This window comes from Passer domesticus, chromosome Z (assembly GCF_036417665.1).
Source record: "Passer domesticus isolate bPasDom1 chromosome Z, bPasDom1.hap1, whole genome shotgun sequence".
Lineage (NCBI taxonomy): Eukaryota > Metazoa > Chordata > Aves > Passeriformes > Passeridae > Passer > Passer domesticus.
In genome coordinates, this window is record NC_087512.1 from 71135385 (window position 1) to 71272505 (window position 137121).

The 137121-nt window shown below is 39.6% G+C and overlaps 1 protein-coding gene and 2 long non-coding RNA genes across 31 annotated transcripts; 2 read left to right on the forward strand and 1 right to left on the reverse strand.

The window, feature by feature from the left end:
- Nucleotides 1-26789: 26789 nt before the first annotated feature.
- ELAVL2 (ELAV like RNA binding protein 2) lies at nt 26790-115384 on the reverse strand. Of its 29 annotated transcripts, none has more exons than XM_064402649.1 (8): nt 115276-115325; nt 74184-74274; nt 70289-70529; nt 49681-49784; nt 38203-38356; nt 35497-35722; nt 30003-30041; nt 26790-29522 (listed from the first exon to the last, which is right to left on the reverse strand). In XM_064402649.1, exons 2-8 carry the CDS (start codon nt 74253-74255, stop codon nt 29192-29194), a joined length of 1167 nt encoding a protein of 388 aa, XP_064258719.1. In that variant the 5' UTR covers nt 74256-74274; nt 115276-115325; the 3' UTR covers nt 26790-29191. The 29 variants fall into 29 exon arrangements, with proteins under 29 accessions (XP_064258719.1, XP_064258725.1, XP_064258723.1 ...); XM_064402655.1 differs by having other exon boundaries at nt 70289-70526; nt 115276-115320; XM_064402653.1 differs by lacking the exon at nt 115276-115325 and adding an exon at nt 114524-115251 and having other exon boundaries at nt 70289-70526.
- Nucleotides 55539-60754, forward strand: LOC135289219 (uncharacterized). Its single transcript, XR_010351993.1, has 3 exons — nt 55539-55844; nt 56969-57126; nt 59683-60754. It is a non-coding gene; the product is annotated as an uncharacterized LOC135289219 (long non-coding RNA).
- Nucleotides 90475-97400, forward strand: LOC135289218 (uncharacterized). Its single transcript, XR_010351992.1, has 4 exons — nt 90475-90711; nt 90801-90955; nt 93031-93186; nt 96213-97400. It is a non-coding gene; the product is annotated as an uncharacterized LOC135289218 (long non-coding RNA).
- Nucleotides 115385-137121: the final 21737 nt, after the last annotated feature.

The window sequence follows — 137121 nt, forward strand, 5'->3', positions numbered from 1 at the left end:
ATAAAGAATAATTGTATCTTATGTGAGAAGACTGTCTTCAACATCTAGTTATCCTTCCCAAGCTTCCAGTTATCCCAAAGATAATGTCAAATAATTTTAAGGAATTAAACAGACTAGAATGTTTTTTCCTTATTCTGGAAAGTGCATCCACATGCATCCTCTTTTAAGGTGATTATTTTTTATTTATCTCCTAGATACAGAAAAGGAGAATGAAATATCTTGATGTAGAAATGGTTATAGTTATGGCTAACAATAGAACTGCCTCTGCTATTACAAAGCATAGTAATGGAACCTGTTGTCTTCATGATTTATGACTAAAAACCACTAAGCATTTCAAATGCATTTGGAAACAGAACAGGAATGGAGCTTTCAGACTCTTTGCATCTAATCCTTTTCATTGTTAATGAAAAGCATTACTCACTTCCTGGTCTGTATTTCCTGTATAGCTTCTAATCAGTCTGTGAATACACAAATAAACTTGTCCATCATCTGTATGGAAATGTTTTCTGCAACAGCATCTTTATAAAAAAACCCCAAATCAACAGCCAACCAACCAACCATACATATTTAAAGCAGCAGCTGAAACTTCATAAGCATTTAAGAAAAGAAATTGCAGAAAAAGCTCAAACATTACCACTTTTCTGGAGATTAAAAACAAAAATACCATGTACTATTAGTTTGTCAGTTTACCTCATATACTTATGGGGAACATTTAGAGATTATGTTGTAAGGATCAACAATCTTTAACCAACATAGTAATTGAAATTCCTCTGTCAAGAAATTTTCATCTACAAACTTTTTCCTAATTTACAGTCTTGCAGCAGAGAAATCATGAATTGGTCTGTAAAACAGAGCAACAGAAGATGGAAATGGTTTTAAATTGCCACATTTAGTGTCTCTTCTTGCAGGGTGCTCAAGCCCTTCCAATGACTAAAGTACTGGAAGAAGAAATTTACACATTTTATTCCCCCACATCACCTTAAACAATTGTTTTTACATCAGCATGAAATCGGCAAAAAGTGATCATATATGTTGTTTTGATATTGTATTTAGGTTGATCAGATACTTTTTATCCCTAAATATCCTTAAGGGTCCAAACATTGTTTAAATTTCTTTTTATGTATATACCACATATATATAATTTTGTGAATTTTTATATAAATTTTAGTTTAAAGGGTTTTAAATTCTATAAACAATTTTACCTTATCTTTAATTACTTTCTACTAATATATAAAGGGACAAGAAATTTCTAACACTATAGTTTGCATATATATTCTTTAAGGAACCTCTCAACTTTCCTTCATACACTTAGTCTCTGTGGACAACAGGAAAGTAACTCACAATAACTATGATAATATCTCTGTTTAATTTAGTGAAAGGCCTGCATGCTTGCAACACAGGAGGACACATGCAAAAAATCAGTGAGTTCCATTTCAGAGAAAAATAATGCCTTTCTGTACTTCTGTGTCCTAAATTCTACTTTAACAAAATGTGATCCAGAGGACCAAAAGTAATTTCACGAGTTGATACTATCTCCTGTTTTCTTCCCTTTTCCTATCTAAACATAGATATAATTTATCTCTGGTGTCATGCATCCTTGTTGCTATACACAGGAAATTTACCTCCCTTGGAATTCATATTTGAGAGTTAGCAGAAACCCAAAAATTCAGACACATCAGTAGATTACATCTTGAACCATAGCGAGACTGACATGGGATGTAGAAAGACAAAATGGATCAAATTTTTTTGTTAAGTTGCAAAGTACTTATAACATTTCAAAAGGCATATTTTGCTAATGTGTGAAATAAGTTACAGTAATAATTTAATTTAGAAAAGTCAGCAAGTGTTTCTGACCAAAAGCACTTTCCCTCTTTTTCTCATCTGTGAGAATATTTTGGTGACTAAACTAAACACTAAGAACAGTGTCTGAAGCCCCTGAATTGCCAGCAGCTCTCCACGGATGGAAGTGGTCCCCACAGAGCCCTCATGGTCCTAACCCACTCATCTTATCCCCTCAAGAAATGTCTTCAGATACCAGTTATGGTACTCAATGATTTCTTTTTTTTTCCCTAACTGACAACTGAGAAAAACACTGCACTGGTAATACTGACATGTTTTCTTGGTTCCTATAAAACCTGTACAGGGAAGGAGCAGAAAACATGCTACCTCACCATTTCTGAAGCAGAGTAATTCCTGAAAGAGAACCCAACTATCCATATCTTAGTTTTACAAGTTTTATTTGCAAAGGACCACCAGAGAAGCAGCAGAAAGCCACAGCATATATTTAAAATCCACAGACCATAAGCAGAGTTACAAGCTTCTAAATGGGTCATAGATTGTGCCTCAGGGATTCCAGCAGTTAAGGTAGAAAATGCAATACCTAAACCAGTCAGACTCAGGGGTTTTAGGTGTCATTTTAATTTTCTCTCATTATCTGTTAAAGTCACTGTTTTTCAGAGATATTCCTACGTTATCACAAACTTTCAGCAGAAAATGGCAATAAGAGTACAATTTGGGCTAAGACATTTTCTTCCCTTTGCCATTCATTTTCTGTAAGTGAGCCTTTTAAAAAAGCCAGAAAAATTTATTGTTTGGCTGCACAAGGGAACACAAAGCCCCTGGCAACAGAACTGGAAACACTTTAAATGCTCTGGTAAGAAAACTGGAACACAATAGATATCTCACAACTTTATAAGAGCCTTGTATCTGGAGGGCACTGATCTTCAAAACATAGTTCATTTAAATGGATTCATGTATTTCCTACATAAAAACCTTAATATATATTCAATTTCAAACCACTTAATGGCTGAAACAAACCACAACTTCAAAAAAGATAGCAGTATGGTATTCACCTGCAATGTTTCTGGCTGAGCTGGAGTTCATTTCCCCCACAGCAGCCCTCACCTTGGTGCATTTTGCACTGATAATTGGAAAGGTGCTGATAACACACCGGTGTTCTGGCTGTTGCTGAGCAGCACTGGCACAGCACCAGCACTGGCTCCAAAATTCCTCTCCCAGCTGCAGGATGAGGTGGGCAAAACCTTTGGAAGGTAAATAATCAGGACAGCTGACCCAAACTGAACAAATGGATATTCCATGTCATATGACATCAACTCAGATGTAGAGGCTGAGGATATGGAAGGCATTTGCTGTTTACAAGGCACGTCTTCCAGAGTAACCACTACTCATGCTGAAGCTTTGTTTCCAAAGGGAAAGTGCCAAGTGGAAGTGGCCAGATGTCGCTTGCTGATGGTAAGTAGGGAATAAAATATTTGGGAGTTTTGTTGTTTTGTTTTTTTTTTTTTTCTTTTCTTTTGCTTGCATGCAAGCAACTGTCCCCATTGTTTCAATAAATTGCCTTTATCTTCACCCACAAGGGTCTCATGCCTTATTTTGTCACCCTGTTTCCTGCTGAGGAGGGCAGTGATAGAGAGGCTTTTGTAGCAGCTGGTGTCCAACCAAGGTCAAGCCACGACAGTTCCTTTGGCTTCTCAACTTTGGGAATGAGGAACCTGAGATAATGATAATACCAGGGATGTGTAACTGGCAAAACAAGAACTGAAAAATGTTAGAGAGTGGTATGATTGTGGGGAATTGCTGTTGGTTTAAGAGGTGTGAAGGAATACGGGTTGTGTTGATATATGTTGATTTTGATGCGGGGAATTTTTTTGTTGATGGGAGCGAAGATTGTGCAACAAATGTAAATTTTTAATGATGATATTTAAATATGTTATTCACAGAGGCAAGGGATTGAATATATTTGGTTTGTGTGGCAAGGTTTTGGTCAAAAGAAGTGGATTCTATGAGAAGCTGCCACTGACCGAGTCTGAACCTATCAGTGATGATGCTGGCATAATTAAGATGAAAACAGGTTATTGAATAGAAACAGTTGCAGGTGGAGAACTGAGGTATGAGGATATGTGAGAGCAGCAACTCTGCAGACACCAAGGCCAGTGAAAATGGAGAAGACGCTCCTGGTGCTGGAACAGAGATTTCACGCCAGGGCCTGGTGCAGACTGTGGTGAGGCAGCTCTGCCTCTGCAGCCCATGGAGGTCCGTGGTGGAGGAGAAATCCCTCTGCAGCCTGTGGAGGATCACTGGAGCAGGTGGAAGCCCAAAGGAGTCTGTGGCTCTGTGAAATGCCTTCTCTAGCCCAGGCTCCTGGCAGGACCTGTGGCCCCATGGAGACAGGAGCCCACACTGGAGCAGGTCTGCTGGCAGGACTTCCGAGACCTTGGGGGTCATGTGCAGGAGCAGTACATTCCTTAAACGCTGCACCCTGTAACAGGGACTTCCCCTGGAACAGTTCATGAAGAACTACAGCCCTTGGGAAGGATTCACAACCTTCTGCAGTTGTAGAGTTCTGTCTCCTGTGGCACTCCACAATGGAGCAGGGAAAGAACACTCCTCCTCTTGTGAAGGAAGGAACAGCAGAGAAAACGTGTGATGAACTGATTGCAGTCCCCATTCCCCATCCTCCTGTGCTGTTGGGGGCAGAATGTAAAGAGTAGGGAATAAAGTTAAGCCCAGAAAGAAAGAAGGAAGGGGTGGGGACAAGGTGTTTTTAAGATTTATTTGTCATTATCTCAATCTGAGTGACTGTAATAAATTAATTTCCCCAAGCTGAGTCTGTTTTTCTTTAAACAGTAAGTGAAAAACTGATTTGCTTCTGGACAAATGTTGTATTTTTAAGCTGAATTTCTTTAAATTTATCTAAATTGTTCTGTTACGGAATAATTATTTAAGACAAAGGTGCAAGAGCTACTGTTTTTCTAAAATGCCTAAAGCAATTCTTTAAATGAAAATAAGCTTTTGCTTCTGCATTATTTTAAGTATTTGTGCTTCAAATATTAAAATAAAGCAATGTTTAAAGTTTGAAAACATATTTCAGTAAATCTGAAGTTTTGGATACTTGCCTAGATAATCTAATGTGCATAGAGAACAATTCAAGAAGTTCATACATATATTCCAAGTTATTCCTATAGATAGTAATAAAAATATTTGGAGAATCTGTAACAGAATACATAGGTGCATAGGATCCCCTTCAGCCTCATTTTCATATGGAAAAACCTCTTAGTGAATTTATGGACTTCATGGACTTCAGTAAATATTTCTTTTCTCAGTTCTCTACCCTCAGTCATAAGGTTAATTAATTATGTAAAGAGTACATGGTCTGAATAAAAGTACCTTCTTAGACATCAAAATGTAAAGGAAGTACTACCATTTCAAGACAGCAGAAGAAAGCTATATCAGCAGACAATATCCTATTCCTGCATTGCAGTGATCAGGTATGATCCCATAGCAAGAACATTTCTCACTATTTACTGCTAAAGTTTGGCACAATAAATTATTCAGCTCTTTGAAATTGTCAAGAAAATCCTTTGGTGTTACAGACTTAAAGATGTATTCAGTATAATTACAAAAATTATCTTCAAATTACCATGCAAAGATGAACTTTCACAGGATTCACCAACAGCCTAGACACATTAAAAGAGAAGAGATACAGTTTTCCCTTAAGAGTGGTCTGAGAAGTGCAAGAGCTGCTCCAAATTTTCAGGTATCAGTTGGTTAGTTATCTTTAATACAGCAAGGCCCAAATATTCCATGGCATTAAATTTCACACGTGCAGACACCAGCAAAAATATTTTGGTTGGCATAGTTTCTCCAACAGCACATGCGTGACATACTGGCTGTATTACGAAACAGGCTTTTTTACTCCCTGCTCTAGGAGTGAGTCTGAATAATTTACACACTTTGCACAGCTGGACAAGTGTGTGGAAAACAGTACTGTGTACAGCTTAAATGCATGCCAGTAAGCCCACAGGCTGCTAGAGAAGTAAGTAGCTACAGCCTCTAGGGTACTTGTAAACAGAGATCATTACTTTATCAGATTATGCCCTTCCATCAGGACTTCTTCCACTCTACAGTACCAGCTGGAAAAATTGTATCAATTTTTACAGGAGTAACTCTGAATTATGTAAAAGATTGGAGATTCCTTTTAAGAAACAAACCAGAAATCTCCTTCCTCAAACTAAGCCACTGATGAAGTGGGGCTGGTCCAACTCACAGCCTGGCCAGCGACATCCATATGGGTGATGTCATATGGGAGCTTCTTCCTCCCAGCTTCCCTGCCCAATCAATCACCTGTGTGGCAGCCATAAAAAACAGAGGAATTACCCCAGTTTATGTCCAGCTGGCAAGTCTGTGACAATATCCATACAGGCATGGATTTTTAAGTGCCTAAGTGCCAAAATACTCGTGTTGTTAGGTATCCTAACAACACCTCTCACTAAAGGCTGCCCTCAATGGCCCTCTCCGCATCTGCTTCATCATAGCCAAATAAAGCAAACCCAGGCCTCAGATCTGTTCTTCAACATGGCCACAACTTGTTTTCCTTGTTCACATTGTCATTGCCTTCATGAAAGTAAAAGTTGTGGTGATGAATAATGCTGCTCTTGCCTAAATCTCTCTATTAAACATAGGGCCTCATAGAGGCACAGGATTTAATGTCAGTATAACAAAGGCTGACTTATGTATAAATGAGAGAGACTTAATAGCAAAATTAGATCTGCTGTTCAGCAAGGGTTGGTGGTGCCATTTGTATTAGACATGCACTGTTTGGCAACAAGGATGTCTGGCAGAAAACTGTCAAAGTTAAACGTAACCCTTTCGTCTACAACACAGCAGTTCTGATTAAAAAGCTCTACAAGAAATGAAACAACTCATCCTCTGGCTGACAATCAGCAAATATTTTCAGCTGGTTGTGGGCCCCCTGCAACGCGTGTGTTTAAGAAGAAAGCTTTATGCATGAATGACAGACTCTGTGTCTGACTCACAGTGACAATGCTACATCTGTTAACAGTGCATTTGGCTGGTATCCTCTTGTCACTTTTCTAAAACACCCATAAAGAAAATACAGCTTTGGGTGAATGAACTAGAGGTGCAAATTGCATCACACCTTTCTGTCTTGCTGCAATATTGCCTCTTTTCTCCAAAACCAACACAGATTCACTTGCCCAATCATGGCAGGTAGTCACAGTTCACACTTGAATAGAGATTAGCCACAACACATGAAGTGACAGGCTTCTATATAGCAGAAAACTATTAAGGACTTCAACTTTCTTATGGGCCTGAATAGGTGCAATTCTTTTGAAAATGTTCCCTACCCTCACCTCAGGGCCAGGGTGTGAGTAGTGAGAAGAGACTGCAATACCACATATGGTGGTTGAGCATCTTGACATCTGTTTGTAGGTTTTACTATAATCCAAGGACAAAGATTACATGAGATGTAAGTTCTGATAAATTGACCCTCCCAAGAGGAGAAAATTTTTAAAAATCACAGAAAACCCCAAGCACTCAGACATAAGTTATTAAGTCAAGGTGACTTTTAATTACTCATTGAAGTGTTCACAAAGCACCCACAATCCCCCTCTATACAGCATTTTCCTTGAGCAAAATAAGGGAACAGGCATTCTAGAAGTCCAGAGATAGTTCCCAGAACACCCTAATGGAATATGAAATCAACACCTTTAAGTGATAGCTCACTTGCCAGCAGAAAAATTACTACAAAACCAAATCTTTAGTTCAGACCAGTGTCTTGCCCAAGTATGTTCATTGAATAAAAAGATTTAAAAAAACTATTGGATTTTGGTGCTCAAAAGTAGATTTTTCTGCAATGTTAAAAAAGTCAGTTGTTAACCTGCTAGTTACTAGTGACTTACTGCAGTTACCTGCTAGTAACTGGGCATGAAATAGGAAATGGAAGCCATACCCATGACTTGTCACTAAACAATTTTTGGGCATTTAGTTTCCTATGCTCACTAATTCCTACACACATTTTGGTTAAGTGATTTGGAATGTAAACTGCTGTGAGCAGAAGAAGAATACAAGCTCTAGAACCAGGATCCTTTTCAGTATTACTGATCATCAGTTTGTAGGATCAATACGTATCTGGAAGAAAAAAGCAGAAAAAATTGAAATGCAATTAATTTTGAAGTACTTAGCTGTAGTACCTTTTTCTTGTACATTGTGAAATATTTGTATAGACTTCAAACAAGTGACAATGCTTTCCTCATCTTGGTGAGAAAAAGTGACTCCTTCCAAAAAATGGAACCTATATAAATGCTCTATTTTACAGCACAATAAAATTTGCTTTGTGTTTTACAGATAACACAATGTACTCACAAACTGTAATACACAAATTGTAAAGTTTCAAGGATAATCCATACTTTCATTTATATCATACTCTCTGTAGATGGCTTTGTTATGTATGGCAAGCAGATACACATAAGCAATTATAGACTGAGTGAGCAGATAGCTTCTGCTTTTATGCATCATATTCCAAATGTTTCTTTAATGAAGACAAATAACTTCTTGTTGAGTCTACAGCCCTTTTTAAAGTACAAATAAATATTTTCAGAGCTTATTAAAACTACACCTTCTAAATTTTTAAACATTTAGCCATTACAACGGTCACAATTTCAAGGCAAAAAGGAGGGATGCATTAAAATGCATTACTGTGTGTGTAGCGACTGAGAAAAGACATGATTTTGTAAGCAAGACAGCTTTAAAAAGCCAAAAGAAAATCACACACTAACCTCCTATTTTCACATAAATTATTATAAATTTGAATCTAGGCTATCAGAAATTATTAATTTTGTGAACTCCTCTGTATTTTTCTGTTTCAAAAAAAGAGATATTTTCTATAGGATTATTCCACATACATTGTCCGCCTTTTATTTTGAAATAATTTTTAAGTATTATGTCAATGGAAATGCAAAAGGAGAACTTAATTGGGAAAAAACATGTCTTATAATATTTAAAATATTATGCTTTAAGGAACTTACATACTGAGAATATTTAACACAAATTCTCCATCAAGACAAGTATTTTAGAATTTCAAGCACTTTGACCAGATTTCAGGATAGCATTATGTCACAGTATTTATAGAAGAAAAAACCTGCAACACAGAGATCAGTGTCTGCCCGTCCACTTCCTCTCACAAGGAAACTGTAGACTGCAATGAGGTCTCCTCTCAGTCTCCCCTTCTCCAGGCTGAACAGACCAAGTGGCCTCAGCCATTCCCCATATGGCTTCACCTCCAGAATCTTCACCGTCTTTGGTGCCTCCCTTCAGATGCTCTTTAACAGCTCTTTCTTATTTTACAGCACCCAAAGTGCCCCCAGCACTCGAGGTGAGGCTGCCCCAGTGCAGAGCAGAGCAGGACAATCCCCTCCCTTGCCCGGCTGTGATGCTGTGCCTGATGCTCCCAGGGCACGGGGCCCTCCTGGCTGCCAGGGCACTGCTGGCTCCTGTTCACCTTGTCACTGATGAGGACTCCCAGGAACACTGCTCTCCAGCCTCTTGTTCCCTGCCCTGTCTGTACATCCAGGGATGCCCCATCACAGCATCTGACACTTACCCTTTTTTAAACTTCATAGGCTTCAGAGCCTCCCTGTCTTCAAGGGAGTTGACAGCTCCTCCCAATTTAATGTAAGTGGTAGATCTACTTAGTATCCCTTCAGGTCCTGTGTTCAAGATATTTATGAAGAAGTTGAAGAGAACTGGGCTTAAAACAGACCTCTGCAGAGCCCCATTAAAGCCAGTGTGAAGGCCTGAGATTCCTTTCCCAGACAGGCATAAAAACAATAGTAATAAAACAATCACAGATGCAGTGCCACCAGTTCTTTTCAAATACTTGAATAGCATTAAGATTTACTGACTTTGGTGTTCTATCACTTTTGAAAGAAGCTGTAGCTAAACTAAAACAGAATAGATAAAAAGTCACCATAGATGACCACATATGATATTTCCTCAGAGATAACTCATTATGAAGCAAGCTATTGAACTTCAAGCTAGAACTTTTGTGTCTTTTAAATGAATAACCTGCAAGGGAAACTCAGTTTCCTACATGGCATCTTGTTGCAGTTAGCTGCTGCAAAGCATAGTTCCATGAACAGTAACAAAGTTAGGCTGTTTTCTGAGTACAGACTGAAACATGAGATGAGTACACTAGAACTCAGCTATGCCTTTCTTTTAGCTCTCTTTTTTAACTCTGCAGACAGGGAAAAACTACTAATTGATGTTTATGTTTGTCTTATTTCAGGTGAGAAATAAGCAACATCTGTCACTCCAGAAAACAGTTTCATACACAAATACCTTTCTGTGCACAAAAGGGGAAAAAGAAGATGTGAAAAAGCTGTTCACCTGGCAGGGTGCAGGGTGGGCATTTAGTTGTTTTTTGTTTTGGTTTGGGGTTTTTTTGGTTTGGTGATTTGTTTTGGTTTTTGGTTTTTTTTTGCTTGTTTGTTTGGGTTTTGGTTTTTGTTTGTTTGTTTGGGTTTTTTTGTTGGGTTTTGGTTTTTTTTGTTTTTTTGTTTGTTTGTTTGGTTGGTTGGTTTTTTGTGGCATTTTTGGTGGGTTTTTTGGGTTTCTTTTTGTTTGGTTTTGGTTTTCTGGGGGTTTTTTTTTGTTTGTTTTTTTTTTTAACTATGCATTCTCCAAATGTTCACATGATAAAACCTAGGAAATTCATAAAGGTCAATCTGGGGGTTTTTTTCACACACACAAATTGGATTGCACAGTAAGACCTCATCTGCTCAACTAAAAATTAAAAGCATAAGTTTGTCTAATTTCTTTTAGTAGAACCACCAATTGCCAAAAGTACTCTCTGAAGTAACTACTCTGGAGACACAGTGGTTTCCAAACTGAACCTTAATGCACAAAAAACCTTGATGATCTCTCCTGGAACTCAGTGTGCCAAACAACTGCAAGTGACTGTGCTCTAACCAATTACAATCACCAAAAAAAAAAAAAAAAAAGATAAACAATCACTACAGGAAGAAGGCTCTCTGCCAGAGAAATATTAACACATTTTTAGGCAGCAGGTCTATGCTCTGAATCTTGGTTCAAGTTCTCTCAAAGATAAAATTTCTCCTCTAAGTTGTTGATCCTGTTTTTACGTATCAGTAAAATGGGTAGCATGGTCTAGAAATTATTTCAGAAAAGATCTTCTGCACTTGCTTTTTCAGTCAAAGTTCATTATAGAGAAGATCTTTATATTTTTTCTGTTTCAGAGACTTTGGCTTATCTAAGAGTATATACTCTTGTATACTCTTCATGGAAATATTTTATGGCATACCATAAGTATGGTTAAAGTTTATATTAACTTGCTCCCTACTGAAGTGTGATCACAAATATAACTTCTCAGGAATGGCTATTCAGTGTGCTTTTGAGCATGTTCTATAACATCATGGTGTGCCTTATCCCAGATAAATGGAGCTGCTTTAGCGACTCTTCAGCACTCATCTGCTCTTTAGCAGTCATTGATCAGGCATTTCAAATCAGCGGCACCTCACAGGGCACAAACTGATACAGCAATCTGAAGGAACTATCAAAGATGCTCCCTGTTTCAGCAGCACAAGCCATGAAGAATAGCAATTATCGATAATTTTGATATGCATCAGAACTCTGAGACATTGACAACTATTCTTGGGATGCAACACCCTGCTACTTTCTTATCCATCCAGCAGCCCACTCATCAAATCTATCTCTCTCTAGTTTAGAGGGAAGGCTGTTGTGCATTTACTAGAATACTGTTTGAGCTAAGATTGAACAAAATATTCACCGCTTAATCATACAATCATTGAATGGTTTGGGTTGGAAGATCATCCAGTTCCAGCTCTCCTGCCATGGGCAGGGAGCCATCCACTAGACCAAGTTACTTAGAACCTCTGGCCTGGCCTTGAACACCTCCAGTGATGGGAGCACACAGCCTCTCTGGGCAACCTGTTCCAGTGCCTCACAGCAGTGCTTTGAGATGAATCAATGATAACGTGATACACCCAGTCTCTGTCATGGTATGGGAAGCATACTACAAAGAATGGTTATAATAATATCCTCACATAATTAATACACATGAAGAACCAGGGAAATCAGCTCTTCTGCTGGAGAGGAGTGTTTACAAGTATCAGCATCTCAGGAGCTCATTCCTGTTCTGCACTTCTATGAGGGCCTCATGAACTGGAGCCTTTGTTTGTTTTTGTAACACATCCACGGGATGCCACTGGCTTCAGTGATGTGGCATTAACTGACCTATCTTGACTGATAAGTGCCACATACTGAAGCCAAGAGGTCTCCTTGGTCTTTATCAGGAAAAGGAGACACATGGCTTTCTGAGAACAGAGTCCCCAAAAAATTCATTTTCATGAATCACTTCTAGCAACATGTAGGCCTCCAGCTGCTTTTAAGAATTTGCCTGTTTTGCACAATACGCCCATTTTTTAGTGGATCTTGAACAAATCTTTTTAGAATTACACATATCAGGATAAATATTTAATTTTCTTAATACTTTTGTCTCTTTTCTTCTCCTTCCTGTTGGTTGTATGCAGAATATTTTCTTCAGTATTCCAAGACTACAGAATTAAGCATCAAACTCTTAACTAATTGTGTCAGGTAATTACCCAGCTCATCATATAACACACGTTGGTATGCAGAAAAATACTGTTTCCACATCATAGAAGAGGTAGACTCATTTTGCCTGTGGTCTTGTAATTCCAACAAAATTGCACACAGATTCACCTTATAATGCTACAGTGTAAAGCAGTGTGAAGTCTGGTTTTCATCTCCACAACGACAACATGTAATAAGGAAATTATTAGTAGTGGAATTTACATAACAGAGATCAAAAAAAAAAAAAAGTGCTTTGTTTTTGAATAGTCTATTTTCCTGAAGTAGACAGGGTAAAAATATTTATTCCTTTAACTATGACAGGAAATAGGAAATATTCTTACCACTATCAAACAGAACAATTGATAACCATTCCTACTGAAGGGAAATGAATTATTAGTATTACCAAATACCTAATGCTAAACTAATGCATCTCTCCTTGATTCAGAGTCTTGAGGGAGAAAGCATTTTCATAGATCCAGGCCTTGAAATATTAGTTCAACCTTAATGATCTTTCTATACACTTTTTTTTTTCCCCCCACAAAAATCAGCTTCTTGGTTTCACAGTGTTGTCTGTGTTTCATTAAGCTTTGAGAAGAATGTTAAACATGAAGAGACGAGGTAACCACAGAGGTTAGTATCTTCATTAATCATAAATTTAACCTTAACATTTCAGATGCAATTTCTAACACTTTTTAAATGTTCAAGTGTCCTACTTTCAGGAAAAATAATAACCCAGCAACTTTCAAAAATTTCAATATTTACAAATTGAGGAGTGGAGAATATATAAATAGTTACAGAAAGAAAGGTTAAGAAACAGTAAAAAATTACCATTATTAGAATATTTTCCAGTTCCATAAAAACAATGCAATTCTACCTCAGTGGCATTTTTCTCTTTTGTCATCAACAATATCACACAATTTTCTATTTTTTACAGTGAATTTCTGAAATTTTACAAAGCAAAGCCTCCTAAAAGCCAAACAAACAAAAAAGAGTATCCCAGTAAGTCATATTAACATTTACCACCCTATTTAAACATCAGTTTCCCAAAAAACCTTTAATAAATTGCTGAAAGAGTAGTTGTCCCTAAACGTTTAAGGCTAGGCCTGTCTTATTGCCAAGTCCTGCCCCAGACAGTGAGCTATCACAGCAGACCTGTGGCTAGAGAGAAGCTATACCACAGCCTCCAATATCCTCCAGCAGCAGTTTGGAGTACTCTGGACTTGCATTTTGTCTTGCCTTCACTTTGTCTTCAACGAAAAGTGGGGACAAGGGGTGAATTGTTCCTTTTCAGTCCAGCACAAATCCTAACTCTCACCTGCAAAGACCAACAGCCCTGTTTCACCTTTCCCATGTAGCTACTCCTGTATCTTTGGCACTATCCAACAGTTTATGATTTCCTCTTTGTGCACTTTTATGGATCTGCTACAGCTGTGAAGAATTTGAAAGTTTGGAACTTATTCCTGTTTTAAAAAATCACTCTTTTATTCAGAAGAGCACTCATGTCAGAAATACACTATGGGTGAAGAGTGGCACGAAAAACACCACGCTTACATGTCATAAGCTCTGTTCACACATAACATGGTGGCTTTTCCTACCTCATAAGGGATCTCTGCCTCTGTAAGACTTAACAGGCTGAAGTATCAATATCAGAGATTAAAGGAAGTGGAGAGGCTGAGGACTATCAGGGATTGTGTGAAATAGACTGATGGGGTCACACCCTTTAATCCCTGAGGGAAATGCAGCAGAATGGAAACTAGGCAAGAGTCAAAGCAGCCCCAGCCCTCTTGCCATCAGTCAGAAGGAGGGGACCTTAAAGATGGGGGAAATTGAACCAGATCCTTACTTGGGATGGCAGAAGAATCCCCTCTCTGCCTCCCTAGCCTTCCGAGGTGCCCTTATAGAATAGGTATGAGGCTCTGCAACTCTAGGGTCAGGCAAACGATAGGGGAGATGAAGGTCTGTCTGGGAGTTGCCCAGAGCAAGTGTCACTGGGCACATCCCCACTACAGGTGTTAAGAACGAAAGTGCAATTTTTGCAGGTGCCTCCCTTCAAAAGGGAACTGAGGGTACAGCATGCTGGCTGGACCAGCCAGCCTCACCCAGGGGAGGCTGCTGCTTTCCCAGGGCCTGGGTAAGAGATATTATGAAAAGAAGGGGTGGTGGGGTGACTCTGAAACCCTCCCTCATTAGGGGGGGTTTTGACTGTACAGAGCAGTGATGATGAGGCTGGGTGCCTGTGGTAGTGATCAGGGGAAAAAACAACAAAGGAGACATCCCAGGGCGAGGTATGTTACAGACCACCCAGAAGGGTGCAGACGAAGTATGCTATAAAAAAGGTGGCTGGTGTTTAATGATCACCAGCCCTTGCTCTTGTGGGAGACTTTAACTTGTGGGATGTCTGCTGGAAACTCAACACAGTGGAGAGGAGGCAGTCTAGAAGATTCCTGTGTGTGGAGCACAACTTCTTGACACAGCTGGAGGTGAGCTTACAAGGGACAGTGACCCACCAGACCTGCTGTTTACAAACAGAGAAGGGCTGGTGGGAGATGTGGAAGTTGGGGGATGTCTTGGGCACACTGACACAATGATACAGCTTTCTTAGTGAAGTAAGGAAGGGGGCATAAACAAAACCTCAGCCTCGGACTTCCAGAGGTGGACTTTAACCTGTTTGGGACGCTGGTTCAGACAGTTCCTTGGGAACTTAAAAAACCAAAGTTCTTAAAAACAAAGGGGCACAGGAAGGATGGACATACTTTAAGGAGAATATTTTGAAGGTTCCAGATGTGGGTCATCTGTATGTGCCAAAAGAAAAGCCAGAGTTGAACAAGAACAGTCTGGCTGAGCAAGGAGCCTTCACTGGAATTTCAAGGGAAAAAGAGAGTTTATGGACTTGGAAGAAGGACAGGCAGCTCAGGAAGAGTACAAAGAAATTATTAGGTCATGTAGAGAGAAAATTAGAAAGGCGAAAGCTCAGCTAGAACTCAATCTAGCCACTGCTGTGAAAGATAATAAAATGTGTTTTTATAAATACATTAACAACTAAAGAAGGACCAAAAATCTCCATTCTTTTTTGAACACATGGTAGAATATGGTTGTCAAAGATGAGGATAATGAGGTATTTAATGCCTTCGTTGTCTTTAACACTACAAACACTCATCCTCAGGGAAACCAGACCCAGAGTTAGCAGACAGGGATGGGCAGCAGAGTAGATCCCCTGAATCCAGAAGGAAGTAGTTAGTGACCTGACTTAGACACATAAGTCTGTGGGACTGGATGGCATTTACCTGAGGATACTGAGGGAGTTGGTGAGAGCTCCCAGTTGGAGGAGGTTCCAACTCCCAGTTGGAAGAGCTCCCAAAGCCACTCCCTTTCATTTATCCTCAGTTTTGGCTAACTGTTATCAGGACTGGAGGTTGACCAGTGCAATGCTCATCCACAAGAAGGGCTGAAAGGTGGATACAGGTCTTTCAGCCTAAAGGTCTTTCAGCTTAACCTCTGTGAAAGGAAAGATTGTAGAAAAAATTGTCTTGAGAGTCATCATTTGTCACATGCAGAAGAACCAAGGGAGCAGGCCCAGACAGCATGGATTCAGGAAAGGCAGATCCAGCTTGACCAAGCTGACCTTCTGGAGTGAGGTCACGTGACTTGCTTGGTGGATAAGGGAAAGGCTGTGCATGGTGTCCACCTGGATTTCAGTAAAACCTTTGATACAGATTCTCCATGGCTTGGACAGGAGCACTGTTCATGGGGTGAAGAGTGCCATTTAAGAACTGGCTGGATGGTGGGCCCAGAGAGAGGTGGTGAATGGTGCTGCATTCAGGAGGTGGCCAGTCACTAGAGATGCTCTCCATGAATCAGTGCTGGGGGCCAGTCCTGTTTAATATTTTTTTAAATGATCTGGACATAGGAATTGAGTGTATCTGCAATCAGTTTGAAGTAACTTGGGCAGGAATTTTGATCTGCTGGATGGCACTGCAGAGAGCTCTGGGCCAACAATAACAGCCAAGAGTTTGAGGTTCAATAAGGTGAAGTGTCAGGTCCTGCACTTCATCCACAGACACCCTATGCCATGCTACAAGCTGGGGCAGAGTGGCTGGAAAGCTTCCCAGCAGAAAAGGACCTGGATATGCTGCTCAACAGTGGCTGAACATGAGGCATCTGTGTGCTCAGGTGGCCAAGAAGGCCAACAGTATTCTGGCCTGTGTCAGCAACAATGTGGCCAGCAGGAAGCAGGGCAGTGACTGTCCCCCTGTACTGGGCACTGGTGAGGCCACAGGTTAAGTGCCACATCCACTTCTGGACCCCTCACTCAGAGAAGGACATTGGAGCATGTCCAGAGCAGGCCAAAGGAGCTGGGGAAGAGTCTGGAGCACAAGTTTTACGTGAAGTGGCTGAAGGAACTATATTTTTTTTACCTGGAGAAAAGGAGGCTCAGGGGTTGTATCCGGATGGGGGTTGGTCCCTTCTCCCAGGAAGTTGTGACAGGGGATGGAGAAACAGCCTCAAGAAGCATCAGGCAAGATTCAGGTTGGATATTAGCAAGAACTTCCACACTGAATGGGTTGTCAAGTGCTGAAATGGTATGCCCAGTGAGGTGGTGGAGTCACCATCTCTGGGCTTGTTCCAGAAACAGCTGGACATGGCACTCAGTGCTACAGTCTAGTTTAACAGGGTATTTGGTCAAAGCTTAGACTTGATTATCTTGGAGGTTTTATCCAGTCTTAATGATCCTATTACTTTATGTTTTGTATTTTTAACCACTTGTGTTTTTGGTGCTACATTCCTTCCAAATCCTCCTTTTAAGTCTCTGTCTTAGGTTGCAAAAGCAAGATGTGGCTGGGGGTGTGTATTCTATTGCTATCTGCCAGAGGTGGGGCAGTTATCTTTTGGTAATTGGTCCACCTGTTAAAACCAGGTGGAGCAGCTTCTTTATCTCTTCCACAACCAATCCTCCCTCTGGGGAGGTATCTTCTGTTCATGGGCCATTGAATCTCACTGCACAACTGATAAAATGACATCATCCCACTGGGAGATGTTCTGCCCAGGGGGAGGAGCCAAGCATTCCTACCTGGATATAATCTAAGATTTGGAACACCAAGGCAGAGAGGCAAAAGCCAGTCTTTCCCCACTGGATTCCCAGAGGAAGATCAGGCCAATCTACACCACTGCTGGATCATCAGAGGAAAACTTCAGCCTTCTACAGGATCTCTGCTTCAACAAAACCACACCTGTCACTGCAGGAGGACTGCAGCCACCCCCTAAGCAGACCAACACCCTGACCAACAGGGTGTCAGATCATATTCTGACTCTCCCAGTGTTGTTTTGTATTACTGCATTTTCTTTTTTTTTTTTTCCTAATAAAGAACTGTTATTCCTACTCCCATATCTTTGCCTCAGAGCCCTTTAATTTTAAATTTATAATAATTCAGAAGGAGAAGGTTTACATTTTCCATTTCAAGAGGACCTCCTGCCTTCCTTAGCAGACAAGACCACTTCCTTAGTCTTGAAAAGACACCTGTCTTTTCAAATCAAGACACTCTGCAGTAATGAAAAGATTGTGCTTAAATGCACAGAATGACAGAGATTACACTGAAGTTGTGAACAGTGCAATCTCTTAAGAGTAAAGGCCCTCTGGCAGGGAATCCAGATGAGCTTTCAATTGTTTAAGAGTCTTTCCACCCTCCTCAGTCAATGAGGTGGTTGGATTATCTTTGGTTCTTGTCCCTACCAGCACCTTGAACAGATGCATATCGTCAACTACATCCACACATCTTGCAGCAATAGCAAAAGCATGTGCAGTATAAATTAAAGTGAAAAAAACCCCAGTATTTCCTCATCAAGGTAAATCTCATTCCAGCCTAAATCTTACCCCCATTAATTTTTCCCTATTGTTTGGGAAATTCTGTTTTTATTCTGCTTATCTACAGAAGCCGCAGTAATACCAGAGCACATGATTTCTATTATAACTAGAATTTATGGTTTTCCGATTGCATCAGTAATAGATGCAAGAGGGCACTACTGTAATTTCAGGCAGAAAGAAATTAACACAGACATGTTTGAGCTGAATGCTGCATTTCAAGCCACACAGTGAAAAAGAGCACAGTCTGGGAAAACACGCTTAGTTTGCAAGTTCATGCGAATAGCCAAAAGGAGAGAGAAATATACCAGTGAAATGTGAAATGACACTCTCATATCTTTCTGCTCCCCTCTTCTTCAGAGCCTAAAAGCACTACACTAGCTAAATTGATATACAAATATTAATATACTTCAACATGAGGCATGCTCTTTTAATAAAGCATTATGCACAAAATATCAGGCCAGAGCTGAAAATGACAATAGATAGGAAGCTGAGAGATGAAACAAAAAAATCTTCCCCCAAATCCACTTGTCTTGATTTCCTAGGAAACACTGATTGTTAAGAGGACTCATAGAGCCCTCAGCCCAGCTAGTAATCAGCTGTCTAGATTTACAAAGAACAGTTCAGAATCTGTAAGGTTTGAGAATATCCAATGACCAGTACCACCATGAATAAAAATGTAGCTATGTTCCCGAAGCTCTGGTGTGCAAGTAGGTCCATTTAGTCCAAGAAGAGCATATCAACATATCTGATGGAAGATTCACATTAAATATCTCCAACAGTCTCTATCTCCCCTCCTCCACAACCAGCCTGAACTGTTTAGGAAGCTGAAGTGCATCTCTTCTGGTTAAATAGGTTCCCATATTCAAGTACACAGCTGCTCATTTAATCCCATTTTTTACTGTCACTTTGTTGACTTCCACTGCATTGCGTAGGAATTCTTGGAGAAACACTAGAGAAGTTCAAAGCCATTTTCTGAGCCCAAAGTATCAGCTCTTTCTCATGTGTCTTAGTGACCAAGTGAAGCCAGAAAAGGTTAGGAATATGTCCCTCACAGAGCCTAACACTTCTTTCTCCCAGTGTGTTAATACTTGGAGAAGACTGCTTTGCCCAAATCCACACAAATAAGCTTCCAATCCAAAAACCTGCTGGTACTTGTTACTGTGACTACTTCTCTGACAAATAACTTTGATTTTTCAAGTTTACCCTTTAACTCTTCAAAGTTCCTTCTGCTGAAGGAATACTTAACAGAGGGTAGGCTCATCAGATTAGAGGGTTGTTTTCTAAACAGGGCATTTGAAAAAAAGCTAAAAATCAAAATTTGAGAAGGAATATTTGTGACATCTGTCACAATGCTGCCATATTACTGAAAGAACTTTCATGTTTAGGAACCGTCTACAGAGAAAATGAAGTAACAGCAAATATGGTCTCATAATGCCTTGGCAAGACTCCCTGAAATCATACACCACATATGCCCTGAGTTAGACATTGTGAGGCTTTTTTATAGTTCAAAGTTTTTAAAAGCAAAAGATCAAAAATGAGACCATACTATAAGACGATCGCAGCTTTAGCATGCTGACGTTAAAGCACAAACATTCCAGCTGGCATATTTAATGAAATTGATCTCTATCAATGGCACAAAGTATCTGCTTGCTAGTTTTGAGAGAAGAGGTGAAAGACTTTGTGGCAGCATCTTCAGGAATTTTCAGGGTTTTTTTTCACTTTCCATAAAAAGAGAGTTTCCCTTTGAAAGCCTGGCAGGGACAACTTCCTTCACGATACTATAGAAGTCCTCATCTAGAGCCACTGCTAAGGCAAAATATCTGCGTGGAACTGAGTACTAAGTAAGGTATTTTGCTACATTTAATCATTCATGAGGGAAGACATTTGATCATTAATTTCTCGTAAGTTTTCATTTCCTTTTCCAGATGATAGCTCCAGAATTTTATTTTGAATAGAAGTTTAGAGCAGAGGCTTTGAAAGTATTCTCAAAAATTTACAAAGAAGTTCTCAAAAATTTACAAACTTCACTGTATTCACTGTGGCAATTCAGCCAATCAGACTTCACTTTTAATTTACCTAATTAAAATTTTATTTGAAGTTCTAATTTCCTACCTTTTTTTTTTCTTTCCATGTTTTGCAAGTTTCAAAGAAGCACATTATCAGCTAACAAATCTGTTGAAATGTGGTATCACAATTTGAAAGATCTTTCTCAGGCTTCTGTTGCCTTTGTTTATAGTGGTTTCATATATTTTTAGCTTTGTTTCTGCTTTTCTGGATATCTTGGCAGCAGGAAATTAAACACCTGTTTTCCTTGAGTAAGTCATAACAAGCCTAAGGACCAAAGGAGGTAGTCTTCGAAACGAGAAGTCTTCATAAACTTCAGACAAAACCTGAATTTTCACCAACTTTGACAGCTCCTTTGGTCCAGACTTGACACTTTTAGGATTTCCTCTTCTCTTTGTCCTGGTTGGTCTGAGGGATGGCCACATAAGGTCCTAAGGTATCAACTTCATGTTTATGGCAAGTCTTATTAGGCTACTTTGAATGTCGAAAAATGTTTTCAATATGGAACGCAAGCAGTGTGATTCTGGAATGAGCACACTTGAAAGTAAGTTGCTAATCAGCTGCGGATCAGTTTTGTTACCTTACTGGTCTCCCCTGAAGCCTGTAAACCACAGAGATCTCTATGTTGCATGCACAAATCTATTTTCACAGCTTTGATGTGTGACGCACTAGGGTTGGTTAATAACAGACCAGAGCAGTGGGACAGGGGACACTCAATTGTGACTGTGGAGTGTAAGCACAATAAACAGGAATCTGAGGAACCCTAAATTCCTATTAAAAAAAAGCAAACAAAGAAACAAAAACCCCACACCTATCATCAACAGTCATCATTTACTGCAAGCATTGCACTTACATTCAAAATTCAGATTTATAATGTACCTGAGTTAGTGTTAATACAACTGGATAATGTATCTATGCACAATGAATATGCAACACAACACTTCAAGAAAAGAGTAATTCAACCAGAATGTCTCTGGAGTCTTAACTCCTCAGAAAAAACAAACTGTTGAACAGGGAAGGCAAACAGCTGCTTGCAGCGAAGGTTACAAATGAACCATTTTGGACCATCAGATATAGTGCCAATACTGATGAAGGAGAGAAAAAATAAATTTGCCACTCTTTTGCTTGTATTTTGAATGATGGCACAAAGCATTGACCAGTAGGAAAGAAGTGTTTCACTTTGACCTATCTTCACCTTCCTCTTGATATTACAGGTTGTTACACAGTACCTTGTATTTCTAAAAGCTAATACCAAACTTTTGAGACAGGCAGATATCAAGAAGTGGTGGATCATCTTTCAGGGATATTTAATTTTTATTAGAGAATATTGTCTTTCATAAGTTCTAGAAAATAGCACTCTTTCATCAGGGCTTTTAATAGAAGAAGTTCTTACCAGCTGTAGAAGCTGTTAACATTCAAGTAAACACTTGAAACTAAGAACATCCTTGCACTCAAAGCAACAGAAATAGCAGTGCTGTACTAATGATGTGCCCTACTGCACACAACAGAATAATTCAGTAAGAATTGCTTCAAAAGAAAGTTCAGCTCTTAAGTTTTTTAAAGTATGCAGTGTTTATAATCAATAATCTTCCAGTGCTTGTAATGACTTCACTTACATTATTACAAGGTCACTAAAAATGTCATGTTGATCTAAACTATCTTATGTACAGGAATCACGTGATACAATACATAAAATAAGAAATCAAGTTTTAGTAACTCTGTTTGGTTTTTCAAGTGACCTTATAAATATTACAAAGGATATTGTTTTCCTTGTTCCCAATTATGTCTGACAGAAAGTTGGTTGAAAAAAGAAAGTAATTACAAGATGAGACAAGTAATCCATCTAACTTCATTACATGAAGTTAGAAAACCTCTTAATTCACTGAAGTTGCCCATATTGTTTTGAAAATACCTGAAAAGTTGCATTGCTTCCCTAATTTTTGCCATAGTTCTTGAAACCATGGGAATTTTTCCAATTCCAATTTTCAAATTAGAATTTCTCTTCACCCCAACACCAGCCTTTCCAAGACCATGACAATGTGCTACGTCATTCCACCAAAAGATCCAATCTCTCCCCCAGCTTTTAAGCTGTTTGGCACAGATGATCACTGATGTGCTAGCACATCTGCTGGCCCAAAACACCAGCCATCACAGCAGTAGTTTAGCAGAAGGTGCCTCTACAGTGAAGTTTAATTAGGAAAGTGTCAGTGTGAAAGAAGCTGCACTTCATTATTAAATGTACACACTGAAATGCTGAGCCCAAATGCCACAACTGGGCAAACAAAGACCAACATCAAAACACGTGTGCAAGCACAGCTGGATCAACAGTGTTGATGTGATTGAAATCATGCAGTCCCAGGCTATTATTTTATCCAAGATGAAGCATCTCTCAAATTGTATTGATTTCTCAAACTCTTATAGATAAAAAACCAGCAATACTGTCTCTAGTCATAGAACACATCTATAATTCTTTTGATAGTAAGCCTTAATTACCTGCTGCTTTTTAATGCTTAACTAAGTCATCACTTCTGTACATTTAGTCACCTTCATGTAGTAACAATCCAAAGGGTTTTTAACATGACTCAGACCTTCTCAGCAGTACTGGTAAGAGTCCCCCAGACTTCCTAGCAATTGATGACCTCTGGGTGTTGGAGAAACAAAGAATGCACACTATGTACAACCCCAGTGGACAGACAGCCACTTTAAAAATGTGTATTTTTCTTTCATGATGGAAAAACACTCTCTGGCCAAAGGAAGGCTTTCCTAGATGTAGGTGGGAAGGTCACCAGTCACAACTGATCTTGTTGCATGTATCTTTTGCAGAAGAGGCCAGACACACACTGAGCATGATTTGCAGTAACAAAGCCCTTCCACAAGTGCCCCAGCTAACAGTCCAGTTCTCTCACAGGTATTTACAGATGTTCCTGGAACTCTTACTATTTACATACAAAAGGAACTAGTCCATCACAAATGGCATGAGGCAGCTTCATGATTTTTCCTTTAGCTTTATAAAACTTTACTGTAGTAAGAAAAGTACTACCTATGTACAAGATGTCCAGCTACATATAATCAAATTTGTATTTTTCAGCACTGATAGTTCCTCTGTGCAACTGTACTTATAACTGCAAATTTTTAGCATTGCTTCTTGACTGTTCTCTTCCCTGCAGCTAAAGAAGTTTTGATTTTAAACTGAAGACATTTACATAAACATATTTTGTCCTAATTTTCATACAGCAAAATACTTCAACTATGGTTAGTTACACAGTGCTCAAAGTCCTCTAAGTTGAGAACTAAAAGCTATCCTTCTGTGGAAGCTGAACATACATATGTCCCTGTTGGAGTACAAACTCCATGTATAGCTCCTCATTTGCTGCCAAGTAGTCTTGCATCCTCTCATTACTCCAGCCATCCAAGAACATAACTATATAAAAAGCTACCAGCACCCAACTATTTCCCCAATTAGTCAGTTTATCAACTATGACTGACATCTTGAGGTACTATGATCTATGTGTGTTCTTCACAGACCCTACTACCCATTAATCTCAATTCCACAACACTGTACTGTGATGCTCAACAACACATGCGACACAGTTTTATATCAAAAATCTCACAGTAGAGATGAAAAAGGTAAAAGAAAACACTTAGAAGTTATACTGCACAAGCCACTTTTGGAATTGTGCTCTCACTGATGGCAATTCACTCTTGTTCAACTGAGCGACGCAAATTAGTTAAGATGTACCTCAAAAGGGCAGAAGAAAGTTGAGTTGACTAGCTTTTAAAGATTTACTTGAAGCACTGGGAAGAGAAAGACAACCCCAGCAAACTACATCCACTTAACGGAACCTAGAAATTAATGCAGGAATTAAACAACAAATGGACATAATGATAAGGAGTAAATCCTCCTCTCTTCCTGTCCTTTGTAAAATCATAGAAAGACCAGGGTTGGAACATGAGGATGGTGAACTGCCACTTGCCAGGATAAACAGCCCTAGTGCAGAGACATCCTGAGGCGGAGCAGGGTATCAAGGTGAGCAAGATCAATTCCTAGAACTGAGGAAACTGCGTTTGGCTGAGCCAACAGACATGAACAGCAGTAGCAACTGATTTAAACACAACTCTCTATTCCTCCCAGGCTACCTTTCCTTGCTTTCACCCTTTGTAAGCTGTGTTTTAAGTTTGTCCAGGAGCACCTTGTTCATACATGCATGCCACATGCATCCTTGTCTGATTTCCCTTGCAAGGAGACCAGCCTTGAATATCATCCAGCTCTCTTGGGGCCCCCTTTCCCTCCAGGGCTCTATCCCCTTGTACTCTATCCCCCAGCTTTAAAGCTGTTTGGCCCAGATGACTACTGATGTGCTAGCACATCTGCTGGCCCAAATCACCAGCCATCACAGCAGTAGTTTAGCAGAAGATGCCTCTACAGGTAAGTTTAATTAGGAAAGTGTCAGTGTGAAAGAAGCTGCACGAAGAGGCTGAAGTCTGCTCTCCTTAACTCCACGGTAGTGAGCTTGCTGTGCAACCTCCTTGCTGCCCTAAGCATATCAAACTCCACCATTTCAGAGACACTCTGGCCCAGAATGTCCCTGAGCTTCACATTCCCCACCAGCCCCTCCTTGTCAGAGTAACATCCACCATAACACCTCTCCTCCTTGGCACACCTATTCAATCTAGAGGAAGTTATCACCATAGAATCCAGGAAGATCCTAACACAAGAGGTTTATGCCTCTCTGCATTGTCCTTTCAACAGACACTTGTGTGTTTAAAGTCCCCTATGAGAATCAGGGTTTGTGAAGGCAAGGCCATTCCTGTCTTTATAGTCTATAAAGGGCCTCAGCTGCTTAGTCTTCCTGGTCAGAAAATCTGTAGCAGACTCTCACTATGAAGACATCTGTCCCTTTTGTGCCTTTAATCCTGACCCATTCACTCTCAGTCAGCTCCTCACCCAACCCCAAGTGAGGTTCCATGATGTCCAGCTGGTCATTGATAAGGGGGCAACACCACCTCCTCATCTCCCCTGCCTGAGGAGCCCAAACTTTTCCATTTGAGTCACAGGAGTCAACATACATTTCCATGATGCCAATGACTGTAGTCCTGCAGGCCTGCACATATCTCTAATTCCTCCTCTTTATTTCCCTGGCTGTGTACACGTTAGCATAGAGGCATTTAGCTGGGCCCCTATGAAGCTTTCTGGCTGGAGTATATGGAATTCCTTGATGTTGTAATTCAAGTGCTCTCCTGCTGACCTGCTTACCTTCTCCAGGCTCTAGGTACCTCTTGCTCACTGGGAGAGCGCATCACCCCACACCTTCTCACCATTAATCTGATTATATCCCCTTCCCCCAAGGCGATATCAAGTTTAATGCCCTATCAATAAGCTCCATGAGCCCTTTGCAAAGGCCCTCCTTCCCCATTTAGAAAGGTGAATCTCATCTGAATTCATCATGTCCAGGACCATGGAGGACAACCCATATTACACAAAAGAAACCAAAATTGTGGCAGTGTGCCGCCAGCCCCAGAAGCAGGTATTAAGACTGGGTCCATCTGTTTTTTTCAATGTCACTACCTGCACTAACAAAAGTAGAGGAAAAAATAACCTGAGCCCCTGATTACCTCTCCAACCACCTCAGGACCTTGAAGTCTCTTTTGACAGCCTCTGGACTATGCATTGTGGCTCTGTCACCATGCACGTGGAGGACCAGCAAGTAGTATGAGTCCGATGGCTGAACCAGGCTAGGAAGTTTCCTGGTGATATCCATAACTCATATCTCAGGGAGGCAGACTTTTCTGTTGGAGAAGTACCTTTGTCCTAATCATCCACTGATTTTCCTACCACATCCAGAGCCTCACACCTACTGCACAGAGGCAGCTAGCAGGGTGAGGTGGACAAGAAGGGCTTTTGTCTGTTGTGCAAAGAAAGGACTTGCCTCCTTTCACTCCTTCCTTGTTATCTACTGCCTTCAGCCTGGCAGGGGGAGGTTACACAATGCTCTTGATATGGATTTCCTTCTGGTCTCTGCTCCTGTCTCAGGAAGGCTAGAGCACAGTTCAACTGGTGCATCTCCATCTTGGAGTCCCCGATGCTTCTTAATCTTTCCATCTCATCCCTTGGAAAACACACTAGGGGCATTCACTTAGTTACACTGCATAGCAGCAAGTTAATTTTTACTGATGCATTTAATGACATTCATTTATTATTTCAGCCTAAGTACTGAGTGTTTAATGAAAAACTAAAGTGAAAATATTCTACACTTAATTCTAAGGTAACAGAACTTGTACACAGCTCTGCTGTCTTACCTCCTTGTCAGTAACTAGGATCCTAACCTAAATTACAAGTAGCTCATAAACCTTACACTGAAATTGCTTACTCATTAAAACAGAGGTAAATATGGTAAAAGACCAGCTTATGAGACTGTTTTCCCTTCAACTTTGTTTATTGATGTACTGAACATGAAAAAGTACAAAGAATCCAAACACAAAAGAAAACATGTACAACCTCTTAAATACCCAACAGAATATATTCTCAATTCCAACAAATGTGAATTAAGTCATACTATACAACTTCAAATAAATACCAGCCTTATATTTTACTAAGTGCTCTGATAAACACTGTAAAGTGAAGCCCAATTTACATGCCTTCTCATCAATGCCATTAGTTGCTACAGTAGTATAGGAAAGAAGCATGTAGCTACTATTTCTCCCACATCAGAAAGTTTGTGATTTCTATACTATATACAACTTTCAATGCAGAGGATTAGCTTTAACAACCTAAATGCATCTAAGAATGAAGAAGTACTCAGGAAGCCAATTGATTTTTGAATAGCATTGAGTGGGTCAGCATGAAAACTTGCTTATTCACTTTAGCACGCGCTTCACAGTATATGTACTGTACTATACTGAAAATTTTATAACTACAATTTAAAAGAATAAGAACCCAAAACAACTGCAAAGATAGTGTACAACTATGTTATGCATAGAACATTGCTTTTTCTAAGGGGAAGCATATGAGCATCTCAGTTTATACAAAAAGCAGGACGTAACTACATAGTTGTCAGTGCATCCTGGTGAAGGCATCAAACCCTCAGCTTTTTTTTAAAAATTTAATTATAAGCTAGATGCTAATCAGAAAATATTCTGTATTTGTTTTCCTTAAATTTCTTCAATACATGGTAAAGACTTTTTCTATTTCCCCAAATAGTGATTTAAGCATCATACAAAGTTAAACTTCAATAGCATACAGGTATTTATGGTTTTCATATGAAAAATGTAAGGAAATTTGCTCAAAACATATGTTTATACTTGTTTCTTTTTACCACAAACATATTTATAAACAAAAATGTTGCATCACCATAAACAGCTGAAGCTAGACTATCTACAGACAAAAATAGCAACAAATCTGATGCACTGTAAATTCAAGTCCTCAGGACAAAAAAAAAAAATAAAGAAAAGAAGAAGCAGACCTCAAGTAACAATGTTAATGCCATTTACAAAGAAAGAACTTATACAAAAACATTCAAAATTGAACATCACTTGGCATGTAACTTTTAAAAAAACTATAATCAAAATTAGCTGAAAGGTTCATAACTTAAGTTCTTATTTACATTACACAAAGCTCAGGTGTTAGCCTTGAACATAACTTTCAAAATACTTCCTAATGTATCCAACTCAGGCCACTTCTGCTGATTTGCTACTGCACAAATCATGCTTGATGTCTTTTCTTAAGACAAAACAATTCTTCAAACAATAGCAAGTACATCACTAAACACCATGAGCTGTATCTGAAGGGAATTCTTTAGGAAGAACAGATTTTTTTTTTCCCCCATATCTCAGTGTTTTAAGTTTTCTGCTTGCTCTTATATTCTTTTTTAAAATTTTCATTTGCTTCAAGATCAAATTAAAGTGAGCTACCTATCACTTAATAACCAGGATGATCAATGACTCCACTGATGATTACAAAAAATGAAACCAACAGTGCATCCCATTGACTTTACTTCTTAATACAAAGGTCTCAAAAGTACTACATCATAAATCTTTCTAAATTTTTTCCCAACAATTGCAAATTTCCTGGTAAGTTTTAAAAGCTCACTAGGTGTCATACGAAGAGATTTCTCAAAGTATTCAAGTCAAAATATTTGTTCCAGGACCAGTAAAAAGTTTCTCCAAATTTTTTATTTTTTTTATAAAAATAGATGCTTTTTTAAACCCACATCAAAGAGGCTCTTATCTCTTTGGCAAGGTACTGCTTTACGAAAAGTTCTCCAGTATTCTTACAATAAGCTTTTATAATGTGTTCCCACTCCCCAACCCAAATGAAGATGATGAAATAAATACTGCTTATAACTTTATAAATAAAATGTAAACTTCAGATACTTTTCTTGAACAACAAAACAATAATGCATTACAATGTAAATTAAACACAAAGCAAATCAAGAAATTACAAAAAAAATTATAGTATTACACAAAGCCTTGATATTTACTCACAGATTTAAAGGCAGTCATGTATAAAGAAAAAAAACTTCTTCTCTTAGCTGAAACATTTTAAAAGGTCCACCTTCTTCAAAGAAGGCAATAGAATATGCATTGTGACAGGTAAAAACCCTGTACCTCTTGTCAATACTCAAACACAAAAGATAGTTAAGAAGTTCTAATTCAAATATTAGCAATAAAAAAATCTCACATATTCTTAGGATGCTAAGTAGTCATTTTATCCCCATTTCCACACTGGCATACAACAAAGGCATTTACTAATGCATAAAGCTTCTTGTAAATTGCCTTTGTTGTATAGTTTTCATGTATTAATGCACTGAGAATAACTTGTTAGGCTTTGTGCGTTTTGTTTGTTTTGAAGGAGACCTGCAACACTCTGTCACCAAGGCGGTATCCGTTCAGGCTGGCTATTGCCATAGCTGCCTCATCGTAGTTTGTCATAGTCACAAATCCAAAACCTTTGCACTTGTTGGTGTTAAAGTCACGGATGACCTTCACATTGGTCACTGCTCCGAAGGGTCCAAACATTTGCCACAGGATACTCTCATCAGCATCAGGGGCCAAGTTGTACACAAAAATGCACCACCCAGTTCCTGCATGTCCAGGGATATTAATTCCGGCCAAACTGGTCATTCCATCAATGGTCATTGGAGGGAACCTACTAAAGAATGAGGGAAAGCAAAACAGAATCATCATACAGCTGCTCATGCATAACCCCAGCAAAGAAATGTCAAAATAAAGGAAGAGAATGATACAGAGCTTTTCATAGAATGAACATGTTGCTCAGACTAGAAAGGTAAGATAAAAAATATTTTTTGCTCCCTAACTGCGCAAATACTAAGTAAAAAAAAATTATACACAAGTAGGGAGAACAGTGCTAGGTATGTCTGAAATGATGTAACAGAAAATCAAAAGGAAAGCATGCTATAAAACCAGTGAGGATTAGCAAGTCATTTTAAACAGGAATTCCATGGAACTGCTACAAAAGGCTTGTCTATTTCATGCAAAATGCATCAAAATGAACAATCTCAGCTGAAGTCTCAACATGCAAAAATCCAACACAAGTCTTACTGAAAAGTAAGAGTTTGCAAAATACTTAAAAAATAATTTGGTTGTTATGAACCAACTAATCCTTTATTACCTCTTTACTCCATAAGCTATGTTGAGCAGATTGTCCAACCTGCAAAATATTTAGCAACATGTTCAGTCTTCAGACTTTTCCACCATTTAAGATTAAGGAAACGTAGCATATTACTGTCACATCCATTACACTGTACAGAACCTCATACAATGTTAAAGTGTCACCACTGAAAGAGCCATGGCACCTTATTACACAAGCGAGTGAAGACAAAACAGATATTCCTTGTGGAGATGCTTATCGGGAAATAGGTAGCAGCATCACCATCTAAACCCCATGCTGCTACAATTCTCGTGTAGTAACCACAATCACAAGAAGTTCATTTTATGAAGTGCACCATGGCCACAAATTTAGCCTAAATCACATACTTTTACCACAAAGTTACAGTCAGTGACCATATCAGTCAAGTTTTCCACACTACCAAACTGGTTGAGAAGATGACTTTTATTAAGGCTTCTGACATGTTTGCTACCATGACTATCAAGACAAATGCAGTATTTTGGATCACTAGCCACTATTGTAACATTAACTGCAAAATAACATTTTTCATGTTCCCGCTCCTTCTGGTAATTCCAGAATGCTGGGAGACAGAAAGCTGGTTTGGCTGAGCAGGGCTAAGGCAAAAAAAGTAAGTGTAAAGACAGTGGAGGTAAAGTAGTGTGAATATGGAAAGAATATAGAGATATTGCTTGCGACTGGAGAGAGAAAATTTGTATGGCCAAAGCTCAACAGGAGTTGAAGCTTGCCAATGATGTGGGGGACAACAAGTTTTAAAATATGTCAATCTCAAAGAGCAGTCCAAAAGTAACACTAGCCTGTCACAGAATGAAAATGGTTATCACTCCAAAACAGGGACACCAACAAGGCAGAGAAGTTTAATTCTTTCTCTGCCTTTATCTTTAATGTTGGATGGGCTAAGACGGTCCCAGTGTCCTGGGCTGTGAGAACAGTGAACAACCCTGAATTCGGGTTCTCCTGCTCCAACTGAGTCCCTAAAAATTTATGGGACTGGATGGGATTCATCCAAGAACACTCAAAGAACTGGCCGATGTCTTTGTGAGGTTTCTTTCAATGATTTTTTTTCATGATCTTGGGAATATGGCGTTGACTGGAAGCTGGCTAACACCACCTCAATTTTCAGAAGGGCAAGAAGGATGACCCTGGAAACTTACAGGCTTGTCAGTCTCACTTCAGTGCCTGGTAAAATTATGGAGATTATTCTGGGAAGTATTGAAAAGCACAATCACAGCCAGCATGGCTTCATGAAGGCAAAGTCCTGCTTGTCAAACTTACATTTCCTTTTATGACAGTATAACCCACCCAGCTGACCAAGGGAAGTCAGATGATGCAATCTTTTTGGATTTCAGTAAAGCCTTTGATACCGCCTCTCCCAGGATCCTTCTGGACAAAACGTGCAGCACACAGCTGGACAAATGTATAATGGGATACGTGAGCAACTAGCTCAGGGCTAAGGCACAAAGGGTTACAGTGAATGGGGTCACACCAGACTGGTAAATGGTCACTACTGGATTCCTCAAGGCTCCATTTTAGTCTTGGTGCTCTTTAGCACTTTCATAAATGACGTGGATGCAGGACTTAAGGAACATATACTAAGTAAGTCTGCCAATGACACTAAATTAGGAGGACCTGCTGACTCCCCTTAAGGCAGAAGGCTCTGCAGAGAGACCTTGACAAGTTCAAGGGTTGGGAAATCACCAATGACATGACATTTAAAAAGTACAAGGGTCAGGTTCTGCACCCGAGATTGGGCAAACCAGGATGTACAGAGAAAACTGGGGGGTGAGACACTGAAAAGCATGGCAAAGGACCTGGGTGTCTTGGTCAACAGCAAGCTGAATGTGAGCCAGCAGTGCCCTGGCAACCAGGACAACCCTCAGCATCACCAGCCAGGCAAGGGAGGGGATTGTCCTGCTCTGCTCTGCACTGGGGCAGCCTCACCTCGAGTGCTCGGGGCAGCTTTAGGTGCCACAACGTAAGAAAGATATACAGTCACAGAATCACAAGGTTGGAAGAGATCTTCAAGATCATCAAGTCCAACCCATTCCCTAATACCTCAACTAAACCACAGCACCAAGTGCCACATCCAGAGATGGTGACTCCACCTCCCCGGGCAGGCCATTCCAATACTTTACCACTCTTTCCGTAAAGAACCTTATATCCAGCCTATATTTCCCTTGATGCAGTTTGAGACTGTGACCTCTCGTTCTGTCAGTTGCTGCCTGGACAAAGAGACCAAGCCCCACCTGACCCCAACCTTTTTTCAGAAGTTGTAGGGAGTGGTAAGGTCACCTCTAAGTCTCCTTTTCTCCAAGCTAAACAATCCCAGCTCCCTCAGTTGTTCCTCACAGAGTTTGTGTTCCAAGCCCCTCACCAGCCTTGCTGCTTTCCTCTGGATGCCCTCAAGTGTCTCAAGGTCCTTCCCAAACTGAGGGGCCCAGATCTGGTGCAGCCTCACCAGTGCTGAGTACAGGGGAAGGATGACCTCACTGCTCCTGCTGGCCACACTATTCCTGATCCAGGCCAGGATGCCCTTGGCCTTCTTGGCCCCCTGGGCACACTGCTGGCTCATGTTCAGCCAGCCGTCAACCAGTACCCGCAGGTCCTTTTCCACCTGGGCACTGTCCAGCCACACTGTCCCCAGTCTGTAACCTGCAGGGGGTTGTTGTGGCCAAAATGCAGGACTCGGCACTTGGACTTACTAAACACCACCTTATTGGACTCTGCCCATCCATCCAACCATTCCAGATCTCTCTGCAGAGCCTTCCTACCTTCCAACAGATTGACACACACTCCCAGCTTAGTGTTGTCTGTAAATGTACTAATGAAAAACTCAATCCCGTCATCCATGTCACCAATAAAAATATTGAACAGAACTGGCCCCAGCACAGACCCAAGGGACACCTCTGGGCCTGGCTATCCAGCCAGTTCCTAACCCAGCAAAGAGTGCTCCTGTCCAATAAACCCATTAGAGTGTTCAAAGGAAGGCCAAGAAAATGGTGAAGGGTTTGAAGGGGAAACTGTACAAGGAGCAGCTGAGATCACCTGGCTTGTTCAGCATGGAGAGCCTGAGAGGTGGCCGGCCTTGTCACATTCTACACTTCCCTGTGAGGGGAAGAGGACGGGCAGGCACTGATCTCTTCTCTCTGGTGACCAGTGACAGGACCTGAGGGAATGCTCTGAAGTTGTGTCAGGGGAAGTTTAGGTTGCCTATTATGAACAGGTTCTTCACAAAGAGAGTGGCTGCACACTGGAATAGGATTCCTAGGAAAGTGGTCATGTCACCAAGCCTGCCAGGGTTCAGGAATTGTTTGGACAGTGCCCTCAGGCAATGGTGTGACTCTTGGCCTTGTTCAGGGCCAGGAGCTGGACTTGATGATCCTTGTGGGTGCCTTTCAACCCAGGATATCCTATGATGCTATAATTTTCCAGGGTGAAGTGTTTCATAATATACACACACATACACACATTTTCAAGATTTCTCCACATGGTTCTTGCCTCACCTTCCCCCCCCCCCACCTTAGTTGTAGAACTCTAACCACACCACAACTCTAAACCCCTTGAAATATTCTAGCCAATATCTCAAATATGCAGTGCATACTACTCCTATTGCTCTTATTCCTGGAGTCCCTTAAACTGCTTCTTTCAAAAAATGCTCACCCTGAAGAAGCTCTTGTGTCTTTCTGACAAATCCCAGACACATGAAGATCAAGACTCAATAAAATATGAGCTTAGGTAAAAAATATACACTTGATTTAGTTTTCCAGAGAGCACTGATTTTGCAGTGAACTGGGTTTGCAGAATACACTGATAAGAAACTACTGAACCCCTAAAAGAGCAGGAAAAGTAAATTAAAAAATACTTGACTACTATCAGTAGACAGTGTGGATGACTGAGGTCTATTGTCATTGACATGGACGGTGGACAGCAAGGTGAAGAAATCTAGAAACACCACCACTTATAGGTTATTGTTACAAGGGCTGTCAGATACTTAATACAGTAATGGTATCACTTGTATGATTTTTCAGCAATTACCTTGAAGACTTGAAAATACTCTGGAAATATTCTCAGGGACTTTTACTGGAAAATTTTTAAAGATGCTTTAAGTTATACATCTTATAGAAACTGAGGAACAATTATATATAATGGCTTTTGAAAGTCCAGCCCAAGTTTTCACTTAAGAAAAAAAAGGAAGCATTGTATTGATCCTGTTGCTTTCATTATTAAAGTTTAAGCTGTTTTCAGGCCTCTGTCAGCTATTAACAGAGATGGGGTAACTGCATCAGAGTATATTGAATAAGCTTGTGACACAAACCCCATGATCTTATTTCATACAACGCACTTGAGTCCATCCTGCAATTTCTGCCCCCAGACTCTGTCTATAGAATAATGGCAAGTTTACTTTTATGCAATATTCAGAACACTGTTGTAAGGTAGCCCTTTTATTACCTAGGAAATAGTAATAAGAGCCACAAAAAAGTAAATAAAACTTGTTATCCCCTCTCCTACAACAGAACACCTACTTCTCACACCTGTGAGATGCAGCAGATAATGCCAAAAAGCTGAATGAAAGAAAAAATTTAAAAATTCTGACAGAAGTGCAGGCCATGAATTCTTGAATATTTGGTGTAAGCAAGCCTAGGCAATGCAGAGCATTTGAAATTTGGTATATTCTCTTTGAAGAAAGCTGCCAACTGGTTTTGTTTCTTAAAAAACAAAATATATACTCTTTGAGTGTATTACTATTTAACACAACCCAGTCACACCGTTCAGGGGCAGAGGGAGAGAAGAAATAATCAAGATCACTGAAAAAAATCCAAGGTACTCAAGGATGTAGATAGTACAGTGTTTGTTTCACTTTGTTCTCACCATCTGTTCTTGTCAATACACTAAATAGTACAGGGAACTATACAGCAATACTTTCAACATGATGGGAACGTAAGTCCCGAAAAAGCACATGCAAAAAATATGTCGGCAATTTTTATTATGAAAAGTTGTAACAAGAGAAGACAAAGTGGAGAACATAGACAACTAAGCAGGAAAAAAACCTGAAAGCCAGAATGTGGAAGGAAAATGCAGGGGTAGGTAAACATGAAGCTGGCTGTGGCACACCACATGGCTAAAAGAAGAAAAAAACACTATCTCCTAGGTCAATATTAACTGAATCAACTTGCACATTCACCAAGAATAACCTAGGAAATGAAAAGTAACCTTTAAAAAAAAATTTAAGTGACTGAGTACAAGAGAGATGCCACCTGGGTTTAACTAAGCATGCTTATTAGACATTGAAATGCTATCAGTAGAATGGCATGCATTTTGGTTTTAGCTGTACTGTGGTAGCATAGCTGAAGTTCAACATTCATGTGTTTCCTTCCCACACAGAAGTCAGACAAGCAGGAATGCACAAGAGTGGAGGCTATCAATCAGGCCTGTGGGAACATGCAAGTTTCAGCACACTCGTGCATATTATTTGACTTACCTAAAACGCTGAGCCTGCTGAGCTAGAGGGGCAGGATACCTTCTGTTTGGAGAATGGTACAGCTGGGAAAGAATGGCCTGATTGGTTTTTTGGCTTGGGTTGTTAGCAAACTTTACAGTGATGGGCTCTGTGGCACCTGGAGGTTTCTGGCCATTCAAGCCCTTGATAGCTTCTTCTGCTTCAATTCGCTTGTCAAACCGGATAAACCCCACGCCCCGTGACACCCCTGCACAAGGTGAAAAAAGCATACAGTAATGAATTCACAGACTCCAGAATATTAGATGTTAACTGTTATTTGTGTGGCCAATTGCTATGTTGATGGTTGAATGCTGTGAACACATGATAATTTTGAGCTTAACAGAACTGATCTCTTGCATAAAGTAAGAATTTTCTACTGTAATTTTCACTTTAATTTTTAATTTAACTGATATAAGACATTTGTGTAAAGAGCTTGTGAGTTTGAGGGAAAACAGTGTAAACAAATGCAGTGAGCCAAAGCGGAATTTAGAAACAAAGCAATTTTGTTGGATGGAGATGAACCCAAACCAGCTGTACTGTTACCTCTGGTCAGCTCATGCTACTCTGCAGTACCTGAAGTGACAAAAATTCTGTATATAACTTAGTTCTCTGCTCTGTAGCAGCAAAAGAAAAAAAAAAAGGCTTTTTCTCCCCTGCAGTATCGCCTGAACCTCTCTTTGAAACAAATATCCTCAGAGGATGACAATGTGCACATATTGCAAGAATGGGAATTATGGCCATGTTTTAATAGTCAGTGGTTACCTCTGAGTAAAAGACTTCAGTGAATCACTATACATCACTAGGTGTTACTTTTGAAGGAAACTTTTCTTCATATAGAAAAGTCAAAGGCAACATGCAAAGGAATCCAAAAGTGCTTATAGAAGGTCTCAGGAACATCACGCATCAAAAATTCCAAACATCTTAGACATAAACACATTGAGCTACACTGGACACTTGAACCAATTAACATTAAACCTACTAACAGTCTACATTAGTTAGATCAATGTTTTGTTGTAATATTTAAAGTGCCATTTAGAGCCCCTTTACATTTTGGTTCATGAATAACCAGGTGAGTTAGACACCTGTCCTCAACTGAGAAAGACATTAATGACAAGAAATGTATTCTGTTAATAAACAATGATTTAAGCCATCAAAAGTGACAATGAACAGGCATAACAAAGCTTTAAAGAGGCAAATGTCACAGCTTCAACTTTGCATTTTTTATCTGTCAGTTTGTGTCACAACCTTATTATTCATACCATTCTGAGCCTACTTCTTCCAAATTACTAAAAAGAAGGAGGCAAGAAAGCTTAACAACAATCTATATGCCAGAAAGTACACTGCAAATGGCAGGATTTATGAATATGAATAGAATTATAACACATATTACAAGTTCAATTATATTTACTTACTGCTTCATTTGTTAAATGCCATCTATTTCTATGTATGAATATACAGGCACCTACTGTGAACAGCTATTTATTGCACAAAGACTAGAAATCTGTCCTGCAAATCTGCTACATGTACAAGGCAGTATTTGGCCTTTAGCTTTCTTTTCTAGGCCTCTTTACCCTCTCAACAACTCCACCTATTAAAACACTCTCTAAGTAGATTTCTTTTAACTTAGTGGAAGGTGAAGGAGTACACACAAGCTCCTCTAAAGGTCAGCCAGAACTCAACTGCTGGCATGTACAAACTTTTCAAAGTAAGACAATTAAAAAACCTTATGACCTTCTACAGCTGAAAGCTGTTTGGCAGCCAAGAGGATATGCAGCTTTGAAAAGGCACAAATATTAAAAAAAAAGAAAATAAATAAAACCCAGCTTATTCAGGGAATAATTATATGAGCAAATGACTTCATCTGTCCCACCCCTTAGTGCTCTAGAAGCAGGAGAACTTGGAGAGTTCTCCAACCCTGTCTCTTTGTATGTTGCTTTGTACACCCAATGCTCCTGTCATGTACTTGGCTTTTCATTCAATTGCTTATTTCTGGCAGAAACCTCACAGCAGGTGATTCAGAGACCTATAAACTTCCTCAAGATGAGCCATCTGAGACAGTAAAAAACCACAGGCATTACTGTCCCAAGTGTGAAGATTAAGCACGAAGTGTCACTGACAACCATTACCTGATTGACACACATACTGTAATAATACAAATAACCTGCTACATCTTAGTACTTTATGACATGGGTAATCAAAGAACTCACCTGCTCCTGAGGAACTCAAAGTTCATGTGTGTGCCCAAATTTAATGAGTTAGCTTGAAAACAGACTTAATAGCAACTGCCAGTATGGGGCTTCTATAATCCTAGCCTCAAGAGAACCAGCTGCACATTTCTGCACACAATTTTCTTTTTAGAAAAAAGAAGTTTAATAGCATTTTGTAAGGCACTGGGAAACAATTTTCATACAGCAGCTTGGAAAGGAAGACTAGAGCAGCTGTAAATTTATTACAAGTCATCAAACAAGCTTCAGACCTGCACCTTCAGGGTGGAAATGACTCAAGCTGGCTCAGTAAACTACACAGTCTATTTCTGTCCATGCATATTTATGAACAATTCCAGGAGAAAAAAGCATTTTCTGGCCTACATACAGCTTTTATACATTATAGAGACAAGACTACTGTACTGAAAGATGAAATATCTCAAACTGTGATTCCATGAAAGGCCATGCAAAACTGCCTACTTACCAGTGACTTGGTCAACCAGAATACGAGAAGTAATAATACGTCCATATTGGGAAAAGAGCTGTTCCAGTTCTTTCTGGGTCATTGTTTTTGGAAGTCCACTAACATACAAATTTGCATCTCTGATAGAGGCTGAACTTGGTCGTGCATAAGAAACCTTAGAAAAAAAACATTAAAACATCCTAGAAAACAAACACTTTAAAACCAGCTAAAATAAGACAGTATTATCTGTTCTGAGACATAAAAACCTCTCCAACAGCAGACAAAACAGTTACTTTGCAAAGCCAGTTCAATGGAGATTTTGGTGTTGTTGGTTTTTTGTTTGTTTTTGGTGGTTTTGGGTTTTTTGGGGTTTTTTTGGGAGCTAGCTTCCAAAACATGGAAGGAATGCAACTTAGACCACACAGGAACAGCTGACTACATGAATTCATCTATAAAAAGTACTTCCAAATAAATGAGAAAAGCTAGGTACACATTCCAGCAAGCCTTAGTGGAGAAAGTGTATGATTAAAGTGACATATTTAAGAAGTTTTATGAATGTCCCATGATCCATGAATTCTTCATTAAAAAGCACTAAAATATATCAGGAATTAAGACTTCAGTGTGATATGTAGGCCAAAGGCACAGAAAGACAGTCTGAACCACTTAGAGGTTTGCAAGTGTTTTTCAAGTGCTGTGTCTTTTGTACATGTTGAGCTTGCTACCAAATGACTCATAATCACAATCATTCATGAGATCAAGATAAACTCTGCTAGATCACTTCTACAGGGCTAAGAATGAATCGCAGAATTAGGACTCCAACCTGTTTTTTGCCTGTTCAGCAGCTTGTCAGTTTCTGCAACAGAGGCCTTAAATGCCATTTATCAGTGAAATTCTTGGATCCTTTTGGACAGAATTTTTTTACCTGGTGCCTTGACATGTCAGTCAAAATATTTTAAGGTGATTAAGTAGATTCTTTGACCTTTAGATACATGCTATAAAACAGCATGTTCACTACTTCCTACTGAAGTTTGTACAAATGGTGTTACTACAGAATAATTGGGACAGAACATCTGTGCTTCTCCAACAGGACAAAATACTTCTAGGCTTTTCACCTATGTAAAATACAAAAGTAAAAAGGATCCTCAAGAAGTAGTTAGATTCATCTCCTTTCCTTCCCTCTCCCTTCATGTACTGTTAGTCAATACTGGGCAACTGGAAATTGATTCTGTCATTCTGTCTTTTTGCCTAATTCTTTGATATTTCATTCCAAATCCTTCTTGTCTCATTTGTGTGCAGACCAGCAGGCTCTTAAGACTGCTATGGAAGCAAAACAGAAGACAGCATGCTGGAGATTAAACAAGCAGTACCCTGAACACTGCTGTGATCCTTGAAGTTCCACCCAGACACTTTGTGCAAGATATATTTTGTGCTGGTTGAGGAGGACTGACCTCAAAGACTTGTAGCTATCCAGTATGGAACCTTTTAAGTCATACTGCCTTGTTTTTTCTACATGAGAGCTACACAAAAGCTAAAGCCCTACAATCAAAGTTACAGGAAAACAGAGTAAAGTTTGCCTGCAGTCAGCCAAAGAAGCAACAAAGACAGTGACAGCTACCCTTTTGGAATGAACAAACTTGTTCTACTTGCCCATTTAGCCCTGAGTTTCTTTGAGAAATAAACTTCCATGCCTCACTTGTCAGGATTTTAAGGAGACCCAAGACCAAGGAATGGAGACAGACTGCCTGGGGAACACGACTAGTCCTAGTAAAATCATGGATTACCACAAACCCACGCAGACATTGTCTTTCAAGGGGGAATTCACACTGCTGGACACATGCTGCCACATATAAAAATATAAATTCACAAAGAGTCTATCAGAAGAGAAGAAACCTGCACAAAATATTTGCTGATTTACTGCAAGTTTACCTTATGCTACAGAACTGGTACATGTCAAGATACAAAGCAGCTTTTGCAAAACTCAAATTTTCCTCTGGTAAGTGAGTATGAGTTCTTATGACAGCTGGTTCAGTATTACCTATGCCCTCTCTGGTTAAAAACATTTCAAATAGTTTGACAGAGCAGTCAAGGCCTACACTTAATATAATTTCAAGAGTGCAAGTAAATAAATTAAAGCAGTACCCTAACCAGTATACCCTACTCTTACATATCCAGTTTTATCGTTACTACCTTCAATTGACTACTCCAACACCCTGAATTTGGGTACATTAGTCACAGCAATAACACATATTAAACCAAAATCAGTGGTTCATCACCAATATCTGTAGACTATATTTAACCATCTTGCTAAGCACCAGAATTACTAGTCAGGCAAAAAATCTGAAAGAAACGTATAACTTCAGAAATGCCATGTAATTTAAGTCAGCACCATTAGTGAAAAGCAAGGATGCCACAGAATATGACTGGTATAAAATTCCTATTAAAAGAACCTTGCCTAGAGTATGTGATATACATATCCCTCTTTATTTTTGACGTCAAAGTCCAGTCATTTCACCTGTGATACACATTTAAAGCAGAGACTCTCCAGACTAATCTCCCTACCTATATCCTGTCAGTTTGCTCATTCAGTCATTACTCGCTGATAGTTCTATATTTAGTCTCTTTAAACAACTTCTATATGGACTGAATTAACTGTGCCAAGATTTTCATTCCACATCTAATTCAACAGGTGAATATTTCAGTTACACGATGTCAAAACCACTGAACACAAGGCAAGTCAAGAAACAGACTGAAAGCCTGCAGTTTTAAATACTGAATGATGACACACACTGTACAACACTGAGCAGCACTACTCTGGAGATACCAAATTAAAAACAGTTTTACTGAGAGTTTCCACTGCAGTTAGTAGGAAAGACACTTGTTTCTACAAGTGCAAACATTACATCACCAAATCTAAGTATTTTCACTGCTTTAATACTTTATTTCCTAAAATGAGGAATTTTAGGAAATTTTCACAATTTTCAAATGAAATCTGTGAAAGCAGGTTAAACAAAAGTCACCAAAAATTATAAAGACACACAGCCCCTACAAGTGAATGTTTCAGTTTCTTATTATCTGCTACTACTTATAGACAGCTCAAGACTGTGCTTTGAGCTTTTATCTTTTTATTAGTAGACTAGTAGTATTATTAGTACACATACAAACTACTTGTATTCTCTCAAAAAACTTGAGAATTTAATACAATTTCTTCCTAAATAGCTCTACTTAATGTAGTCTTCCAAGTCTTTAAATCTGAAATCTTAAAATGCTAAAATCAGTATTTCAGTAAATATTCAAATTCACTAGCTCAAGTGCAATCTTTCTGCTTAAAAAACAACTTGCTCTTAAGAGCAGTGTCCAGTTCTTTTAAAATACATGTTTCTATGGGGGAAAAAACTCCAATAAATAAACTACCATCCTGTATGTCCAGATGAAAATGTGTTAAACCCACCTCCAAAGCAGACAGATTTATATTGAGAAAAAGAATATATTAGGAACAAGATGCCTCCTCAGCAAACACAGTAAAAACAAGGACATACTGTTTTTTCTTACAGCAATGTTCTCAGAGGCCAAGTATTCTCAACTTGCACTTCAATTTGCATGAGATGCCATGATTCAAGAACTCTTCTTAATTTGATTTCTAATAAGAAGATGCTGCAGCACGCCACAGAGACGAGGTCTCAGCTGTCACTAGCCAGTGACAGGTTGTTGTCCAAAACAGGAGAGTACATTGCTGTATATTCATCAAGTTCACTTCCTGTCTCCCCTCAAATAAGGATTGTTCTACTCCAAACAAAGCTTCAAGGCCACTTTTCCCAATACACAAGACTACCTTACTGAACACGTACATGCTGTGCTGAGTTCGTGGTGGAAGCCTGCAGTAGCACACTTCTGTGGACAGAGCAAACTGGAAATCCAGGCTTCCCTTTGTCAAGGGAAAGGCAACTTACATCCAGCTCTGTGGAACTAAAAAAACCTCAACACAGCTCACAAGTTTAGATTAAGCTGATAAACACAACCATATCCCATAAAAGTGCTATTTTAAAGCTTGCTGTACAATAGGGAATGCATTGAAAAAACGGACACTGAAGCAACAGCCTTTCAGCATTATCATCAGAAGAGTTTCATTATTTTAGTTACCCCTCAAAGTGTTCCAGCTCTGACAGCTACAGCCCACACCAGTCACAGGCCTGAGGTGGGTCATGGGATCCACATCTGCTGCCACTCAGCGGAAGGCATGAGTGGACCAACCTGACAAATCTAGACCTAAGACCAGTCTTTATATATCTGAGGGGACAAGGACCAGGATATAACCTTCTCAGAGAGGAAGACCTCATAAAATGCTGCTGCATGTAGCACAGAGGAAGACCAGAAAAAGGCTTTCAGAAGACTTGGTCTAAAGCAAATGACACCCAAAAATCCACTTGGTGAACTGAAGCAAATGTATATATGTGCTAAGAACAGAAACTAGCTGGAAATCCTGCCACTGATAGAAACAGAAGCAGAGGTTTTCCCAGAAGTCTCAAGATACTGTAACAGTTTTAATTCAGGGTCATAAATGCCTGATGAAAGAAAAATGATAATCAAGTTCACTGACATAAAACACAAGATGGGAATTATGCACTACAATCATGGAATAGCAATTCTGTTTTGCCCTTAGAAGGAGCAGTACAGAAGAGCACTTTAAAACTTGCAGTCAGAAACTATCACTGTTTTGCTAAAAATAAGAAATACTCGACTTAGAATTTAAGTACAAATAAAATATATTAAATGAAAGGAGATCAAGTCTCCAAACATTTTCCATTTCCTACTTTTCACATTCTTAAGTCTCAAAAGGCTTTTCTTCGTAATTCACACTCATGATTCTGATCCACACTCATGCCCAAAAAATGAGAGCACAGGAATTCCAGATGCACTAGTAATAAAAAAAAAGCAGTTACCTTTCAAGGAGGACAGGAGTACAGAGTACAATATTAAGGCCTCCACATGAATAATACAAAAAGCAATAGAATCTTAAACACAAGACCTTGATTATTCTCCTTATTCTCCTGAAGGAAATGAGTAAACCTCAGGTTATACCTAACAAGCTTCCACTCCTGACAGAGACTAGCAAACACAACACTTAGGCATCTCTCGCGCTATTCCAGAGACACATCTAGAAATGCACAAAACACATTCATTGCAACTTACAGTTTACTGCAATATCTTACAACCCTTCTGGAAAAACTATTACTGCATGGATGAAAGACAATAGAGTCAACATAAAATATGACAAAAAACCTTGAAAGCTGCTAGATTAACAGCGGTCTATTTGTCTCAAGACTACCATAATTTCAAAAGTAAGCATAACCCTGTTTTACATTAATAAAAACTCACTCAGGTACTGTATTTAAAACAAAATAAATTAACAATAATTACAAAACCCCAACAAAACAAAACAAAAAAACCCCCTCAAAACAACAGACTCTAACAGATCTCCATGCCTGGCATTTGCAGCGTTTTGCATCCATGCAGAAAGCCATAACCTTCTTAGTGGACTTTGTGTAGCATGGGGAGGGCAGGGTACAAAGATGCAACATCAATCTTAGTAGTAGCAAGCAGGGGTTTTTTTGTTGTTGTTTTCTAGTCTTTTTTTTTTGTTTTTGTTTTTACTTGCATTAAGACAGCTTTTGAGCAATACTTTCATACTTCCGTCAACTCTACACAGCACTGTTGGTCCCTTCTATTATCTCCATTTCTGTGTCAGGAATCAACTATGACACTTGGGAAGGATCTTACCAAACTGCTGAAGTGCTCTGGCTGCAGAGCTGCTAAGCAGCCTTACGGTGAGCTGCACTGGCCCAAGGATTCTCTCCCTCAGAGAAACAGGGATGGACTCTTGCAAGACACTCTAGTCAGCAGCAATATGGCACTTGGGGCTCAAACAGAAAACAAACTGCGACACACGAGGACAGTGCATTTTACGGTTTGGCCTGGCACTATGTGTGAATGGACAACCAACCACCTGCCTATAATGTGGTTCACAGGAAGTGACAGCAGTATGCACTAAGGACTGAATCCCCCTCTGAATATTATTCAGCTACATGAAAAACAAGCAGCCAGCTTAAGCTGGGTAAGCAACATTCAAAGTCTGAGGAGATTTGAATTTCAGTGAAGAAAAATTTTACCTGGGAGTGAAAAGATGTATGTGTGTCCTATTCAAATCAAAATGCTATCAAAGCTTTAATGGTTAACATAGCTAAAAGATTGCATAAGTATAATTTATGTACCTCCTGCAGAAATTTAAGGGAAAAAACCCACACCTTTAAATTTCTTCCAAGAAAAATAGTTCTGTTTCAGGTCTGCTAGAACAGTGCAATTAACCTTAAGAATACCGTCCTGAGATATTAATCACCCTGCCAAGGCCACTAAATATTCTGGCATCAAAGCTCCTCTCTCAGCCTTTGCTGACTGAAAACATCAGTAAAACTCACTAGCTTTAAATTGAACTTCCACATAGGATTCCCTTTTGCTCCTTACTAGATCAATGCTCTTTAATACTAGTGGAGGGGCAGGTGGAAATAAAAAAAAAAAAAAAAAAAAAACCAAGAAGGTAAGGAGGATTCGCCTTCACAGCTCACTCGCCTCTGGTATTTTAATAGAGTTTTCACAAAACTCGTGCATACTTCACTGCTACCCAAGCACATTAGTTAATCAAAGAATTACTACAAAAAAGGGACACTATCAAAATTTTTCTCTCCAAGTATCAGTGTTGAAAACAGGAACAATATCTCAATAGTTTTTATCTGCTGCACTGAACTCAGAAATCAAACTCTCTTTTTCAGTGTTTTGCTATTTACCATTAAGTGTTTGAAGTGTTTTCAAGAGTACTATCATTGGTAAAATTTCTTAAGGGTGCAGCTACTGAACAGTTAAAAGTTAGAGAATAATTCCTTGACAATGAATCTTGTAAATCTAAGTAGCAGTTCAAGACATCAAGTGAAATCACATTGCATAATGCCAACTTGCAGCACAGCCCTCATTTCAAGTCCTCCATTGCTATATACAGAACTTTTTTGAGCATCTGTAAAGCTGAATGCTTAGTATTCACTCTTCTACCGAAGTCTTAACTAGCTCTCCTCATTACACAACTTTCTACAGTAGGGCAGTCTACCGGGTGATGATGGCAAAATAGGATATTTTGTGTTTGTAGCCAAAGAATTTGTCAAATTCATTCCAATAGGAAGTTGGAAGAATGTTACATATTAAGCCTGTTTTTATTACATGCAAAGTTATAAAGGAGTGGGAAGAAAACCTACAGATTTAATAATTTAGATAAAATATTCCTTAAATTTCTATTCCCCTGACAGGTAATAATTACCCATGTAAACATCCCAATAAGCCAAAGAACTTCAGAGAAGGAAAACCTTATTAAATTTGACTTTTAAGCAGGGCTACACTAAGTAGAATACATACATCTTATAAATGCTATCTTATAGAAAAAGACAACTCCAAGGCCTCTAGCCTGGACAAACTATTTTCCCCTCTTTCCAACACATACCTGCATACATGTCTACACATGTCTCACCAGCATTCTCTATTAAGAGAAATGCCAGGTCCTGCATGCAGGGGCTCTGCCACTTCAAGCCCTCAAAAGGGAGGAAGGAGCACAGTATTGCTGCCATCTTCAGTGTCCCCTTGGCAGCTACAATCCACAAAGGACTGTGTCCATCATTAAGCCTAACGAACATCCATGAAGAAAAGTCAAAAAATATTGTCTTGTGTCTTCCTGTCTGTGTAAAAAGCTGCCTCCTACCCACCATCCTGCACAGCTCTCAGCCAGTCTAGAGAGGCCATTTGTCTGCCCACTCCTTTTTATACAGTGAATCTTAAAATACTCTCTTGTTAATGCATAACTCTTTTACTTCACATTGAAAAATATTCCTTTTCAGATAATTTCACAATAAATTCACTTGGATCTTTTTTCTTTTAGAAGTTTTCTCATAAAAATCCCCTAACAAAGGGGAGGGAAAGCCATGCAGCACTTCTCTCCCAAACAAAAGCCAAGACAACAAGAACATGCACTCAATTTTCTTAACCCTATGTGTAAATCAGTGACTCTCATTTGTTTCTCTGAGTATTCCACATTTGGGAAGAACTGATCTTTACAGGATAACTTAAATGAAAAAAAGTAATGGACAAGCAAGCAGGTAAGAAGAAAAATCACTCCAGGCACAAAAAAATCCATGTTTTTACTGTCTCTTCAATAGAACAGAGATAAAAAGCCTGCCAGCAGCATCACCTTCCAAAAGAAAAGCCACAGAAAATATTTCATCTTTTATGATATGCAATTTGTTTCCACACTAACGTTGCATAACCTAGTGAAGCCCAAACTTCACAGGCTATGTGCAGTACACATAAGCCTGTTTACATTGGAAATAAACCATAAATTATACAACAAAGGGCATGATATAATAATGGATGCATACTGTCCAGCTGAACATGGTTCACATATCTAACACACCCATAAGTGGCTTTACCAGCAGAGTATACACCCACCCTTACTATTCAGTTAAATCAGAAGGCAATACACCCACCACCACCAGGTTAGACAACACTAAGACTGCTAATCCTTGCTTTGGAGATATAGACCTGAAAACTGGTTGAGATATTTTTGCAAAAAATTCAGTAAAGTATTCCATAAAGCATTCCACAGGACTTTCTTTTAAAAAAGGGAAGAGGTAATAAGGATTTTGTGTTGCTATCAATGTTAAAAAACCCAATCCTTAATCCAGCATTTTGCAAATCCACATTTTTCAATGTATTTTATTTCAAGAAAACACTAAGTGGCATGCCCTTAGGGATGAGGAAAAATATATTCAATGACGTTCAGGCTAGTAGGGAAGCTGTAGATCAGAGGTATCTGTCACAGCCCCAATCCAGAGCATCACACATCAGGGTCAGGACAGTCAGTTTCCTCTGAGTAGGATTACACTGAGTTCAGTCACAATGTGAGGATACATCACACTGACTGAACCAGCAAAGTTTCTTCCAGTTTTATATACTAATGGGAAGCAAACTCGAACCATGAATCTACTAAAGTACTAAGCATTCCTGCAGAAGTCCCAAAAATGCACAGAGAGAACAAACCCCTAATGTTTTTTCTTCTGAAGCCTAAATATACACTAGCACTCCCATTCAATAGTTTTTCATATGAAGGTATACATAAACATCTCAGTTAAATTAATTTTTTGAAGCTGAAAGTTATGGGTTAGATACTGAGTTTATCAAATCGGCTGGGGTTTTCTCTGGGTTTGTTTTTTTTTGGTTTTTGGTTAATTTTTTTTGTGGGGGGGAGGGGTTTGTTTGTTTGTTTTTTGTTTTTGTCACTTGTCTCAACAAATAGAAACACTGTGGTCCATAAAAAGGAAGTAACCTCTGCAAAGGCCCTGGAATTGAGACCCCATAAGAGACTTCCTCCACCCAAGATGCTGCCTTCAGATGCAGAAAAGACCTCAGACATCAACTTGGCCTCTGCTCCCATTGCTCCCTGGCCAATCTGAAGAACACGTAAGCTACAAAATGCCTCACAGTAGGAAGATTATTTCTACTGCTTCATAGGTAAAAGTGGTGAGGTTGGGACTGGATGATCTTTAAGGTATATTCCAACCCCTTAACATCCTGTGATTCTGGGATCTTGGAAAATCCAGTCACAAAAATCTTGGCCTGAAACACCATGTCCAAGAAGAGGAGTAAATAAAAGAGAAGAAGTAAAGCAGTTTTTGCACTCAAGTCATGCCCACTAACACTGAAAGGTGCTGCTGAAGTTCAACAGGCCTAACTGGGGGTAGCTAGAGTCAGAATTTACTTGTAACTTTAACAATCAGCATTTAAAGATACTTTTATCTAATTAAACAGATTTTCTTTGTTTTGGCAAAGAGGCTATCATTTTAGCTTGTGACAACTCTAGAGTCTCAGCTTTGCTTTAGCTAAAGATATTGAATGTACAAACACCTGAGTTTAGTCTGACTGCAAAGGTCTTTGTCTGGTATCTAACCTACAATTCCACTTTTTGGTCCTAGGAAGGCAGGAAATAAAAAGTATCACTGTCATCACTCATAACCGTCTACTCAATTTTCAACTTTTTTTTTTTTTTAAGGCCAAAATTGATTAAATTAATCACTTAGCAAGGTGCAGGAGGATTAAAAATTCAAATACGGCCAGCATGAAGTAAGTTACCACAACCCCTCCGAAGGGAACATTTTGATTTGGGAGACCTGGCTTGATTTTCTCTAACCACCTCCTTTTTTTTTTTTTGCCTACATAGTCAACAGTCCAGTTTACCACCCTGGACATACAAGTCATGCTGGCTCAGTCCAAGGCATTACATGTCAAACAATACTACTACAAACAGATTACCTTTCTCACCAACACAAAAAAGACAGCTTCAAAAGTCCTGAAGCACAAAATTAATTTGCTCAATTTTCCCCTAAAGTAGAAAATGAGAGAGGACAAGACATCTGCCAGAAACAAACAGGGAGCTTTCAGCAGATAAGCATCTGTCCATGTCTTTCATCCATCACACCTGTGTGCCATGAGACATCATTTTTTACGAAGCTGTATTTAAGTTTCAAATATTGTAATCCACTTTATTAAATCTTATGAATACTGAACAGGTACGACACTTCTGCCAAAATTACTGGTATCTTATTTTTGTTTCAGTTGTCTTTCAGTGGCTCTGCACTGTTTTTTAAACACAAGTGTTTTTAGAGGGAAACTTTATTTCATGCCTCAAACACGCTCCTGGTTAGAAAGGAGCCACTATCCAAGTGAGCAGCTAGCAAACCCTGCTTTTTAATGAGGAAGAACGAGCTAGCTGGAACATATACAGCTTTCAGGCACCAACACCTGTGAAACATGTTCAATAGTCTGCATTTCCTTACAGTTTTATTTAATCTCCTCTCTCTCAGAATTTCGGAGCTCAACTGCTCAAGTGAGTATCCTCAGTCTTCTGTTATTGGATTAAAAGAGGAGATGAAAAAAAGTAACTCTCAATATTTGTTTCTAGAAATTTGAGAAACTCAATTTAGTAAACAAGTGTGCGAGGGGTTGTAACATAACAGAAAAAGAGAGGAATACCAAACATTAGAGACATAATGACCAGAGCCAATATTTGAAATATTTGAAGTACTGTTAAGGAAGTTATACTATCTTTGAGAAAATGAGGAAGCACACAGTATTCAAACAACATGCAATATTGCATTTCTTCAACTAGGTTATATAATAATCCCTCAGTTAAAGCAATTCAACTGTACATCTAAAGTGTTAAGTTGGTTAAGAAAATGTAATTTTCTATACTTTCTACACTTAATCTAACTCCAAATATAAACACCACAAAGGACCATTTACTACATGAAATCCTAGTTTATTCTACTGACACTGGCTGAATGCTTGTTACACCTGTAAAACAAATCACAAAGTCAAAGCAGCTCAGTTTTTAAAAATTATTTTAACCCCACATACCTTTATAGTCTTAGTTTGAAGTCTCAATCCATTCAGGGTATTGATAGCTTTTTCAGCATCCTTGGGGTCAACATAGTTCACAAAACCATAACCCAAGCTCTGTCCTGATTAAAAAGACAAAAGTCATCATTAGTATTGCAGTGCCACACAATGAATAGCTAATAATTTATCCCCTACAGACACACACTGAGTAAATATTGCTTATACTGAAAAACAGCTCCCACTCCAAAGGATCACGTAATCTAATTTTTCCACTAACATTGGTAGATTTCAAGTACCTTCCTCTGTTCTTGTGATCAACACAGAAATTACTACATTCAGTTTAATGCAAGACTTAAAATGCCTACTGAATCTACTAAGTGCAGGTTCAGAAGTATGTTATGATCTGTTTGACACTGGAGGATATGCAGAAACATCAAGTTTGAAGTGACATCAGGAATCCACTACTCACTCCTAAACTTCATTGAACATAAGTATAGTGGCAAAATTCTGGACTACTGCTTGAAAATGAAAGTCACTCAATGTCAGAATTTGAGCCAAATTAGAAGCCAAAAAATTTTATGGATGTTATTCATATACTACATAGTGCCTTTCAGTAACAAGGAGTTTAAAGGCTCATTTTGTTCCAATATTCAAAACAACAGGTACAAGCATCTGATCAAGAATTAAATATCAGCCAAAGATGCAGTATTATTTTCAGGGTTTTTTAGTTCTGGAAATTCAGATGACAGATGGACATAAAGCATTTTTCATTAGTTCTTATCTCTGAACAACAGCCCCTTTCTAATCATTAATTTTGCCTAAGCACTTACTAAACACTTGAGTTTAGCAGTAGTCATCTTTTGACAACTTCAAAACCTACAGTACACTATCCCTAACTAGCATCCTACTTTAGAAGTATTTTTAGTGCATAAGAACACAAATAGGTGAAAAATTTTAACATAGTGAAAAGATATACTTAGCAAGAATACTGTCCTTTATTAGGACAAATCTTTCCAGAAACACTTCCATACTCTGAGGGGGTTTTGTTTGTGGTTTGAGGCTTTTTGGGTTTTTTTAAGACACCAAAACAAGGTAAAATAAAATTGTCAACAAGCCATAGGGAAGCATCTGAGATATCTAATTCACAAAATGCCAGTTAGAATGACTAGCTTGGATGCACAACAATATAAAACGATAAACAACATCACATAAAGCACAAATGGCATATTCATTGTCCAAAAACAATCTAACAGAATTCATGCTTTATCAAATTCTTGTATGGTATCCATATAGTATGCATTTAAAGGTATGCAATGCAAAAAAAAGCAGGAAATTTTGCACTTAATTAAATACCATTAGAGGGTTTACTAACTGGCTCATCATCACTGGCATTTACAATTTTGCACCTATTATGCCTTCCATGGCACCAAAGGTCAGAGAACACCACCACTCCACTCCCCAAAGCCACTTCCATTCTCTCATATCTCCTCCTCAAAGCACCTCAGACAAACATAAATTGTCTAGATGGATCCATGAACAGGTTAATACACACATTAACAAAGAATCCCAACCCAAACAAGAGAGAAGACTGAGCACCTGCTCTAGAGAACCCTGCTCTGAGCAGGTTAGACTCCATGATCTTCATGCCTTTAGCCTCAGAAGTTTTTCATGTTTCTGTAACAAACCATATGAAAATACCCAAAAGCATTTCTGTATTCATTTACAGCTCTGCCTAGATATTCCTATGTTTCTAATCCTAGAAGACTTTTTACTTATAAGTTTGATTACAGTAGAGCAATTTCTGTACCTGTCACCTCCATCACTTCCACTGTCTGCACAGTCTGCAGATACTTCCCAACAGCATCTCCAAAAAAGAGGAATCTCTCTTTTTGTGCATTCATTGTATGTGATTTCAGTGTTATCTACTACTACAGAAATGGTGATTTTGTTATTAATCTCCTGAGGAGCCCTTTTAAATGTCAACCTTAAAAGTTTTTAAAATCTCAAAGTGAGAGCTATTTCATACAGGATGTTTCCTATACAACACTTATTACAGATGTAACAGAAAAAGATGGGTAAAAATTATTTCTCCTATCCCTCTGTGTTGATGTGTTCTGCTTTTCATACAAAAAACACCCAAACTGCTATAGACAAAGAGCTTACCCAGCTGTTACAAAGGATTCAATTCATGACCATTCTTCTGTAGACACTCTATTAGCAGAACTTGATAAATATTAGGACATGAGCATAGGAAGGTGCACCAAAAAACACAGTAATTTATTCAGAACAAGTCTGAAATACTTTATGAAATTTTATTCTATCATTTTAGAATTAAAGAAAAGCTTTTACCATGAGAGTGGCAGTATACTGAAACAGACAACCAGAGGGGTTATAAATTCTCCATTCCTGGAGATACTCAAGAGCCTGAATGGACATGGGTCCTGGGCAACTTGCTGAAGCAAAATCTGCTTGTGAAACAGGAAATGACTAGATTATCTCCCGAAATCCTTTTCACCCTCAGTAAATCTGTGAATGGGATTCTATTTACTTCAGTTTTGTTTTACTTAGGTTATCACCTAAAATTCAGAAGTGTTCTCTGAAGTCCTTATTTATTTAGAAAGATTAAGAAAATGCAAAACTCATTAAACATTAAAATTATGCCTGAAGATTAGTGGTTTATTTAGACATTAGCAATAATTGAGAGCCAAAAATCACCTTCTTCACAGCACATAAGATAAATGTTGACTTTGAACAAGCAATGCAAATAATTGTAAATCAAACCTGATTTCTGGAATCAGTGTTTGAGGAACCACACTTACATCTTCCTGCTTATATTAACCTCTTGTTAAGTGGCTTGTCAGTTCACAGACAGATGGCTGAGTTCCAGAAAATTCAGACAAGCATTTAATAAAATGCAGTGGGAACAGCTACTCCGAACACCCCACCAGATACCTCATTCCAAGCTATGTCTGACAGGTGGTGGGAAAATACAAAGTGGGTTACAAGGAAGAACTGTATTTCTAAGTTCTAAGTGACAAGAACTTCAGTCCAAACTTATTCAAGTACCACTACAGCTGTAAATGCTAAAGAGAAGTTTTGTCTTACTGTGGATTTCAGTCAGAGAGACCACCATATCCACCATGCACAAATTTTACTCAAATAAAAATAGAGGCAACTGGCCAGGGTAACTCAAATCAGTTCTCCTTCTGTGAAGAGGCTAGATTTAAACCAAATCAGCCACCACTTAGGATGTTCAAGAGGAACTTCATTATTTAATGAATGTAATAACTAGTTGTATTGCCTGAAAATAAGGACTGGACTGAACAATGACAAAACTGGACTCTTCCACTTGTGCTTCTTCGAGACCAAACTCCATTTGCCAAGACAGCAATGACCTGCAGAACATTTGTTTCTAAGTCTAGTAGCACACTTAAAAATATATTATGTGTCTGAGTCTGTAAAAAGGTGACAGAACAAAGAAGGTAAATCTATAGCTATCCACAAGTTAAACAATCCCCAGACTTAAAAATGTGTATCAAAAAGATGCTTAGTCTTCTACTAAGACAGGGCCAGCTGCACCAGGGTCTTGCCTTGGCTTTGTGTTTCCAATTTGTGATTCATAACACTGCCTGAGAAAACTCTTACAGGTCTCTAAATCAGCTGTCCTGGTGCTCTGTCTGATACTATGTGTTTAGGTATTTTGTATAACCAGTTTTGCTTTTTGAGGATCTTCAAAATTAAGGCCTACTCAGCCTTAACAGACAAGAGACTACCCAGGTCATCAGCTCTTTATCTTATAACTCAGATCTATAACTATTATTAAATTTAGATTATCCTAAATAAAGGAGTGTCAAGAGTTTCGTATTTAACTACCAGCTGACCTTAACCTCCTGGATAGTTCTTGTGGCTACTTCTCAAACCTGTTTAAAGATGTTTCTGTAAACTTCCTGCTAGATTTTATGCTTTCGACACTATGAATGTTAGACAACATGGTGCAGAAAAATCCCAACAGTTAGTTAAATGATTGGTAAAATCACCTGGATTAGGAAAAGTAAAAATAATTAAATGATCTGGAAGGAATGAGGAAATTAGTGGGGAAAAAGCAGTCTGACTTGAATTTTCTTCAAAAAAATCTGAAAACCCAAAAGCCACATAGTAGAAGAAGTGTATCTCACAAGCCTGTAAAACAGCAAAGTTAGAATAAAAGCTGTGATTTGAACGGTCACATTGGAAGCTCACATTTATGAATTACATTTTATGTTTTATGTAACAAACACTTGTAACAAAGTCAAATTCAAGTGCAAGTGGCAAAAAATCTTTTCAGTTAGGCATCTCTTTGAACCTAGACATACTATACCCATTAGTAATTGACAAATGTTCAGTCTCTGTGGCCTACAAAAAAAGTGCAGAAAGCACTATGCTATTCAGTTTAATAGGGGAAACTGTTCCATTTTTATTGCATGTTTTTGAGCTTCATAAATATGACTTGATCAACATGTATGATGTTTAATTAATTAGATAATGCCAAGTTGCTTTTTGGCACTATAGTCAATAGATGGAATGGATTTTGAGAGGGGAAGGGCAAAAAGGTATTTCAAACAATTTAATTCTAATCAGTCTAATCAGACTACTCAAGAGACTGACTGGACATTCAAGTGTACACCAGAAAAGCGTAAGTAAAGCGATTACTACCATTAAAAAACAAGTAATGAACACACTAATTCAATACTTAGGAAAGAAAGCAGACAGACTTCACAAACACCTGTTACCAAAAGACCAAAATAGTTTTAAGTTGAAATAACTAAATAGGAAATCATAGCTATGGTCACAGTGCTCCTGCATTTACTATTGTGCCTTGAAAGATGACTTTTTTAGCTTCAAAAATACACAGGCTAATTCACAATACTTATCACAGAAGAACCACAAATAAACTAGTTGTAGCTTACCCAGGCTGTTTCATCAATGTTTCCTATAAAATATAAATAATGCACAGAGCTGTAAAAGCCCAAAGAAAATCCTCTGCTGCCCAATATTCAGAACAAACAGACACTACCCAGAGAGAAAAGAGGTCATGTAAAGTAGATGTGATAGAGGTGACACTTATCCATTTTTAATGTTTTGCTTTTAAAGGTAGCAGCAACATTCCTTAAAGCAGGATAGAACCCTCTCTGAAAGCTAAAGAATTAAATCTGGCCAGGGATGTCAAAGCAAACAAGAAAAGCATCTACATAGAAAGTTGGTGAAAGAAAAGGTTAGGGAAAATGTGGGCCCTCTCCGGAACAGGAAGATGACCTGGTTATCAGGGATATAGAAAAGTCTGAGGGACACCGAACAACTTTTCTTTCGTCAGTCTCCGCCAGCAAGTGCTTCAGCCACACTGCCCAAGTCGTGGAAGGCAAAGAAGGGACTGGGATAATGAAGAACCATTTACTGCATAAATGCATCATGTTCAAAACCATCTAAGGAACCTGAAGGTGCACAAGTCTTTAAGACCTGGTCAGACACATCCATGGGTTCCTAAGGGAACTGGCAAAGGAAATGGCTAAACCACTATCCATCATATTTGAGAAGCTGTGGCAGTCTCATGAAGTTCTCCCTAATTGGAAAAGTGAAAACAACCTCCATTTTCAAAAAGGGAAATAAATACAGTACAGGAACTATAGGCTAGTCAGTCTCATCTCTGGGCGAAGCAGATCCTCCAATTACGATAAGACAGGGGAAATGGAGAGGTGACAATAGCCAGCATGGTTTCACTAAGGACAAACCGTGCCAGATAAACTTGGTGACCTTCTACAATGGGGTTGAAGTGTTGGTGGGTGAGGGAAGAGTTGCTGATGTCATCTACCCGCAGTTATGCAAAGCATTTGATACTGTCCCACACAACAGTCTCGTCTCTAAGTTGGAGAAACAAGGATTCCATGGTGGCTGAGGAACCGGCTGGATGTTCACACTCAAAGAGTTACAGTCAATGTCTCAATGCCCAAGTGGACACCAAGGACAAGCAGCAAGGAGTGTTTGTATGAGGTCTCTATTGGGACTGGCCCTGTTTCACTCTGTCACCAACACAGACAATGGGATCAAGGCCACCCTCAGCAAATTGGCTGACAACACTGAGCTCCATGGCACCATCAATACACTTGAGGGAAGGGATGCCATCCAAAGGGATCTGGACCGCTTGCAAGGTGTGTGTATTTGTGACAACCTCATGAACTTCAACAAGGCCAAGTGCACAGTCCTGCACTTGTGTTGGGGCAATCCGAAGGACAAACAAAGGGGTGTGCAGAGAAGTATAGCCCTGCCAAAGAGGATGTGAGGGACCTGATGGATGAGAGGCTGGACATGACCCAGCCCTGGGCACTCACAGCCCAGAAAGCCACACATGTTCTGGGCTGCATCTAATGCAGTGTGGCCAGCAGGGCAGGGAGGGGATTCTGCAGCACCTCTCCTGTGAGGACGAGGTAAAAACACTGGGTTTGTTCTGCCTGGAGAAGAGAAGGCTCTGGAAAGATCTTACAGCACCTTCTAGTACCTAAAAGAAGCCTAAAAGAGAGCTGAAAAGTGACATTTTACATGGGCATGTAGTGATAGGACAAGGGGGAATGGATTTAAACTGGAAGAGGGAAGATTTATATCAGGTATAAGAAAGAAATGCTTTACTGTGAGTATGGTGAGATGCTGGAACACCTTGCCCAGAAAAACTGTGGGTGCCCCACCCCTAGAGAAATTTAAGGAGAGTCTGGATGGGTCTTTACATAACCTATTCTAGGGGAAAGTGTCCCCGTCTAAGATCCATCCCTGTTAGATGATTTTTCACGTTCTCTCACAAAACAAACTATTTTATATTTCTTAAACATAAAAATTATTTGAACTGTTATTTTGTATGAAAGTGTTCAATAACTATGTGATATACATTAAACATAAGACTTGAAAGGTAGATGAATACAACTTTTAACCTAACAGTAGTTAAATAAGCCCTGTGAAGGAGTGGAGTCCTTTACAAATGCACAGTGAGCTTAAATGCTGCCTTTTCAGTAGTCCTGCAACATTCTATAGCTCCTGAGAAGAATGGATATTGCTTTCTGCCTAACACCATGATTAGACAGCAGCTGATTAATACAATAGTTTTATTTCATGACTGATTAGAGCATCTTGGTATTCTCCTTGGTCTTCTCTGAAGTTTTTTGGGCATAAATTTCAGCAGGCTTCACACTAGACATTTCTGTATTATATAAAGCCTGGTCCTGACGTTTTCTGCTGTCTAGCTAGCTACTAAACCTGTGTTCTCATGATTTCCCTCTCTAAATAGCTGCTGCTGAAAGATAATTTTCCTGGATGCCTATCTGAGAAGCTTGTCTTCCCTGAGAGAATCTAGAGCCAGTGCTGAAGAACTTCACTTGAGCATGCAGCTGGTACCTCTTTTCCCCCCAACACTGCTCCACTAGTATACAATAGTATTATTACCAGGTAATTAGCAGGTACTAAAAGGAGAGAAATTTCAGCACTAGAAGAACTTCCATTGCTGCATTTCTTCCCACAGTCAACCACTTGCATCATTTCAACACACACTTTCCACTTGCATGAACCAGAACAGCCTTTTGACAATGCAGCACAATTCTTCTGAAAGCCTGGGACACCCACCACATGAGGGAGTCCTTGGCTGCTGTTTCCCATCAGAGCTATGGAATGCCCAGTGAAAGGGCTGAGAAAGCTGACTTCTGGCAGCAATTGTTGATTACATTACCAGAGTACCCAGATAATCCTGCATCTTGCCTGGAATTCTTAGAAATTCCTGTAATGTATGAAGGCCAAACAAAACAAATAATTAACAGTATCAGGTAATTACAGTAATTATTTTTTCTACAAAAACCAGAGTCACAACAAATTCTACAATCAGTCGAGTTCTCAAAACCTCTTCAGAATGTGTTGATCAAGTAAGACTACATGAGTTCTGTGAAATGTACTGGCTCATTTTAAGGAGCAAGGAAGAGGTGTTGTTTCTAAGTTTCTCATTGTCAGGTAAAAGTAATGTAAGAAAAGCAGCCCCGCTAATTGAATTCTATTAATGCTAAATTTTGGAAAAGAAAACCCAAAACTGTCATATATTACCATCCCAACAGGCATATCAAACAAAAAGTAAAATAACAACAAAAAACCCAAAAACATTTACAACCTCATTAATAATATATTTTAAAATTAATGCACACCACTAAGGTATAAAACAATTTTTAAGGTCTAATACAAAAACTAAGCACAGACTAATCATACTCTGGAAAATTAAAAGTCTGAATAGAAAATAACACACTTATACGTTTCCATAGGACAACCAAAAATTATTGATAATCATACATTTAAAAAATTGGATTTTTCCACAATAGTCACCATACCATCATTCCAGACACATCAGGCAATTTCAACTTCTGCAAAAAAATCTTATTGCAAAAGACTAAGTTATAGGACTATAACCAGTAAGAACTTCAATATCACAGAAGAAATCACAGGTGAAAAAACCTGTCTTGAAAAAACCCCAAATGGGACATACTATTTGCATCAATATCACAGTGAAGAACACAAACTCTGAGGATAATAAAGTCTAGGAATTAAAATTCATTGCCTACAGTGAATTTCTACAGAAACAGAAGTCATAGGAATAGAATTCTTCTGGAATAGAATTCCAGAAGATTAAGGATCTTATTTCTTTTTATAATTTAGTTTAAATTTTATAATTTAACTTCAACTACATATACCACCTGCTTAACTCCTCCAAAAACTGTCATCTAGACCTTGACTGAAAGAGAATAGCCCTTTTTCCTGTGCACACTAGTGTATTTTCTGCTTTCAGCCTGTAAATGGCCATTTTACGAACACTGTTTACAATAAACTACACTGTGTTTAAAGCCATAAACTTCTGTCTCAGTGTATGAAGCTAACTGGCAGAGATCCTTGCACTAAACTAGTGCAAGAAAAAGCCAGCTTCGTATTTTTGCAAGCAGGACCAAGTCAAATTCACAGAAACTTGGCATTAGGTTTTATTCTGCCTTTGATCACTCTGAAGGTTGTATGAACTCGTGCAAAAATGCCGTTAAAAGATACATCCATGACAACATATGAAGACCATATATGAATCTGTCTTTAGAATTCATCTCATGGACTCAGGTAAATTTTGCAAGTCTCCTAAAATTTCAGAGTGAAGATATGTTCCATGACCAGTACGGAGTATGAAATATTCAACCCTTTTGTCTGGCAATTTAAATTGTCAGAATGTTCTACAATGTGCTAGAGGGATCCTGTGGAGTGGCAACCCCACAGACAACTTGTGAGCCAAGACAAGGTATCATTCAGTTGGTACCAGCTCTTTTACAAAAAAGTTGCCTCATTCATAAGTCACTACTGTCATCTGTGATTAATGCTGTGGAGACTACCACACCATTATCTTGACACTGAATAAGGCTAGAAGCACACACTCAGACACACAACTCAATTAAGTGTAGCACCGTATCTGAAACTCCCTACATGACTGTGGTCTAACCAGAAGGGATAAATGCATAAGTAGAGGATACCATCAAACTTTCTGTTCACTGAATCTAAGTTACTGTTCAAGTTTCAAATTATATTTTACTCTGCATTAAGGCTTTAATTGAATTTTAAAAGCAGCTTAGCAAAATAAGGGAACCTGCATAAGTCATTGAGCAATCCCTAATTTAATTGCAGTTTGCATATAGCTCCAGCAGATGGATTCTATTTACTGAACACACAACTTATACATCACTGAGCAGGTGAGGCTGGGAAGCTTGTAAGAAAACACCTGTAAGCTATGGTGACTAGATTTCAGAATTTGATACTTCAATGTCTTTCTCCCAAACCACTTCTCAGCTATCACTCTAAATCTGGAATAATTAAAGTTGAAGAATGAATGAAAAGTATCAAACACTGATCAAAGTATTTGACACACATTAAGTAGATTGTCTCTAATCTCAACCAAGTTCAACTCTATTAATTTGGTGTCATCCTTCTGCATTATAGCTTATGGCTCTTCACATGTGAGAAACGTCATCATCTGGTGTTTCACCAACATAAGCCTGTTGTTGCTGGATACAAAAGTGATGGTGCAGCTCTGGTTCTTCCCTGCAGCAGGAGGATAAAGTTCATGGTGGGGGGGTACCATGGATGCTAAGCATTACATGACCCCAATAGAAGATGTTCTGCAAGCCAGTAGAGACATCAGCTGAAGGTTAACAGAGATCCACCATGTCCAAATAGAAAATCTCAGTGCCAGAAAGCGTGGTTGAAAGCAGGAACTTCACGGAAAGGTGCATGCTATTGCACAAGCAAAAGATAAAGCAAATCCTTATGGAAACTACAGGAGGAGGAACACTGGGAATCACACCCATTACTGCCTTGGATTCAAACATAACAAGTGACAGCCAAAAACTGCTTGAAATAATGAAGACTGAAGACACCCAGACCTTCTTACAAACTAACTTGTTATATTACAAGGAGAAGATCCTTACCACTCCAAGGTGAAAAAATACCACAGAATTTGCCAAACCAAATACTGTTCTGAAAGCTAGCTATACCCTTTAATTTTTACCACTATTAGTAGTAACATGTTCCAGGCATCTCAGTTTTGTCATTTGCAGCCAACTTACTCCTTTGTCAGGAATACAGCCAGCAGCGCTAAATATTCTGTCTTATTGTATCCACCTAGTCACCTTAAATAAGCAAGTGGATGTAAACCACTTTGTTCTACTCCTGGGGTGTTTAAAAACCTGTGGTAATGTGCTCACCACCCAAGTAAAAATATGGCATGACACTTTGTTGTCGTTTAAACCCAGCTGGCAACTAAGAACACATAGCCACAACTAAAAACACTGCCCTTCACATCCTGGTCAAAAAGGGGAGAAGAATTTTAAAAAAAGCTCACCAGTGAAGACCAGTTTAATTGACCAGTAATTGAAACAAAGTAATGTGCAATACTACTAATAAAATGAAATAAGAAAGGAGAGAAACCCCAAGGAAAACAAGTGATAGACAAAAGAACTGCTCATCATCATCCAGTGGCTTATACTAAACCCTATCCCTGAACTGTGAGCACTCCCCATTTTAGGTTTATAATTTGGGCATGAGGTTCTACGGTGTGGAATATACATTGCTGGCCAGTTCAGGTCCCTGAAATGTCTCTGTTCCCACACGTGCTCGCTGGCATAGCACGAAACTCTCAACAGTCCTTAATTCAGGGCAAAGCTTGCTAAGCAACAGCCAAAACCATCAGTGTGTTATCAACATTATTTTCATACTGATTCCAAAGCACAGCTCTCTACCTACGGCTGAGAATAAAGGAACTCCAGCCAAAACCAGGACACACCTGAACTTAAATTCTTTTCCCAAACTTCACAAAAACAAATATTACTTTGGAATGGTTGTTTTGTTTTGGTTGTTTGTCCAGCTTTTTACCTGCTAGTTAATCTCAGAGTTTTGAAAGACATCCTAAAAGGCACCATTATCCTAAGTTTGAAAAATATTTCCCTGCTCTAGGAGAACTTATTTCATAGGTTAACTTCCAATGTTGCTTTCAATCACATGCATGGTTTTTGTTTTTTTTTTTTTTTTCTGGTCTTTACTGATGAAAGAAAAAGTGTAGAAAAATGATAAATTGTCCTCAAAACAATTTCTTTCCCTAGTGTAGGTCTTAACTGCCAACTCAAAAAATATGTGCCTGAAAGTATGCCCAAGGGGAACTTTTTTTTTTTTAGTTTTAACAGCTCTAATTAATAAACAAGAACAACTGTAATCTGCAATACTAAGTAGCTGGAAAACACCATTTCTTTTTGCAGTTGCTAAATAAACATGGGACAAAATGTGCTGAGAAAAGCTGAAGTTTTCGATATTTGAAATTGAACTATGTCTCCACAGCAATTAATTCTTACATTAACATAGAGAAGTTGTTCCATAAGTAAGACTGGCTTTTCTTTTGTTTAGAAGGTGGTGGGCAAGAGTGGGAAACTGAAATAATCAATGCATCTTACTATAGATGCAAGATTTCATAACCATTGTACAGCTCCAAGTGCATTTCAAAAAATGCTTTGGTTTAATATGCACAAAGACACAGCTACCACAAAAACTTTACAACAGCTCCAGAAGCTCAGAAGACAGGAAAGAATTCACATTACAAATCCCATTCTGTTTTAGCAAATTCTGCTAAATGCCTGAAATAAATAAAGGTAAAAACAAATTGCTGCAACCAGTCAATAGCACAGAAATTTTGAAGAAAATATAGCTGTGTCCTTGATAACTGTGGGAATTGGTACATTTACAAAAGAAATTAAAGGAATCCTAAAATGAAATACAATATCTGAGCCATCTCAGTTTTTTTTCTCTTTACTGTGAATTAAAGTATTAGGTCACTAAAACCACAGGCTTGCATAGTTTTCTTCTGTGGCATTCTACAGCTTTCTATTTCCACTCTGACTTGACATACTCCAGGAAGAAAAATTCCATAGAGAATAGTATAATAAGCCCTCTTCTGAGTTGTACACAGAAAACCACAACAGCAGTCTGGCCAATTTTCACAGCCAAGAGCTGCCAGTTGAAGTACTGCGATAAAAGAATATAAAACGCAGATATACATATACTCTATAGAAAATAAACACACACAACTAGAAAGTTCCCTGCATGTATTTTAAGGTCTTGCTTCAATACATAATGGACAAGCCATGAACCTGTTGGAACCATCTGCAGCTTGAAGTCTTATTACTTACCACTCAGCTTGTGGAGGCTGAGAGGAAGTATCTACTTTCTGTAGGGACATCCAGGTCCCTATAATCCACATGACATCCTTGGAGTGAAAGAGCTTCAGGGTGTGCAGGTCACTTACATCACTATCCAAACGAGGCAGACATCACTGAAACATACCTTCATTATTATAAACACTCTGCTCTAGTCTCACAGCACAGCCACCCTGAAAAGCTGTTACGCTGTAAGAACTTCAGGTTATGAGAGGTCTCTCACACACTAGCTTCCACTAGAATCAACATTTATTCAAACAGCTGGCCCAGGATCACTAAGATGTAACTGCAACATATATCTACATACACATACGAAAGAGCAAACATTGTAAGATACACCAAACTGGCAGCCTGGGACTCCCAGTATGGAAGCAAAGAGCCCTACCTTAGCTAAAAGCACACAAGATAGTCCTCATCACTACAGGACCAATGCCAAACCTCAATGCTTTCACAGGCTACTTGTAAGTTATGGCAACCACTGACAGAAGCAAATGGTAATCTGTTTGCAGAAAAGTGCAAGATGATGTATATTGTAATTATCTCCATCAAAAAGCACAGTGTTTGCTAAAAAGCAGAGTGATTTAGTGTTCAGAAAGGTCCCTAATTATATTTAGTCATATAAAAGAGTTAAATTTTTAAAACATCAATTTCTTGCTTATGCTATATATTGAGATCAACACGTTAATTCATATTAATATATGATGAATAATCATTTTAAAAACAGCTTGTTTCCATTAAGTTGCTGCTATGAGTGAATACATGGCAGGTTTAGTCAAACAGGTCTTTTCTACCTCTTTTACTTGTAAAAACAAAGCCTGTGAACTTCTGAAAGGTCAAAACAGTATCGTGCCTGCTTAACAGCAAAAGTCATATGAAAGTACAAAGACACAGTGCTATCTTGAGCAACAGAAGGTGAAACAACTTCCTTCATCTTCACCTGTTTACATAACTCATTTCCAGGAGACAAGTGAAGTGCAATAAATTATGCTGTTTACTATGAAAAGGTACAGTAAATGCTGCTAAATACTTTTTAGTAATATTAAATAGCAATCAGAAGTATAAAACACCACAGAATTGCCTGGGTTGGAAGAAACCTTAAAGGCCATTTAGTTACAACCCCTCAGCAGATTTAAGATGTTAGCTGTGCTCTGGATATAAGACATAAGGCTTGTTTGAATCTTAAGTCTTCCAGGATTATCCCTGCAGCATGATACTTCAAGCATCCAAGCTAGCTAAGTAAGCCAATACTCTGCTGCTGCACTTTTTTCCAACACGCACACAAAGTTAATAAAGTGATTTTGAACTTTGTGCCATAACTCACCAAGTCCGTGGGCCATACCAGAAACTGCATTTTAACATCTGCAGAGCTCAAAACACAAACTTGAAAACTTTAAAAAGGTGATTTTAAAATCAACCTTCCCTCTCCTCAGAAGATCTATGCTTCAAGGTCTTGAGCAAGATGCTCAAGAGCACTTAGTCATGACAGATAAATATGTATAAACTAATATAAATAGAAATTTGCCTCCAATCCCATTTGGCTTCTATTCTAAATTTCACATTTTAGTCAAGTTTTGCACAACACATTCCACTGGCAAGACACAATTTTGCAGGCAGCACTGTTTGTCCACAACCCTGCCTTAATCAGAAATTGTCAGGCTGACAAAACCTCACTCATCTCAGGACACCACCTAGCAGCCGCAAGCAAATACCCATGTGCATCACGTACTCAGCACACCACACAAAAGCAGGCACTTCAACTACTTCTTCCTTTAGCTGCTGAATTACTCTACTCCCCAGCCAAGGGCACAAACCCCTGCAAAAACAGCTGATGCATTAGAGTGATATAGAACTGCAAACACCAAACACAATGGGAGTAAAGGCTAACAAGAAAAAAGAGCTGAGGAGTTTATCAAAGATAGCAAGCCTCTCTTGAAACATGATGAAGTTGCTGTGCTCTGTTCATTCATGTAGTCCTCTCCATACCAGGCACTCATACTATATGAGCAAGTACCTGAAATTCCAGCTACTCATTGCCCTACCAGGCTCAATTTTTTTTTTTAATTTTTTTTTATTTATGTCATGGGAATGCTTAAAACTTTCTACACTGTAAATAAAGTAACTTTGAACACTAAGCCCCTCCACAGATATACCACACCATCTCCATCTCCTCCTGCTTCCTCAGTAACATAAAAAAACCCCCAAACCTACTTTGTAGGTAGGACCCACCTATTTTGCTTCCTTGCTTATCTTCAAGGCAGTAGTAAGCCTCAAATTCAGAGTCTCAGTTTAAAGCACAATAACATTTTTTCCCCATCTTCCTGTAAGGTTAGTTTAGACACCCTAAAATTAGACTTCCATTAAGGGAAGTGAAAGATTTAGAGCTGGAGAGAAAGCTAAGACTGCTCAGAGCAACAGTGACAGAAGACTTGAAAGAAACTGGCAGCCCAGGCTCAACTGAGGTCACTTTCAAAGTCAGGAGTTTTAGATATGCAGCAGCACTGACAAGGCATAAGGTTTCCCACAGCTCTGCCCTTGCCAGACACTAACATTTACAATGTTATGATAAAAGGAGTGAACACTACAGAGCTTAACAAGTTTCACATGTTCTAGATTCAAGCAGCCAGTCAGTTAACACACATTTTTTATTGCTTCCACTGAGGACATAAATAGGTTTCCCCTGATAACCAAAAGACTGCTGTACAAGTCACTGCAAGTGTAAGAGCCATCTCTAAGAGACCGATGTTTCAGCCATGCTCTGCTGAAACAGGCCACTTGCCCCTCAGGAAAGAAAATACTTTAACAAGTCATGGCCTCAGCTGTTGGGGCTGACTATAATTCAGCATTGTGACAAGTGTTTCCTCTGACCCTGCACTAGAGGAGACTGAGTGCTCCATAACCAAGGATCTGCCAAGCAGAGTCCTTCCCAACACAGCACTGACTATATGACCAGTGTTAGCACTATGAACACAAGCTCTGCCTGACAACATCTTGTCCAGCTTGCTCTCTATTTCTATGACCAACACAGAATCCTTTGCATTTATTACCATGGTACTTCAATGAAGACCAAAAACATGCATAAGAACTAAAACTCTCTGTACAAACTTTAACTGCAAACATACTGACAGCTGCTTCAACAATTTTATGGAAGTGTTCAACTTTCAGGCAGTTTTTCTAGAACTACAGTTCTAGACATCTCAATCATGTGCTGCATTTTACACCTTCACTTTGTGCAACACAGGAATGGTAGAATACTTCCAAGTATCTGAGAAACTACTATCTTCAAGAGGACAAGATGAAATTACAAAATTAAGCAAGATATCCTGTAAGCTTTAGTCTTACGGAAACAGATGTAGGAGACAGAAATGTGATCCTTCCTCTATAAGAGTATCCATCACAGTACTGTAGACTAGACTACGGTACTCTGGATTGTATTCTAGACTGCAAAGCCTAGACTGCCTATGAAATTTTTAAGGGGTCACATACACACAACTTGAAGAATTTTACTCCCTAAGCGTATAATGTTGACCATAAATAAACACTACCACAATGTGACAGATAGTTGCCAGCCAAAAGACAAACAGGAACCCAAATTTTTTTGAAAAAGGTATGTAAGAGGATCAGACTTTCAACAAACATGTAAGCTGCACAGCTGAATCAAGTGTGAAAAAAATGCCATGTAGCAGTGATCAGCAGTATGTCCTAAAGTGGACTTACTCTTTATCTTCAAGCAGAGATGACAGAAGGCAGCAGGAATTGATGAAGTCTTCAAGTGCAGAGCACCTGTCTCCTTGTACTAAAGGCAAAAGTATTGCCAGAGTTTCACAGCTCATACACAAGTCTATGAATGCGAAATACAGTCGCAGGCTAGCTCTCTAAGCATATCCTGCCTCACTTTCTAGGCAGAACAAGCATTTGCTAAGCTGAAAATGAAATCCATATATAAGCATTATTGGTAGTTCAAACACAGTTAAAGAGGCAAGAAATCCAGCCCTATTCATGAGCAAGTTCCCTTTTAAAGAAAAAAAACTTGTGAATTTTATGAGCATATTATTATTTTCATAAGAACAGCACAGGAGCTTTGAAGCCAAGAAAACAAATACTTTCCCAAATTTAAGACATCTGAGTTAGCTGCTTTCTGAAATTAAGAACACCATGAGTTTCAGTTTAGCTAACAATGCCACTAGCACAATTAAAACTAGGAGATTATTCTACAATGTGAAAATTAAGCATTAATCTTCCACATGTACAATTGAAAGTGTACTGAAGACAGTGGGAATTAAAAGAATGCAGTACTTTTTTTTTTTTTAAGGAGACTACAGTCACATTTTTACCTATATTCAAGTTTCAGAAAAGTAGGTCTAGAAAATGGTATCTCTTAACTTTTTAAGTGCTAGCTATTATTGTTTCTTGTAATTTTTCAAAAGATGCTAAATCCATCTATCTTGTCCAAGCAGAAAGCATGGGCTCTTTAAAGTGCTTGACCAGGGGCAGCTCCAGCAATTAAATTTCATCCTATTTTATCCTCTTCCCTAACATTTTGAATATTTTTAGCTTGTTTTTTGTAACCGTATATGCTTAACATTTGATTACATAAAAGGTTATCATTATGTGACAAATGTTACCTCTCTCACCTTTCATATGTAGAAGCACTTAAACTAAACTAAAGAGCTATCTGAAGTGGCTGCCTCGAATTCGGTTATGTTGCTCTGTTGAGACCAGGGTCTCCTACCTATTGTACAAACAAAATTAACTTAGACGGTAGTTTTGCAGTTTGTATTGACATACATCTGCATTAGTCAAAAGCATGTAAGAGTTAACACAGACTCTAAAATATCTAGGCACAATGACTCATTCCTGACAGATTCTCTGGTTAGCAAGTGAAGATAAAGTGACGTTCATGACCCACTTACCAGATGCTGTTGTCAGTGGGATTCTTAGATGAAGAGAGACTCTTGTTCAGCACCCTTTATCATTATCAATACTACCAACATTCAATTTATTTACCTTTGGTAAAACATCAGAACAGCAATCAGCTATTTTAATTCTTACAGATAACACTTGAAATAGTTTTCTGCCAATAGAGAAAGCAGACTTCACTTCAGCTACTAATGCCACCTGAACAGAAAGTTCTGCCCATGCTTGGAGATAACCATCAGGAACCTTCACACATCAGCTTTTTACCTTATTCACAAGTAAATTCCTAGCTAAAAATCAATAAAATAATCAGGACTTGGACTTCAAACTGCTCACATGAACAGTAAATGAACTCCAGGGTGCCTCCTTCCCCTCAAACAGGTTCTCCAGAGGGAAAAACAAGGAAGGCCTTCAAGTTCAACTCCTCTCAATCCTAAAGTGTGCAGACAGCTTCAAGGAAATGGGGCACTTTCACCTCTAGTGAGAGGTGAGACTGCCCATGGCAGGGAGGTTGGAATGAGGTGCTTATTAAGGTACCATCCAACTGAAACCATTCTGCTATTCTATCATAAAGAAAGTGCACTTCAGTGTTGCAGATGTGATCACAGAGTGAGTACTAAATAATAGGGTGGGAGATAACTTGGCTTAAATTCATTGGATGCTAATGAGTATTTGGGTCAAGATCACAGAGGCTGGCCATGATCTCTCTGTATTTTAACATACGGCACTGGTAACCCAGTGATCCTGGCAGGAGTAACTCTGACTTTCGGGACAGGACTGCGGTTTCTAACTGGGCACAGCTGCAGAGATCACACTTCACACACAGCCCCACCAGATGCCCTTTGGGGCAAACAAATTGATCTCTGTCCCAGCGGTCTGTGGGCTATGGTTACTTCTTTACCCACCAGTGACAGTGGCCATGAAGTTAAGCTCAGTCTTTGACATCGAGCTTGCAGGAAGGAACCACTCCAAGCCAAGAATAGGACTGGACTGGCCCACGTGCATTGCCACCAAATTCCATTCTGTTTGCAAACTAGCAGGCACAGAGTGGTGTAGACACAAGCTATTACAGACCTTGGTGATACACTTCTACACTTACAGTATTTCCTTCTGCACTACCCTAATCTTATTTAAAGATATTCACCAAGTAACTAGCACTCATGACAGTTTGTTTAAGAAAGACAAAAAAATATTACATTTTAACAGAGGAATTAAACCAATAAAAATCTGAAATTCATGCCATATGAATTTCACAGAACCTGGTAACAATTCCTGTTCAGAATATAGAAGGAAAAGAAAAATTTGCTTTTCAATACTCTCTGAAGAAAATCTGAAAATGAGTAAGAACAGGACTGAAAGTCATGAGCTTTCTTCTAAGTGTCTACAAACACAAGGTTATCTTGCTCCAGGCTACTGAAATCAGAAGTATTGCTCCCAATGCAGCTGCAAGGTCAGACACTGTACTTCTCAATCTCACTTATAATCCTAAAACCTTTTGGAACAAGACTGATGCAGCATTTTTGCTGGCAGTTGAAAGTGTATCTCAAAGCTGAGGATCTGCTCTCTGATAAAGCAGAAAAACTATTTATCTCCAATAATTTCAACGCTGGAGTTCTTTACAACTGAGAATGTAATTTAAGTTCAGGATCCTTCTCAGGCATCACTTCATGCTATATAGAAAACATCACCCCTTGAAACAAGAGGTCTACAATTAAGTCCCATTTCATTCCCAAGTATGAAGTATTTTGAAACTATGTAGCAGCAACGATGTGCTTCTGGCATATAGAACATCGGACACATCATGTAAGGAAGTGAACAATTTGAACATTGATCATGAGGACCCTGAGGGTTATTTCTGTGGGCCTGAAGTAGCAGCCTTTGAGGTTATTCCTAAGTAACTTTGATAAGGAGGTTTAACATGCTGAACATGCGGGATATACAAGACAGACAAACCGTCTTTGAATAGCCATCCCACTAACTGATGAAGTACCCAGCTACATCTTTCCACTCCCAGAACAAGAGATCAGGAAACATCTAAGGAAGGGACCTTTTGTTTCAAAGCATTGAAGTCATTATCAACAAAGAAAAAAGGCTTGTTTTCCCCATCAATCAGATTTCACCTGAAGACAGCAAGCTGTGGCATCAGCCCCATCTGGTTTCTCTGGCATCGCCAAGATCATTCAGTAATCTTTATACTGAAGAGGAAAGATTACTTGAAGGTTTGCTTAGGCCAGATCCACTAAAAGCAGTGATTTCAGTATCTCAGATTACCATGCTGAAGGAGGGTGCTTCAAATATTTATCCACTCCACTACCTAATGTCTTAAGAACAAGTCATCTGCTGTGGGAAGATCTGCGGGTTATTCAGAGCCATAAGGGAAACCAACACTCAGCCACAGAAGTCAGCCAGAGACTGCTCAGTAAGAAGGAAGCCAAAGAGCCTAAATTGATCCAAGTGTGCATCCTAAAGAAATTGTTCAAGTGCTGCAATTCAAAAGCAGCTTAACCTGTGAAGTAAGATAATCTGCCCTTTTTCCAAGGTACAAGCTTTGTTACTTGCATCCCTGAAAAGAAGCAGCTTTACATCAACAAGCACTGAAGTCTATCTTCAATGAGGTTGAATTGCAATTCAAGGAAACTTTGGACTAATATCTGCCTTTCCACACATGAATCTTTTTTCCTAGTACTCTGAAGCCCAGGTTTACACGTGCTGTTAGCATTTATAGCACTCAAAGTAAGCTAAATTAAATGCAAATAAATATGCTTAATTTTGGGGTATATAACTAAAAAAAATTATTAATACAAGTTCCTTCTGACCAGCATTGGTTCATTCTGCCTTTATTCTATTACTTAGAAGAACTGCAGAATATCATCTGAGAGTTTGCTGCTTGGAAAAATTAAAAGATACAGAAAACTCCAAAACCAACATACCTGTTATTTTGTCCCTGACAAGCTTGCAGGATTCTATCTCCCCAATGCTGCCAAAAAGACTCTTCAGTTCTTCTTGTGTCATGTTTTGTGGAAGGTAGTTGACTATTAAATTGGTCTTGCTGTCTTCTGTGTTCCCAGAATCAACTGGTGATGAGCAATTGTTTATGGTGGCTGAACCATGGGCTGTGTTATTACAAGTTGGTCCATTAGACAGTTGTGTTTCCATGGCAGCAATTACCTGCTGAAAAGAACAGATAACAAGAACCATCAAAATTCATATTTCAGTACTTAGCAGGAGAGTCCAAACAAGAATCTAAAAGACCTGTCACTATGTAGAAATGGTACTGCCAAGGCCACATACTGCCTCTACATGCAAGAAAAAACCCAAACACCAGTACAGAAGGGCGTTAAACTGTTAGTCAAGACAATACCTTAAAACCTTGTAACAAATAAACTGGACATTCTACAAGTTCACTAAATGAATTCAGCACTCAAAGCTTAGTTTCCATTCTCTGCCAAACCTCCAATTTAGGGGAATCACAAACTTTCTATTATAGAAGTTACCAAAGAAAACTAGCCTGTTGCAAGACTAATCATTTCTGTTAACTTACAACTGGTTACTGAAATAACATGAAATGCAGTTTTTAATGAAGCAGTATTTGAGTATTTTCAAAAAGAGGTGGGCATTAATGTATCTAAAGAGTACTTCTCATAAGAAATAGCAGAGATCAAGATTAGTATTTTAAAGAGATATTTAGAGGATATATTAATGTGCTGGGATGGAAAATACACTCTTTTACAAACATCCATGTCAAACTTTTTTCAACACAGTTTGGAATCAGGCTTCTAGATGCTTTTACTGGACTGACAATTTCTTATTATTTCTTCCCTCACCTGAACTCTGAGAAGTTAAATTTGAATCTTGATCTTAATGTACTTTTGGACCACTCCAGAATACTCTGTGCCTGGGAGACTACAGAACTGATCCTCCTAGAAGCTGTGCTAAGGTTGATGGAGAACAGGAAGTGATCTGAGACAGCCAACATAGCTTCACCATGGACAAGTCCTGTCAGACCAACTAAGTGGCCTTTCTGTGATGAACTGACTCCATCAGTGGAGGAGGGAAGGACTACAGATGTTATCCATCTAGACTTATGTAAAGCCTTTGACACAATCCCCCACAATGTCTTTATCTCTAGAACGGAGAGTATCTGTGGATGGATTAATAGCTGGATAAGAAAGGGATTGGACGGCTGCATCCAGAGGTGGTGGTCAATTGCTCAGTCGTGACAGACATCAGTGACAAGCGGTGTCTCTCAGGGACCAGTGCTATTCAATTTCTTCACTGATGACACAGACAAATGGATCAAGAGCACCCTCTGTAAGTTTGCCAATGACCCCCCAAGGTAAGTGGCACTGCTGACACTCCTTAAGTTCAGGATGTCATCCAGGAGGACCTGGACAGGCTTGAAAAGTGGGACCATGGGAATCTCATGAGGTTTAAAAAGACCATGTTCAAGGTGTTGCACCTGGGTCAGGACACTCCCAGTACCAGCACAGGCTGGGGATGAACGGATCAAGAGCAGCCCTGTGAGCAGGACTGAGGGGTGCTGCTGGGTGAGACACTGGACATGACCCAGCCATGAGCACTCACAGCCCAGAAATCCAAACGTGTCCTGGGCTGCATTCAAAGCAGCGTGGGCAGCAGGGGAGGGAGGGGATTCTGTTCCACCTGGAACCCTGCACTCAGCTCTGGTGTCCCAGCACAGGAAGGGCATGGACCTGCTGGAGTGAGTTCAGAGGAGGGCCTGGATTAGAGGGATGGAGCACATCTCCTCTGACAAAATGCTGGGAGAATCAGGTTTGTTCAGCCTAGAAAAGAGATGACTTTGGAGCAGCCTAATTGTGGCCTTTTAGTACCTGAAGGGATTTTACAAGAAAAAGGGAAAGAGACATTTTTGAAGATAATGTAGTAACTGGAAAAAGGGAAACATCTTCAAATTGAAAGAGAGTAGGTTTTGATAACATATTAGGAAGAAATTCTTTACCATGAGGGTGGTAAGGCACTTGCCCAGAGAGACTGTGGATGCCCCATTTCTCAAAATGTTCAAGGTCTGGTGGGATGGAGCTTAGAGCAACCTAATCTAGTGGAAGATATCCCTGATCATGTTAAGTGTATTAGAGACAGACAATCTCTGAGTACTTTCAACTCAAACCAGTCTGATTCTACTGTGTCTCACCCCAAAGTCACTGACTGTTTGACTGCAAGATGCAACAGAAATAATTAGGAGGAGTCTCCTTGTACATAAGCACTTGTTCACAAGCTGCCACATCTACAAAAGACACTCTGCTGCCTCAGTTACTGAATGGCAACAGCTGGTAAATGCAATGGATTTTTAATGGCATCTTAGTATCTAAGATTCGGGCAGCCTACCCTGTTTGGGACCAACTATTTAGGACAACAAGCAAGAGAAAATTATGTTCGTTAATTCTCCATTAATACATATTTCAACACAAGAAGTTCACTACAGAAATCCATCAATCACTGAAATTTAGCCTGATAATTGAACTGCTAAGAGGAGCTCTCACAAAAAAGCCTCTTGTAAAATCACAAAGCAGCATCAGGATCTCTGATGCATCTGTCCTAACATTCCTGTTGAAAGCACCATAGGCAATCCAAACAGCTGCTGAGGTGAACTGCATTCAGAGACTGCTGAATAACTGAATTTCCTAACAATATGAGAGGGGGTAAGTTGAGTTTCTTACTCAAGTTCAACTTTTATATTCCTGGGAACACATTTCTATGTTCTGTGTTTTGCCTACAGAAGTATTTTCCAAGAGATTACTTTAGCACAACACAAAAAAAGAGGATACATCTATTAAGAGCACTCATTAGAAAAGCATGATCTTGTTTTCCTAAAGAGCTGCAATAAGAACATTTTCTTCCCTTGTGACAAACTCCAAGGAGCAACCTGCTTCTGACACTGATGAAACAAGTCGACTGAAAAGATGATAAAGTAGATTATCCCAATCAGGATAATTTAACTTTCAAAACACTAGCATACCTGTCAAAGCTAGTAGTCACAAATGCTGTGCTCTGAGGCTCTGTAAGATTGCCTTTTTCCTTTATTTGTGTTTTATTCTCAAATTTGAAGTGTTCATTTATCAAAATTAGCAGGATTTAGCAAGGACAACAAACTATTCTCTCTTAATTAAACATTTATCTTCATGTTCAGGTGGCAAGTATGGGATCCTAAGCCAACATTCAAGTGAACAGCTGCAGTAGCCTGTGTGTGCTGAAAATTACAGCATCTCTCAGCTATAGAACCATCTGCTCTGAATGAAGTGATACTAATATGTTTTACAAATAATGCATACCCCACTAATAGGCTAAAGAGAACTGTTCATAAAAGACAAAGCACTAAATAGTTTTCACTCAGAAAAATAGTTTGAGATAAATTCACAGTTTAAAAGAATCTTAGAATAGACTGGAAAATATAATTTTAAAATAGTCATCATAAAAACACAACTATACAGGTTTTCAAAGTTACTGCAAATTAGTATTCAGACCATACCAAAACCATTTTAGTACAATACTCCTCTTCAATTATCCACCATGTATTTTCAATTAGTACTAAAATCTAATTGACAATAGAAGAAAGGCAAGCCACTGCAGTGTAATTTGTACAGGAGATCACCATTTTACAGAAAAAGTTGTCTTGTTATGCCAGTGTGCTCTGGGCTCTCACAGAATAGGAACACACCCTACAGCCTATAATGAAACATATACGAAACATATGCATTCCAAATAGAAGGTTAAAAGACTTTGGTATGGCCTCAGCACTATTAACATGTAAAAAAGTAGCCTACAGAATTTAAGAAAAGTCCCACAGACCCCAGTCCAAGGCTCTGCTGCCCACGAACCACTTCTAAGCAGAGAAGCCACATCACACAGTCTGACTGCCATGTTAGTTTGGAGTTGCCGTCTGCAATATGGACACAAAAAGTACTGTATGTTAGATTAGCAAGATAATGCAACAAATCAGTTTGTACAAATTTACAGTAATTGCATTTATATTCCCAGCACGTCCATGCAGTGTGGCTTAATTGGATTTGAGGCAATTCCAATCTAATCTTAACAAATTCAGTTGTAAAATTATTTTTCTTATGTGAAATAAGATGCTTATTTTTAAGAAGACTTAGATGATAATTCAGTCTAGTTACCCCTGCATCTACCCTGAAAACTACCTTCAGTACAACACCATGCCTAAAAGAAACTGTATCACAAAACAGATGTTTAAACCTTCAAGACTGAAGGGGAAAGTAAGGAAATACAGTGAGTTTATTTTCTATCAGCACATAAGATGATCATGCACTACAGCTCCCTTTACAGCTCCCTTTACAAGTCTTTCCCAGCCCACAGGAAAAAAAAATGCACAAAGACAACAAAGTACTATGTTAGAATTAATTCCATTCTTAAAATCCTAGGTTTTAAAAATTAGGTAAATGAAAATCTTGTGCAGATGGTATTCACTAAGCCTCCTTGCAACAGCTGTTTAAAAGTACCACTGCACATACAAGTGGCAGTAGAATCAAGGATTTACCAAGTGGAATAACTGGAACAAAACATTCAAGTGCTTTTCATTAGAGTATTTTGGTAACCAAGAATATTGTTCTGTTTTAACTAAAGCATCACTGAAAATCCAGTTAGAGTTACATCGAACAATGCTTGGAGGATACCACAACAGCTAATAGGCCATTTGCAGATGATTACAAGTAGTCCAGATGTGAAATACAGCCACAACAGGAATAAACAGAAAGGCTCCTGACCACTGCCACAGCTTGAGACTGCTGTTAGTAAAGAGGTCCTGCCCACAGTTAGCAGATGAAGTAAGTCTAAACTTGATTAAAAAAAAGACTTTGGTTTCAGAAGGCTGCTGCATTTAGTGTTTATAAAGATGTACTTCAAAATTTTTCCATTTTAAAATGGTGGAAGTTACTGTTCATGTCAGTTTGCTACCAAAATCCATATGCTTAGCTGACTTCATGTCTGGTGTTTATTTCCAACTTAGGTTAATTATGACCTTCAATCACCTTTTTATGAAAAATATTGAGGCTTTGATATCAGGTGCAAGTTTGCATACCATTCTTTGTAGTCTCAACCCAAAACTAACACTAACAACTTCTCAAGCTCTCAACTGTTCATAGGTAAATATGTTTGATGAACTGCTTATTACATGAATAAAATCTGGAGGTCCCAACTAACTTTTTTGAAGTCCAGACAAGCATTATTAAGAAGACTGCTTTAAAATAGCAGTCTCCAACATTCTTGTCCTACAGACTATACTGATATGCCCAAAATTATGTATTTGGATCTCTATGGCTCTCAGCAAAGCAGTGTGACCCCACAGATTGTTTCCTGTGAACTACAAGCTGTAGACAGAAAACTTCAACAGAACAGCTTACTTGCTTGTACGGACTTCAGTGTACTAACTGGAGACTTCACTGTTCTCTTAAGCACTGCAGCATTTCTCAAAAAAAAAAAAAAAAAGCCCAAAGCCCCTGTCATGTGAAGTATTTCCAGCTTGCATAACACATTTATCTTCATTGAAGGATTCTATATAGTACTTGCAATCAGTGTGCAAGTCAGTTCTCTGATTAAAAAAAACATTATGTCTCAAAAGCTTATTTTGCTCTACCAGTTCTTCTACCATTTTTATTACTTTCAAGGCTGTACAGACTGCTCTATTACATCTAGTTTAGAAAACTGGCATTCTTACCATTTTATTTTCCCCTCTATCTGACCTAAAAACAGTATTAAATATGGCTAATTACATTCTAGAAAAAAAAGAGAAAGTTTTCCAAACTTTCAACTTTCTGAGTTTTCAACTTTAACACTGTACTAAACCAGCAGATTAACAAAGAATTTGAGCTGTGAGATTTCTTCTATTCTCCTCCAAAAATTTTTTAAAATACTGAACTACTGAAAAATCCCCAGTACCATTAAAAAAAGCTGATTCATTTTGTGACTATTAGCCTCAGAGACATTATTACACCTCAGGTTATTAAAATAGCTTAGAAGTTACTCGATTCAAAACCTAAAAAACCGTTATGTTCAGGAACAGGGTTCTATACCTGCTGAGGAAGTGTCTTAAAATACATTCAGATTAAGAGGTGAACAATAAAGTCAAGTTGACTGAGTAAATCTGCTCTCTTTCTAATGCTGAAAGGAAGCAGAACTAAAGACAGTTGCTCAGTTCAGCAAACTGAGTGGTTCTCTCCAACATGCAGTACATGGCAGCCATCTATCTTTCTATAAACTTACTCATTTTCATCAAGCACAGATAAGCTTTAAACCCAAACACTTAAGCACTGTTTATGGCATTAACTGAATGCCAGTTTCTAATTAGCTGCAGTTCAAGCAAGTCATGAGTAAGGTTTGCCTAGCAGAGAAGCAAGTAGGCTTTTTTGTTTTTCAAGAGAAAAGACATCAGAAGTTCAAAAGCCATATGGTTTATGCAATTAGTTCTGGTTGCCATAGAACAGTTCCAATTATAACAGCAGATTTTTATATGAGAGCTTTAGAAAATATAGTGGAGCTAGCAAGACGGAGACTGGCTAAACAACAGTCACGGTGTCCTACTAACTCTCCTTTCAACATCAGTATTTCGGTGTGCAGTATACTCAACTATTCATGCTCAGCAGAAAATGCAAGCTGAGGCTGGATCCCAGCAGCGCTGAGACAGAGTCAAGGAGGTGACAAAACAGGTAAACCTTCAACCACCATTACCACCTCACATGTATAGAGATGCTAGGGAGAAACGTTTAATGCATCAGACTTCTGACTAAAGTCTATCACCTGTTTCAATTCATACTTGTGCATCCTGGTCATTGCTGGGTGGGAAATAATTTCACATAGGTTTTATATACATAATTTAATCATATTTATAGACACTGCACTAAAAAAAAAAATCACTGCACAGATGCCTGCTGCAATTACATTATATACTTCTAAACAGTATTATCACATAAAGGTGATTACACACTGAATTTAAGGCAGCAGATACTAAACACATCTGCAATTATGTTATCACTTCACTGCTCAGAGACAACCCAAGCTGGACTATGAGATGCCTCCAGCCTCAAAGATCACAGCTGATACAAAGCCCTTAGTAAAGTCCTAAGAGATGTACATCTGCTCCTGAAGATTCTCCTCAGGCTTACATACCACAAAACCTTCAGAGCATGCCTTAGTATTTTGTGTTTGGCCTTCCATCCTGTTTTCCAGCACAAGGGAAGCATGCAATAGATACAACACACCACCATTTGGACAGGCAAATACTTTACATTTTGTTTTCATAATACCAAACTACAGAACAAGAACCACCTCTGGCTGCATACATCATTCTCTATCTCCTCCAGACAGAAAGGTCTAAACCGGAACTTTGTTCTCTGCATGTAACAAAGTTGTTCTCTTTCCAGAGGATTTATTCCATCCACTTTGACCTACAACAGTAATGAATGCATTTTAACAAGGATAAACTGTTTCTTGTCTGTGGGGACTATAGCTAAACATGTTAAATTTTAAAAAAGCCCATAATTATTTGAGGGATCACTGAAAGTTAAGACCTGGCACAATACAGATGCTGAATTTTGCTTTAAAAAGCACAACTCTGAAAAACCAATTTTTTTTAGGTATTAAAATTTTAAGTGCAGAGTTATTGATACTTGGAATAGATGCAATTCTTCATGATTCCTCTTTAGTGATTTTTATCTTTACTGGAGTGTTAATTTGAAGGACTCCTTTTTTTCAAATGGTCAAGTACCTCAGAAGCATATGCAAAAGCACAGTACTAATTTTTGCACTCTCAAAAGAGCTGTACAATAAGACACAACAGAAACTGTTCAATCTAGCATATGCAAAAACTATTACACACCTTGCTTGAACATCCCAAAGTCCTTTATGGGTAAACACACACAAAGGCCAGAGGCATGTCTTTAGTTAAGAACCTTGCCTGTCAGAACAAAACACCACTCACTCTTCGTTTCCATATAAGAAGGATAGCTGTCAAGGAGAGCTTAATGATTCCTCTGAGATCCACATATTAACAGGACACCTTGTGCTTGGTGAGTCTGCACAAACAGGCTAAATGCTTATTTCTGTGTCTGTTTTCACTTTTTGTTTAATTGTATAAACCACCATTCGTCCATTAGCAGCCCTCCCCACCTGCATGTACAATCATTTGCTGTTCCCTCATTCACTACTTAAGAATCTGCAGCACAAACTAGATCAGGGTATTGCTTGATGAGAACTCATGTAGTGCAGGAGAAGAAACCAGAAGAGTACCTCTTGATTTATGCTAAGTTATATGGAAGAACTTTGATAAAATAGATGAAAGACAAAAAAAATTCACAGAAAACTTAGAACTTTTCAGATAATGAGGTGGTCTCAAATCTTCAAGTAACTTAAAAAGTTGCTAATGTAAACACAGGCAATTAAGATCAGAACGCACGAGCCCTTTGCAACAATAAAAAGCAATTTTTAGCTTCTCAAAAGTGGCAGTTTAGAAGGGGAACCTTTTCACAGACTCTTCAATGAATTACTAAAGAGTAATACCACTTAACATTTCTACATCTTGACCTTGAAGCCATGATGAGTTGAACTAAGTGAAGCAAATAAAGATGGTTATAAAAAAGTCATAAGAATTTTAGGGAAAAGGATTATATTTCACCCCTGCGACTGCTGCTGCAGAAGTTAATTTGCAGAAGCTTTCAGCAAGAAAGCAGAGGCACCAGAAGCAGACTTGCCTAATCCAGGTAAGCAGTGACAAGACAACTGAAAAACTGAGGACAGTTGAACAAGAAACAGGTATATGTATAAGCATGAAAGAGCTTAATAGTGCTGGTGACCACAGGAAAAAGGACAGAAGCAACAAAGTGCAAATTATGTATGGAATGTAAATATTTGTAGGAACATTAAAAATGCATACACAGATCTTCACTCAGTATATTAAATGCTTTTGGAAACTCTTAACATTTCTGAAAAATACTTAAGAGTATTAGTATACTCTGAAGAATGCCCTACTAAAGCTAGTATGCATTAGGAATGAATCAAATAAACACTTGCAAGGGGTTCTGAAAAAATAATTCAGGTACAACAAGGCAAGAACATTGCTTGGCAATGGACTAATCTACAGAAAATAAATTATCTCTTCTGATGGAAATTACTGATTGTCCTATCAGCTGGGGTAAAAAGGGAGGGAAACATACAGGGTAACTTAAGTTATCCTAGAACCTGTATTGGAAAGATCAACTCTAACAGTCTGTAAAGGAAACACCTCCATTCCATTAAGGGATCAGCTGAAGTGAGACTCCAATAAACTACAACTAATTATTCAGGTCAATTTAGACACACAACCACTTTTACCAACATAACTAACTCCCTGATCAAGACAGCATCAACATACATTACTAATTAGCTCATACATAAGAAAAAAAACCCCAAAACTCAGCTCAAAATTATACTTTTTTACTTGTATTGCTCTCTTCAATATAAAAACAGCTCAAAGCCAGCTAAGGGAAAATTATTACTTTGGTTATATTTGAAATTTTAACCAAATGTCAAGTTGGGACTGTTTGAACACAGCCAGTATAGATGTTCAGAAAGAGTTTCACCAAAACGATGATCACAAAAACGCAAACAGCTATTCAGATCTCAAATAAGCTGTGAACAATTCCAATACTTAAACAATACTTTAAATAAGACAGATTTTTAACAGGAATGATTTTTTCAACTGCACTCTACCAGTCACAAAATCTTGCCAACTATGTTTTATTGCTCTTATTTGCTGTCCCAGACTCCTGTGTTATCTCTCCCAGCCTTGTAGCAAAATGCTCTCCAAGGCACTCCGGCTCTTGTCAAAATACATATGTATTCTTCAAGAAGTAACTGCCTCATTTTGCAGACATTTCCCTTCAGCCTTAGACATCTGCAGTCCTCTCAAGCCTACTAACACAAGAAAACAGAAGATTCAGTGGGGTGAAAGGAGACAACTTGATGACTCTTCAAATATAGCAACTTGATAGATTGAAGGGTTTCAAAGTCAACATCCACTTGAACTGGCTAGGATGCCTACTTCAATTTTTCAGCATTTACCTCAGTATTCCAGTTGGGCTGTGTAAAAATCTCCCCCCTTTCAAACTGCAGTTGCATCCTTCTTTCCCACTGCCAATTTCAAAAGCTGATGTTTATCAACAGAGAGGAACAGGAAGCAAACCAAGTTAGTCTGACTGAAGAGGTATACAAATCAAAAAAACACAAGAAAAAGATGCTCTTCTAATCAAGAGAGCATGTGTCACCTTCAAGGCCACACACTACTCCATTCACTCTTTGGTGCATCTTCCTGAAGGACAACATGGTATTCTCCCTTGTGCACTCAGCCTTCTTCACTGCAACAGAGAGCCCAACAATGGATGACAGGATTCATCTTCCAGGATAAGGGTGACAAGGTTAGAGGAACAGTTCTCTTGTGCTGGCTTTTAATGGCAGTATTCCTTGCTTGAAGCTCAGTGGTGAACTGGAGAGATGGAGAGGCCCAAAACGCACCCCAATCACAGACATTCCATCACAGGGTACACCTCGGCAGATCCACAGGGCATGAATCTGGTATCTCCACCACAGCCCTACCCTTCAAACTGCAGGATCTGCCTTCAAGAGAGTTTTTGCTCTCTCACAGGGAACTTCTAGCTCAAATGTAGATTTAGACAAGAGAAAAGCTGCATGACTAAATATCCCTATCCCTTAAACCCTCATGGATACTGCTAGTTAGCTCAAAAAATTACATCCTCAACACCATACAAAGAGGGGGAAAATGCAAGCAGCTCCAAGTCAGACATCAGTAATTGCCATGCCTCTCCCTTTCTCTATACCCATATCTGTACAAGTACTGTCAAAGTGTACTTTGACAGTACTTGTACAGATATGGCTGGACAGCTGGACAGCAACACAATGCCTACACACTCAGATGTCTCCACAAGCCCAGATTGTCACAGGCCTGACAGACTGACACGTCACAGCATCTCTCTTTCAGCTCTGAAAGTCATGACAAGCAAAGCTTATATACAACACAAAAAGTATTCAAAGAAGACTGAAACATGCACCATTATGTACACAAAAATCAAGTCATTTTTGTACAGGAAATATGATTCTTCCATGGAGGAAACCTGGGGCTTCATAAAGACAACAGCTCAACTAACAACACAGGGTAAGACGTACTTACTGGGATTTGCCAATACCCATCTTCCAGGAGATATAACAGCAAACAAGATACCTGAACAGCCTTGGAAACGATGCTCAAAATTGCTTAAATGGCCTAGGATCACATCTTAGAGGTTAAGTATTATTCAAATAATAAATACTTGCTTTCATTCTTTGGTGAAGGGCCTCAAAGTAGCATGGAAAGCAAAGAACAGGGACTTGTGGCAACAACTGACTTGACCGGCCTTTTCTTTTTTTTCCATAGCTGTGCCCGAGGGGTTGGAAGAACAGACAGAAACACTGTTCAAACTGAAACACTTCCAGTCAGCATACTCTGCCCTCTTCAGTCAAGGTTAAGATGAGATTTGTAACCTACAGTTACAAGGCTTCTATTTCATGACTTCTTCAAAAAAAGATTCCAAATCAGCAAGAGCGAAGACAACAAGCCATTCTTGTTAACAACCCATAGTGAACTAATATGAAAACACATGGCCAAGGCCAGTTTACTCTCAAAATCTACTATGGATAAAGACTGACTATTCAGTCTCCAAAAAGTGTTCTTAGTGTTCTGAAGTCAATAATCCCATGTTTTAGTTACAAAACCAAGCTTAACTAGAGCTACGACTTGTCCCATCCTGCCAGACCTGGATTAAGTAGTCACTGGAACAGGTTCTATGAAAGCAGTACAAAGTCTATACCAGATGAACAGCACTTTTATTTCTTAATCCTGATATACCATGAGTAATGAATAATGCAATACAGATATAACATGGCAGATCCATATGCAGTGCTGTCTTGCATGAAGAAATCTTTATTTCTATAATCCAACTAAAAATGGAGAGCAATGAATGTTTAAAAGATTTGCTAGTTTAAAATACTCTTGCTTTCAGACACTCCAGAAATCTTGCCCAGGTCTTAAGGTTTCTGACCTCTGGGGATGGGAATTCTTGTGCAAACATGAATTCAAGAACAGAGAAGCCAAAATGTCAGAACCTCTTGCTAAAACTGTCAATAATTTAATACATCATCCTTAATACTGGTAATCAGATTTGCCTACTATCCTGTCCATATATATGAAGTTTCTGGGACCACTTGGCTTCCACATGCTCTAGTTCTTTCTTCTAACCTTTTCATCATGGCTAGTTGTATCTAGCTTGTCCCCCACTCCCAGTTTTCTCCAGTAGTCCAAGTACCATTAAACTATGTATCATTAAATTGCCTTAATATACCTTTGCCCCTTACATGGGCTAACCCACACATTTTGACTCTCATGCTTTATTCTTCCATGTATTATTCTATACTGTGTCTTAGATACAAACCTATTAAAACTACAGTTTGATATATTTATAGTTGACATTTCTATCATCTGTGTCTTAACATTATATATACATATTACTGAAATCTAAATTTTGTAACAACAAAATCTAGATTAGGCAATTTTCTTTCAAATTAGTTTCAAAAAGATGACTCCACTTCAGTATTTATTGCTGCATAAAAATACCTGAGGTAATACTCCCTGTCAACACAGAACTAAATTATATGCTTAATTCAATAGCAAGAGAAACATAGCCACAGAAGTGTGTCACTATAACAGAGCTCCCAAATACTTGAAACCTTATCTTCAACAATTTATTTTATCCTCCTGTGTACATCTGCAAGTTTCAATATCAAAGGAAAATCAAGAGAATTGTTTGTGAAAGAGATGGTAAGAAGTCTTGTAAGACAGCATGACAGCATAAATGAAGTCAGAACAACAGCACACAGCCCTGAATAAACTTCAAATTTTCTGCCCTCTATCAATGCATATCAAGTTCTACAAAGTGACCTACGTCCCAAAAATCTTGCTGTAGTACACACTGGAGTACAAAGAAAGGGACACATAAAAGTAAACCAAAAAATTATTTTGAGAACATCAACAGCTGAAAAATACGATACTGGTGCCATCTGACGTAGAGTATGCTTGCTTTCTATATGGGCTAACCTGCTTATTTTGACTATCATCCCACTACAGAAATGCACTAAATCTCAAGCACTGCAGAAGGCCTTCTGCTTTCACCCAGAACACAAGTTTGAAATAAGAAAGTTAAGTCTTAGTTTCTCTAGCATCCTTTACAAGAGACCTGTCAAATCACATTATTTGTCATGGCACTCAAAGGCTTCTTCTCAATAATATCTCAGAATAAACTAGATGTATTTTATACTGCAACATATGCTCTAATATGGAGAGAAGAATCCAAGCTTGGACATTTTAACCTTTGTTTCACAATGAAGCTGACTTCCAAAACAGTGACGTTTCACCCTCATGGGCTGAACATTATGCATGGGCAGAGAACTGGCTGCCTTATGCACAGGAATCAGTAAGTTAAGACTGTTTCAGAAAGAGTATGCATCTTCCCTCCTCACACTTTACCTTGCAAAAAATGACAATGGTTTATAATGCATCACGTAAACTACAGAGTACTTACATCTTTACTTCACCAGGAAAATCAAGAATGTGTTTTACTACAGCAGGGAAAAAAACCCCAAACATCAAAAGTAAGCCCTGATGACATGCTGACAAGAACTCAACAGGCATCAGTGCTTTCAAGGAATCTGAACAAAGTGTTATAGTCAGTATTAAAAACCTTGCTGGTATCAGGCATGGGGAATCACTGTGCTACCCCATATATTCCCACTAAATATACATAGGAGTCCAAAACAGTTGAAAAGATGAAAGTTACACTATTACATAGTTTGGTTTTGTGTGTAGGAGTTGAACTCCCTTAGATGCCACTGTCAAAGTGCCATCCGAATTACCCTGGAACAGATTCTTCATGTTACAAAAGCAGAAGATGAGTTTGAAGAAAACTGTGCCATTGGATGTCAGCACATTCTAGCTTTAAAAACAACGCATACCAGGAAAAAAAGTATTTAGTTCACACTATTCAGTTGGACAGACTCAATTTAAGCTTTTCTGCCCACAATTCAGGTGTAGGTATCTAAAAGAACAGTGTAACTAAGAACATAAAAACAGGCATAAGAATCACCCACTTCTGGAAATGAAGTTGTGGTCAGGATAAGCAAAATTTGAAAGGAGTTAGTTCGTATGAAGCACTGTATTGTCTCACAGCCATAAAACTAGGACTCTTCCATGTTTACACTGCAGGTAACTGCTTTCCAACAATTTCCTAAACAAAGACCAGCACCTCTAAGTCCAGCAACCTGGTATTAACAACTCACACATCTCTGACTCAAAGATCAAAATTGTGTTTCATTATACAGATACAATATTAAAGAAGACACGAGTGTTAGGCTATCTTTAAACCAACAAGTCAAACAGGATTTTTATCTACTTCACTCTGCAAACACTTTATACTATTCTACATTAAATGCAGCTTTCAGTCAATGTTCAACTTTTAGCCTTCAAAAGTTTATACTTTGCTTTGATTTTGGATAAAATACTAGAAGAGTGAGTTCCTAGAAGTATCAATAAAGAAAAAAGGAATTTAAGCTCTCCTTACTGCATGAATACTGTACAAAATGCAGTGACACGCAACCTGCAAGTCAGTTCTGCAAAAATGTTTCTCAGATAAGAGATGTCCAAGTGCCCAGATTTTGCTGAATTACAGCTCTTTTACTCTATGAAGGCAAAGCACATCAGGACTAGCTGCCTAAGGCTAACTGCAGCTGCACCAGCAGTAAATTATTTCCATTTCTCCTGAAGAAGCCACAGCCCATAACATGAACAGGCACATTCTTCACTGGGTTAGGAACTGTCTGGATGGTCTGGACCACAGAGGGGAAAGGAGCTGGTGAAGGGTCTGGAGAATAAGTTTTATGAGGAGCAGACGAAGGAGCTCTGGTTTATTCTGGAGAAAAAAAGGCTCAGGGGAGACCTTACCACCCTCCATAACTACCTGTGAAGTGACTGTAGCCAGGTAGGGGGGTCAGTGTCTTCTTCCAGACAACCAGCAAAAGGACAAGAGAAAATGGTCTTAAGTTGGGCCACAAGAAGGTTCAGGCTGGACATCAGGAGGAAATGTTTCACTGAATGCATTGCTATACATTGGAATGGGCTGCCCAGGGAGATGGCAGAGTTCATGATTGTTCAAAAATGACTGGATATGGCACTCAGTGCTACAGTTTAATTGACATGGTCATGTCTGGTCAAAGGCTGGACTCAATAACCTTGGAGGTCTTTTCAACCTTAACAATTGTGAGAATTTGTAGAAAAGAGATATTTAAAGAACACTGGTTTTAATCTTGTGACTGCCAGAATTCATTTAACCATACCAAAGCTCTGGAGCCTGATGTTGAAAAGACTTCTTAGAAGTCAGTGTGTGGAAAGGCTGAAAAAGTTAAAGTCACAAAGTCTAATGTCACTTTATCTAATGTTTATGACACTGGAAGAGTCGAGGACAAAGTGAGGGTAAGACTGGGATACCACACAAGTAACAAAGAGCAACATTCTGACACTGAGGACCTGCCATCAAGCACGACTTGACTGACCATGAAATGAGCTTTTAATACAGTAATTCTTCCCCATTTGCAAAAAATAGACTATTGGTAACTTATCTCCCAAACTTACTGCAAATTCAAAGAAGAAAAACACCAGAAACTACATATATTATTATATATCTGTATTATAACCTCTGCCACAGAAGCATGTGTAAGTTTAGACTGCTTTCTTTACTACACATCTTGAAAGGACACGCAACTGCTCTGTAAAAATTATTCTATTTGTATACAACAGCTTACTGAAAAATGGACTCAACATAAGCAATTACAAAATATTCTGTTATTTGTCTCAGCTGTGTCTAAACTCCCTGCAGAACAAGGAAGAACTGCTGAAGCAGTGTTTGGCACACAGGTCTCCAAATAACCTCCACCAAACCTACAAAATCTCAATAGGTTGTTAGAGGTTAAACAGCTGTAACAGAAAGGGGCTTGAAACAAATATAGCCAAGTGTTAGTCTTAAAAAATTTGGTGCATTTTTCCTTGGTGTAACATCAATTTATTTATTCAGGATTTTTTTTAAACAGAGATCTAAAATGAACTCCATGGAGAGGAGAACACAGAACACCGCTGTAACCATCCCTGTTAAATTCAGAGAAAATAACTCCCTTTTCTTCAACATCTTTGGACAATGACAGCAGCTCTCATTTAAAGCCATATGACAACTTCACTTAGATAACAGCTAAAAATGTTTAGGCACAGAAAGTGCTTAAACACAGAAAGGTTCTCAGCTAGCAGAGGCTGTCCTCACAATAAAGACATCCCATATGGCAACTATTTTTAGACTGTTAAGTATCAGAGGTTAGAGAAATCACATGGCTGTCTCCAAACTACCAGTTCCTCAGCTGATTTTTCTCTCTCATATAAAGAAAAAGCAACTTGGGATAATTTTTAGAACTAACATAGCTCAAATTTGAAAGCTGTGACCCCTTTTGAGTCTGTTTAGCTTCCGTAACTACGTATTCTTTCCAGTAAGGGCCTGAAAAGAAAGCAAGCCTGTAACTTTTGACAGAAATACCTGAACATTCAAAGCAGATCAGCTGAGTTTACTTAACCTGGCTCTAATTCACTACAGCTGCATCTAATGAACCACAAAGAAAAGATTATTACTGCAGTAAGTAACAGAGCTCAATGACTGAACACCCTCCAAGTTTCCATCATCCTTCAGTTGGCTGTGCTCAGATTGGCTACTAGGACCTGTGTAGTGTAGCTAAGCATACAAACCCAACAGACAATACCACCTACCCCACCTTTGTAACTTCTAGGATATATTATCAAGAGAGTATCAGGTAGGGTATGCTACCAGGTATGTTCAAACAGTAAGCTGCTACCAGAGAATGTCTGCATTCATTGATCCTTAAAGTACCCACCTGCTTTAAACACTGAGTAAGAGTTATAGAGTTCTTGTAATGATAACTCATACACAGATTTTGACAGAGGATTATGCAATCTGCCACACGGGAGACAGCTGAACACTGTGAGTTGCCTGAAAGATCTTCAATCTCATCTTTATAACTAGTGATCTAAATGAGTGATCTAAAAACCTCAGGTCTTAATGCAACTTGGTTAAATATCAGTTAAAAACAGATCCATGCATTACCTCTACATGCTCACACAAAAATAATTCAGGGATTCCCACAAAGAATTATATCAAAGTTTTATACAAAATGAGCAAATGTGTACAGTGCACAGGAAGTCTCAGTGACAGATTACTAAACCCAAGCTTAGTTCTCTAAAATATTGACAGTTCTCACCACTGGGAATTTGGCCTTTGATACACCAGTATGTTTAAGCTCATGTTTTAAGACCACAGTTCCATAAGGAACTTCATCCATATCCTTCTCCAAAATTTCATATGTTCTTTACCATGAACAAGTTTTCTAGTCTCAAACAGAACAGTATGTAAAAGAAATAAATAAAAAAAGCATAATGATTAAACTAAAGTATTAAATATTAAGTTAAATGCATTTGCTTCACCTTCTTCCTCTTATATCAGAAAGAAGAGAGGGAAGTGAGGGATGTGGTGCAGAAGCCTCAAAAGCCACTCAAGGTTTTTAGCTTTAACTAAGACAGATTCATACCAGGTGCTTCAAAAAGCACTGTCTAAGAAAAAAAAAAAATCAGTAAGATTAAAAGTCTCCCAATTTTGGTAACAGAAAAGTGACACTTACATTGAAAACAAGAAACTTCACCAATTTACACAACAATTACAGTCCTGTTTCACAGAACTATGTAGAACACATGTAAAGATTCCCAAACACACAGCAGAAACAATGAATGAGAGAAAAAGCATTTTGTTCCAGGAAGTTAATGACTTTTTTTTGTTTGTGCAACGGCATAGAGAGTGTTGAGCTTTCTACTTCATTTATCAAAGAAAATGTATAATTAAGTCAACATTCTTAAGTAAACCCTTCAAAAGGAAGGCAGGTAAACCTCAAGGAAAAGAGGTAAATTAATCACACGTCAAGTTCTAACACACAGCAGCATTGCCTTCCAGAGGAAGAAACACTAACAGGGATTTTGGAAATATCTTAGTATGCCCAAGCACTACAGGCTAAAATTAGAATGTTTCCCCCAGAATTTCTCTTGTATTTCTTTCCCCCTTTAACTTTTTCACACACTATCAAAACCACTTAATTCATCAAGAATTTCAGAAAAGACACAAATGCTCAGTGATGTCCTTCCCCACGGCTGATTTACAACACAGGTACCAACTATTTCTCCCCCTACCCTCTCACAGGATCCCAAAACCAACAAAAGTGTCAAGTGAGAAAGAATCTCTGAATAGTAACTCAAAAACTAATATAAAATGACAGATTAAGAAAAAAAATTCCAGAAAACAATTCCTATTCCCAGTATTTAAAAAAAACAGTAAGTGGGGCAGCCCCCCAACTGTCACACCAGTCTGTTACATTCTACTTTGCTTATGTAAAATACAGATTGCTATATTTCTCTACAGAAGCCACTGCAGTAAATGGATTAGCTATACAGCGTAACAATACTAGCAAGGCTCTTCTGAGGCACTAAGAAGAAGTGTAACTCTTAAGCTGAATTTCTGCATTTACTAAGACAAGGCACAGAAAAGAAGCAGCAAGAATCTTTCAAGAGAACTAAGAAAGCAGTGAGTGGTAGAGGTAATCTAGCGGGCAGAGAGTGTGCACTTGAAAAGCAAGTGGAGAAAAGTGGCATCAATTGTTTTGCAAGCCTATCACAATTGGATTACCTGATGCAAAATAAACTGTGCCAGTGTAAACTGACCTAGCAGATTCTGTTCACCTCAGGGAGCAATCTGCTTCTGGGACTGCTTGTTCCTTCTGGTTTTTAGCCAAGTGTTTGTGATTCAATGATTGAACAGCACATAACTGTGGGATCTTGGGAGTTCATTATGGAGGTAAACACTCTTATTACCACCCCCATGAAACAAACTCTTTCATCCCACGAAGCTGTGTCCCTCAAACACTCATGCTGCAAAAGACTACAAAGAATATGAGTCAAGTTTTTCCAGCAAAACACAGGTGCTCCTGAAACCTTAAAAATAAAGGAACTGAAGCCTCAACTTAGCATTTTATTATAAATATTTACAGGATGCATAGAGGAGAAGATCTCAAAAATTGACATAAAGTGTTAAAGCCTATCAATACAACACAAGTAATAACAAGAAGAAATCAACAAAAGCTTCATCAGGTGAGCTCAAGGTTGCTGGAAGCCCTCTACTACACAAAATCTTGACTTCCAAACATTTCATATTTCAAAGTTTGATTTACATTTTTCAAAAAAACCTATAAGCTATCAACCTCTATAACCTGCTCTAACTGGGTGTGTCTGAACACCTTTGAGGTAATGGCTTCAATACATACAGTACAGAATCCCAACATTATCAGTGCTACTGAGTGGCCAGTCAAATCACCTAGATTTGACTACTTATCTTGTTTGGAAACCCCAGCTACATGCCATACTTTTCTTCCTTCCTTTTGGAGAACTTTCTAAACTTATGACATCAACTTGATATTCTTACTAAATGAGAAAAAGACCAAATGAGGAACAACACTAGTGCTTAACTCTTTTGTTTATCAAGTTCACCAGCAAACAAGTGGAATTCAGCAAATTTGTAGGGTGTGATTTTTGTCCTTGTTTTGAGCAATTTGGTTCTTTTTGTTGTTGGTGTTTTTTGTTTGTTGTAGTTGTTCTTGTTGATAGCTGAATTTGAGTTAGATTGGAGAAGATTAAAGAATCTATACACAGAGAAGAGACTTTTCACTTGCAAGCTTGATTTTGCAGACAGTGCCATGTTTCAAACTCCATAGCTGCTCCAGCAATTACACGTGCTGTTTCCCACAAGTTTTCCAAATCTGACATTCAGCTCAGTAAGGTATCATATACTATTCTTAGAACACCTGATCACCTAAACCACAGACTCACACAATGATCACTCAGTGCTGGAAGTCACCTCTGGAGACCACTGGGTCCAACTGCCCTTCTCAAACAGGGCTAACTAGAGCCAGCTGCCCTGGAGCATGTCCAGAGAGCTTCTGAGCATCTATGACACGGGATACTTCACCACCTCTTTGCTTCATTCCAAAAAAGTCAGCACAGAAATCTACCTCAAGAACTTGAAAAAGAGCAAGAAGATCTGGAAGCATGTCAATGGATGTGAAATCCTCTCCATATAAGGTGGGAGGTGATCCTTCCCATGTACTCAGCCCTAGCTGAAGCTGGGGATTCATGTGGAGGGCTGGGTCATGTTCTGGTTTCTTCAGCAGAAGACAGACAAGAAGCGACAAGACCAGGTCAAGCAGAGGCCACAAAAGGGGCCTGGAGCATCTCCCTCAGGAGGAGAGACTGCAGGAGCTGGGCCTGTTCAGTCTGGAGCAGAGAAGACTGAGAGATCTCATTAATGCATACAAATGCCCCAAAGGTGGGTGCCAAGAGGATGGTACCAGACTCTTTTCAGTGGTGTCCAGAGACAGAATGAGGAGCAATGGCTATAAACTAAACCACAAGAAGTTCAACCTCAACATGAGGAGAAACTTCTTTACACTGAGAGTGGCAGAGCACTGGAACAGGCTGCTCAGGGAAGCAGAAAGACATTCCAAACCCACTTGGGCACATTCCTGTGTTACCTACTCTAGATGAACCTGCCTTGGCAAGGGGTTGGGACTGGATGGTATCCAGAAGTCTCTTCCAACACTAACTGTTCTGAGATTCTGTAGGATACCATTAGCTGCTACCTTAGCACCTTACTAAAATTTAAGAATGCAATTCAACATACTCAGACCTCCACTATCACTCCCCAACTACTTCACCATTAGAGTATTTTGTTCAACTTTTGAAGAGCCAGTAACTCAAGGAGACTGTTGCCAGGTTTAAGTGAGAAGTAATTTTCTAACTTTCCATTAGTGGTGAAAATCATTTGAACCACCTCCCTGTCATGACAGCTAGACTATTACCCACTTTTAAGGTTTAATAAAGTTCAGAATAGCTGAACAGCAGTCCGTATGACCTATACTTGCAAGGGACCTATCCCTGAAAGATGGGCACAATACAGACATACCTGCTTTCAGGTGTTAGCAATGCAAAATCCAAGATAGCCAAGATGTTATGTTTGTTTGTCCAACAATCTTATTTCTCCTCAGTCTGATTGCTGTAAAAGCCCTTCTTCCACTGCTGCCACACAAGATCTCCATTGTGCCTAGGGCACTCTGCTAAGTGTCACAGCTTGAAAATGACCCTGCCTTGTTATTGTTATGAGGCATTCTCAGGTGAAACATCCAGCAGCATTGCAGTTCTCTTTTGTCTTTTCATACCAATAATCCCTGGCATCCCACCTGCAACTGTAAACAAAACAAAAAGGCAACTTGTTCTACATCTAAAGTTTCGGAAGTCCAACTCTGTATTGTGTTAGCTCATGTATGAAAAACGTCTAATTTGACAGAGGCAACCAGCAGTCATCTACAGGCATCAAAAGTTACTCATAATTACCACTATCATCAGTTTGATGTCTCACATTTATGGCAAACCTGACTCCGCTACAATAAACCTCAAGCATAAAAAATGCTGCAACAGACAAGCTGTTTCTTCAAGTAGGTTTCCTTTAATCCTTCATCTAAAAGTACCAACAATCTCACCAAATTCTAAGCACATAAACTGTCACATAAGATACTTCTAAAAGCTCCTCTATATTCTCTGGAGAAAAAAAAAATCTCACTTTAAGAGCCGTTGTTTTCATTCAGAAACAACTGGAGTTCAAAAAAAAAAAAAAAAGTCCAGACCCATCGGATACCCAGCCTGCTGTGCAACCTACTACCTGATGTCTGAAAAGAAACTTAACCTAAAAAAAAAAAAAAAAAAAAAAAAAGAGAAACCATGCCAGGGTATGTCAAACATACTACACCAACTTCACTTTTCCACTTTTCCCAAATCACTACCCTATCCAATCCCTTTATTAAGTCTGCTTTTAGAGTCAGCTTCATGCATCAAATAGTCCACTGGCATTCGAGTGTGTTTATACTGAATTTCTTTCAATCCATTGCCTCACTGAGTTAAACACTCACCTTCCCCCTCAGCACAATCTGTCATACAGGGGTAACACTGTCTCACAACCAGGAAATCTCACATAATGAATGATTCAAACTTACTGGAAGTGTTAATGGGCATAAGGCACAAAATAGTAACTTTTCTTTAGCTCATAACACTTCATTTCCGTACAGATTGCCAAAGTGCTTTTGATTCTGTTTTCTATTTTTTGCATCTGCTCTGTTCAACTGATACACAGGACTCAAAATTTTGGAACGCAATAAAGTTATTTAAACACTGACAGTTACAAACAACCTAAAACAGATGGCCAGTTCTCCTCTGAGCTTAAGACTTAAGAGAAAAAGTCATGAAAGCTTGGATGTGCTCACTGGACCTGTTTTCCTGAAGCTGTAAGTCTAGTAGACTTACTCTGAAAGACTACCCTAACACAGGTTCAACCTGTTTTCTACTTTTCAGCACCACCTTTGACTATGGAAATAGACACCAGATATTTGCTGTTTCTTGTACTCAAAAAAAACTATTTCAATCAAAACCTGTTAAAGCACAGGAGTTTCTATCTGCATCACAAAAGCTAAGCTGGCCACCTCCAGGAGGGCACCGTCATGTCTAAAGGTTAGTTGTCAACTCATCAAAAGCTGTAACTGCAAACATCCTCCCCTACACACAGCTATATATGCTAAGCAGGATATCATATGGTCTGGAATACCCCTTTGGTCAGTTTGGGTCAACTGTCCTGGTGGTATCTCCACCCCCAAGCTCCCATGCACCCCAGCTTCCTCACCAGCACGGCAGTACTCGTGTTCAGCCCAAGTACAAAGGTACTCAGTACAAAAGTACAGCTCCATACCACCCACTGTGAAGAAAGTTAACTCCAACACACACAAAACCAGCACATCTCACACAGTAATAGCCCAGAATCTATGGTATTTTCTACAAAGCCTACCCAGACATGTAAAGATACTTCTAATCATCATGCCTTTGGTGTCCTGTACCATTTTCTTCCACTCACCTCTCAATAGCTAAACTTGTCAAAATAGAGTGAGATGCCATCCAGAAGGACCTGGGCAAGGTCATAAAGTGGGAATCTCATGAGATTTAACAATACCAAGGTACAAGAATAAGTACAATGTGCTACATGTGGATCACAGCAAGTCCGTGTATCAACAAAGGCTGGGGAATGGATGAATAAATCAAGAGCAGTCCTGTGAGAAGAATTTGGGGGTACTGGTGGGTGAGAGGCTGGACATGACCCAGCCATGGGCACTCCCAGCCCAGAAAGCCAAACGTGTCCTGGGCTGCATCCAAAGCAGTGTGGGCAGCAGGGGAGGGAGGGGATTCTGCCCCTCTGCTCTGCTCTGCTGAGAGCCCACCTGGAACCTGCACCCAGCTCTGGGGTCCCAGCACAAGAAGGACATGGACCTGTCAGAAAAACTTCAGATGAGGGCCACACCATCTGTCAGAGGAATGAAGGGAGGACCTCTCCTACAAAGACTAGGAGAACTGGGACAGCTCTGCCTGGAGAAGAGAAGGCTTTGGGGTGATCTAACTGCAGCTTAACAGTACTTAGAAGAAGCCTACTAGAAAGATGGGAGAGGGACTTTTTGCAAGGGCAAGTAGCGACAAGACTTGGTAAATGGCTTCAAACTGAAAGAGTAGGCTTAGATTAGATATTAGGAAGAAAACCATTACAGTGAGGGTGGTGAGGCTCTGGAATAGGTTGCCTAGAATTGTGAATGCCCCATCCCTGGAAGTGCTCAAGGCCAGGCTAGATGAAGCTCTGAGCAACTTGGTATAGTGGTAAGTATCTCTGCACATGGCAGGGGGGTTATATCAACACAATCTTTAAGGTATGCTCCAACTCAAACCAATTTATGATTTTTACAGGGGTGACTCTGACAAGTACTACAAAACATTCTTGCTGATCTCAAAGACTTGTGGAAATTTATTTCTAGTCTCATCAGTAGCATTTTTGTCCTTTATTTAGAATTCATTTAATTTAGGATGATAAAATGCTTGAGTTTGTCAAAAATAGGAGTGATACTAGAACACTGGCTCAGAAAAAGATACCTAGCTATTTCTGTAACAAGAAAATTACTTGTGCCTTTTAGTATTATCTGTAATTTTACCAGTACATCCGTTCACAGACAGAAAGCAATAATGTAACATCCTTGATGTCAAACACAGCTAGAAATGGTAAATGCCAGCATGCAGACAAAATTTTCAAGCAATATTAAAAATCAGGATTTCTTCCATCAAGCTCTTAACTAAAACACAATCTTATGAAAAAAAAAAAGCCATCTCTCTATAAAAGAACCACCTAGTATAATTTCAGGCTCCACTACAGTTTGAGCAGTCTTGCATGCAGTTTGGAGCTCCAAGAATTATGTTAGTACTAAAGCCTGAATACAGTCAAAATTAGCTTCTCTAACAAGCTTATGCAGACTGAAGACCTCTTACCCCCAAAAGATTTTCCATTAAAGGCTGCAAAAATGATGAGGAGACAGCTTGGCAAAAATGTTCCCTGAGATTTAGGAATAGCTTCTATTATATCAGACAACAAGACTAGTACAAATTTACTCAGCTATCAATTGTCTCTAGTCTTCACCATTTTGGTAGAGGATGTTGCTGATGACAACACAATTTACTCCTCCTCTGAACCACTGAAGTTGTTCAGGTTTAAACAACTGTTTAAACAACTGTTTAGGTAGTGCAAGGTTTTTCCACTAAAGATTTGAGAACAAAATCAAACTCTAGATGTATTTGATGGTTATTTGCTCTCTGACAAGGTCAAAAAATCTTTATGTAGACCAACCAGACAAATTTTTAGCAAGTTCTTAAAACAAGAACTTAGCTGGTACTGCTGAGTTTGGTACATACAAAGCTTTTTCCAAACCAGATGGCTGGTAAGTATTGTGTCCTTGTCTCATAACTCACAATATGGAAAGCAGATTACAAACAAAATACTCATTTAAAAAAGAGTACACAACCATGCACTCTATACCATATTAAGTCTCCTAGCCTAACATCCTACAGCCTAACATCCTACAAAAGAAACAAAAAGGAGTAAATACTTATGGTCTAACACTATTTGCATACCCAAGTTGCATCTTTAAACACAAGGATATTAATTACTCTTAGATAAGATGAAAAGCATGTTAACTTTTCAGTATATCACAAATTTATTTTGTATCTCTTTTTGTTAAGAGTGTGAAAAGCAGAACTAAAACCAGCTAGTCACCAGCTAGTTAAAAATCAAGCACCTGTATCTTAATACAGAGGGATGAAAAACAATTCTGTGCATATTTTTAAACTGCTAGCAAGCTGATTGATTATACAGTGTGTAATTTAAAACTGCTTTAGTTAATACAACTTACCAGCATCACTAGAGAAAGCTGTCTGGAAAAAGCAAGGCAGAAAAAGACTACACAAAATGTAGGCCTTCTGTTGAATGGAGCAGAGAATCTGGTGACAATAGACATGGAAGAAGCTCAGTTTGTCTAACTTTAGCCTTGATCTTTACTGGTAAGCCCAATATAAATACCAGATGGAGGGGAGTAAAGAAGGTTAAGACACTTTTTTTGGAAGTATCCAGTGTCAGGATAATATACATTTAAACATACAAGAACTTATTCCCACAGCTACTAACGCTGACAAGTGCAGAACAGCATCCACAGAAAACACAGACCCCTCTGGGCAGAGCAGAAGACATCCAAAACCCAACTGGACATTGGTTTGCAGCTGCCTGCTCTAGGCTGACCCTGCTTTAAACCAAGGATTGAACTAGAGTATCTCCTGAAGTGCCTGCCAATCCAAATAATTTCAGTCATTAATGTAACTTAATTACTTAATTAATGTTACTTAATGACTTAATCTTACTTAATGTAACTTTGACAGCTTTTAATATAATAAAAAAGCTAAAGTATGCAGTAAAAGGCTGTTAACCACTAGCATCAACTCCAGTCAATGAGAACAGCACTGAACACAAGAAGTGTACATGTACATCACATTGTGTCCTTCTGTTTTCCTGCAACTAGAGAAACATCTTTTCAGAGGTTTCCATGTCATCCTATTATTTCACCTGTAATGACAAACAGTGTTCACTTATACTATATTTCATTTAAATTCAAAAGCATTTGCAGGTACTGGAATACGTTATGGTACACCTACACATCAACTTTTATCTTCCACAATTCTGTCAACAGCAACACTGCTTAACAGGCAAGATAACACAATGAGAAAAAGCAGAAGGGAACCTTAAGGAATACCCAAGACCTTATTTCTCAGACCAAGGTGCTTTTAGTAATTTTTTGTTTTATTGTTTTTTATTTTTAGCTAAGTCTCCAACTAGCATTGTGATATAATGGACATGAATGTTGGGATAGAAAGATAATATATCATCCATGCATCCTGTGGATGGACTGATACCTTTAAAATGACCCTTAGAGAAAACAAAGGATATACTTGTATTACACCATTAACCAGCATAAATGGATAAAGAATTAAACACAAAGGTCCAGAAAAAAAACCAAAAAAACTATCTGGCAAACCAGCATTTAACTTCTAAAATCAGCTCCTCAATACTGCTGCTTATGAACTCATTATATTACAGCTATTTGCATAGTTTTCCACTTAACATGGAATCTATTCTTCAGTTTATCAGATGAAATCCATTTTAGAATATGGATCAGAACAACAGGGTTCTCAAGAGTACATAATGCATTCAACTTATGCTCAGGAGAATACCCTACACTTTCCTAAAAAGTCCCACTTTCTCCTCAAGTTTAAAGATCTGCCACTGTTACCAGCATAAATTGGTAAGCAAATACAAGACCTGTGTGAAGACATTTCTTCAAAAGAGTCCTGCCAACACCACCTTCATTTTCTAAGGAAATTAACACAAATAATGAATTACCAGACTTAGCAAGAAAGTTTGGAAAATAAAGCTTTATGCTTCAAAATTTTTGATAAAGATTCAACTCCTTGAATATCAAGTTGGTGCACCTCCCCAGTTATTTTCTGACATTTCTACTGCAGTCCACCTCCTCAAGGCTGTTTGTGACAGCTTCTTTATCAACAACAGACAGACAAGCTGTGACATGCCTTTACAGGGGCTTCAGAACTGAATTCTTGAATGTTAAGGAACAGCTGTATGCAAACTATAAAAAGAAGTACTAACAGACACATGGAATGAATTGAAGCAGAAGCAAACTACCTCAAACAGCAACTGTTGCATGATCTATTGTGCAAGTGCATCATCACTGTTCTGGCTTTCTAGGATTTTTCCCCTGCACACATCAGATCTTGCCTAGGTAATTATTCATTAGAATCTCCACAGACATCTCCTGAAAGCAATGTTTTACAGCTGTGTTATACCGAAGTAATTCCATGGTCACCATGCCCATCTGCTTAATCCTTTCTTGCTTGGAGCACCTGTTAGGCTGAGTACATTTGCGTTTTTCCACTACAGCCACCACTTCAGTGCTGGAGCTACCGAGCACTTCTGACGTTATTTGCCTGTTGACTGTAGTTTTGCTTTGATCCACCATCCTCCATCCTGATGGATACCACAATGATAAATTTTAAAACACTGCTGCAAAATGATAAAGGAAAAGACTGGGTAACAGTCCAGTAATACCACTCAAGTCAGACACCTCCTAATTACTTCTAGCTTAAGATCTACAACCTGACTTTCACCAAATACCTATCCCACAACACAGATATGTCTATTTATAGACCCATACCAAGAAGCAAATAATTAAAATTGAATTAATCATATACGTGCTTAATTCTGCTGGTAATTCAATGCACTCTTACTTTTCACATAGAGTACGGTTCTGCAATGTAACAAGGAGGCATGAAGAACCAAGTAGAAACAGTCATGCAACATAACCAGTGGCTCTGGCTTTTGTAGCCTTAACAGTCTTGTTGGCTTAGTAAGTGTTGGTGGAGGAAAAAAAAAAACCATATCAGAATGAGCCACTACTATTGACAAGAGTCCACCTCTGCTTCTGGGAGCTCCACACAGTGGGCAAGGCACATGAGAGAACACCATCACTGCTGCATATTCCACTTCTTCATTCATTTTCTATTAATTCAGCAGAAGATACATGTGAAAAAATGAAGACAACTTATATCTTAACATGAACAACAGTAGCTTATTGCTACTGAAGTGAGGAGTATACAACTGCAGGATCAATAATTTTCTCATTAGTAAAAGGCCTCACAGCAAACACAGCTACCTGAAGTCCTCACAGGTCCCATTTTCATCTCCAAACTGGACAGTGTGACATGTAAGTCTGACAACTTCAAAAAACACCTGCTACCTGCTTCTCACAAATGAGAGTGGGAAACATGAAAATCCCAGGGTCACCTACAACCCATGTTAACACAATAATTTTTGTGCCCAAGTATGTGTGATATGAAGAAAGAAGGGAAGAAAACACAAGTCAACAATGTTACTGTTACACAGCAGTAGTACTACAGGTTTCAAGGGGAATACATTTAGCTTAAGCAAGTTTCATAATTTTTTTTTAAAAGTCAGGAAAATACTGAATAGATGGCAAAAGGCTGTGCTCTGGCTATACCTATACAGCACAGTAGGTCATAAGCACTTCCTAATCATAAAACACCAAAGCAGTTCCAGGAAAATATACTGCAGGTAACTGTTATGAAGCATGCTTTTAGAGAAAAAGCTACAGAGACTGCCAGCTGCTTGTCATCAAGAGCATGCCAAGTGACACTCTCCTTAATAAACTGATGCCATTATCCTGGTTTGCTACAGAAATGGACCTTGAGGAGAGGCTATTTTTAATTAAGTTGTAAAGTTATTACAACTAACTGGACTTTAAAATTCATGCCAGCTTGTCTAGAAGAGGGTGATCAAGTACTCATTTTATACAATTCTTTCTTGATGTTGCTTGAAAAGGATGAGATTGGACAGACCTCTCCTAAATATTAGTGATGAGCCTCTGCGGCAGTAAAATCTCAACATTTAGTCACAGAAGAAGCATTAACAAAGGACATGCAAGAGTTTCATCTGACTACCACACAAATGGAAGTTTTATGCTTCCCTGTAATATCAGCGTCTGTCCAGGCTTCTCAAGTTTCTTTTGTACTTGCTCACCACTGGATTCAGCAACTTGCACAGACAGAGCAAGCTTCTTCATATCATCGCTCACACATTTATTTGCATAGCCGGATGTTTGCTAGCCCCACCACTATCTTTTTGGTCACTCCAATGCATCAAAATGACTCACAGGATTAAATCCTGAGCAATAAGCTTCTCCTGAGAAAAGCAGGAACCAGAAAGTGAATGAAAACAAGACTTTGCCGCTAATTGTTAGGTAAAACCATTAACTGAAGTTAGTCATCAAACAGGTGAGACTGGACCATAGTGGGTCACCTTGTTCAACCTTCCTGCTCTGATAGTTTCATCCTAGAGCACTGCTGCACAGGATTGCATCCAGATAGTTCTTGAGAATATCTGTGAGAGAGACTCATCTGGACAGCTTGCTCCAGCGCACAGTCACCTGCTCAGTAAAAAAGTTCTTACTCAGGTGGAACTTGCTGTGCATTATTTCTGCCCATTGCTTCTTGTCCTATTGCTTTGCATCACAACCTGGCTCTGATTTCTTGACACCCTCCCTTCAGGTACTTATAGACATTGATGGGCCACCCCCCCCCCAGTTGTCTCTTCTTGAGGCTGAAGAGGCCCAGCTCCCTCGGCCTTCCCCCATAAGAGAGATGCTGCAGTCCCTAAATCATCTTTGTCACCCTCCACTGGACACAGTCCAGGACCTCCGTGTCTCTCTTCTACTGAGGAGCCCAGAACTGGACACAGCATTCCAGGTGAGGCCTCTCCAGGGCTGAGTAGAGGAGCAGGGTCATCTGCCTCAACCTGCTGGCAGGTAAAGCTTTTCATAATGCACCTCAGGATGTCACTGGCCTTCTTGGCCACCAGGACACACTACTGGCTCACGGAGAGCTTGGTGTCCACAGGACCCACCAGTTCCCTCTCCTCAGAGAGACCTTGCTTCCCAGCAGGTCATCCCTAGCCTGTGCTGGTGCCTGGGGTTGTTCCTCCCCAGGTGCAGGACCCTGCACTTGCCTTTGCTGAATTTCAGAAGGTTCCTCTGTGCCCATCTCTCCAGGCTGCTGAGGTCCTTCTGAAGGGCTGCTCAGCCCTCTGGGCAATCGGCCACTCCTCGCAGCTTTGTGCTGCCAGGAAATTGCTGAGCAGGCCTCTGCCCCTTCACCCAAGTCATTGATTTAAACAAGACTGGGCCCACTACTGAACCGTGGGAGACACAACTAGGGACAGGCCTCCAAACAGAGCTTGTGCCACTGGTTACAATCCTCTGGGATAACACTACAATAGCTAGTTACCAGCAGTCCCACATAAGCAGTTTTAGATCTTAACTCCTGCAAATTAAGGAGATTAGTTTCTTGTTCATCTTAACATGCATTTTAAGAATGTACCATGACTACATAAGACAGCAACCATTAGGGGTTTGATCTGCAGACAGTCCAAACTGCTAAATGGCAAAAATTGTCATGAGGCAGAACACCCTAGAAATGCAAGCCAAGATTGTCCACACCAAGCTGCATGGTGTGGCTGACATGCAGGGATAGATAGAACACTGTAAGAGGCTGCCCGCAAAAATGACAGATGCACCATTCCTGGAAATATTCAAGGTCAGATTAGATGGGACTCAGAGGAAACTGAAGATGCTCCTCTTCTTTGCAGAGGAGTTGGACTACATGACCTTTAAAAGTCCCTTCGAACCCAAACCATTCTCTGATCCTTATTTTTCAGTGCCTTTAGAGGCCACTCACATTACTTCACCCAAAGAATAGCAGGCAGAGAAGAACATGTAAATATGAAGGTGAAGTTGTAGAACAACTTCATGTTCAGTCATGTTTTCCTCCATAACCTTTCAGGTAGTCACCTGGTCTTCATGACCACTACTATTTATCCCACAGAAGGCATAGGCTGCTTAAACACACATTCCATTCCTTCCTACCTCCAAGGTCTAAGAGAATTGTCCATATTGTATTTCAAGTAAAATAATATTTAAGCTAAGTGGAGTACAAACAGAAAAAGGGCAGTTAGCTATTATTACAACACGTGAGGCAGAAGCAATACTTTAGCTATTTACAATCCTCACCCTCTCTGCCATCATGGTCAGGAGTTTCTTCCTAATCCTCCTGAGATCACCCAGTATAAGACAGCAAATAAGGTACTGTTGACAAAACCAAGTTGTGATCAATTGGTTGTGGTCAATTTGCCAATTGTTAATTGGCAAAAATGCATGCCTTTCACATATTATCAGCTCACTACTACGCACACAAGTATGTGACAGAAGCATTATTGCCAAAAGTAGTTTTAGCCAAAGGTATTACAGTTTTTTGTTGCCATACAGAAGTCCCTCTTGAGTAAAAGTACATATATGTATCTAGTCCTTTGCCTTCCCTCTTTAAGTTACCATTTAAATATATAATGCCACAGTCACTTCCAGAAATCAGGAAGCTAGAAATGCAGAAGTAACATGTGGATAAGTAGGGATAATAAAGTCTAATACACCATAAAACATATCAGACTGATACTGCTCCACAAACAGGCTTACTTCAATCTTTTCAATCTCATTTTCTATCTCCTGACTCATAAGCCATATCTTCCCATTTTTCATCTCCTTTTAAGCCACATTTTCTCTCCTACTCTACCAAAAGGTGTCCTAACAAGCAAAGAAAGATATTACCCACACCAAGGCACCCTGATCCACAGGACATCACACAGCCTGTCTCTGAAAAGTCTAAACAAGGCCAAAACTCAGATGTGCTCTCCTAGAAGGCACCCTTTGCCATCTGAACCAATATTCACATTAAAAAAAAAAACAAACCAACAAAAACAAACACTCCCCCAACAACAACAAAAAAACACCTCTTGAAAAAAACCCTAAACCAACAAAAGGCAGAAAACCTCACATTTAAACTGTTACATAAGCAACAACTTTGAGTATCTTCTATTTGACACAGACTGGGGCAGCTGGCCAGCAGCTTGCCAGCTCTATCTCCTTCTACAGAGAGGCCATCACTAACATCATCATACTAATCATTCCAGTTGTAAAAGGGTTGTCATTTGGCCCAGAACTGCCCTTAAGGATTTTCAGAAAAGCCTTCTGACACTCAATGCTCTCAAGTGGTTCATGCAAAGGTACATACTTTTAGCTCCCAGAGGACTCTTGTGACTACTTTAAAATCTAAGTATGTGTGCCTCTAGGCTGATCCCCACCAGGAAAACAAGTTTGGACAGATCACTGTTTATTCTTTTAATAAGCAAACTTGCACAGAGGAAAAGACAACTAAATTATTTTCTCTCTAAAGAACAGCATCATACAACCCCTAAGAATTAGTAAACATTGAGATCTACAACCACTGGTGAAAAAGTTTGTTGAAAAAGGGCTGACTGATAATATGCTCTAAGTGTAAAGTAGACTCATAAGGGCAACATATAGTAGCTAGTAATATTATCTGTCCAATTACTATCCCAAATACCTAAAGACCGAAGGACTGAAAAAGTGTCAAAGCAGTGTTACAACTGTTAAAACTGCAAATGACTCAACTTCACCTAGAAACGCACTCATAAGAACAGCCACTAGTTTCTTACTGCACTGGTGTTTCTGGCTCAGCTCTGGCACAGCTGATTTCTTGGGCTTTTTTGAGACCTGAACTATGCCATGCCTCAGTTCTCTGTCCAGTAAATGCATTTTGTTTTGTCGGCAAAAGTGGTAGACAAATAAGTAATTTAGGTCAGTAGGAACTTCCGATCATCTCCAGTCTCAGCCCCCACCCCACAGCAAGATCAGCCATGTGGTGAGATTGCTCAAGCCTTTATATTGTATGGGCTGAAAATTCTCCAAGAAGGCAAACACCTCTGTGGACACCAGGCCCACTGCCCAGCAGCTCTTGTGGAAAGAAAAGTTTTCCCTCACTCCCTGCCTCTCTGGCCCAACTCAGCTCACTGCCTGCCAGGGTCAGGGCTTTCTGCCCCTAGCCCTACTGGCATCACTGCCAGGTCTGCTGAGTTTTCAAACAATATTAAAAGTTACATGGAGTCCACCATAATTGACAGACAGATCAGGAGCTGATTAGTTTTGCAAATTCATAAATTTGGGTAACAAGCAAAATTTCAGCACCATTCAAACTATTCTTATTGCATTCAGATATGAAAGGTACCTTCATCTCTTTGCTACATCCACAACACTTTCCATGTTTCATGAAACTGAGGCTCTTATTCCCATTTATTGATCGTGCTGTACAATTTCCATACTTTCCTAAGAAGAATTAGCTAACTCTTCAGTCCATGCACATCAAACATGGCAATTGCACCACTCACATTCAAGTGTTCAAAGCTTCCCAGGCAGTATCATGCTGTTCCTGAGTGACATCCTTTTGTGTAGGTCAATGTGTAATCCTGCCTGCATGTACTGCATTTGACAGCAGTTTACTCAGTTATCCGAATTTGGACTGAACATATGAATAATCCCATATCTACAGCTCTTCCTAATACCCCAACAAGCAGAGTTTTAAGATGTATGCAGACAAAAACAACACAGCCATCTTAGGTCAAGCAAGTCACGAAAAGATACATAAATTTTAAAAGCGCAAGTCAACCCCAGTTATAAAACAGGAGGATAGCTACAATTAGATGGCCATTAATTTTCAGTATTTTAATAATTGAGCAAGTAGTACCAGCAGCCACAGAAATTGGACCCTCTTTCAGAACACACAAAGATTACTCAAGACTGATATGCAGAAATGTAAGCTAAATATGATACCGCACATTTAATTTTTAAGAAAAACTTCTCCTGCAAAAACTATCAACTCATTTTCTGTTCTCATGCATTGCTTCAAGCAGGAAACCTGATGCATGCAATCATTCTGTACATTAAATCCAAAGGCAATTTGACTCAGCACTTCTTCAGGAACACTTCTTCAGGACATTCCTCATTTCAGAACACCTAAAAATGTTCAAAACAAGTAATCCTTACTCCACCTGGTTTCACAACACACAGTATTTGTGAAGATCAAGAAAACTGTATCCACAAAAGAAAAACAGGTTTTATTTTTGCCACAGCAAAAGTCTGCAGTATCTACTCCTTTTAGTAACAGCTAATTCTACACTTCTAACGCTACCAAACTCGCACAGAAAATTACTGTAGATTCACAGAATGGTCTGAGTTGGAAGCAATCTTCAAGTTATCGCGTTCCAATACCTGTGCCATCAGCAGCAGTACCTTCCACTAGATTAGGATGCTCAAAGTTTTGAATGTGTCTTCTGTGTTACACCATTCAACGTAGAAACAGCTCAATGTAGAAAAATCTCAAACATCTGAGTTGCACATTAAAACTTCCACACAAAAAAAGAAAACCTACAGCCCAGTTATAATTTCAGCATGATGGCTAGTTTTATATCATTCAGCTGCACTGGTTCAGAGGAATTTCACTACAAGAACCACTTTTCTTATAAAAATAGCCTTTAGCAAAAGACATGCATGACTCCATTTAATTTTCTTTCAGTTTGCTCAACTGTTACAGAAAAAATTCAGCTACTCAGTTGGTTAATGAGGCTGTAATTCTCATCTTGCCTACCAACAGCTCAACCATGGATGCAATCCAAGGCAAGTGCTATTGCTATGCCAAGTTTCACAGTTTAGCTATCTGAATGCAAAAGCAGCTTCCACAGTCTTCTTCACTTTATGCAGTTCACTTTGTCAGCAGTTTTCCAGTTCCCTTCAGAATGGGTCCTGTGGCCAGATTACCAATAGCACTTTTAGGTCAGGACCTCAATCGGGCTTGCAGCTCAAGGTACAAGCACGTAAAAATTAAAAAGTCAAACTCATTAATACACTAATTTCTTCTCTACTGCATGCATGCAATACACGCATAGTCTGTTACAAGCAGCATATGGTGTTTTAGAGTTAAGACTTTAGTTGTCCCTCTTTTGGAAACAGAAAGCAGCTTCTAATGCTTATTTGGGTGGAAACGACCACACCATGATGTCTTGTGATATTTCTACACATGTTACTAGAGGTAAAAAGAATACCCTTAATTACAATTACAGCATGTACTAGGATTTTAAGATTTAAAAGATTTAAAAGCCTTTCTTAATTCAAGAATGATATGCAAGCAGTGATATGCAACCCATAAGTGTTCACCTCTAGTTATGCTTCCTGGATCAAGACTGAACAGCAGATACAGAAAATTCAAATAAATCCTGAGAGCTTGCTCCACCTTTAAACTGGGCTGAGTTGATGTATATGAAATTTAATGCTAATGGATAATGAAAACAGAAGTCACAGCATTAATTTTCCAGCATTTCAAGAGGACAAACAAAATGGATGGCACTGAAACAAAGACTTCATTACAAAAACAAAATGGAAGCAAACAAAGTTTGTATGCTACCATTCCTACAATATACTGCCCATTTCAGTGCAATCGCTATGTACGCATATGCTCAAAGAAACTTCAGGAATCGGAATACCCCAAACAATCTTCTCTTTTGCCAAGACAGATGGCCACAATACCGACTCTCTCCTGCATCCATCTTCCTTTCTCTATTAAAGAGAAACACTCTTTACTAGACCAGAGACATAAGGGACCACCTTCTTCTTCTCCTCCTCACCACTTTGCATACACTTCTCACAAGGTCACCTGGAGCAGTGGTGCAAGGAACCTTAACTACTTCTGTAGGTAAACAAGTACATTTTCTGTACATTTTCACCCCACTGGTTCCATGAGCTATCAAAAACTACCTCACCATTCAGCACACCTTTGTCCAAATAAGCTGCTCAAGTTTGGGCATAGCTGCTCCTGCAGCGTTTAAGGGATAAGACCCATAACTTCAACAATGCATTCAGAAATAAGTTAATCACAAGTAAGATTTGGAGAAGTTCTCCACTTTGGTACTGAAACTACTGTGTTTGTAGCTTTTGTGCCACAAACACAAAGCTAGAAGCAGCAAGCTTGTAAGACTAAGTCTGAAGAGCGTGCAGACAAACCCTTGCCCTTTTTCTGGTCTTTATATATTTAAAGACACCAAGTCTAACCCAGGGAACCATTTCTTGAAGGCACTTTATAGTTATATTATTTACATCAGACACTACCATGACATACATCCTCAGCCAATTTTATTTACATTAAGGTATTTTAACAGCAAGCTTTCCATAACACTACACAGAAACAGCCTCTTGGACACCAACGCTGACTGTCCAAATACCAGTATATGAAGAGACAAGTCTAAGCTCAGGACTCTCAGAAGCAGATTTTTCCTTAGAAAAACTCAAATACCATGAATGTGAATGTTTGGAATGTGTCTACTACTCATTTAGGAATTAAGAGACAAAGCCAGTCCAAGAAGCCCATTTCAAATGTTTATTCCCCATTACCTGCAGGTACAGTCTGAATAACTGCAAAACCCACTGAAATCACTACCTCATCATGCCAATGCAGCTAGATGGAAATGGCATAGAGTATCCAAATTATCTTCTGACCTGACTTCTCCTCTACCTCCTTCCAGGTAATATTGTATAAATTTTCATCCATATAAATAATAAACAACAGACAATTAAAAAAAAAAAAAAAAAAAAAATAGAAAAGACAACTCCAACCAACCCTTCCAGTATGCAATTCTACTTCTGAAAAAATACATATCAGCAGGGACACTGAAGTTAAATTTACATTACCTTTCCCTTTCTATGGCTGAATGACCTCCTCTTAACCCTTATACGAAGAAGCGACTAAGGCATTTGCCTCTAAATAATTATTTGAATTTCCAAGAAAAATTCTGTTTATCCATTCTGTAAAACAGAACTACTAACTTATTTTCTGACATCAAGATTTAAGGCACAGAAGAACATCAGTACTCCAGCGATCATTCAATGGCAGTTTCATTCCATAAAAATACATAAAGCTTATTCAGCTAAATCAGAGTAAGGACTTAGCTAAATAAACTCATCCAGAGCAGTCTGAAAGCAAATGCAGCCAGCACAGACCTACAGAAAGACTGCTCAACACATCACAGTGAATATTCCAGTTTACCCTGAGTACTCCTTCCTACCTCGGTGTAGACTGTCTCAAAGTGTATTTGAATGTTAAAGTGTTCCCTCTTTGGCCAGTACTTATGTAGCAAGTATTCACAAGACTGCCATATGCATGCTTTATGTTACAGCAATTCAGTTCCACTGCATAATGCTTTCCTTCTACCTCTACTCCACACTCAGCTGAAGAAGCAAGTAAAGCACCTTACATCCTTAACACAATCCATGTTTCACTACCTCAGTGTTTTCTAGCTTCTGCATCATTTGGTCAGGCACAGCGGCTTTACGTGGAGATACCCGTTTCTTTGCTAAGTGCAGCAAATCAAGATACTCATTCTTGCAACATCTTACAGCTTCATCTAGACTAAGAATCTCTGCAGTTTCTGCTCAGCAGCTGGACTCTTTGAGACATCAGTAATATCACGACTGTGTGAGGGTATGAATAATCAGTACCACCAATGTTTTACATGAAGTTCAAGACTGCCTAAAATTATTCTCTTTGGCTGGCACACTCACACATTTAAACACCTAACTCTCATCCCACTTTCATCAAGAAACCACGGCTTTTTTCAAATCCTCACTACATTAGGGCTTACTATGACTACCAAAACAAATTAAAAACCCTGTTGCTTAAATAACAGGAGCACCACGAGGCTCAGACAGAACAGAAAAGAGTGCGACACTAGTTTAATCTCCATCTGGAAAACTTAAGCTTGTTCCCAATTCACAATTTTCAAACATATGAAAGTAAGATCTTCCCATTACAATTTTCCACATTATGTAATTACTGCTCTAAAACTCCACATATTTTGCCAGCCAAGTCAAATTTAGACTGTGAGTTACTTCAAAAACTTAACATGGCATTAGAATTTTTAACTAAGTTTCTGAGAAAGCAAACTTCAGATTTCTGCAATGAGCGTTTCTCTTTTGCTTGATTTTGAAGCTGAAAACATGCAGTCCATATAAAAACACTGACTATTAAAACAAAGTGTTTCAGATGTCATCTTTCCAAGATGTACTTATTGCAGAGCTGTAGGTCATAAAGTCTATGTGAAACATGTCCTCTTCTTCCAAATACACGGAAGACCAACTAGCAATTAGATCTCTTATCACAGAGTCTGTTAGATTTAACATTGCATTTAGTTGTTCTGTAAGCGTTAGATGCAAGGAGACTCTACAAATAAAAAACAATTCTTACTGAGCAAAAGCAGCTTGCTCAATATTGGCAGTTAGTCTGAGCTTCAGTGGGAATCATTCTTTCAGAATTTCAGTATGGATTAGGCAACAAAACATCTTGATCTGGCCCACCAGCTGTAGTAGCTAAAAACTTACAAATTGTCTTATGCCAGCTTCTCCAGAACTAATCCTTCTGAGTGCATCAAATTACGTAGATTTTACACAGAAAATTAATCAAAAAAACACGTAGCAGCTTCTCTCAGAAATGGAACTACAGAAGTCAAAACCCAAAACACCATCAGCTAATCCTGCTGGACAGTGTCATGATTTTTCAATTTATTTGGGGGCTGTCAAAAAAAGAAATCTGTGTGCTAAAGCAACATTCTCACACTTTTCAAATGTTAGCAACAGCTGGCAACACTGTCCTCGGCAGACACTAGCATCTATTAGAGAAGCATTTCAGCAAAAGTGAAGATGGCATTAAAGCAATATTGCAATGTATATTCATCACAAATTGAGTTCATCCATTAGCTCACAAACGGCTTTATTGCAATGAAGAACATCATTGGCCACAAATACAATCAAAAGCCATTATGTTGTAAGACAAAGTTTTACCTATAAAAGCAGCATTTCTGCATTGCTGTTATAAATCAGGAGCTTGTGCTTGCATCCTTGCACTATTTTTAACTGCAAAGTCTATATCTGCAAGAGCATTGACTTGTTTTACAAAGCACAAGAAAGCTGAACTATTCTTTGGGCTTTTAGAACACGAGATCATATGTCATCTATTTCCTACCTAATCCCCAACTAAAGCATGCTTAGCTGTGTCTCACAAAAATTCTACCTTAGTACTACAAGGATTTTCATAGACTTCAGCTTGGGCCTTCACTGTAGTTTGAATATTGTCACCTAGAAACTTGGGACATATACTCTGCAAAGTTTTCCATCTTTTTTTTTTTACTTATATCACCTAGCTCAGTCTTAAGTATACTAGCTCACAATTTTTGGAAATACAGTAGGTAAATCTTTCCCTCCCATTTAAAAAACAACACTTAAAAGGAATCCAGGAAAAAGAATAAAAATTAATGTCACCTTAACATGCTAAAGTCACAATAAATTTACTTGCAGGAATAATATACTAGCATGATTACCTTAATAATAGCAAGATATTTATGTAAATGTGAGCATATTTAAGACATCCACTGCAAAGACTAAATCAATTAAAAACCTCCACTGCACATGGAAAAGATCAACCACTTCACCAGAATAAACCACATAAAATAAAGACATCTATTGCTGAAGCAGAAATATCAGTGTGGGTACAAACACAAGACATTTGAAAGGGGCATTAAAGATGTGCTTCATCAGATTTGAATACATCTGATAAAATTTCTTATTAGTTTCAAGGTCATTAGTATGTGTCCATAGTTTCAAATGCTCAATACTATAGCATGGTAAAAACTTCAAATATCTACGTTTCTCTCCAATTAAGTAATATTCCATGGTACACTGTGTATATAGAGTTGCAAATTTTATATTTGCAAACAAAATTATTTATGCATAATCGCTAGAAACGAGGTTCAAAGTCCACTGCTAGAGCTATCACCACTAATAGAACATTTCTGAAAGGTCAGAGAAAAGAGATGAAAAAATCTGAATGTCACTTCAGGATTCAGAATTCACGGAACTGAAAAAGGAAAACCGAAGCTAAAACTAATACCATTATGCTTCCTCAACCAAATGTTCCCACATAGCGAAACATCTCCTAAGCCCCCTCAGTTTAATACAGAATTGGCCATCAAGTGAGGTCAAACAGCAAGGAGTTTCCCAGCACAAAAAGAACCTATTGCTTTTCAAGAAAACACATACATCCTGAAATACTCAATTCATTAGGTGCCACAACTTTATCCAGTATCACTCAGAAGAACACAAGACACTGACGACGTTCTAAGTAGCTACTAAACTTTATCAACCAAGGCTGTCTTCAAACCTTCAAAAAATATGGTAACACCTTTTAGTGTCAGAGACTTCAACTGAATAAACTACCTACAAAGACGATTTTTTAAACACATTTTTTTGAGCATCTTGCAAAGTTTCTAGATTTTTTTTTTTCACTAACTACCAATTTTCCACTTCTAACAAGTAACACCTGAATTTAAACAGACGCTACCGAGGGGTTAACGAGCTTAAAGGGGTACCGGGCTGCTTGGTTGCTCCAAGAGTTCTCACCATCGGCGTTATGCACTTGAAGCAAAATCAACTCACTCTCCACGCACTCAAAGGAAAAATGGAAATTTTTTTTCCGGGACAGGGCAACCTGAAAAGGCAGGCAATACATCGAACCTCGCTAATGCTCCGTGCAAAAAGCACAGATGACGGGGTGACGACCCCTCAGCCTGACCAAGCTCGGGCGCGCCACGCCGGTGCGACACTTGACTCCTCAGCGCGACGCAACCCCCCGGGATAAAACAAAGCATTTGAGCCGGGCACCCTCCCCTCCCATCCCCCCACCGCCGGCTGCCCTCTCCAGCGCGGGAACTCCCCAGCCCAGCGGGGCCCACTCGCAGGGCGGGACCCTCCGCACCGCCTCTCCCGGAGCCGGGGGGGCGGAAGGCCGGCAGGGCAGCACCGGGTGCTCCGCCGGGGCCCCCGCGCCTTTTCCATGGGAGGGAGCGCTGCCGCCGGCCGCACCCGGGGCGAGGCGAGGCTCCCTGCGCGCCCCGCAGGTGCGGCGGGCAGCCCTGCGGCGCCTCGGCAGCCAGACACAGCCCGCGCCCTCCGCAGCCCCACGGCCCCGGAGGGCGCGCTCGGGGGGCGGCAGATGCACTGCGGTGGGCGTAAGCGCTCCGGTTCGAGCAAAGTCAGACGGGAACAAGGCGGAAAGGAGGGTGCAGCTTGCGGGAGAATGGGAGCGACGCTCGAGTGGTAGGGCCACGACAGAAAAATAGGTGGGGTGAAAGTCATTCAGAAAGGTGCTGCTGATTAAACAAAGGGTTTATTGAACAATGTTTTGTCCGGGGGACAAGTGTTTAAGCACCCAATTATTACCACTCTAAAAAAACGGGGGGGCGGGGGGGGGGGAACGACAAAGGAAACAGTCAGAAAAGCCCGAAGGTTAAAGTAAAAAGTGATTAATCTCATCTAGTACGGGACAGGTGAAGGGGATGAAGTGAAGTAACCGTTCGCCGAAAAAAAGAAACCCAGTGTCCGCAACTGTCAAGAAGCCCCTCTGAACCAAACAGCACCACTATCTTGGAGTTTGGAACCCAGACCGCAACAAGCCGGTACTGGCGGCAAGCCACCAGACACTTACAGTAGTAGGGGCCGGTGAAGGTCTCCGCACACGCCTCGATTTACCTTTCCCCTTTGCTGGGGGTACCCTGGCCATGCGCCGGCGGCCCGCAGCCCAGGCCGCCCTGCCTTCCCGCCGTGCTCCCGCCGCGGGCTACAGTCCCGCTCCGGCTCCAGCTCTCCTCCACTCCTCCTCCGGGACGAATCCGGCGTCCCGGCGCGCCTCTGCCAACACCGCATGGCTCCCCGTAAGCCCCGTCTCCGTTCCCAGCCCCGCGACCCGCCCTTCCTTCAGCAGCCCGGGACCGGCAGTCCGTCTGCTCGCCGTCTTGCAGGAGCGGCGAGTTTTCGCGGAGCCTGGTTACCGCTGTTGTCCGAGGCTGGGAGTAGATTGGGGGAAAGGTGTCTGGTACCCGAGGGAGCGGCGCAGCGCCCCGCCTCACCTGATGGCTCTGGTGCTCCCGCCACCCCACCGTCCCGCACTCGCCCGGCCGCCAACACCGAGCCCCACCTCGGTGACGGGCAGATAAAGGCCCCCACAGCCCGCCCCCGCGGCCACCGCCTGAGTGACGCTGCCGGCGGCCACTCAAGAAGCCCGCGCCCACGGGGCCGCGCCCCCGGGCAATGCAGGCACTTCGCGGAGCCAAGGCCAGGCGGGCCCTACTCCACCACTGCTGCCGAGCACTTTGGGGCGGCGGGGAGAGCCCAGCAGCGGAGTCTGCTGATCAGGATGGGGCGGGAGCTTGTCTTCCTCGTCCCCAGTAGGGTCAGAGGCAGGATACCCATAGTGCTTGCCCATCTCCCTAAGGCTCCCTGACTGGCCGTCTTTCCCCGTAAAGTGTCGAGCCCCGGAGGCTCCACGCTGCCTCCTCTCCGGAAACGGCTCGCTGGGGCGAAGGAGCCCCCAAGCCGCCCGCCCGAAGGGGCGCAGCGGCAGCGAGCGCTCCGTGACCTGCGGCGCGCATTAGGCACTCTGACAGCGCCGTTCCGCTTCCTGGAGGCGCCCGACAGCGAGGGGACCCCTCTGCGCCCCCCGCCAGGTTGGGCTGCCGAGCACCGCGGCTGCGCTCCCGCGGGCGGCTCGTTCCGCTCGGGAAGTGCTCCAGCGAGTGCCCAAAGGGATGTCATTGCTGGCGAGGGGAGGTCCCGTCCCCGCGGGAGTGCATGTCCCCCGCCCTCCCAGCGCTCCAACTAGTCAAAATACACCGCCTCACTGCCGGTACTTGAAAACGACCTGAGGTGTAACTATCCATCTGCCTCGCTCACATAGATATCACATTAGTTGTTTTCGCATGTGAAATAGATGGGTATGGTGTAGCGTGCTGGCAGCAGCATAAATTAAACAACAATGGCAGTGCTCGGGGCCGGCCTTTGCCGGTAGCACGAGCTGCAGCGCCAGCGTTTACCATCGCCGCCTTCTCCTCCTGCCCAGACCCTCCCACCGCCGCGGGGATGAAGGACGAGAGGACGGGGGACGCGCCCGAGGACCGGACGCCCCGTCTGTCCCTTTGCCCGGAGCCTCGCTGGCACCCGCGACTGCCGGACGCAAACTTTCCCGGCGCACACCGGCGACCGCTGTCCGCGTCCCCCGCCGCCCCGCTAGGACCACGGACAGAGATCGGGGCCGCCCCGCCCACGCTGCCCGTGCACCGCCGCGCAGTGCCCCGACGCCCGGAACAAAGGGACGCGTCCCCTGCCGCGCCGGGTTATTCATCCCCACGAAAAGACACGGGTCCGCCCCGCCCGACGGTAACAGACTTCTCTCCGGGAAAGCTCAGCGCCTCTCCTCAGCCCACCGCCCGCCCTCCGCACCCGCTGACAATACTGCCGGCCGCGTCTTTGTGCGCCGTGGCACGCAGTCGCCTCCCAGCCTCCCAGGAAGCCAAAAAAAAAAAAAAAGACAACAACGCCGTGCGGCTAATGCAGTTAGGCGCGGAGAGCCTTATCCCGGCTAATCTGAAAATGCGAGTTTATCTCCTCAAAGTGATACGGTCTCCCTTCACCAGCGCGGCGCGGGTCTGTCCCCTTGGATGCTCCCGCACGGAGCCGCACCCGGAGCTGGACGGGCGCGGTCACGCTGGAAACTTTGCGGCTGGGCCAGCCCAGGTAGGGATGCGCATGCCATCCTGCGTGGGCGCGGTGCGCTCCCCCAGTCTCAGCGGCTGCCCTCCCCACGCTGCAAACACTTTGAGCAACTCAGCTCCGCGGGCATGCTGCCATAGCCACGAACAGCCTCACTCAGCACCGTCGGCACGAACCGTGTCAATACGGAGCAAACACAGCAGGTGATCAGCGCAATTCTACAGGGCATGCACCTCTGGAATGGGTCGCGTGGACCCTTATCGGACACGTACAACAACGGAAAGAATTAAGCCATGACTTACCTTCCAGTCCTCGGCTTAAAAAAAAAAAAAAAAAAAAAAAAGTAACGGTGCAGTTCTCCTCCCGATCAGGAGTAAGAGGCAGATGCTCTCTCAAGACAACAGACAAGAGCTAAATTGCTGACAGTTATAAAAGGAAGCAAATAAAAACCAAAACAAAACCAAAAAAATCGTTTCCTTTCCCTCCCCCACCCCCAACAGTCCGACACTAGGGCGGAAAAATCAAAAATTAAAAAAAAATAGAAAATTAAAAATGAAAACGGGAGAACTCAAAAGGGGGAGAGTGACAGGACGACCCTCCTTTCGCAACCCAATGGAACAAAACGAGGGGAGGGAGAAATGAAGGAACAAAGAAAAGAAGGATGGAAGGGCGATTTTAAAGACGCTCGCCCTCCCTCTCTCTCTCTCTCTTTCTCCCTTCCTCCCTGCTGGTCACTTCCTAGCGGCTCGCCACCCGAGCCAACTGCAGCATCGCGGAGTGCGCGGAGGGGGGGGGTGGGGGGAGGGGGGGACGACGCCGTGCGGTGCCGCGCCGTGCCTCGCAGGGAGGCGGACCGCCCCGCAGATTTATAGCAGCCCCGCCGCCCGGCTCCTGCCCGCCGCCGCGCCGGGGTGCGTGCGTCTGCGTGCCGCGCCCGGCGGCGGGGCCGCGGGGACGCGGCGGGGGGCGTGCGTCCGTCCAGAGGCGGCCGCGTCCCGTCCCGCGTCCGTCCGTCCGCGCCCGCCCCCCCGCAAGGCAGCCGCCCCACGCCTACCCCGGCGCCACGCGCGGCAGCGTCCCCGCACCCCGGCGCAACGCAGGCTGCTGGCGGCGCCGCGCGCCCACATTGGCCCGGCCGCCGCCCACTCGCCCCGCCCCCGGCGAGGCGGCGGGCGCCCATTGGCCGCGCGTGCCGCCACTCCGGCAGGGCGCATGGCGCCGCGCTTCAGCGTGCGCCGCGCCGCGCGGGGCCGCCTCCGCGCGCGCGGGCGGGCGGGCCCGGCGCGGCCCCGGCGCTGCGGCCGCTGCCGCCCGCTCCCGGCGCTGCTCCCGCGGCGCGGCCCTGCCCTGCCGCCCGCTCCTCAGCCACGCGGGCGCGGGGCGGCGCCGCCATGCCTTCGGGAGAAGCGCTGCCGAGAGGGCGGCCTCTTTTGTTGTTGTTGTTGTTTGTTTTTATTTGTCCGCTTGTTTTTGTTCGGCGTTTTGGGATTTTTTTTTGTTTTGTTTTGGGGTGTTGGTTTGGTTTGGTTTGGTTTTTTTAATGTCCCCCCTCTGCCCAGTTCTGTCCACACGTGTGACAAGTTTGTTATTACCAGCCAGAGACTGCTCTAGCCTTTCTGGGAGTGGATATATAAATCAGTATTAAATAATAATAATACTTCTAGCAAACATTCTGGAAGTGGCGGAAGGAAGGAAGTGGCGGAAGGAATGAAGGAAGTGGCGGAAGGAAGTGGCGGAAGGAAGGAAGTGGTGGAAGGAAGGAAGGAAGTGGCGGAAGGAAGGAAGTGGCGGAAGGAAGGAAGTGGCGGAAGGAAGTGGCGGAAGGAAGTGGCGGAAGTGGCGGAAGGAAGTGGCGGAAGTGGCGGAAGGAAGTGGCGGAAGGAAGGAAGGAAGTGGCGGAAGGAAGGAAGGAAGTGGCGGAAGGAAGGAAGGAAGGAAGTGGCGGAAGGAAGTGGCGGAAGGAAGTGGCGGAAGGAAGTGGCGGAAGGAAGTGGCGGAAGGAAGTGGCGGAAGGAAGTGGCGGAAGGAAGGAAGTGGCGGAAGGAAGGAAGTGGCGGAAGGAAGGAAGTGGCGGAAGGAAGGAAGTGGCGGAAGGAAGGAAGTGGCGGAAGGAAGGAAGGAAGGAAGGAAGGAAGGAAGGAAGGAAGGAAGGAAGGAAGGAAGGAAGGAAGGAAGGAAGGAAGGAAGGAAGGAAGGAAGGAAGGAAGGAAGGAAGGAAGGAAGGAAGGAAGGAAGGAAGGAAGGAAGGAAGGAAGGAAGGAAGGAAGGAAGGAAGGAAGGAAGGAAGGAAGGAAGGAAGGAAGGAAGGAAGGATTTTATTCATGATGTAGTCAATTCCTGTCTTACAAAGCAAACATGTTTGCAAAGAAAAGAGGTGGTGTACAAAAGAAACAATCCTGCATGGTATTCTGAAGCATGCCTTTTACTATCCATATTCTTTGACCTTCACTGCACTTGATCCTTTCTTTTCAGAATCAGAAGTGCTTCCTAGATGTGACTTTTCTTCTGTAACACAAGTGTGTGTCATGTATTTCCAATAGCAAAGCACTTACACCCTGCAGAAAGCAAATGCTTATTTAGACTCTTCTGGTATTTGCGTGTGGCAAGGCACAAAAATAGAGGCATATGATTCCAAATAGAGACAGCATTTCAATGACAGTGTCCCTGTGTGTTTATAAATTATACACAATGAATTGTGTATCAACTGTTTCTTATGATCTCCCTATCCTACTACTGTGACAACTGAGAGTTATACAGGGACTAATTTTACATTTTACTTAATTAGTTTTATGCTTAATGCATCCGATGTTTTTCTAGAACACACAATCTGATTGTTAACAATGTATCAGCAAAGTTTTAAATCAGCAGCACTCTGAAAAGGTGAATAACTCCCTGGTGGAACCCTGCTGGTTCCAAGGACTGGATAAGGAGTGGGGTGGGGCGCCTACTTTCTCAAAGCTGTTATAGAAAGGTCCTACGTAAAGTGACGTCTATTCACACACAGTTTGTGGATGTGTGCATAAATTGTGCTCTTAGTATTCAGAAAGGTCGGCACTTTCTCAGCTTATGTCTGAGCCTCAGACTTGTTTAATTATGGCAAATTTTACCCTTTGATACAGCAAAACTGCTTCTGAAAGTCTCCTAATGATACTAAAATTAGGCTGCTCAAGTTCTTTATTCTATAGGAGCATTTATCAACAAGTGTTATATATACTTATATATATATCTCCGAAATAAAGTACTGAAAGTATTGTTTGTTCTACCAAATAAAAAACATCTATAAAAAACTGTGTACAATATTTCTGTCTTCAGGAATACTCGATTTAGTTGTTTATTACTTTCTTGCTTCATATGTTTAAGGAAAAAAAGTGCTCCTTCGAACATCGTGAATGTATAAAAAGAGAGAAAGGAAGAAAATAAAAGGAAAATTTAGATGATTTCTTAAGCAGTCTGATGCATTCACTCAATACCCCCAAACACGTCAGGCCCTTTCCTCTTCCCCCCCCCCCCCCCCCCCCCCATTTTAAAAACAGTGCAAAGACATATCTGGTTTTAGAACTTAAGAAACTCTGTTTAAAGTGGATGCCAGAATGCAAAACGTATGCTGTTGGAAACCAGAAGAGTGTCTTCTTGGACTTTTAAGAAATTAAGGACTCTGCTCTCAGCAGTTTCCCTGTCAGGTCTGATATTCAGAACTCCTGATTCCAGCTTCCCCCCAACACTCCCCACCCAAAAGCAACAATCTTCCTGCTACAATTAGTGACCAGCTTTTAGAGACAAAATCCAAACTTTATGCATTTTCTTTCGAGGCTTAGTATCTCTACCAATAATGTACTCACATCTCTCATGTTTGTCAATACACAGTGCTGAAGTGAAATTAGGCAGAAAATAGCTGTTTTAGCAAATTGCATTGTCATTGGCCTTTCTCATCTCTGATGTGTATTCAGAGGCCCTTGATTCCGTCAATGTCAGAAGGAAAGCTAAATTTTCCGTTCTCCCTGGAAAAACACTTTCCTGTGAAGTTTCCCTTTGCTTAAGTAATACATCTGAAAATAAGTATTTATGATCAGCAGTAGCTGGCTGTCTGGACACAGACTTTAGCTAAAACGTGTATGGGTTATTTAAATAGGCGTTGGACATGGAAGGATGGAAGTAGGAGGAGAGAAGAGCACTGGTTGTTCAGGCGTGCTGAACCCTGTTGAATCCTCTGGCTGGAACTGAGTGGTCAGGGAATGGCAGTAAAAGCAGCAAATTGCGCTGGAAGAAAGAAAAATGTTTACCGGCTAGCACAGAGGTTTTTTTTGTTGTTTTTTGTTGTTGTTTTTTTTTTTTTAATTTTTATTTTTAAAGTAAGCGAAAATATAAGAAATAAAGCGAAGAAGCGGCTGCTGCCCCCGGGGTGGCTGGCACGGCTGCGAGCCGCGCGGCCACCGCCTCAGCACCACGGACAGCGGCGCGGCCCCGCCGCCTCTGCGGAAGGGCCGCGCCCGGGGAAGGGGAATGTCCCCTCCCTGCCCTCAGGAGAGCACTTCCTTGCTCTACGTGGTATCAGTGTGGGCTTGGCACTCCCGCTCGAGCACTTCGGACAAATGGTTTTTTTCTCGTGGTGGGCGGGTGCCGTCATACGAATGGGTGTCTGTGTGTGTTGTGCCTGTGTGTTACTGAACCCCCGCGACCTGCGGGTTCTTTTCCTAGGGGTAACTTATGTTTGCTCCCGTTACTTTCACAAATAAACGGTGACACGCATGAGGGTCTCGGACCAAGTCTTGAGACACACAGTTCCTGGGACAAAATATACCTGCATGGCCTTCAGTATAGGTGCGGGATCGTTCTACTTCTTCTCTGAGCCTCTCTTCTGTCACAAGAAACAGACATTGTGAGAAACTACAGTAGTATGAACACTGCAACTGAGGCTACTATATCATTTTCTATTCTATTACACAGCAATGTCTGAATTTTAATTAAAAAAAACTATTGTCAAAAAGAGGTTAACATTTAGGTGGGGAAAGGAAAGGAGGATATTTCTCTTTTCTTTTTCAATTGAGACTAAAAAGATATCTCCACAAAAGGTAACCACAACTCCTCAGATTTTCTACAGACAACTGTAGAACCTTTGTCTGAAAATAAAAAAAAAGTAATACCTGAAAGAAGTCTATTTATCTAAACTATTATATATTTACTTGTTTCTACTGTGACCAGGAAAAGGCAGATTGCTGCTGTGCCACAGCTGAGATAGTTTCTTTTATTGAGGATTTGTATTTCCAGTGCTGTGAAATGCACATCTAATTGTAAAATAAGACTGTGTCACCTGCCAGTCAGTTGCTGCCATCAACCTCTTTTGTGCTTGGATCGAATTACTGCACAACAGAGAAAGTGACAGCATCGGGGCACAGTGACAAAGCTGTAGTTTGCACGGAAAGAACACCGAGGCCCAGAGAGACGCTGCAGCTACAGAAACAGCTGTCTTATCAGCGCACTGCAGAGATAGAGATGGCTCAAGAGGTCCTCAACAGATAATGACTTGAATAGCTTTGCAATGCGCCAAACTTCATGCTTGATAAGACAAGCCCAGTGTAAAGAGCAGCAGAGATCGAGCTCTATTTTTTTTTTTTTATCTGTGCTGTAAATTAAGAAATTGAAATTCAGGTGGCACAGCAGCCAGCATGTTGCTGATAATCCAGTGAAGTAAACTGTCATTAGGATCTTTTCAGCCAAGAGAAATAGGTTTATCTTAGTTGCTGCTTTAATAAAAACACCCTAAAAAATCCCCATCCCAAATCACTGTCCCAGCAGTACCTGAACTGGGATGGGGGTTCCTTGTCTGTTCTGCTGTTGTGACATATCTTTGAGTCCCACAACAAACCATCCATTTGGCTGTCAAGTTCTTTACAAAGGACAAAACAGTTTCTTTGAAACTGCAGCAGCTTATTTTCAATTCCCCATTCCCTCTGCAGGAGAAGGAACTGCACTATGATTTTTAATACACAACAGTCAAGCTCATATGAAAGCACACAAGCTCAATTCTCTAGCAGACAATACAAGCATGTATTTATGAGCTAAACAAAAATTAATTGCTGCTGTGAAAAGAATCTGTAATGACCTTTGGAATTATTCACTTGAAAAAATATGAGCCATAGTACACACACTGATATATTTTATAGGAGGAAAAGAAAAAAAATCCTCTTCCAAACTGTGTTTTTAGTTTGATTAAAATATTACCAGATTAAAATATTATAGCTCCACCTTTTTCCAGTAGAAATACTTTAGACTGAGTTCAGCTTACCTTTGATCTGTGTTTCTTTTGAAAAAAAGCTTTGTAGAAAATGCAATTAAAAGGAATATAACTGGAGCATATAACCTAAGGTCACAGAGCATTATTTTCTAAAGAAGGGTTTGCTACATGCACTTAATTCCTTGTGATTGGTTCTTGAAGAGCTAGAGTAACTGAACAGGCTTGTAAACCATTAAGTTACCTAATTTTAGCCACTAAGGCTACCTTTCCATCTTCTTCAAATAATAAATTAAGACAAGATTAACTATTTCTTAATGAAACACAAGTTACTTAAGCCAAGAGAAACCTAAACCTGAACAGAAACCTAAAGATTTACTACTCGGACTTTTTAAATGGAGGGCACAGAGAGAAGACCACTTCTATCCTCTGATAATCTAACCACATGTATTTGGCCTTAGCCTGTCACTTAGACATATCTGATAGAGGGAGCTATCAGTTACAAGGACCCAGAAGACGAGTCATTTATTTCATAAATTAAGACAGTAAGCTTTCTCAGAGCCAAGAGGAAAGGCAGAATCAGGGCAGAATGGAAGCATCTTTGGCACATGCACTTTGTTAAACACACCTTTTTGCTTGTCCCTGAGACCTGGTGGCTTTTCTAATGATGCGGCAAAGAGCAAAACCAGCGTGTGATGTGAGAAATCATAAGGCAATGTGGATAAGGTCAAACCTGTTCAGCAACTTAGGTCCACTGTGCAGTTTCAGCACATGCAAATTACTGCCAAGTGGCTGTCCCTGAATCAAAAAAAAAACCACTTGGTTTTTGAAATGCACTTCAGAGTTCTCAAGAAGGCAGGTTGTTTTCATAAAATTCACAAGCCAGAGAACTCAACTATAACAATTTGCCCTTGTGCCTTCTAATTTGTGGGGAATACGTAAACAGAGCCTGAAGTGATTGATACCCTTGCCAGCAAAACACTGTGTAAATGTGAGGAGAAATAACCTTGTGTCAAAGAGACAATGAAAAGCAAGAATACAATCAATATTTTTAATGCTGCTTTTTATCCCAAAATAACAAGTTCTTTTTAAGTTCTCCAGTGAATCATCCCAAATACTGTCAATTCAGTTAGATTAGACTTCCACCATAACAATGTTTCTCCAAGAAAAAGATATATGGTTATAAAGTAATTGTAATGAGCATATCCTCTCATGGTATTAAAGCTACAGGACTATTGACTTAATAGATGGATTTTACTTTTTTTCAAGAGCTTGTGTCTGTTTTCATTTGTTGAGGTGGAAAGCACGTATTACTCAAAGATAGCTTTTTTAGTATGCCAGCATATTTCCTGCTGACAGCACAGTGAAGCAATATAGTGGAAGTTGCTGCCATTATTTTACTGAAAAAGTCCTTGTAAATTCCGGTGTTTGTATAATATATGATTAGATCATTTTCATATAATCAGATCACATAGGTAGTAGACAGAATTTTTTCGACCTTGTAAAGCAAGTACTTGAATATATTCCACATAATTTTAAGTATCAACTTCAATTTTTTGTTTTATTCAATTAAGATAATATGACTCCAGCTAGCAATAGTGATTCAGTAAAGGTACACATTGTGTTCTGCACCAACATATAAAGGCAGGATTTCAGAAAGTGTATGAAATTAGTTTATCTCCCTCCTTTCCAAATAAAGTTCATGGTTTTAAAACACACACCTGCTATGATTGCTCAAGTGCGGGGAGTGAACAACTGTCAGCATTCCCTCTGAGGAGGGAATATTAAAAATGCTTTTTTCACAGCAATACATTAAAGGCAGTTATCTCTTTTTGTTACGTGTACTCCATGCTTGCCACATAGCTTTACACAGTTCTTCATACTTTTCTTTGCATTTATATGTTACATGTTACAATGCTTTAATAAAGAAGTGGATTAATATTCAAAAGATGTGGAATTAGAATTTTCCAATTATTTCTTGCAATTACTAGATACAAAAACCAAATCGCACTTTCAAAAAGGACTTCCCTTATGTTACTTATATCATCAAGATTTGTGAACTATCAAGCTGCTAAGTATCTAAATAACTACTTTTTTTTTTCTTATGTCAATTACTCAGATGTGGATGACACAATAGTCTTTCACTGGTGCTGGCCTAGTTTTCTTGTCTTTAAATGCTGGAGGTTTTGTTTCTTCTTTTATACAACTCAAGTTTTTCCATCAGAAGTACTATGCATAGCTCTGTACTACTTTGATTCTGCTGGAGATGAGTCATCAGCAAATCCAAATCATAAATGATTGTGTAGCTTTAAATATCTAAAAGGTTATTAAAACTAATAGTAGCATAGTGCACTGTCGTATGACTTAGTGTAACAAAATATGTCACAAAACTACAGCAAATTATTCTGATTTGTCATGGACATTGACTCTCCTGAAAGTTCTTCTGTGTGTTTGGTCATTAGGTAATAAATATATGCCCTGCAGAAGACATAAAGATGCTAAATTTTTTTTTGTTTTGTTATTATTTTAGCAGAGATTTGGGAAATAATGAGTCTTATTTTGAGAGAATAATGAGTCTTATTTCTGCTTCTTAGTTCAAAAGTGTCAGAACCCAGGACATCCCTCTTGATGCCCTGGGTGGCTCAAAGCCCGGGCAGGGGCTCAGAGGCCCTGGCAGGAAGCCAAAGACACTTGGGAATTCGATCTCAACCCATGGAGAAAATTACCTACCTTACAGGAAGAATTACAAGTCACAAAAGTTTAAGTAGCATAACAGTAGTTGTCACAGGGTGAAAGGTGGAATTTTGAAGAATTTTACTATGGGGGTCTAGGGACAAGATGGAGGTCTTTGGGCGTTGTCCTGTTCTTCTCCCTTTTTCTTCCTAGCCTCCATCTTCTTGGTGATGGTGGCACTTTGGGATTGGTTTAGAGTAGAAAGTCACTGTCTAACACAGGTGATAGGTATTGGGACATAAGTGTAAATATTGAATACGTAGTTTGTAGTATAAAAGACAACACCAGCCCTGGGGGAGGGCAGTGTGCCTCAGACTGACCTACAGAACAGATCTCCGCAGGCCAGACAGAGAATGTTTTAGATAAGAAATAATAAACAACCTTGAGAACAACAGCCGAAGACTTCTGATTTCTTCCCAGATAGCTGGGTTGGGGAAAAAAGACTTCTAACACACCTTAGGATCATCTCAACATGAGAGAAACCCCTGAGACAAAAGAAGACCCCAAAATTAAGGCACTTTAACAAAAGTAAAGTACGGGAACATATTACTTAAGCAAGTTGCTGAGGTTCAAAGTTAGATATAAAGTTTGTTTTCCCTCAGAGAATAAGATTTTTGTATCATTTCCCACCATCAAAATGACTACAGTTCTAAATAGTTTTTTTTTTCCCTCTTTGTCATTTAAAATCAGTTGAATGTCTGAGAAAAAAAAATCACATAAAACACCAAAAAAAAAAAAACCAAAAAGGAAAAAAACTCCAGGAAAAACACCCCAGAAAACACCACCAAAAAACCACACCGAGACAGAAATGGATCTCATAGGCTAAAAAAACCTGTAAAGTAGACAACTTCTCTACACATTTTTCTCCTGCAATCAGTAAGAACTGAAACCAAGCAAATACAAGACTGATAAGCAAATCTCTTTGCATTCTAGCATTTTTTTTCAGACAAATTCAAAGACTCATTGTTGGTTTGGTTTTGATCTTCCAGACTTCTAACTTCAAAGTGCCTTTCAGCATTTGGATATTGATTTTCAGTTTGCTTTTATTTGGTCCACATGAGACATGGTAATCCAGAATTAAGCTCAATACAGCCTGCATTCTGAAAAATCATGTATCCTTTCATAATTCCCATTTGGGGACTTAAAATGGTGAAATATTAATTTATTGATGATAACTCTGGGCAACAAAAAAACCTGCATTAGGCACATAAATATACACCCACCAAATTCATCCTGGACAAGAAGGAAAAAATTCTACACTTTAGGCATTATTATCAGACATAATCAACAATACCAAAGATTTACCTCTAAACTACAGAATGTGAAACTACAATGAAGAATCTGCTTTTTACGTTCAAAGAGCAAAAAACTGAAACATATGTGATTAAGGACTGGGATTAAATTTTCCTGGTCTAGTAAAGGTTCCTAAAGATGGGAACTGGTTTAAAACAGTATTTTCATGATAGCATGATTTCCATAATCTTTCCCCTATCATGTCTATGTTATTTTCTTCATCCCTTACAGGAAATGGAAGATACATTGTGAGACTTAAAGCTGATTTAAATCATATGATATTTAACACAAAACTGGTAATAGTCATGTCATGAGTCAAGAAGCTGTAAAGTCTTTTTGCTACTCAAATTTGCTTTGCAAACCTAAGATTTACCTGCCTCCTTCAACTCACCTTTAACCACTTTTAAGTGGAACTTAACTTTTTTTCTGCTTTTATTTTTTTGTTTGTGGTTTTGTTGTTGTTGGGTTTTTTGTTTTGTTCTGTTTTTTTAATGTGGGGACAGGGAGAAAAAACGAAATGAATATTACAAGATGACTGGATATTGCTTTTTGGTTACGGAAACCTACTGCTCTTCCCAAAGATATGAGATCAACATTTCCAATCTGCATGAAAGAGGATGTAAGCAACAAATGTAATTAAGCCACAATTATTAAAAATGCTGTAAAAAGGCTTACTTAGCCTTTTCATCCACAGCTTTTATTCCTCTTTTCCCCTGCATGGAAAATCTTGAAACTCACAGGATTTATACCAGATGTATTTATTCTACCTACCATATAATCAGTGCTCAAGACAAAAGGCAAATATCAAGTTACACTCCAATTATTTTAATATTCTTTTGCTATAGTTCCTCCTTAATCCTTTTAAAGCATCCCTGTAACTGTCAATGAGCATTCAGAGCCAGAATAAAATAACTGAATTGTGAAACTTACAGCTATCTTCTCATTTTCTAACAGTCAGATATGTGGCATTTATTTGCCTTCAAATAGGATCTTATTAGTTCTCCCAGTCTTTGTTTTATGTATTCAGATCCCCCATGTTTCTTTAGCATGCTCAAACAGGCTAATATATTTTTGGTTTTTTTCTATTTTTGATTGGGTGTTTGAGGTCCTAAAAGCCTACTATGCAGTAATTATGCAAATGCGCATCATGGGCCACTAGATGTGTAGTGTGACAGACTGTGTGATATGATGTTCAGACAATCACTTATTCTGCAGTCTTTTCTGCTTGGAATAACTGCATTTTCCATGGAAGACTGAGACAGCTGAGACAGAGGGATCAACTATTTGTACTGTGTATAATCACCACAGTTTTTATACAGTATGTGTTAAGATATAAAGGGTATACATATCTTAAGAAAATCAATATTTAATTGCATACTTTCATGAAGATGGTTTACTGAATTACTGCCTATTTCCACAACACAGGATTAAAAGGCTAGTAAAGTCATAAGCATTAAAAAGTTTTTTATTAGAGCCTGTTCTACACCACCACCACCTAGTTTGCCACAAATTGGTGTTAAGTTGTGGCTGTGCTCTACCACCTGATTCCTAGAAGGTGTGGGCAGAAAACAAGCAACAGTAAGTAGGAGAAAATGGAGGTATTAAAAAGTAAGGAAAGGAGTCAAGAAAATATTTTAGGCTATAGTTATTCAAATTGGGAAAGACTGCCTTTTTAATACACAAGAAAGAAAGAAACAGAGACTCTGGACATATAAGGAGACACATAACAAACTGAAAAAATATGAACCATTACTTCATTTAAGCTTGGGAGAGGAGGTGGGGAAGCAACAAATGAATGCAGAACATATCCTTTTCACTCTCCAAAATCAGTATTTTCTCCTAGAACTTAATACTTCCACAGGGATGCTCTTCTTGCATCTCCATAGCACATTAAGAATAATTGAACAGCTGCTGTTTGGAGACATCACCTCTAACATCTCTCTTCAGTCCACCATGCTATATCTTTCCTCATTCTTGATAAGACTGACACTAGGAGAAATAAGGTTATTAAAAATTACAGAGTTTGGTTTAGTCTTTATATAATTGTTGCTTCTCCCAGCTCTGATTGTAAAGGGCTGATTCAGCCATAGCCCAGTATTGTTTTGATTAGTCAAATGTTTTTGGACAGAAAGAAAAGTTAACTACAGAATTTTTATACTTTTTAAATTTGTCTTTAAAAACCAAGTTACAGCTCCAGAAGATGTTAGTATAGACTAAATGAGTGGACAGAATGTGTTCTTCCTTGCCTTTAGTTTTGTTGCTGTTGTAGAAAATGACTTTTAAAATTTCCATTTGGGTAAAATGTGGGAGTAGTGATATAGAGCCGTAACACTGCGGAAACTTCAACACACAGTTTGCTCTCCTTGTTACAGTAATCTCACTGAGATAGATGGAAATTTTTATAGCAGGTGGAGTCACACGTGTAGAACAATTCTCATCTATTTAACTGCAAAGAATTTCTATTGCTTAAGACATGTACCTTATACATGTATCATTTTGCCTGAGTTATTTTTTGTATTGTATGTAAGAATTGTTCTGAAATGGACTGGCAATGTACATCAAATATACCACCTTCTTAATGCTGCAGTTTCATATGAGAAATAAATATTATTGTTGCTTTAGGAAGTGCTTTAGTAATTGTAAGTCAATTTCCCTAATGTAAAATGTAATAAAGCTGGTTTTAAATTGTTAGAGTAGCAACAGTTATTTTCATTAATTATTCTGACATTACATACCATGGAACATCTCTTTTATTCTACTATGCTGTCTTTAGGTTACAGAGGAAAGAAGAATTCCCTCTAGTCTTACATTGTTTAACTCCTATTATGCCAAGAATTTTCAGTTAAGCCTTTTATCTTTCGTTCTTGGGTTTCATTGTTATTATTTAAAGTAGACTTTCATTTTCTCTTTTTTTTTCCCAATTCACAGAACTCTGCAAAAAATACCTGAGAATAAAGATACCATATTTTTAAAATAAACCTTCCTTCTTAACAAACCCAGTCAATTTATATTCATAGCCTTTAAGTACTGAAGCATTATCTTCACAATTTCTTATAACATCACATATAATTTATTAGTGTTTACTGCTTCTGTAAGAATGTTTTGTAGTTCTGCAAATTTTCATTCTAAATTAAACAAGGAAATCACACCAGAAGCAGATAATGTGGGGATAAGATCAAATATCCACCGAGAAAACAAAAACCTGAAAAATAATAATAAAAAAAGCCAAATACTAATTACAGTTTTCCATCATATTGAGTAATCCTAACAGGCAAAATTGTAGTTTTCAATTAATTATGAAATATTCTGCTTTTGAACAGTTTTCTTTCATGCTTAATTTGCATATACTTTCAATACATTCCATGTTAATTTGGATAAAAATGCTTACTCTGAATGATAACATAACAAGAAGGAAACATAAGCAAGTATTAAAAGAAGATGCCTAAATACTTCTTCAGATGCTACATTCTAGTAGCACTTTGCTACTAGAAGTATGTAGTGTGGCCAGCTTGCAAAGAGGACTCTGAAGTACCATTTGCCATTGTGAAAATGCACTATCTGCAAAGAGTTTGGTGTTTGATCAGAGTGATATGGCAGAATGCACATTGTTACACTGCAAAATCACTACTGCAGAAACACATCTTGAACAGTTTAGGATAGTAGATATGCAATTAAGATACCTTAGGAAAGGTAATAAATTTAGAACCTAGATTAAGTGCTTTATTTAATAAACCATTTATAAAAGAATTAATGCAATATTCTCTACAATCTACAACCTGCAACGTCTTGATCCTTTGCTCATTAAGTGCAGGACATTTTGCAAATACAGATTTGAATTACCAGCAATTGGAAAACTAAGTCCTAAATACACTTCTAGTTTGATTTAATATAAATGCACATTTATATTAAAGCAGGAGAAGAAAAGAGGAAAGCAAAACATTTAAAACATGAAGACAAGTTTCACAGGACTTCCTAACCCATGTTATTCTGGACTGAGCTCTGATTTTTAGGCAGTGGTGACATGATGAAGCATTTCTAGATTATGAATGAGAAGTAGGTGATAGCTCTGATAAACTCTTACATTAGCTTTTAAGATCAGTCACCTATTCTTTATTTGCCTTATGGATAGGACTGATCTCAGTGTCATTGTTTTTCTTTCAGCAAGCCATTTCATTTTCCTGCACAAGGAAGTACGCTGCTGCAGCGTCTGGAATCCTCCAGACGTGAGGAAGGGAGGAAAACAGCTCAGTTTGAACAAAACCTGTCCTTAAACAACAGAAATGCAGACAAATGTAGATGCAGTATCAAACCTTTGGGGGAAGTAAATAACGTTTTCATTTGAAAGCAGTTTTCAAAAGGAAATGCACCTCTGCTATTGCTCAGCCAGTGTTTGAATACATAGGTTTATAAAACCTAGTCCAGGTCTGCATGTGACAGGGGCACAAAGATCCTTCCAGAGCAGACCTCAGTGTTGTGGCTCCTGGATTAGATGGGAAGTTTGATCTGGTTCTAAGATACTCTAGCTGGAGATGAAAATGCCCCAGAGCTGCTGGCCATACTGAATACAGCTGCTTGGGATTGAAAGGGAAAGCTCTGTTCCTGGCAGTCTGCTGCCTGGGCTCTGGGATTGTACCCTCTGCCTTTTGGTGTCAAGGAGATGTGGATTACACTTCTGATGCTAACAAGGCATTGTGAGTTTACAAGACTTCATGACTCTCCATGCTGTACTAACAAAACTGCAATCAGTGGTTGTTTCAGCTCTGTTCTATTTGAAAGAGCTCTTTTTTTTCCCCCCCTCCAGTCTCTAGGCCATGCAATTTTTCTCTCAGTTTACAGTGCTATAGGCAAAACTCTGTAACATTCTGGATAAGCTAGAAAGGCATGGGTTGACCTTAGTTTTGCTTCGATAACTGATAAAAAGGACTTTCTGATAATTGGCTGAGTTTAACCTCTGCTTTCGTATAGGTTTTTACACTTAAGAAATAAAAACCCAAATTAATCCCTTTGTGAATTTCTACTTTTTTTCCTGGTCATCTCCTTTGCATAAATGTGACCTGTGGGAGATCAGAATAGTGAAAGATTCTTGCTTTCTTTGATGAAAGATCCATGTTTTAAGACAGCTGCTGCAGTCTGTCTTTAAAGAAGACACTGAGGATGGAACTGTTTTTGTATCAGCCCCCTTGAGTGGTAAACTGTGATTTATACAGAGATACTGTCACTAATTGCCTGCATAAACAAAGCAGCAGAGGACAAATGGCAACACATATGGTCAGACTTCTTCCTGTAAACTGCAGGAATCGAACTTCAGAGAGCAGGTAGGAAAAAACCCAGCAACACTACTTACATTTGTAAGATAAGGAAAACATCAGAAGATACCTGCAAAAATATAAATATGTGAGGTTTTCAACCAATTATGTGAACTAAAGAACTGTCTACATATTTCTAGATCTTGAGAAGCCTCTGAGCCTTTTCATCCCTGTTTCTGCCAGTGCTCATGAACTGACAGATATCGCAGCACCTTGTTGCAATTCACAGGGATTAATTTCTCTCCAGCATTGATCTTCACTGCAAAACTTCTCCATGAATGTTCTTAAATTGGAATTAAACTAAAATTTATTGCTGAAACAAATTCTAGAGAAACCTTCTGGTCTAGCCCAGCTCATTCCAAACGTCACTAGGGGTGACAGATACAAAGAGTGAACCTATGATCCAAGCTTGTATTGTTTGCCTATTTATTAACTTCATTACTGTCTGTGTCAGTGCCTGCCCCAACCTCCTTTGTTCCTCTCCCATGTTCCTGCTTACTCTTACTTCTCACCTCTTGCAGAGCAGACAGACAAGAAAATACCTTGCAAAATCACTGTCAATCTGTGTTTTATCCTCCAGAAATTGTCCCAGGCACAGCAGAGCTCACAGCAACTTCTGGTGTCTCTGGCCTCTAGCACTGTATATCAAGCTGACATGAAGGGTCTGGTCTTCCAGTTGGCACCCCAATTAAAGTACTAGCTACATCTCAGTGTTTGAAATGCCTTCTGCTTTAACACCTCCTGTTATCTCAGTAAAGTGATGTTTAAATAACTGAACTGGCTTCAATGAACTGCAGTTGCCATTTTTCTGCTTCTTAGTGAGAAAAAATGGAGATAATTATGAAGTGGATGAGCAGGTTTAATGAAAGCTGGTTTCTTTTGCTATATTCCTGAAGCGGCAATCATCATCTGTTTGGCTTTTGAAGAGCAACAATTATAATCACTCAAAATCCCAAGGGGAACAAAAATAGAACTTAAATTAGCATATAAAATATACAGCTGGATTGGGCAAGCCTATAAAAATCTGGGAAAATCATTCTAATTTGAAAGCTATTCAAAATCACAAACAAAATGAGTACAAGAGTATTTCACATGTTTCTTCCTTTCTTTCCCTTTCTGAAGTAGTAACATAACAACATTTATAGGATTTTCCTAAAACATGAAATGAAAACCCACTGCCAAGGAAGAGAGCAAGTAAAAATAGGCTAAAGGTGCATTTTTAAAATGAAGATAAATGTAAGCATTATAACTTCATTTTAGGAGTATTTATCTCCCAAAGTTCTGATATAACTGTATTGTAGTCATGCGCAATGACTTTCCAGAGCTGAAAAATAAAAATATAGCTGAGACAGCCAACTAAACATCTCAGATTTATCAGACAACTAACAATAATACATAAAAAACTAAGAACAAATGAGAAAAAGAAGTTGCAAAAATTACACTATCTGTGAAGCTTTCATTGACCATTTCATATGGTCATTTTAATAGTTAACAGAAATTCAGCAATGAGTAAGAAAGTGATTTTCCTCATGATGCAACGTCCACATTTTGAACAGTTACCTAGTAATATTAACTCCTGGAAATAAATTTTCATTTCAGTAAACTGTGAACTCAAAGATGGAATTGCTTTTTTAATACTACTGAATATTTATTAGTTCTAGTAATTTTGACTTGAAATACCAGATCTAGTTATTCTTAGTCAAGGTTAAATAAGACAGTATGCAGCTGAAAGAATGGGATTAAAACAAAACAAAACAAAACCCCAAAAAACAAACAAAAAGCCCACAAAATACCAAAACAAACAAACAAAAAAAAAAAAACACCAAAAAAAACCACAAAAAGAAGAAAAATCAGCCACTTCTTAAAATTTACTGTGGACATGAATATGAGGAATTTGGATGGCTTACTACTTATGACACTACCAGTACATGAAATATGTCCTAAAAAGACACTGTCTTGCAGACTCATATTCATACACTAGGGCCTGATTTTCATGCCTCTAGTACAAAATACATTGCTTGCCCTGACTTAGAAGATTCTACATGCTTAGAAATTTTGAAACCATAACCAAGCAGGTCTTGGAGGCACAACTGTTAATTTCACAAGAGATCTCTGAAATCATAATTGAAAAAAAATTAAATTAGACGTTGCAGGACTTACCTTCCACTATATTGTACACAAAAATATTTAAAGATGTCATGTGAAAGTCCTGATTAAATTTCTTTTTCTGCATTGCTCAGTCCTGTGATAAGCATCTTGGAAAAAGTCTGCCCCCTTTCCCACTGCAATTTTCCATTCTTCCTTTCATCCCCACAATTTCAAATAATTTTATTGTTCTATTACCCTCAGATAGGTATCTGTTTTTATATGTGTTACTGTGATTGAGTAAGCATGCCTTCAGACACTGAGCTTCCTGAACACTGTGTTAAAGCCAAAAATTACAGCACACTTTCTCATGCTCTCTTTTGATTTAAGGTAATACCAGAGAAGGCCCAGCAGGTTTTTTTTGACAGTCTTCCCAAGCCATCTGTTTCGTGTGCTGCATGTTTTGAACAACATACTGTGCCATGGGATGTAAAAACTCATCACAGCATATTCAGTTTAATGCGAAATCCAGTGGTCACTCACCTTTAAAGAAATCATAACTGACAGTGGGACACTAGTCAGGGAGCTTATTTTGTTTCTGTCTCCCTCTCTCCCCTCCCAAATTTGCCTTCTATTTTTTAAATTAAATTTTTTTATAAGTTTATTAATATGTTAAGATATTATAATGCTATATTTCAACACTTATATTAACAGAATTTATATCATCTGGATTGCATATCCCAACCTGATTTAATGAACACTTCATAACTAGAAAGACAAAGTGAACTCAACAGGCCTTAAAATCTTACAGCTCAGAACCAAAACCTTGATTCCCTGTTATAAAAATAACAGCACGTATTCCCCATGTGTCAGTGCCCACTCCTGTCACTTTGTTTATAATTTATCTGCAGATTGTCTGACTGGTCAGTAGAGCTACGGGAACAAGAAAGTGTAAAGTCATGCCTAGAGGGAATAACCAGCTTTACTTTAGACCATGTTGACCCCAGCAGCTATGAGACATTGTAGACAAAGTAGCACTGAAGCAGCAAACACTTTATACACATTAAATTGTGCTCTTGGGGGGAAAAAAAGAGTGCTTGAAATGGTAATATTTGTAGATTTGTTCTTATGCTGAGGCTATATGTGGCCGTTATCTCTTGGTACTGATAATGACATCAAGTATTTAGATCACATACTTTTAAAAAAAGCAGTTCTCAGAGATGTGCCAATTTTGCACTTCTGTGGCCACAGATACAGCTCAGTGTGAGGATTTCACTTCTAGAAGAGAAGTCAGTCTTTACTCTCTGACTAAACATAAGCATTAGGTGAACAGGGAAGGGATTCCAAGACAAGCACAGCATCACAACACTCCCAACAGACTGGTCAATACCTTCTGCATTTCACAGAAGAAACCTGTCTAGTCACAATAACTACCTGCTGACTACTCAGTAAAGAATCACCCTGGTGACGTTAACCCTGATTTTTGTATCTACAATTCCTAATCTGTACAGTTCTATTTCTGCTGAGCTAGACTAGGCTGACATTTTTGTCACCATGGCACCAAACAACACCCAGTGCCAGTAAAAAAAATTGTGAAGCAAACTTCCAAGAAAAACACAGCTCTCATGAATCCCACTCTCCACAACCTAAATGGTTTCATTTCAATACAGATTCTCCTTCACGGCTACTTAAGTACATTTTCTTCTATTGCCAAAGGTTTCTGAATGTCTGACATTTGACGTACTGATCATAATGTCACCAAAACATGAAAAACCAAAAGTTTCAACCTTTGATGTTTTAAAAGACTTGGTGTTTCAAAACCCTTAAGTATATATTACAATGTGTTTTGCACTCCCATGATGCTTAAAGTTTTTAATTTCAAGGACTAGGCAAAATTAAAAATGTTTAGTTCTCTGTAGTAAATATGCGACATGTATCTCTGTGAGTGTGCTCACCAACACCCTGTTATAAACAGAGAATGGAAGCACATTCATGATGCACCTCCAGTACTTTTAAAGAGAATCAATGTATGTATTTCTCTAAAGCTATGTCTAAAAGACTATGTCTAAAAGACTATGTCTAAATTTGGGTGATTTTTTTTTTTTTTTTTTTTTTTTTTTTTTTTTTTTTTTTTTTTTACTTTACAGGCAGGCAGAATTATTTTCAGGATTTGGGTCAACAGCTTTCCTTATATGAATCACCAAACATTTAGGTTAGGAAAATTAGGCTCTAATAATATTTGTCTAAAAAGACCCAGATATCTCCTAAACAAAGCAATGTGGTTTCTTTTTTTTTTTTTTTTTTATTTTCCTGCACATTAAGTCTTAGAATGTGGTAGATTTAAGCATGCAATTAACTAAGCTTAAAAGGATAAATTTTAAATGATTCTCACATCTCTAACTAATAGACATCTGCACTATTTGAAGATGGAAGCCCCCCAAAAACCTGCACTCTTATTTTTCCATTGCTTTAAACCTCTTCTGTAAAAATAGACAGAGCAATGCCATTCAGAACTTTGACTCCCAAAATTTCAAACTCTCTTCTGAGGAGAATCATTACTGAAAATTAGTGCTTGAACTAGCAAATAGTTCAATATGAACTCATGCTTTGATTATATATAATCTGCAACACAGAAACTTTCAAAGAATTACAGATCAAGACTTCATGAAGTTATACAAATGCTTTGGCAGAAAGGAAAGAATTCAAACTTATCTTTTTATTTTTAATTATACTAAGGTACTAGAACAAGAGGTTCTTGCTACCTTGTTTTGTTAAGTTTCAAACATGAAACTATTGCTGTAATTAATTATTCTAACAAATAAATATCAATGTCTTCTGTACATTTTTGGTACTTGTCATCTAGCAACTGACAGAGGCTTTCAGAAACTATAGGTGGTTTGGGAAGGAAATAATCCCAAAGAATTATTTAGAAAGTCCTGAGGAAGCAGAAGAGGATGACCAGGAAGCTCCAGAAAAATCACCTTTACCATACATTTTCAAGAAATTCTTTCCTGTTTGATGTAGTTCTGGTACTTTTGCTGTTGCCCTTGAATTTTAACTCTCATTTTTCACACTAAGGCTGAACTTTGAAGTTAGGAAGTGTGATACCAGAAGAATTTAAACTCATTTCCTACTTGTCTGCTCTAAGGTGTGTACATGGGCTTCTGACCCCACCCTCAGTAATTTCACTCAGGAAGTCTCTGTGTACATTTTGCTCACAGTCATTGCTCTGATTTTCAGTTACACTTTCATCAAAACATCCATCCACATATTCTTCAGGAAGGTAGCATATACAATGTGTTTGCACAAACATGAAGACTTTTTTCCCCTAGGTATTTCTAATTATTGAGAAAAATAAAGCCTTTCCTCTACAATCATCTACTCAGACAAACACATTATCAGCCACTGCCAAGCAAGATAAATCTATCAAATATTGCATCCATGAGTCTTCCAGTTTTCCTGATTGCCAATGTTTTTCAACAATTTTGATTAAATTTGATCTACAGCATTCTTAGATTTCTTGAATGATTTTTTGTTTGTTTGTTTTTTATTTGGTGGTGGAGATTTTTTTTTTTTTGACATCCAAGGTCACTACACATAACCTGTGATATCTCCATAACCAGATGCAGGTGAGGGTAAATGAAGGTACTGCTTATGCCTCTACACTGTGACTGAATGAGTGAGCTCTGGGCAGAGAGCACCAAAGGGTGGCTGCTGCTGCTGTGTCTGAGAGGTGATACAAAAACAGACTAACCACGGGCACAGGTAAACCTATCTACTCCCTATCCATGAACTTGATGACATTTGTGGAGAATATATGCCAGAAAAGTGAGTCCCCTTCTAGTTATTTGAGTTTCCTGACAAATTCAGCACCCTCTCCTGCCAATGCTTGTCACTTTTCTCCTGCTTAGTGCTTAAAATGACAAAAATAAAAGGTGAGCCATTAGTGCAGGCATAAAAGTTATAAATATGTACAGCACTTAAATTCTGTGTCATTGATATAAAAAGACAATGTTCTGACATATGAGGGGAGAAATAGCCTTTATGATAAGAAGAAAAGAAATACAAGTTTCTGGCTACAGAAATATATGTATGGTTTACCACCTGCAGTCTCTTAGAAGGGTTCAGCTAACTGCAGGCAGTTCAGGATAAAACTGCGCAGAAGTTACTAATCCTAACGAATATTAAACTGAATATACTCATATATTTTACGGATTATTGACTTTTTCAGAGGAATAACAGTATTTTTGAAGAGAAGACACTGCAAACTAATTCTGCAATACATCAATGTTTTTGTGGAAAATATCCATCTGAAGATTACTGCCTTTGGATAGACAACATTAAAATATAAAATAAACCAAAACCTTTTTTAATAAATATTAATGACTACAGGAAAAATCAACCCTGACTATAGCTACAGCTGTGAATTTTGTAGTTTGAAGTCTTCTCAGCCTTGGCAGACTTCATTTTTTCTATCTTTCTTTTACTGTGTTAGACTCACTTTAGAGTACGTCACTTTAGGCTACAAGTAAATTCTGGTCCTTTAACAACAGTCTGAAAGTGTCATCAGAATAGTGACTAGATTTAAAACTGCTGAAAATTATCTGTATTGCTTTAAGTAATGGTGAAGTTAAGCAATACTTACTGCTACTTCCCATATTCTATTATTCTGATATCCACAGAATGAGGTCGACGGAAGTTAACTATTACTTTCTACTAGGCAACGTAAATTCCTATTGCTAAATGTCGCAATGAGCAAAGTTACCTACTGCACTCGTGAAGCGAGGAAACCCGCTATTTCTTTAGATGGCTCAAGCACCTCTAAGCGTCCGTCCCTTAAGGAAATTAGATCAATTTTTGACAGATTAAATAAATAAATTAATTAAAAGTGAGCCCTCTCACTGCACTGCCCGGCTTCTTTCCTGCATGCTCCCCCGAAGGGAGGCGGGGTTCTCAGCCGCGCACATCCCCGCCCCAGCGCGCACGGCCGCAGCCCTGGGGCGGCCCCCGCACACAAGGTCGCCTGCAGGCGGCTCCCGACCGCCCTGTCCTGCCCTGCCCTGCCATGTCCTGCCTTGCCTTGCCCTGCCCTGCCCTGCCCTGCCCACGGCGGGGGGACCGCGCCCGCCGCCGCCCGTGACTCCCCCGCCTGCACCTCCGCTAAACACGAAGTTACGTGCGAGAATTTTCTCCTCCGCCCGTCCCCACCGATAGTGCCTGCTGCCTCTTTTTTTTTTTTCTATTTTTTTCTTTT

Bases quoted from the DNA above. Each gene is read 5' to 3' on its own strand.
- ELAVL2 (XM_064402645.1), bottom strand. From the start codon at position 100,716: ATGGGCACAGAGGAACCTTCTGAAATTCAGCAAAG. The intron at 30,042-35,496 runs GTAAGTCAAATA...AATATTTTGCAG, and splicing joins CAGCAGGCTCAGCGTTTTAG to GTTGGACAATCTGCTCAACA. The intron at 29,523-30,002 runs GTAATAAAGGAT...CTCATTCTTTAG, and splicing joins ATAGCTTATGGAGTAAAGAG to TAGGTTCCCTCCAATGACCA.